The sequence below is a fragment of the Convolutriloba macropyga genome, chromosome 13 (assembly GCF_964194025.1).
Source record: "Convolutriloba macropyga chromosome 13, txConMacr16.3, whole genome shotgun sequence".
NCBI lineage: Eukaryota > Metazoa > Xenacoelomorpha > Acoela > Convolutidae > Convolutriloba > Convolutriloba macropyga.
This window is the reverse complement of record NC_134480.1, coordinates 34,259,615-34,403,793: the sequence shown is the minus strand read 5'-3', so window position 1 is coordinate 34,403,793 and position 144,179 is coordinate 34,259,615. Positions and strand designations below refer to the sequence as shown.

At 35.9% G+C, this 144,179-nt stretch overlaps 3 protein-coding genes across 3 annotated transcripts; all 3 read right to left on the bottom strand.

The window, feature by feature from the left end:
• Positions 1-27,120: 27,120 nt before the first annotated feature.
• LOC142352242 (ribosome maturation protein SBDS-like) lies at positions 27,121-132,141 on the bottom strand. The gene is made up of 5 exons (XM_075404709.1): positions 132,130-132,141; positions 115,896-116,063; positions 28,972-29,148; positions 28,222-28,426; positions 27,121-27,627 (listed from the first exon to the last, which is right to left on the bottom strand). Exons 2-5 carry the CDS (start codon positions 115,998-116,000, stop codon positions 27,161-27,163), a joined length of 954 nt encoding a protein of 317 aa, XP_075260824.1. The 5' UTR covers positions 116,001-116,063; positions 132,130-132,141; the 3' UTR covers positions 27,121-27,160.
• Positions 116,302-125,676, bottom strand: LOC142351704 (uncharacterized). Its single transcript, XM_075403848.1, has 4 exons — positions 123,365-125,676; positions 122,485-122,785; positions 119,235-119,353; positions 116,302-116,662 (listed from the first exon to the last, which is right to left on the bottom strand). Exons 1-4 carry the CDS (start codon positions 125,627-125,629, stop codon positions 116,447-116,449), a joined length of 2,901 nt encoding a protein of 966 aa, XP_075259963.1. The 5' UTR covers positions 125,630-125,676; the 3' UTR covers positions 116,302-116,446.
• LOC142351431 (uncharacterized) lies at positions 130,574-131,640 on the bottom strand. The gene has a single exon (XM_075403436.1). It carries the CDS (start codon positions 131,612-131,614, stop codon positions 130,745-130,747), a length of 870 nt encoding a protein of 289 aa, XP_075259551.1. The 5' UTR covers positions 131,615-131,640; the 3' UTR covers positions 130,574-130,744.
• Positions 132,142-144,179: the final 12,038 nt, after the last annotated feature.

The window sequence follows — 144,179 nt, the reverse complement described above, 5'->3', positions numbered from 1 at the left end:
TATTGTGCTTTTTTGTTTGACTTGGCATGGCATGGCATGACATCATGACAACAAGAAAATTGGTATAACTGATATAAGTTTTGGGATCTTTTCCGTTTGTGCACCCCCCCCCCCCCCCAATCTAATTGGTGCATATTATTTGCACCCCCCCCCCCCCAAATGCACGTGCCATATTTTTACATAATGATTTACAATGTAACTGAGGTTGCATTACTTACTGGGAGGTACAAACGGAAAACATCCAAGTTTTGCGAGCAAAAATTGAAGCACATCAAAATTAGTGGAGCAAACTGATATTGTTTCCATGTAATTTCCCTAAAATGAAAATTATAAAAAACAATTCAAAACAAAAAATAAACAAAAAATATTTTTTTGAAAGATGAAATAAACAACTCTGACAAAGTATATTGTTTTAATTACGAATAACCTCTGAAAACAATTTAAATTACTCAATTTTGATCTCATTTATAAGCTTGTTTTTTTAATTGATGTTTCATCTTTTCACCCCGATTGATTAAAATCGACGCCATTTTAACAGCTTTTCATTTCATTGCCATGTCAGTTTAACAACCCCCCCCCCCCCATTTGTTCATCTGAAAATATTTCCTTAAATCCTACAAACGTCTACCTTTATAAATCCCTGAATACTTTACCCAAATCGTCAAGTTCTCCCTCACAACAGATTTTTAACAGTTTAGTTTCCCCAACATATATGATTTTTTCCCGAGCAACAAGAAATACAAAAGGAAAATCGTATTCAACAAAATTTACACCATTAACCCTTTTTCATCGTTTTAAAACACTTAAACGGGGGAATTCATGGTTTTCAATTTCTTTCCAAAATTGCTTTTCAGTACAGTGAAAATGATAGCTAAAAGACATAGATGAGGAGCAACGATGGAATATCTTTCAGCTGATTTCTCATATGCTATCACAAAACGCTGTAGTATCGGAACACCACTCAAATTATTCAGCCTTTTCCTCCTTTTTCATTAGAAAAAGCATCATGATCAACAAAATTCTGTTCAAAAAATTTACCAAATAGGCACTAGTTCTGACTTTTAAAAATAAAAAATTGTACGTGGAACCCTTTGAGCACCGCAATTTTGATTTAAATGCATAAAATTAAAAGAAAAATGGTAAAACAGTTCAATTATAACTAATATCATCCTTTGAAAACTGATTTTTTATCAAAAATTTCATAATATTAAAGTACCTGATTTTAGTAAAAGGTCTGTTTTGTCAAACGTTCACGCCAGGACACATTTTAAATTTCTTTGGAGAATTCCAATTATTGATGCAATGAGTTTCACACAAAACAGTTCAATTAGAACCACTTACTTTGTTCATATCTGATAGTATCAGAAATTACCAAGCCAAAGAAATGCCTTTCGTATTATCCAATTTTAACCATGTGAAACAAGGATTTCAGCAAAAGTTCAGCAAATTGTAAAAATATTAATTCTGATAATTAAGCTTTAATATACTGAATCAGTTCTTACTGAAAGCTTCTTGAAAAATAATTTGCAAGAGATAGTTCCGTTGAACTTAAGGCAGACAAAAATTATGTGTTGCTGCAATTATTAAATTTCCTCAGCTTTCTCAAAAACTATTCTCGCTGAAACGCAAAAGAATTAAATCATTTATAAACGGAGTGCAATTTTTAGCGAAAGATTAAAAACTAAAACCCCCAGGAGTCTATTTTTTAATATTTTCTAAACTGGTGTTGAAACTGTTAAACTGACTTCTCTGCAGTAATACGGGTCGGTTTCTCTCCATCGACATGCTCATAATAACCAAAAGAAACTTACAAGTTAAATGCAAAATAAGTATGGAAGGCTTGATACAATCGATCAAAGCAGTATAATATAGTTTTATTAACACTGACATGTAAAAGATCGCAATAACTTTTTTCCGATAGTTTACCTTTAACTAAATTAGAGATATTGCTGTTGTATCTTGAATTGAAATGTCATTTTATCTATGTTTCGACAATTTACGCTTTTCTCTTCATAGTAAGAAATCAGTGCCTCATCAATTATGCCACAAATTGATCCTTCAACTATGTTATAGGTGATTTCAACTAAAGTTGGTTCAATACTTTTTAAAACCTCTTTCAATTGTACTGCTCCGTACCCCGCCAAAGTACCACTAAATTTACAATGTAATGACAACGATTAGCAAAATTTAATGGTTCTCCTAGATTGTTGGGCGATGTTTTCTAACACATGAAACCACGGATGATGACAATACAAGCCAGCTTTCCTGTTTTTTGTTATGCTAATTGTACTACCCAGCAATATCACAAAATAAGTGCAAACCACAAACCCATCCAAGTGACGCCCTGTTTGAGAAAGTTATCTGCGCTATACAGAGCGCGTTTCCGGGAGAGTAGTATAGGATTTTGGTAAGGAAAGTTCGCGCTGAGACCACATTGGTAAGGAAAGTCCTTTTTCAGACCATATAGCAATCTCCCATAGGCAAAAAAAATTTGAGCATGCCATAGTCCACAGAATTTGTCTTGGTAGGGAAAAACCGAAATTTGACCACCTCTAAAAATTGATAAAAATGGTCTCTTTTAATTGAAATTTTTACCGTTTGATAGATCAAAATGGCAGATTACGTCACACAAAACTAAATTTTTCTGTTTGAAATTTAGAATTTTTTTCTTCTAGTAAGCCAATCACTTCTTGAATGACTATATCTTAAAATTATTTTTATTGAAGCGTTTTTCATTCTGTAGAAATACTTTGACTGGTGAGGTGGTCAACTAAAAATTTCAAATGCACTTGGAAAAACCTGTTTTAGGTTCTATTGACATAATTCGAATTCAGGAAATCTATACAGAAATAAAAAACAAATTTCCGGATAAATCTGTTAGGCTAATCTACTTTGTTGCAGCCTGTGAGTACTTCAGTGGTTTAAATAACTTTGATTACGAAATTGCGTTAAAACTGAGGCCATATGGAGGACTCAAAGGAATTGATAACTCGTCATGGGACAAGTACCTTAAGCGCTTTAAAGTGCTCCGTTTGCATGCTATTCTGCATGATGCTGCAGTTTTCACTTACGAATTTTACGAGTTAGGTCTCGGTTATTCATATATGCTTCCCTGTAAGATAAACAGTTGCTTCAGTGGGCATGTCACTGGAATTTTATTCTGCTTATATATAAAACTTATAAAGTGGCGTTTATTTCAGTCACTACAATGCTAACGGAAAACTCAGTTGTGCTCGACCTAGAAGGATTTCATTATAGAAAGAATCCATTTTTCATTAAAGAACTTGGCGTGTGTTCAGAAGAATACAACGACTGTGTTTTGTTTAAACCACCAAGAACATTTGAATATTTGTCTATTGAAGAAAAACGAGCTTTTACATGGTTGACCAGGAATCTTCATGGCATTGATTGGAACGCGGGAACGTACCCTTACATTTATAGTACACAAATTTGTCAAAGCATCTGTTTGAGAAACCCCAAAGCAAGATTTTATTCTAAAGGATCAGAGAAAAGCAAGCTGTTATCTGAACTCTTGGAAAGACCAGTTATAGACCTGAATGATCTCGGTTGTCCAAAAATTGCAAATATAAGGAACAAAACAAGGTGTCCGAATCATTTTGTCCGGCAGAACGGAGAGTGTTTGGGAAATCATTGTGCTCGAGAGAAATCCATTTTTTACTTTAATTGGTTAACAAATGAAAGAGGTGTTGACCAAGCTGGAGGCACCGTTGTCTCAGAATTCAACGATCTGTGCTTGGATAACAACAACGGGATCACTCAACGTGTCGATAAAGAAAAATGAAACGATCACGTCAGGCAGCCAGTGCCTACTCAGAAAAATTGACATAAGCTCGACTGAGGACGAAATTCGCTCCTTCACACACCTAATTTTTTACTTAGAACCATACATTAGGTGGAAGAAACAACAATTGAATCTGGAAAACTTGCACGAGAACGGAAACTCTAAAGAATCGTCAACAAATGAAATAAATCGATGTTAGACTTAATGAATGGATAATTTATAATGAAAAAAAAATTAATAGAAAAGCAATTTTATTGTTTGGTTTCATCAATGTTTGTTTTGTGTGCAGCAAGAAATTAATTTTTTTTTTCATTTTATTTTATAATGGACGAGTTTAAGGTTGATCAGATTGACAAACTCTCCGATTTAGAAAAAGAAAGCAGTAACAAATCATCATGGAAATTTTGTAACGAAATTACCCTACCACGATCAGAGGTTGTGTTTTTTGTTCAGATGTTTGTAATTCTCATTTTGATAACGTTGTGTATAATTAAACTAACTGTCCTAAAACCCACACGTGAGGAAACATCAGTTTTGATTTCAATTTTATCAAGTTTAGTTGGCTATATCCTACCTAACCCAAGTTTATGAACAAAATAATTCCAACAGAGGATAGAATTTTCATGGCAGTAGTTGGACCTTCGGGTTGTGGTAAAACAGACGTGATATTTAAAATGCTTCAAGGAAAAACATTCTTTCCCAAATTTGACAATGTTATACTGCTGTATAGAGAAATACAACCAATTTACGTGACGTTTGAGCAAAAGTTAGGAGTAAAATTTAAAAAATTTGTGGATTTGAAATTCACACAAAATATTGAAGATTGTTTGTTAATTTTTGACGATTCATGTGCGGAAATTCTTAATGACAAAGAGTTCGTTAAGCTTGCCACTGCAGGACGCCACAGAAACATACATGTTATTTACATTAAACATAATCTTTACCAACAAAGTAGATGGTCCAGAACTATTGATTTGAACACAACTCACATCATTTTATTTAAATCCCCTCGTGATGTTCAGCAAGTTGATTATTTAGGAAAACAACTCAATCTTGTTCGTTTTTTAAGACATTGTTATGAGTTAGCTGTTAACAAAATTTATGGCCATTTGCTTATTGATCTGAGCCCAAAAACATCAGACTGCTTGAGATATTGTTCAAATATCACTGAGCCAGGACCAACGGTGTTTTATATTCCGACAGACAAAGCAGAAGTTACCGAAATAGCAAATGAAAGGGAAAAATTCTCTACGCTGAAGGAAATGGTACCATTGTCGGCACCAGAGCAAATATCTTCGCGGTGCCAAAGACGATGTTTTCATGGTTTTATGCGAATGTCTCTATAATGTGGTGAAAGGAAATGTAGATTTAAAGATTAAAAACATCGAAAAATATGAGAACGTTTGCAAATTAATCCTAAAAAAGAACACTTCAGTTGAAAAAAGAAGAGCACTTTTTTTAACAAAAACTGGCTTTGAATTATTGAAGCTCATTGTAAAGTTTTGTTATATACATTTGAGTTACCGAAAAAAATGACAAGTGCTGTAGAATTTATACTAATTCCCAAAACTCAATACATAAGAAGCAATTCTTATCCTTCAGCAATTTTGAACAATTCAAACATAAAGGACAAAAGTGCTCAGCTGTCAGTTCTTAACAGATTTCGATCATTACATCCAAAAGATGAAACATTAGAAAATGAAGATCATGAAACAGAATATGCAAACCAAAAATCAACTTCGAGAGAAGAAATTCTTAAAAAACTTGCTTTACTACCACCAACAAAATATGCACGTGCTGAAAAAATTCTTGATATGATCGAAAAATCGACAAGGATTTTTATTGATGATAACGAAAAAGTACGCATTGATAAAATACCATCAAATTTATCGGTTTCAATTTTACTTTACAATTTACAGCAACCGAATAAAAAACTTGACGACGACAATTACTTTAAACTTCTCGATGTCCTCAGTGTGAATGAAAACCTAGTGATGAATAGTAATGCCAAAGCTGCGATCAGGAAGAATATTGAAAAACCCTCCAGAAAAAGAACCACACCTCAAAAACAATCAAAAACCAAATCAAAAGCCCGAACAAATAAAAAGCGCACCCCTGAAAAATTTGAACAAGATAGTGACAACACCTTTACCGAAGGATTTGAAACCACTAAAGAAGATAGCGAGTCCGAGGAAGAGAAGAGTTGGGATTCTTTCTCAGAGTGAGCGTAAGCATCTCGAGGCGAAATACACCAGTGGTTCTGCGGCATATGGCAGCGTAAGAAATTTGCAAAAAGCAACTAATCTTAAACCAAGAAAAGTGATAAAACTTCTGGAGGGTAAAAATTCCTATACCAAACACAAAAAATTCAGAAAAACATTTCCTAGACTTAAAGTCATTGCATACAGTATAAATGAGATTTGGTCGCTCGACTTAGCTCATGTTGATAAATTAGCCCCATACAATCGAGATATTAAAAAGCTTTTGGTTGCAGTCGATTGCCTCTCACGATATCTTCGAGTCGAACCCCTCAGATCAAAATATGCGACAGTAACTGCGGAAGGCTTCAAGCGAAAGATTAAAAATAAACAGCCGCAAAAAGTTTGGGTTGATGCTGGATCAGAGTTTAAAGGTTCCTTCAAAACCCTCTGTGAAAAAAAGCAGATCCAAATTTACAAAACATTCAGCGAAAAAAAGTCGGCTTTCGCAGAAAGAAATATTCGTTCTTTGAAAAATTTGATATACAAGTATTTGGAAGATAAGTGGACTTATTCAGACATTAACGAACTTCAGAACTTTGTCAAAACGATAAACTCAAGAACCAATAGAGTGACAGGTTTGGCTCCTGGCAAAGTAATTAAAAAACACGTTTCTTCCCTTGTTTCCTTGTCCTTAAAGGCATCAGAGAAACTAATTCGACGGCCAAAGTTTCACATCGGGGACTTTGTACGTATATCAAAAGCAGATATCCCTTTCAGAAAAGGTTATAAGCAAACATTCACAAACGAGGTTTTTGAAATTTATGACATACCAACTGTTAATCCCCCAACATACAATATAATTGATGCCAATCAAGAGCCTGTAACAGGTAACTTTTACGAGTTGGAGCTGGTAAGAGTGTTAGACAACAGTGCCGAAACTACAAAACATGAATGAATTCACTGTTCACTTGGTATCATCCGCTTCGATGAACATTTTCCCTGACAACACACTGGCAAATTTTCGCAATTTTTTCAATGAAGAAATAAACTTAGAAGGTGACTGGAGAGTTGCCTTGAGTGAAATTATTTTCCCTTCCCGAATCAATCAAATTAATAACAATATTCTAAGAACTTATTCGTTTGGTGGATACAAAAATTATTAAAGCAGTATTTCTACCGGGGCAGTTTCTAGACCTTACACAGGTGAACTAGTCTCGATTGGAATTGGATCCTACGAAAACATAGCACATCTTTTGAAAAATATCAAAGAATCGACAGGACTCCCCCATTTCAGTCATCAATTTGACAAAGTCTCGGGTATTTTAGTACTTTATTTTGGGAAAAACGAGGGAATCACTTTTCCAGATAAAGAAATACCAAGTATTCTAGGTTTTGAGAGCATACCAGATGGATCCGGTTTCCACATTGGCTACAAAATGCTAGACTCATTTCAAATGCTTTCAATGACTGAGGAAGATTTAGAACCATACAAGGGTGACTATCCGTTTGATCTTTTGGCTGGAAAACAACTTATTTTTGTTTACACTGATATTGTAGAATATCAATACGTTGCTGACACAAACGCACCTTTGATTCGTGTCATTGATTCAAAACAACGCTTAAAAAACGGCAGCCCTTGTGAAATTGAACCAACACACAGAATCGTTTTAAGTAATTTGGAATACAAAGAACTACTCTCGAAAAATTTTCAGTCGATTGGAGTTCAATTGAGAACAGAGACAGGAAGACTTGTTCCTTTCACTGGCACAGGCAAAGTTATTTTAGCACTGAGTTTTGAAAAAATTCGACTAAATGGAAGCATACTATCAGCAAAAGTCGATTTCGCCTTACTTTTCGGGACACTATCGTCAACGGGGAAGTGGCTTTGGTGCATTAGCTGCTGGATTTGGACGTGCAGCTCTACCAATAGCTCGAAAAGTTTTGTGGCCAGCGGCAAAAAGAATTGGACGGGAACTGATTGCTCAAGCTGCGCCTGAAATTGTTGAAATAGTTTCAAAAAAGAAAACACCCAAGGAAGCAATAAAGTCGACTCTGAAAACAACAGTAAAAAACAAATTGGTGGATCAAAGAAAATACTAAGGAATCAACAGAAAAGCGCACAACGGACCAAAGGTATCATTCGAAAAAAACAGCCTGTGAAGAGGAGTCGGTCTAATTTTTTTTCAAAAGTTCACAACGATTACTAATCTGCTCCCTGCCGAAGCAACTCACACAACTTTAGACTTGTTTGAGAAGCAACCACTGCTGATAACTTTTGACAACGCCTTTACACAGAAAATTGGACCATCATACTCTCCCGATGGACCAATGCTGGAGTTTGAGGTTTTGGGTGACAGAAACAACTTTATTGATTTGCAAAAGATTTTGCTTGAAGTGAAATGCAAAATAACTCAGAATAATGATATGTTGATTTACGTACAAGAGCGGATGCTGCCGGGACAGATGCTCCTTATTTTAGTAACAACGCATTACATTCTTTGTTCTCAGAATGTACAGTTTCAGCGAATGGTGTGAAAATTTCCAACACCAACGGAAATTATGCTCATAAGGCTTTCATTGAAACAGAAATTTCCTCTAGCAGAACCGCTAAAGGTACTTGGCTGGTTTGTCAAGGTTATTACTTTGAAAACGAACCGCAAAAAATAGACGGACAAGATGATCGCGCGGAGGACGTTACCGCAAGGAAAGCACTGGTTGCTGACTCATTGGAAAAGTACTTTATAGGAAAACCAGCTAGTGATATTTTTACTTGTGACAAACACCTTCTTAGTGGAGTCACACTTCGAATATCTTTTCGGCGGTCGTCAAACGATTTTGCAGTTATCTCTGAAGCTGACAAACATTACAAAGGAAAAATTATTGAAGCAAACCTGTATGTCAGAAAAATGACTATTGCAGATCACGTCCTGTCTGCCATTGAAAAACCTTGCTTAAGACACCTGCAGTTTATATATACAACGAGGTTTTACCTCGAACGTTTCTTGCTACTCGTGGTGATCACAGCTGGAGACAAGAAGATGTTTTTTCAAAGGAACCCGTACGAAGAATGGCGATTGCAATGTCATCAAATCAGGCTTACCTTGGATCAAATAGAACTACACCTTTTCACTATCAAAAATTCGGTCTCTCGCAAATTGTGATTTATTGTAATGGATTACCTATTGTTGGAACACCAATAATCACAAATTTCGAAAAACGACTCTACTTTAATACACTTGAACCACTGGACTTTTAGATAGAGGTGGACACGGAATATCTTTGTCTGATTATCAAAATCATTTTGTGATGGTATTTGATCTTACGTCTACACAAGAAGCATCGCATGATTTTATTCATCCCGAGCTTACAAATGGTTCAGTTTCTGTTGAATTAACTTTTGCGAGAGCACTGGCAGACAATATTGAAATTTTGTTTTTGGGAGAGAGAAGCTCAACGTTTTATGTCACATCGGATAGGAAGGTGACAAAAAACACTCTTATTACCTACCCTGCTAATGGATAGTGACGAAATTGTTTCCATGATAAATAAATGTCCGCATCTCAAGTTCAAGTTTCGAGGAGTTTTTGCAGCCGATTTATTTCCAATTTTAATATCAAATTGTTTCATAATTGTGAACGCATCTGAATCTAGTATGCCTGGAAGTCATTGGATTCTACTGTGCAACCATGACAACAACATGTACTTTGCCGACCCATTGGGCCTTTCAGTTACAAACTATACAGCAATTTATGTAAGACTTATGAAGTACTATCAAAATGTGCAAGAACTCAACGCGAAATGTCCTTTACAACAGAGGAACTCGGAACTCTGCGGCCTCTTTTGTATCTATATTGCTCATGCGATTTATACTAAAGATTTCAAATTGTACTTGTATATGAATGACAATGATTTGTTACGTTTTGCTACACATATGTTGTAATTGAATTTTTTTTGAACAGATGCTTTTGAACCCAGATGTTACAAAAAAAATTTAAATTGAAAGAAATTAATTTTTGAACTCATACTGAAAACACACTTCATTAGAACTAGAATTTGTTTTAAGAGATCCATAACCAGTAATCATTATGTCCATTATTTTAGATAATTCAGCAAACTTCACACTGTTATATAAACGTATAAAACGATCTAGTGTACAATCAGGTATAAAATCAGTTTGAGTCTGTGCATCCTGGTTTTTCATTGAGCAGAAACTGGGTAGTTTCTTTCGAGAGACTGAGCAAACACCTGATTGATACTTTGAATTGTATTCAAGAGCAAGAACAAGTTTATCCATAATAGCTCCAGATATCACCATATTTGTAGAAAAGATTAGAGACTTGAAACAGCTGTACAGGCACGGAACTGAGTATCCTTTTGAGTTGATCTTTTTGAAATCCTCGGGAACTTTAGATATTTCGGCCAAAACATGGTAATGAACAGATTTACTATCACAAAAATCAAATTTCTTCTCAAGCAATACGTATGCAAAATTATTAGTGTTTGTCTTCTGAAAAATAGGCTCACTAACGGTTATAAAAAATTTGAACTTTTTCTGAAATGGTACAAAGAATTCAGCTGAACGCTCATACATTGCCTCAACCATGCTTAATGTTCTTTTTCACTTGCGGAATCGTCACAGTTGGTCTTTATTCTTGGTTTCCAAGTTCGTTTCAACCTTGATCGTTCTTTGTTTAACACAGGTAGCAGGATTTTAACAATGCTCGATGGTGTTTTTGAACTCTGACACAGTGAGCGTTACTCTTTGGTTGAATTTGAAGTCGCCGTCAATATTTTTTAAGAGCTTAATGGTTATATAGCTACCAGTATTCTCATAAGTTTTTACTGAAACTCGAACAAGTCTTTTTTCGCTTTTCGTTATATCTACATATGCGTCCCCGAATTCTAGTGCATTAGCAGCTGAATTGTTCATTGTGACAAAATTTTCTATTCCTGAAATCGTATGATAACGGCAAGATTTGTGGTTTTCACGTTACAAAATAACACAATAAAATGTGTAGCTGTATTCCACAACTTGTTCTTACATGAATGCCCTAGGCATGACTACAAATTGTGAGTTCAATAGGGAAAACCTAATCTGCATTCTAGTGAAAACCACAACATACTACCCTAGCGTCAGTATAGTTTTTTCCACAAGACTGAATTCTCTTATCAGAAGACAAAACAGTATGCATATACAAAATAGGAGACAACCTAGTAAACTTAGAATGGTGGTTTTCCGCCCATTGACCTCCCTTATCACAAAGGGTTTTCAAGTTTACATTGCTGTATAAATCGGTAATTAAGTAGTAAGGTCTAAGTCATAATATATACCGAGAAAGAACAAAATGACCTTAGGAAATACACTTTATCACGTGGAGCCATTATACATTGTCGATTAGTTTTCCACTCCATAACGTTAGAAGAAAGCACATTGAAAATATTACTGCGCTACTTTAACTCTTGAATTGATATGAAGTTGATAAATTGTTTCAGAGGCGTTGACTGCCGCAGGAAAAAGGTAATAAGATTAACGTTTGTTGGGTTGTTTATAGAACAACTTTCATTGTAGTACAGCTAAGTTTCAAAACCACAGATTCATATTCTGTCGGAAGCAAAAACCAAACTGGTCTCATTTACAAAGTTCAAATCTTTCAGAAAACCTAATTATTTCTAAGCTGTTTTGATCAACTATTTAACTTTTCATTTCAAACAACTGAGCAATGAGCAACTTTGTAGTAATTTTAAAAATTTTTCCTGACTTTGGCACTCGTTATTTGATTCACTACGCCAAGAACACGGTCTCAATCATCAAGCAAAAATTTGGCAATCACCAATGGACTCCTGGCAAGCACTTCAACTTACCAATGAGTTCGATAGACACAATACAAATTTTACGTGTTGAGACGGCAATCTTGGAAAAACAAGGATTCGCACTAGCAGGACGAGAAAAGACCCAAAAAGAGTATGTTTTCGACTTCTCAATTCTGCATCCAACAGTCAGGAAAATATTTTATGACTACGAAAATGCCAATGTACCTCTCTACGAAAATCAGCAACGATATTGGGATGAAATCGAGACGTTGGAATCCGTGTGGCATATGAAAATGTCGCCAGACTCTCCCGACTCTAGCACACAAAACGCAACATTCACTCCAACGATCGACTCCCCAGTTGACAACCTTGACTACCCTAAATCAGAAGACCACAGGTCGCCCAGTTTATTTGACACACCACCGGTTGAATTCTGTTATGCCCCCAAAAAACGAAAATTGGAACGAAAAATTAACTTTTAAAACAAAAAACTTTGAAAACTTTACTGTGTTTGAAACTGTGTGCTCTTTACTGGTGCTTTAGTTTGTCTTGTCAACAAAAAAATAACTCTGATTTGTGGCTCTATGTTGTGCTTTTATTTATTTAACTCTGAGAATTGTAACAAAAATTCTAATTTAGTTGAATTCTGGTCTTCTTCTATAATGAGAAAGTAAGTTTCTCAACGAATTGTGAATTCATAACCGATTGACTGAATTTCTAGATTCTTTGCTACATACCATAAGAGTACCTCAATGAGTGAAATACATGTTATAGAAACTCAAATTTGGCTGAAATTAAAGAAATCTCTACTGCTTAAGAAAAGTTCAAAAACTTCGAGCCACTTCAAGCTAAGTTTCATCTACATATGTTGTCATACTGCTGTCCAAAGCTAAATGAGCTCTGTAGAACCAAGTATAATTGTAGCGGAAGCAAAAGGATTCTTTCGAAGTCCTTTTTAAAACACTTTTTATCAAAAACAAACTTTCAGAATTGAAAGTTAAGCGCATGGAAAAATGACATTTTTGAACAAAAAAGAACATTTCTAGTGTCTTTTTAAAACTAATGAAAACAAATATATATTGTGATGGGAAGTTGCCATGTGACTGCATTGTTTAGGTTGAATCAAAGGGTTACAATCATAACATTTTAAGACTAAATCGAATTAAAAAAAAATAAAAAGATTATTTTCCCTTTTGATCTTCTAAGCCTCAGAGTTGGTGAACAAAAGACTAAATAGCCTCTATAATGTCAGCACAGTTGCTGCTCACAATAACAGTTTGTACTCTGCAGTCACATACACTAATTAGTTACTAAAATTTCGAAAAAAAAAACTTTTTCTGTTTTTCACGCTCGAATGGTTTTCAATTCTGATCACCTGGTGAAAAAAATTATTATGAATTTTTTTTTGCCCTTATAGAAAATGTTTGTCACTGTTGTGGCTACAATAGTGTTCATAACACTTTTTCTCACAAATGAACCATTTCGGCTGTGGAGTCAAAAAAGTGACCTAAAAATAACTCAAGCGTGAAAATTTGACCATTAAATAAACATTGCCAAAAAACAGTGTTAGAAAGCCGAAAAAAGTCATCCGGGGCTATATTAATCCGTAGAATGCAAGAATGAAATAAAATCTACGCCTTTGCTTGATGAAATTCTGAGAAAAACTGCTTTTAAGGCAAATTTTTGCGTTTTTTCGAGAAAAAACCTAATTTTTTAATTGAATTTCACTAATCACTTTGATCAATGAACACCTTTTGGACTTAGAACTTCCATGTGATCACTTCAGCGTCATTCGCCACTTGAGCGAGCTCTGTTTAGATTACAAAGAGAAAATATTGGGCACCAAGACCCCACATTCAGTCGGAAGCTTTGAAATTGTCGTAAAATTAATAAGTACAGGCAGATCTCAAGGGGCTCCTTTTGCTCTCAGCCGCAAATAAACAAAAAGAGGAGTTTCTAATGTTCCCATTTAACAGACTGAACTGATATCAAGACAGTAAAACTAATGAAGTTTGAGCTGAACTTATTTTATGAAGTTAAAAAAGCAGAAAAACTGGGGAAAACTCAATCGAATTTCAACACTATCGGTGAAAACCTTTGATATTATCAAAGGTTGAACTGGATCTGCCCTATGGCGGAGACATACGTCAATGAACTGTACTGAAACATGAAAGGAGCGGCATTTATGTTCCTTTATGAAAAAAAGACCAACCGCAAAACAAGTTCGGATCGTTAATTGACTCGAATTGAATCTAGAGATTGAAGTTAAGTGAAAACCTTGAGGTTTGCCGCAACTGAAAACAATCATTTTCTCTCTTGTGCAATTGAAATTCAGCTACTTTGCAATTTGCAATAAAAAACTTGATTCAAAATGTTGTCCAAATTGGCCTCAACTTCGAAAACTGTGAGCTGCGATCTTTGTGGTAAGCAGTACACAGAGCGACGTGGACTTCGCAAACATATGAAACAAGTACATCTCATCGTGGAAGATAACCCGGAGTTCAAGTGCTGGCAGTGCAACTTCACGGACCCAACTCTCATTAATGTCAAAGAGCACATAAAGAATGCGCACAACGATAAAAAATTGCAATGGAACACCTGCATCCACAACCTCACCGTGTTTGGTAACAAGCGTTCATTTGTTGAACACATGATGAAGGACCATGGTCATCCTATCTGGGAAAGTGATAGAGAAGAGACTCAAAGACTAGCTCCCGTGGAAACAGCTTTCGATGGAGTTGTGCGTCGATATGCGTTGCGACCAGCTGATGGTGAAGTTGATCTGATGCAATCACTAAGTGATCGACGCGAACAAATAGAAGACATTGTCCGTGAAAATGTGCTTCAAGAACCCCAAAGAGTCCAAATCTCTGCTGAGGTGTCTCTCGACAAAACAAAAGAAGGCGAAGAAACTGAATATATCACTATATACACAAATAGTGCATATATCCCCGTAGATGTGCAGTGCTGGAGCGACCAGGAGTTCTTTCACGCAGTAGACCAAATGCTGAAGACAATCTATCAGTTTGCATCGCATGGTAGTGGCTGGAAAGTTCATCAAATAAACGAGATCAACATCAAACTGGTAAAAAAAAACAGTCCCATACGAGGCTCGTCTTTCATTGAGTTGCCGAGAAATCTTAGGAAGCAGAAGAAGTGGCTCTCGAACATCCGGAACACGGCGGATCACAAATGTTTTGCCTACTGTTTCACGGCAGCGTATCACGACCAATTCAAGCAGAAACTGACCTCCGATACCCAAACTATTGGATGGAAGAAACGTGATGACCCGCGGGTCTTCAACCCTGAGTTCAACCCTCTGGCCCATGGACCTGTTGGAGACTTCAAGTACCCCATGAGTATCAACGATATCCCCCACTTTGAGCAAGTGAACAACGTCAACGTCAACATTTTCAGGTGAGTCATGTGTTGCTTCATTAACAAAAATCATTACTAATCCTGAACACACTTCCAAAAGCAAAAGTAATTTTAAACGTAAAAAAAGAAGCTGTAACAATTAACAAAAATTTTTAATATTTATAAAGCCTATTATTTAGACATAAAAAGAAGGAGCTGCTACCCTATCGGATCTCAAAATCTCCGAACTCATTTCAAATGGATGTTCTACTCCTGACTGAAAACGATAAAACGCACTACGTGCTAATTAGAAACCTCAAATCTTTAACATGCAGAATAAAAAACCCAGATGTGCAGTTGCGAAGCGATCGTAACTTTCTTTGTCGAAACTGTTTTCATATTAGCTCTGACAAAACCAGCTTGGAAAATCACCAACGAACATGTTTAGCAAATGAACCTCTTGAAATATCAAGGCCAGCAGAAAATCAGAAAAAACTAACATTCAAAAACAAAGCAGCTAGATCCTACTGTCCTTTCGTATGTTATTTTGATTTGGAATCAGTTTTGAAGCCCACTAGTTACGCTTTAAATGATCCGAAAAAATCAAGCACTACTGTAATTGAAAAACATCGACCAAGTAGTTTTTGTCTAGTTGTCATTGAACAAGACAATCCAGTGCCATACTTTTTCAGTCTAAGAAGAGGACCAGACTCAATGGAAAAATTGGTGAAACTACTTGAAAATCTCGCTGAGAAATTCCACAAGAAAAAAACAAAAATTTCCTCATTTTATTGGTAATAGAAGTTATTTGGATGAAACCGAGAACTGTTGGATTTGCGAGGAAGCTTTTGCAACCGAAGATGTAAAAATTCTAGACCATTGTCATTTCTCTGGAAAGTTTTGGGCTATGCGCACACACTATGGTAGTGGCTGGAAAGTTCCTCAAATAAACCAGATCAACATCAAACTGGTAAAAAACAGTCCCATACGAGGCTCGTCTTTCATTGAGTTGCCCAGAAATCTTAGGAAGCACAAGAAGTGGCTCTTGAACAACCGGAACACGGCGGATCACAAATGTTTTGCCTACTGTTTCACGGCAGCGTATCACGACCAATTCAAGCAGAAACTGACCTCCGATACCCAAACTATTGGATGGAAGAAACGTGATGACCCGCGGGTCTTCAACCCTGAGTTCAACCCTCTGGCCCATGGACCTGTTGGAGACTTCAAGTACCCCATGAGTATCAACGATATCCCCCACTTTGAGCAAGTGAACAACGTCAACGTCAACATTTTCAGGTGAGTCATTTGTTGCTTCATTAACAAAAATCATTACTAATCCTGAACACACTTCCAAAAGCAAAAGTAATTTTAAACGTAAAAAAAGAAGCTATAACAATTAACAAAAATTTTTAATATTTATAAAGCCTATTATTTAGACATAAAAAGAAGGAACTGCTACCCTATCGGATCTCAAAATCTCCGAACTCATTTCAAATGGATGTTCTACTCCTGACTGAAAACGATAAAACGCACTACGTGCTAATTAGAAACCTCAAATCTTTAACATGCAGAATAAAAAACCCAGATGTGCAGTTGCGAAGCGGTCGTAACTTTCTTTGTCGAAACTGTTTTCATATTAGCTCTGACAAAACCAGCTTGGAAAATCATCAACGAACATGTTTAGCAAATGAACCTCTTGAAATATCAATGCCAGCAGAAAATCAGAAAAAACTAACATTCAAAAACAAAGCAGCTAGATCCTACTGTCCTTTCGTATGTTATTTTGATTTGGAATCAGTTTTGAAGCCCACTAGTTACGCTTTAAATGATCCGAAAAAATCAAGCACTACTGTAATTGAAAAACATCGACCAAGTAGTTTTTGTCTAGTTGTCATTGAACAAGACAATCCAGTGCCATACTTTTTCAGTCTAAGAAGAGGACCAGACTCAATGGAAAAATTGGTGAAACTACTTGAAAATCTCTCTGAGAAATTCCACAAGAAAAAAACAAAAATTTCCTCATTTTATTGGTAATAGAAGTTATTTGGATGAAACCGAGAACTGTTGGATTTGCGAGGAAGCTTTTGCAACCGAAGATGTAAAAATTCTAGACCATTGTCATTTCTCTGGAAAGTTTTGGGCTATGCGCACACACTATGGTAGTGGCTGGAAAGTTCCTCAAATAAACCAGATCAACATCAAACTGGTAAAAAACAGTCCCATACGAGGCTCGTCTTTCATTGAGTTGCCCAGAAATCTTAGGAAGCACAAGAAGTGGCTCTTGAACAACCGGAACACGGCGGATCACAAATGTTTTGCCTACTGTTTCACGGCAGCGTATCACGACCAATTCAAGCAGAAACTGACCTCCGATACCCAAACTATTGGATGGAAGAAACGTGATGACCCGCGGGTCTTCAACCCTGAGTTCAACCCTCTGGCCCATGGACCTGTTGGAGACTTCAAGTACCCCATGAGTATCAACGATATCCCCCACTTTGAGCAAGTGAACAACGTCAACGTCAACATTTTCAGGTGAGTCATTTGTTGCTTCATTAACAAAAATCATTACTAATCCTGAACACACTTCCAAAAGCAAAAGTAATTTTAAACGTAAAAAAAGAAGCTATAACAATTAACAAAAATTTTTAATATTTATAAAGCCTATTATTTAGACATAAAAAGAAAGAGCTGCTACCCTATCGGATCTCAAAATCTCCGAACTCATTTCAAATGGATGTTCTACTCCTGACTGAAAACGATAAAACGCACTACGTGCTAATTAGAAACCTCAAATCTTTAACATGCAGAATAAAAAACCCAGATGTGCAGTTGCGAAGCGGTCGTTACTTTCTTTGTCGAAACTGTTTTCATATTAGCTCTGACAAAACCAGCTTGGAAAATCATCAACGAACATGTTTAGCAAATGAACCTCTTGAAATATCAATGCCAGCATAAAATCAGAAAAAACTAACATTCAAAAACAAAGCAGCTAGATCCTACTGTCCTTTCGTATGTTATTTTGATTTGGAATCAGTTTTGAAGCCCACTAGTTACGCTTTAAATGATCCGAAAAAATCAAGCACTACTGTAATTGAAAAACATCGACCAAGTAGTTTTTGTCTAGTTGTCATTGAACAAGACAATCCAGTGCCATACTTTTTCAGTCTAAGAAGAGGACCAGACTCAATGGAAAAATTGGTGAAACTACTTGAAAATCTCGCTGAGAAATTCCACAAGAAAAAAACAAAAATTTCCTCATTTTATTGGTAATAGAAGTTATTTGGATGAAACCGAGAACTGTTGGATTTGCGAGGAAGCTTTTGCAACCGAAGATGTAAAAATTCTAGACCATTGTCATTTCTCTGGAAAGTTTTTGGGCTATGTGCACACACTATGTAACCTTCAAAGACAACGTACTAAGTTCACACCAATTTTTGCGCATAATTTGGCAAACTATGATATTCATCATGTGATACGTGCCTTGAAATCTGGGAGTGAAAATAACACAATTTCTGTCATTCCAATCTAGGAAGAAAAATACGTATCACTGAGCTTGAAAGTTTGGCTTGGATCGTACACTACCAACAAAGGACATGTTCGTCATAAATATGAGGAAATGCGTTTTTTTGATAGCTACAAGTTCATGCACTCGTCGCTTGATATATTAGCCAAAAACTTGCCCAAGAATAACTTTGTGTACATTGATAGTCATTTTTGCTCGCACTCAGAAGAAGAGAAGGACTTGCTTCGTCAAAAAGGATACTTCCCTTACTCATACATTACCAGTTTCGAAAACTATGATGAGCCAGAACTCCCTGCCCGACATTTATGGAAAAATAAACTGCAAGGAAATGAAATATCTGTTACTGAAAGTGAGTGGAAGCACACTAGGAATGTATTTTCAAAATTTAATTGTTCTAATATTGGAGAGTATAGTGACCTGTATCTAACATGCGATACCCTTATACTCGCATGTGTATTTGAACACTTCCGCAAAGTTTGCTTCGACACGTACTCCGTTGACTGCGCGCAATACTACACAGCTAGTAATTTATCAGGCGATGCTTTCCTTAGAGTGTGTAAGGCAGACATTGAACTACTAACTGTGAGAGAGCATCTTGATATTGCGGAAGCAATGCTGAGGGGTGGAATTTCCAGCGTGTTTTCGAAAAGGTTATCACAAGCGAATAATAAGTTTGTGGAAGGATTCGAAAACCAAAAGCCCTCAACATTTCTCTGGCTAATTGACGCAAATAATTTATACGGGGGAATAATGGAAAAGTACCCCTTACCTATGAACAATTTCATTATGGCGTCAAGTGTTACACTCCAGAAAGTTTTGGAAACGGAAGCAGATTCTGAAGTTGGGTACATTGTTGAGGTGGACATAGAATATCCTCAAGTCCTACACGAGGCACATTCCGATTTCCCATTAGCTCCCACAAAGGAGATAATAAAAGAAGAATGGCTCAGTAATGACCAGAGAAATTTTTTAATAGAAAATGATATTCCGATACAATCAAAAGTCAAAAAGTTAATTCAGACAATGTATCCAAAAAAGAATTACACACTGCATTATTTAACTCTTCAACTCTATGTACAGTTAGGACTGAAGGTAACAGAAGTGCACAGGGTGTTGCAATTCAACCAGGCGAAATGGTTGAAACCCTACATAGAGTTGAACACAGAGAAGAGAAAACGCGCTCAAAACAAGTTTGAAGAGGACTTTTACAAACTGTTGTCCAATAGTGCGTATGGAAAAACCTGTGAAAGGAAACGGAATAGAATTAATGTTCAGATAACGCAATCAAAATCAAAACTCTTAGATCTGGCAAGTTGTAATAGTTTCAACGGAGTTAAAATAATTGACGAAAAACTTGTGTCCGTAGCACAGGAAAGAACAGCAAAGTTATGTGGGACAAACCAACAATAGTTGGCTCGACAATTCTGGATCTAGCGAAATGTTTCATGTATAACTTTCACTTCAATGTAATGAAGCCAAACTTTGAGTGTAAACTACTATATAGCGATACTGACTCCTTTCTCTATGAAATTGTATCGGAAGACTTGTTTGAAGACCTTGCCAAAAACATCGAATTAAAAAAAACTTCGATTTTTCCAACTACGCTGAAGACCACGTTCTTTTTGATAGAAGCCAGAAGAAAGAGACTGAAATTCAAGGATGAGATGGGAGGGAAACTTATAAAGGAGTTCGTGTGCCTTAAACCGAAGCTTTACTCTATCTTAGCTGAAGGTGAATAAATACTAGTTCACTTAACCCAACGCTTGCAACTAACTATTAACTTGTAAAGTAGAATTATTCTTTAAAGTAACTGTGTTGTATTGTTTAGATTGTGTTAAGAAGTCGGCCAAAGGCGTCAGCAGGTTCACACAACAGCAACTTCTTCACAACATGTACAAAGAATGCCTGCTTTCTAGCCAAACGGTCAGAAAACCTAATACCAGAATCACTAGCCAGTCCCATAATTTGATCACAATAACGACAAATAAAGTTTGCCTCAACAGTTTTGACAACAAACGATATGTATGTGACGGTAAAATAGACACACTTCCATTTGGTCATAATTGCATTGATTGGGAGGGCTTAAGCGACTGGAGTTTCGAAAGTGATAATGTTGCCAGTCTTGTGAACAACCCTAAATGGACCGAGGATATGCACTTAGAAGGGGGATATAATGTTGACATTTTCACTCCGCCCGACCCAGGGTTCAATCAAAGGGAATATTCAGAGACAGAATTACAAAATGTAGCAGATCTCGAAGCCGAAACTGACTCCAACTCTACCCCGACCCCTAACCCATTTCTCGATTTAGAAGCCATTGAAAGCCCCGATGAGGGAATACCTAGATCTAAAAAACCACGTGCCAAATTATTTGAATCAGACTCCGATTAATTTGTATATATGTGTGTGTACTCTTATTAGCCCAAACTGTAATTCTTTTATACAATTTTGTCATAATTCTGAAATTAAACGTTTGCTCTTATTTCTCATTCTCAGTGCTAAGTTTATTCCAACATAAACAAAACCACTTTGACCAAACTCAGACACCATAAAATTAATATAAACTTTCCAAGTTCTGAGACGGTCAAATTTCGGTTTTTCCCTACCAAGACAAATTCTGTGGACTATGGCATGCTCAAACTTTTTTCGCCTATGGGAGATTGCTATATGGTCTGAAAAAGGACTTTCCTTACCAATGTGGTCTCAGCGCGAACTTTCCTGTTTTTGTTATGCTATTTGTACTACCCAGCAATATCACAAAATAAGTGCAAACCACAACCCCATCCAAGTGACGCCCTGTTTGAGAAAGTTATCTGCGCTATACAGAGCGCGTTTCCGGGAGCTTTGTCTCCAACCGATCCCAAATGTGCCAATTGCCACGGAGGCCTTGCCGTTAGCTATAAGAGCTGCAAAATATACAAGGAGCCCTAAACCAATCCCTCAGAGTCAAAACCTTCCAGCAATCTTCTCCCCAGTCAAGCGAATGATCAATGATCGCTGATGCCATCGTTAAAGCCCAGTCCACAAAATCGTCAAATGTTCGACCTCGACTAGTTCGACTACCATTACAAAGAGTACCAAACAGCATACTTCGTCGATCCCGTATCCAAACGCCTCAATCTGTATACCAAAAAACGCGGTTTCTCAAAGATTTTGTTAGTTAATTTGGATATATGCCTAAAAGTCATTAAATTTGAGCAAAATCAATTAGGCGTTCCCCTGTGTAAGTGGGGCCTGAATCGGCAAAATCATGAAGTCAATTTTTACTTAGAGAAAAAACTGTATTTTTATCGAAAACTGTCGCTAGATACTACGGATTTCACATTTCGAAAAAGGAGTGCTTTACAATTGAATTATGGAGTTATTCAAACAACTAAAGAATTAATCTAGTTATTAGTTTCAGAAATCAATTCTCTTTAATATAAACTTGCTTTTGATGCATTTGCTGCTCTATTTAATGTAGGTTTGTTTGTATGGACCCATGCATGTCTGGTAAAGGAGTTCGATTAGGCGCAAATTACTTGGAAAATTTTGAGCACGACAAAACAGTGCTTATCATAAGAATATGGATCATGGCAATAGTATTTAGGAAACGATATTGTATTGACGCAATTGCTATCAAGAAAAGATTCGCGTTACCCATATCTTTCTATGAAAAGATTTTGGATCGACTTATTTTTGTCTATGAAAAATAATTAAGACTAATTTTTGTTAATGAAAAGAAGTGTTCTCGATCCTTTTGTCTACCATTATCGGCTTCTTTTTTTCATTTTTTCATAAAATCGAGTTCTGTTTTGTCGAGAGCACCTTGTGAACTCTGTTTTGTGATTTTTTTTCGGAAGCTCTAAATTGAACCAGTCTCTGCAGTTTTTTGACAGCAACAAAACAAACTTCTGGGATCAAAATACTGGGCTATTTTTCATCATTTCTGATTCCAGAAACTTCATCTCTTGGTCAGTAAAAGGTCTGTTTTCGGACAATAGTTCAAACGGATTCGGAATAAATTAAATGGCTGCAACAATGCTCATAAGATTGTTCTAAACTCTCACCATGAACGAAGTATCCTCTTCTACGCGACAGACAGTGAGCAGCGGTTACAACCCAATAAGGTTCAATAACAGCCCCACCACAAACTCTCGTTACACCGTCTGAAAACTCTGCTCTGATTTGAACAAAATACTTGGCATCATTCATGAGCGGAACACTGTTCGTAGCAAGTACTCGTGTAGAACCAGGAAAAATGGAGGAAAAGGTCCGGCCAAAGCACCCGCGATGAAAACTTAAAAGCAGAAGCAAATACTCTAATGCAGAAATCATTCTTTAATTGCAATTTTGCTGACAGAGTAGTGATTCATTTACTAAAATGGAGCTTTAAGTGTAAAGGTTACAATCCTGATAAACAGAAAATATCAAATTTATGTAGTTCAAGGTGCCCATGAACTCCAAATCTAGCCAAGTCTAAGGTCACAGCAAAGAAAATATCACATTATTGCAGTTCAGTGCGAGTACTAACAACATTTTGATGAAATGTGCAGCGGTTTGTTCCACAGTTCTTTCGAAGCAAGTTCAAACTATGCATCACATTAGTCATAAAAAATTTTCTGGAGCTGTTAACAAAATTTTAAATGATAATTTGATTTAAAAACTAAAACCGGTAAATGAAATTTAAAAATTGGTTATAAAAAATTATTATTGTAATCCTCTATTAAATGAAATTGTGATAAACGAGTTCAACGAAAAAATAATTTAATTTTAAAAATAGTTTAAAACCCTTGACAATTTTATTTGACGGTTTTGTTTCGAGTTCTGTTGACAAAATTTGGTTTAGTTCAATTGAGGTTTTCCCATGTCCCTCAGATTATTGAATGTAATTTATTCCAACTCTTAAATCTTTTTCTAGCAGCAACCGAGTGTGCCAGCTGTTAACTGCTTTTCCTATCTGGGGTTCTTTCTGTTCTGGTAAACCAAAAAAAACCAAAACTTTAATTTACGTAGAGTTAGAGGAAGTGAGACTCTATTACGGTAGGGAGATCCCATACTTTGAGCCATTTCATAAGTAACTTAATCCCTTGTGCATGACTGTTTCATTTCCAAATTGAACATTACTTTTAATTGAACATTACAAACATATTTTACTTTCCTTGTGAACTTTAGTACCCTAGTTATGTTAACGTAAAACTTCACAACACCGTTCAGAATTTTTTTTGATAAAGTTTACCATTTTTTATAAGAGCATTTGATACCTTATAAATTGTTATTATACAAGTATCATCTACAAAATGAAACACTTCAAAGACTCTTTTTATTTCTCAAGATCACTAATACGTAAAAAAAAATAGTATCTCTAGAAAATATTTCATCCACAAAATCAAAAGCCATATCAAACATTAAACAGCCAGAGCATACCCCATATAATTATCTTCATTCATTTATCTTAGCCATATCATCGTATTTCACTATTTGAGCAGTAGTCGTTGCATTGTTGATCGTGAGGTATTCAGTAGTTTGATCTCTCCTCTCAATGAGTGAGTCAAAACAAAAAAGTCTCTAACAAATCGTCCGTAAGAAATATAACGCTCTCTAAAAAATCAACAATTAAAGCGCATCTTACTTAGGAAAATATGTTAATGCACTGTTTTGATGTTCAGAAAGAAGAATTGTTAAACGACTTCGCAGATCATTCACCGTTGGTTACTTCAAATACTAGGATGCTTAATTTTTTCTATTTTCGTCGAACTTTTAAGAGACTATAGTTACTGGTCATGGGCAATACAGATCTTAGACAAACCTCGCATCGCATAAACTGAAACAATCTAAGGAGGACAACTGAAAGCTTATGACAGCTCTGAAGTTTGAACGCTTTGCTATCTGCAAGAGCAGCTAATTTTTTAAGGCTTTCATAATGATCTCTTTGAAAATTCTAAATGCTTCGAAAGCTTGTGGCATAAGCTGGACACCCAATTCATTGCATTTTTGGGTATACATGTCAATTTTTCCTTCAATTGTAATTTACTGAAATTATAAATACAAATGAAAAATGTATATAAATGAACAATACTGTATTTTATCAAACAAAATTTTATTAAAAAACCGACAATGAAAATAACAAACGAAAAATTGAGAAACGCTGCATTGTTGTTTTTGACAGCCAAATTTATGAAACTCTTACAAATTGTAACTTTTTAGGAAATGTTCGAAAAGGCCGTCCACATTTTTTTCGTTTTTTTTTAACAAAGAACAGTGAACCTTTCTGCTACAGAATATATCATAGATCCCCATTTCTGACAAATTGTTCTCAACTGTTTTGAAGTCTTTAGCGAAACATAAATATGATGCAGCAAAGTAAACGGGCTGATTTTTGTAGGTTTCTTCTGTTTCACAAAAAAATTCAAATCTTTTGACATTGAACTGATAATCTACGAGCACAATTGTGATTTCAATTAAAACCAAGTTTTGCTTTTCTTCAAATGCTTAATTTAGATTCCAATTAACAGAATCTGGCATGGTTCAGGCGGGAAAAGTGAAAAACAACTTTTGACGCTGAAAAACTCGCTTTCGACGCTGCTTGCCTAATGAATACGTTCGTTGCGTTTTCGAAATGGTGTGATGTTCGCGACGATTAAGAATACAAAAATTAAGGCTGATAAATATGAACTGCCTAAAAAAGGATGAATAGCTTTCGACCGACAGACGGGGGAAATCTGATTTAGAGGGGATATAGCTCAGAAATGTTTTGTGTTTCAAAAAAAATCGAAACATGCGTTCGAAACACTCCAAGGGGTTCTAATTGCTTTAAGTCAGGTCGCAAGAATCATTGATGGAGACGACGAATTAAAAAAAGCACGATTTCCTCAATAATAGCCGCTATCGCTTCGCGGCTATTAAAAAGAAAGGACCACAATAATAGAAACAAAAACCGGGCAGAAATTAGCAGTGAATTAACAATTTTTTTCAGAAATTAGTGTCAAAATTGGAATAACCAGTTTTATTAACTCAGGTCAATATTTAAATTCAGCTGACTCATTGGCAACCGACCTGTCAAAGCCATAGAAACCTTTAGCTATGAACTAAAAATATTAATTTGATTCACATATGCCTCTTTAGCAGCCGATAAGACCTATAATTTATGAGACTAATCAATAACACAACAGAAATAATGGAAAAAGCGCTGACAAAAATTAGAAAAAAACAATATTTTATGACGAATAGTGTCAAAGTCACAATAAACATCACGTACCATTGAGGTGCACAGGCAATCGCAAAGAAGCTTAACTATAACACATGTGTAACATTTCAGTAGCACTCAATAGAAAGAACGCTAAAAAAGTCAAATTGCCGCACTTCGTTCAAAAGAACTCCCTCTCAAAACCCGAAAATTTGTTCGAACACCAATTTCTCGCTCCACTTCAAAGGCAGATTCAAAAAATCACAAATTCAAACCTCACTTTTACGCTCTCTTTACTACTCCAGCGTGACCGAAATCATCACCCTGATTTGATATCTCAATGACAAACATACCCGGCAGATTGCCGGAAAATAGCCGCCGTTGATTCCAATAAGCATGATTGGGATTGAAATAACAGAATATATTGAAAAAAAAAAAGATTTTTGTACAAAAATATTTTTTAAGTCCGATTTATTTTGATGGCATTTCGTAGTTGAACATACTTCTGTTTCTCAGAGAGAGGCTACAGGGGCTACTATCAACACCAATAAGCATTAGAGGTGGTAACTAAGACTTATAGGAACGACGTTCAAATAGCGGGCATCTAAAATTGGGCTTTATGGGTTTATACCGTTTCTCTGACTTCAATTTTTATACTGACTCTGTTCATTTTGAATTGCTTTGCTGAGCAACTGATGTTCAAATTCACTTTTAGCAGAATGAGAGAAGAGAGAAACTAGCCTAGAGAAGTCAAAAAGATTTCACGCAAAATGTTGAAAAGGCGGCAAAATGAGGTAAAGCGAAACATTTTTTTATTCGACGAAGTAAAAAAAAAAATAGGAGCGCTATAATAGCCGGCTGAGAAGATGAGGGCGGCTATTAACAAAGTAAAAAAAAAAGTGAACAAGCCTTGAAAAAAGACAGCGCCCCAATACAATTTCAAAGGGAAACGTACAAACTAGGCCTAAAAAGGAGAACAAATTTGGGAAACCATTTTAAGGTAAGCAGTTCAACAAATTCGAAAACAGTATAAACAGCGCTCAACGTGTCGCGGGTCAACAAAAAGCCAGTATCGAGAAAATGTTTTCGAACACCATTTTCTTACTCTACTTAAAAATTCAGCGCACAATGGCCACTGAAAAATCATTATCCGACAGTTTCTTTTGGATCTTACGATCAATTATTTGTCAAGACCTTGCAGCTCGTTCAAACCTCATTCACTAATCTGAATCTCTCGCCTTAAATCCAACAAAAATTTCAAGTACATAAAATATGTTTAAAATTTGGGGTTGAAGCTAGGTTATAATTTCATCACCTTCAACTGTTTCTTTCAACGACACAACATCACAAACAGCTTGACCTTTACAGACACTTAAAACTGTTTCTTGAACTTTCTTGATCAGTCCAGGGTCAATTAGCAAAATTATCTCACATTCAGTTCCGTTAACTTCGTCATTTTCAACAACCAAAGAATCTGCTCCTGTGATTGGCTGACTTGAACTCTGCGCGCTGCTCTCATTGGTTGCATTTTCTTCATTTAAATCGGAGCTATTTTCTTTGTTTTGTTTGTTTTTTGACTTTTTGCCGGTCTGATTCTGTTTACTGTTTTTCAGACTATTCGATGAAGAAGTTGCTGGTTGTGTGTTTGCATTAGAGGTAGTCATATTATTCAGAGCTTTCAAATCTGTTAGAAGTTGTTTGTAGAATTTGGCCGAGCACTCAATTCGCATTTTCATTTGAGCACGTTGGATTGGAATCGATTCTAAACATTCACATTTCAGAACACAGTCAAATTTAAACCGACCAGGGAACCAGTCGGTTTAAATCGGTTTTTATTTTATTAACTGGACATAAAAATAATTCCTGTAAAAAAGGGGTCATAAGTCGACTGGAAACCTGTTTGCAACATCTTATGAATTAATGAACTATTATTTATTATCAGTTCAATTCAAATTAGATGGAATCAGAGACATAGAATTTTGAACTCCCACTCGTTGGGCGAGATATCAAACCTTATTAGTGTTGATCGTCCCCGCTCATTGGGTGACATACTTTATGAATAAAGGGTTCACTAAGCCTTCAATCTGACGAAGGAATCTTCGCCAATAAAAATATTGATAAAACTTTAGCAGTTCCTTGAATTCAATCAGACTTCTTGTCGAGTAAAACGATCCTTTTAACATTCTGAACGCCATCAGTAGCTTTCAAGAGTCAAAAACGCACAAAAGCTCAAACTTAAATTATACTCGTACTTGCCAACTATGCTCAAAGATTTGAAACCGCTAGCAAAATTATGACTTCTTAATGTTATCAAAACAGGCAGCATTTCAAGTCCCAGTTCTCAAGTTTTTCAAACCTTTTAGCAATCTGATAGCTTCGAGCGCCTGCTGTTTGGAGTTCCTGTGATTCTTGATAGCGAAGTGGGCATCCCTCAGCGCCTGTTCTATTGAGGCCAGAGGGTAGGGTCTTTGGGTTTCTGGGTTCACTGTCTTCTCAGTCACCAACTGCACTATCTCGTGGAACTTGCTGTCCAAAGTAACCTGACGTTCTCGCTCACTTACCTGCAATTAACAGATTTCTACATTTTTCCACGTTTCTTTAAAACTTGCAAATGCGGGATTCCCTAGTTGTGTAGAATAGAAACGTGATTCCCGATTTATGACCATTCAGCCGCATTCATTTAAAATCTGACATTAGCATATTGTCATTAGAGTATTATCATTTTACTGTATAATAATAGCGTTTCCTGTTCTCGGAGCGTATTGAAATCATAGTTTTCACAAATCGGTGTGGACAAAAACAAGTGTCTATTTAACGTCAATAGTGATTTGAACAGCTTGAGCCTATTTGCGTTTTTATCTAATGCCCTTAAAATGGTAAGAATTGAGCTGTAGCTAATACACAGTCGAAAGCAACTCTTGTTCTTGATGCTACCTTTTATTAGGCTGCCCAATCATTATGAGAGCATAAATAAAACTCAAATGACTACAAAGCCTTGCAAACACGATTTTTGGTGGCAAACCCAAGAACACTATCTGGAGTTACGTTTAGGGTTAGAGTCAAGAATTAGGAGTTGCAAAGCACATACTGAACCGGGTTCTCTCACCTGCAATTCTCCCTTTTGCAGAATGCGTTTGCACACTTCCAACGCATCCTCAGTTCCAAATGCTTTCTTCACATCTTCAGTGGGTGCCAGCTGTCCCTTGCTGACATTTGAGAACACAGTCGGGGTCTGAAGCACCTCGTCAATGTCCGTCTCTGTTCCTGCACGCCAACATAGCACCTGAACATCTCATCGCATTCTAGGAGGAATTGTTACTAAACAATAGCTATTTTTTTTTCTTATTTTATCATAATCCATAAGGTTTCATGTACACAATTAAGCCAATAGTTAGATTCTCACTCAAGACCCAACTTTTGCACAACAGCTGCCCTTAATAAATATACTCTCTATTTTTGCCTCATCTGATTTTAGGCAGGTCGTGTAGCATGACTTATCATCTGGTATTAGGTAGTATGACTTCTCATACTGTCAGAATATATCTGCTGGATTGCGTTGTGGTTTTTTCCTGTTCAAATTTTACCACATGGAGCGTTATGATTGAAGGCTATACTAATACAAATTAGGAACTAATACAAATTAGCAATCGCACCACAGATGTGTGAAGTGTGACATAAGTAAACACAGTCACGTCAGCTAAGGGTAAGCGGATTCAAAAACAGAGCAGGTTAAGTAACGAACTACACAGTGTATTTGAAGTTCTGAAATTGTAAGGGAACCGTGTCCGGACATTAGTAAACAGTCCCAGACAAAACAGTCCAGAGAAACCAAAAAACAGCCTAGAACAATAATCAGCTTAAAAGCCACCTCTTCGATTTGTGAGATAACCCTCTGAATGACGCTCTATTTAATTGATAATAATCAAATATTGGCTTGCAGTCTCAAAAAAGCAAAATGCAACCAAAAAAATGTTTTCTCTATTCTATTCTCCGGGACTTAACAACGTCCTGTGCACATATTGAATTTCTTGTCTGGAGCAGTTTTGCTTAATATTATGGAATTGCAACTGAATGGATCTGACACTTAAGAATGCGAGAAAAATTTTGATCACTCAAAACGAAAAATTCAAAGGGTAAAAATCACTCGAAAAGTGGAAACGGTCAAGCAACAAATTTGCATAAACAAAGACACGTTTACAATAACAGCTTCAAACTTCGTTCGAGAGCAATTCAAATTTAGTAAGTTCACGCTCGAGTAAAAGTATATTAGAAGTAAAGTTCACGCTCGAGTTGCTACCGAGCGTGAACTTTACCGAAAGATTGAAAAAATAGAAAACAATGAAAACTGTTCTTTGTACGAAAACACCTTGCAAATAATTTTGATGTCCTTTCGCAGTTAAACACACTCCTGTTTCACAGTGAGAGGATACGCGGGCTAGTATCAATACAAACAAGCATTAGAGATGGTAACTTACACTTACAAGAGCAATGTTCAAAAGACGGGCATCTGAAATTGGGCTTTATGGGTTTATCCCGTTTCAAATTCAGATTTCGTTTTTTTTTATACTGACTCTGCTCATTTTTAATTGCATTGCTGAGCAACTGCTGTTTAAAAGCCCTTTGAGTAGAATGAGAGATGAGTAAAACTAGCCTAGAGAAGTCAAAGATTTCACGCATAATGTCAAAAAACCGGCAAAATGAGGTAAAGCGAAACAAATGTTTGTTCGACGAAGTAAAAAAAACAGTCAATGAAATCCGGAACTGACTCGAATTAGAAAACTGACCACAATAACTGACACAATAAATAACCACATACTAAATCTAATTAAAAATTTTGAAAAACAACAGGAAAAATAACGGAAAAGAATCTAACAACAGAAGCTGATAAAGCGTTAAACAAAAACTTCTTCACAAGCTGCGCCTCCAAAACGCAAATTGTCAAAGTGCATGCATTTGATACGTCTATTTTCAACTCAATAAACAACTAAAAAATAACTAAAGACCAACAAAAAAATGTTGAATAGAAAACCCAGGAAAGGGAAGGGAAAGGAACAAAAAGACGAAGTCAGAAAACACAATCGAATTAAATTATCAAACAATTACCCACAAAATGGTAAAATGCTACTTCGCAACCATTTTTTAGAGATTGAGAAAGAAAAACCGCTAAAAAAGATCCAATATTGCAAAATTGTGAATATAGCTCCAAATTGAATTTAAGAGTATTATGTCCTTAAATATATGGTCAAAAACACTTCCAAAGGCACTATTACTAGTTTAAACAACTATGTACTATTGCCCTATGTACAAGCAAATTTTGTTCAAGACATTTTTTGGCTTTGCTATAATTTATGATTAAGGAGCGCTAAGACTTGTGCAGATAACGAGCTTCTATATGGTGGCATAGCGTTTCTGAAAACGCATTTACTACGTTAGGCTGCGTGTTTAAGGAGAGTTAAAAGATGCGGAGGTTAGAAGCCCCAAAACGTGGTGACATAGCAACCGAGTTAGAATAAATATAGACAGACCAGAAATATAGCTGGACAACAGAAGCTGATAAAGCGTTAAACAAAAACTTCTTCACAAGTTGCGCCTCCAAAACGCAAATTGTCAAAGTGCATGCATGTGATACGTCTATTTTCAACTCAATAAACAACTAAAAAATAACAAAAAGACCAACAAAAAATGTTAAATAGAAAACCCAGTAAAGGGAAGGGAAAGGAACAAAATGACAAAGTCAGAAAACATTATCGAATTAAATTATCAAACAATTGCCCACAAAATGGTAAAATGCTGATTCGCAACCATTTTTTAGAGATTGAGAAAGAAAAACCGCTAAAAAAGATCCAATATTGCAAAATTGTGAATATAGCTCCAAATTGAATTTAAGAGTATTATGTCCTTAAATATATGGTCAAAAACACTTCCAAAGGCACTATTACTAGTTTAAATAACTGAGACAAACATCTTTAGCCTAAAAAGCGAGTTTAAACTAAAAACTGCTTTGAAAAGGCAGCATATGATCAAAAAAATTCCCCCTCTCAGCGAAATATGTTTCACACTTAGTTTTCTCGCTCTCTCAAAAATGCGTCATGAAGAGAAAACTCTCTTTTCTCTCTGCCCTTCAATTCGTTGAGCCGTCTGACCTAAACACTTAGTTTTCAGGTGCGGCATTGAATTTTATATGCTGCTAAATACAATCCAAAAAATATCGATCAAAAAAATGCTCCATCAATACTCGTCGTAAAACTAGGAGCACTATAATAGCCGGCTGCTACTAGTGCAGCCAAGTCAGATCGATGTATAGGGTGATTTCGATTATATTTTTCACCGCATTTGTCCCCCTCGCTCACCACGTCAGAAAATTGGTTTTGGGAACCTTTTAGGATCTGCGTAGTGGCTAAAAAATAAAAATAGCACAAAATTTCACTTTCTGGAGTTTTAAATTTTCTCAAACATTTGGAATAAAAGTCACTTCTTGTTGTTTAAATGCATTTTTTATGGCTCGTATGACCTCCTGGGAGATCAATTGTTTCATTGTTTCTGGGATCACGTTGAAAAATTTTAGAATGCACATACGACGAAAATTGAAAAAGTTTGACTAGAAAGCCAATTTTGTGCCATTTCCTTACTAATTTTAAAATTTCAATAAAATTGCAAATAATAGTGCTAGAGCATTTTCCTTTGGGAAATTAACTCATTTTTACAAGTGCTTTATACTGATATGATTGTTTTGGGTTGAAAAACAGTTTGACTATAACTCAAAATTTAAGCAATTTAAGAGCCCCTGCATCAGCAGGAAAGATGTACCGGACTTTTCCAAAAATCTGAAAAACCAAAAAATTGAATCAAAAATGTTGAAAATATGGTTTTCAGCAGGGAAAAACCTATTTGCTCCGCATTTTTCACTCCGGTATTCATTTTGCATGAAAAAGGATTGATTTTTTTTTCGCTTAAAAAAGCACTTTCGTCAGAACGATGTACTGGGCTACTCATAGAGAGAGCAAAAAAATCGTTTACAGGTGTTTTTCTTAAATTAAACTCATCATTCTACTCTAGGGTAGTCAAATGTGAGCAGGAGTGTAGCAAAAAGTTCATATGGCACGAAGAATCGTGAAAAATCAAGCAAAAAAAAAAACGTTTTTTTTTTAATAATTTGCAGTCTTTGTTTTTGTTTGTGCCATTTTGCTTCAAAGACATTATTATCGGCATTTGACGCATCTGTTGTCTGGCATTTAAGCCCAGCTAACAGAGGCGGGATATGTCAACAACGTTATAATTGCCGTTCTTTCAATAAATGAGGTTAAATTTTTTAGACCACCTTTCTGCTTCCTCAGTTTTTTTTCAAGCCAGTCGCGGCAAAGCTTTCTAGGCCCATGACTTTAGAAAAAGGGTTCAAAAATAAAAGCATGAAGTTGTTTTGATTACCATAGTACGCCAAAAAATAGTAGGAAACTATGGTTGAAGAAAATTAACGTGAGGTCATAACTATGTATAGTGTAAAGTCTATGACTAGGATTTCATGAATTTTTTGGCATTCTGTTAAAAAAAGGTCTAATGGCATTTAGGTGCATAGGATCAGGTACTAATATGAGTGGATGGGTTGTTTGGTGAAGCTTACATGCATTAAGGGAACAAATAGTTTGAAAAAAATTACTTTATACAAACCGAACTAGATACTTGGGTTATCTGCTTCAATTTTTAATTCATGAAGGTAATTTTTAGAAACTATTGTGATCAATCAACTATTGGGATCAATCAATCAATTCAATTTAACTGCAAATATACAGCATAGACACAAGATTTCAATACACTCACTCAATAACTAAAATTGTTATAAAAAATGCGTTGAAAAGATTGTTTGTTTTTTTGCCAGTAGTCTATCTTAAAATTTCTTACTGGTTGACGTTTTCACAAACATTCAACTCAAGGCCAGGATCACTAAATTGTTATCATTTTTGTAAATCATCCAAGTTTTTTCTGATAAAGATTTTGTAACTTTTGCAACATCAAAGCTTTTGTAGTATTTCATTGTTGTCAGATTTTGAACCAGCAATCTGTTTTTGAGAACGAACTGATATTAAATGACGTCGCAGCGAAAAAATGGCATAAAAAATCTGTTATTTTTAATCATTTGAGTCATCTGAAAACCTTTTTTCAAATGATTAATCACTCAATCTTCCGTGGTTTTTAAGAAGATTATCTTTGACAAAACAAGAAAAGCAATGCCATTTTTCAAAAATTGCTATTTTTTCGTCAATTTGGCTTTAATTTCTGTGATCTACCATGCATTCAGTATTGGCCGAGCTCTTCGTTAACCTTAGTTAATCTGCACTTGCTTTTCAGCATGTTATTTTGATGCAAGTCAAAATTTTCCGTTTTTTTTTTATTTTTTTAGTTGGAGTGTTAAAGTTTCAATAATACGTCCTTCTCCCTATTTAATTTCCGTTTTCTACATCATATTTTTGTCCGTGAAGCTAGTTTTTTGATGGTTATGGTTAATTCAACAATTTTTCATTTTTGACAATTTCAACAAAATTCTGTGTGTTTTTTGTTTTTTTTTGTCAACCACTCAAAACATCTTAGCCTCCATGGTGACCTGGGAACTTATTCCGCCTCCCCATTAAGGCTTGCCGTGCCAAAGATTTAATTGGTGGACCTAAGCTACTCCCACAAACACGTTAGCACGGCTGCTAACAGCTATGCTTGATTTCTGCAGAACTGTGGCTCTGCTTCTAGCTCAAAAAAGGGGTACACTTCAGTAATTCGCTGATATCTCCCAAAGTACCCTTTCAAATTTTTCGGGCAGAAACTAATTCTTCTGATGCTGTAATCCTCTTGTTTTCGCTTATAGGTACTGTCCTAAATCGTCGCGATGAAAATGTTATTCACTTTTAAAAAAAAAGTTTTTCAAATTTTAAAAAGTTACCAATTAGGTGATTTGTGTTCTCCAAATACGGGTACCCCAGAAAACCAGGATAAACTTACATTAATTAGTTCAGTGAATTCCCCTGAGAGTGGGGAGGATCCCCATATATATTTTTAGAATGATTTTACGGAGTTGAGTGGGCGCCGAACCTCGAATTTGGGCCTTGTTTGGCTATTTCAGCGGTGACATAAATGTGAAATTTTGTGTCAAGATCAAACAATATCGTTTGTTAGACTGCTTAGTTAATGGGGAGGGTCGCTGTATACATATTGTACCATTTTTTTACACGTTTTGATGGTGTATTTTAGCGAAATGTGAATCTTGGTAGTCAAAATAGGTCATTTGACCAAATGAATGATTTTTTTGCAAATGAACAAGTTTTCAGACGTGCTTTTTGTGTTTTCTGGACAGTATTTAGGTTCTGCAAGCTAATTGTACCAATAAATGGGGTTAACTCAACAATTTTTCTTTTTTCACGATTTCATCAAATTTTTTTGGATGTTGCTTTATGTCAAAACACACAAAACATCATAACCTTCATGGTGAGGTGGGAAATTTTTTCCCACCTCACCATGAAGGTTTGCCGTGACCTAGAATGTGGAAGTGAACCAGAGTTACACCCACAAATACGCCGAGAACGCTGTTTCACGTTGTTTTACGTCGGTTCCGGAGATCTTGGGCTTCGATTTTAGCCCAAAAAATGAAGTACAGAGAAGTAATTTGTTAATATCTGCTAAAGCACTGGACCAAATTAAACGGGAGTGGTCGCATTTTGTTAGCACTGAACCCGTCTTGCTTGCAGTGTTTGGTTGGTTTCCCAAATCGGCCTAATCAAAAAGTTATTAATGTTCAAATTTGAAATAGGTCGAATTTTCGGGCTATTCTGGGTGACCCAAATTTCGGTAGAACAAAACACGAGAGTAACCCAAAGAATGTTAGTGTTTTAGAATCCTCAGTTAGTGGGGAGTATCCCCATATATATTTTATATGGTGTTTTAAGTAGTTCAGGCGTTGAACTTTGGCTCTGAACAGCGGTCACCTCGCTTTTTTGGACATTTGGCAGGGTACCTACTTTTTGCTATAACTTCTTCTAGAGTGCACCGATTGGGCTCATTTTTTAATATGATGCGTATCTCAAGCAGTACTACAAACTGTGTTAAGGGCATTTTTTTTTGTTCTGCCGTTTTAGAGAAATTGGCCAGTAAACTTGCCCTCGGTTTTAGCCCCAGAAGCAGTTGACACCATCCGGCACCACCTTGAACCTTTGAATTTCGTTACTTCTGGTGACAAAATTAGTGTTTTGAATAGCCCGTCTAACATAGATTTCGAATATATATACTTTATATAGCGTTTTCAGAGGTTTAGGTGTTCAATTTTAGCTCTGAAGGTGAGGTACCTCTCCTCTATGGTTATTTGATACGGTACATTATTTTTGCTATAACTCCTTGAAGAATGCACCGATTGGGCTCATTTTTTAATATGATGCGTGTCTCAAGCCGTGCTACAAACTGTAGGGCGTTTTTTTTGTTCAACCGTTTTCGAGAAATTGGCCAGGACACATACCCCCTTTTTGACATATTGGTGTCCGGTACCTTTGGTGTATCTACATGTTACACCATCAAAACTGGCTATTTTAGACTCGATAGTTAGTTCGGTAGACTCGTGTGATAATGGGGATTCTCCCCATATATGTTTTATAGGGTGTTTTCTGTAGTTTAGATGGTCAATTTTGGCTCTGCAGGTCACCTCTCCTCGTTTCTGTGCAGATCCGTACGGTACCTTAAATATGCAATATCTCGTCATAGAATGAACCGATTTATATGATATTTTGGCACAGAGCGTGTCGCAAGGGATACTGTTTTTGGTCCAAATTTGGTTGTGTTTCGTTCGGCCGGTTTTGAGTTGTTGACCATTAAATATACCCCCAATTTGACCCTCTGAAACAGGAGAACCAACATCTGCAACCTGTTACTGACCGTACCCGTCAAAGTGGTGACGAGTGAGGGGTACCTAGAGTGGGTTGACTGCTCTCCCTCTACTTACAAATAGCCAAATGCCTCGTCATCTAATTAGTGACGCGCATCAAAGGATTAACGAGATTCCTACTGTCGCTATCTACTATCCAGCGAAACCACAGCTTTGGGAAAGGGCAAAGCTAAAGCAGTGTGGAAAGAAGACTCTGTTGAGCTTGACTCTAGTCTGGATGGTCATTCACCAATGGCGGGGTCATAAACGCGAGGCGTGATTCCCCAGTGGCATATCCACGAATTAATAATAATAATAATAATAATAATAATAATAATAATAATAATAATAATAATAATAATAATAAGGTGAGGGCCTCGGGCCCACATGAGGTGCACACCCCCCCTGCCCTGTTGAGACGCCGGTTAGTCGGTTCCCCCCGCTGGTTTTTTGTGCACCTCATGTTTGGGATGTAGTAGGTTGTTATGCAAAAAGAACGGTCTGCCTAACGTTCCTAGAAAAAAAGTTCGTATTTCAATCGGAAATATCGAGTTTTCCGCTTATTCTATTTTGAAAAATATAGAAATTTTATCGGATCAAGGACTTGTTCAAAGTGAACCAAATTGATATCCCAGACTGCCAGTACTATTAAGGTTGTAATGCAAAAAGAATGATCCGTCTACTGTTCCTAGAAAAACAGTTCGTATTTCAATCGGAAATTCCGACTTTTTCGCTTATTCTATTTTGAAAAATATAGAAATTTTATCGGATCAAGGACTTGTTCAAAGTGAACCAAATTGATATCCCAGACTGCCAGTACTATTAAGGTTGTAATGCAAAAAGAATGATCCGTCTACTGTTCCTAGAAAAACAGTTCGTATTTCAATCGGAAATTCCGACTTTTTCGCTTATTCTATTTTGAAAAATATAGAAATTTTATCGGATCAAGGACTTGTTCAAAGTGAACCAAATTGATATCCCAGACTGCCAGTACTATTAAGGTTGTAATGCAAAAAGAATGATCCGTCTACTGTTCCTAGAAAAAAAGTTCGTATTTCAATCGGAAATTCCGACTTTTTCGCTTATTCTATTTTGAAAAATACAGAAATTCTATCGGATCAAGGACTTGTTCAAAGTGAACCAAATTGATATCCCAGACTGCCAGTACTATTAAGGTTGTAATGCAAAAAGAATGATCCGTCTACTGTTCCTAGAAAAAAGTTCGTATTTCAATCGGAAATATCGACTTTTTCGCTTATTCTATTTTGAAAAATATAGAAATTTTATCGGATCAAGGACTTGTTCAAAGTGAACCAAATTGATATCCCAGACTGCCAGTACTATTAAGGTTGTAATGCAAAGAGAATGATCCGTTTACTGTTCCTAGAAAAAAAGTTCGTATTTCAATCGGAAATTCCGACTTTTTCGCTTATTCTATTTTGAAAAATAAATTTTATCGGATCAAGGACTTGTTCAAAGCAAACCAAATTGATATCCCAGATTGCCAGTTCTATTAAGGTTGTAATGCAAAAAGAATGATCCGTCTACTTTTCCTAGAAAAAAGTTCGTATTTCAATCGGAAATATCGACTTTTTCGCTTATTCTATTTTGAAAAATATAGAAATTTTATCGGATCAAGGACTTGTTCAAAGTGAACCAAAGTTATATCCCAGACTGCCAGTACTATTAAGGTTGTCATGCAAAGAGAATGATCCGTTTACTGTTCCTAGAAAAAAGTTCGTATTTCAATCGGAAATTCCGACTTTTTCGCTTATTCTATTTTGAAAAATATAGAAATTCTATCGGATCAAGGACTTTTTCAAAGTGAACCAAATTGATATCCCAGACTGCCAGTACTATTAAGGTTGTAATGCAAAAAGAATGATCCGTCTACTGTTCCTAGAAAAAAGTTCGTATTTCAATCGGAAATATCGACTTTTTCGCTTATTGTATTTTGAAAAATATAGAAATTTTATCGGATCAAGGACTTGTTCAAAGTGAACCAAATTGATATCCCAGACTGCCAGTACTATTAAGGTTGTAATGCAAAGAGAATGATCCGTTTACTGTTCCTAGAAAAAAAGTTCGTATTTCAATCGGAAATTCCGACTTTTTCGTTTATTCTATTTTGAAAAATATAGAATTTTTATCGGATCAAGGACTTGTTCAAAGCAAACCAAATTGATATCCCAGACTGCCAGTACTATTAAGGTTGTAATGCAAAAAGAATGATCCGTCTACTGTTCCTAGAAAAAAAGTTCGTATTTCAATCGGAAATATCGACTTTTTCGCTTATTCTATTTTGAAAAAAACAGAAATTCTATCGGATCAAGGACTTGTTCAAAGTGAACCAAATTGATATCCCAGACTGCCAGTACTATTAAGGTTGTAATGCAAAAAGAATGATTCGTCTACTGTTCCTAGAAAAAAAGTTCGTATTTCAATCGGAAATATCGACTTTTTCGCTTATTCTATTTTGAAAAATATAGAAATTTTATCGGATCAAGGACTTGTTCAAAGTGAACCAAATTGATATCCCAGACTGCCAGTACTATTAAGGTTGTAATGCAAAGAGAATGATCCGTTTACTGTTCCTAGAAAAAAAGTTCGTATTTCAATCGGAAATTCCGACTTTTTCGCTTATTCTATTTTGAAAAATATAGAATTTTTATCGGATCAAGGACTTGTTCAAAGCAAACCAAATTGATATCCCAGACTGCCAGTACTATTAACGTTGTATTGCAAAAGAATGATCCGTCTACTGTTCCTAGAAAAAAAGTTCGTATTTCAATCAGAAATTCCGACTTTTTCGCTTATTCTATTTTGAAAAATATAGAAATTCTATCGGATCAAGGACTTGTTCAAAGTAAACCAAATTGATATCCCAGACTGCCAGTACTATTAAGGTTGTAATGCAAAAAGAATGATCCGTCTACTGTTCCTAGAAAAAAAGTTCGTATTTCAATCGGAAATATCGACTTTTCCGCTTATTCTATTTTGAAAAATATAGAAATTTTATCGGATCAAGGACTTGTTCAAAGTGAACCAAATTGATATCCCAGACTGCCAGTACTATTAAGGTTGTAATGCAAAAAGAATGATCCGTCTACTGTTCCTAGAAAAAAATTCGTATTTCAATAGTAAATATCGACTTTTTCGCTTATTCTATTTTGAAAAATATAGAAATTTTATCGGATCAAGGACTTGTTCAAAGTGAACCATATTGATATCCCAGACTGCCAGTACTATTAAGGTTGTCATGCAAAGAGAATGATCCGTTTACTGTTCCTAGAAAAAAGTTCGTATTTCAATCGGAAATTCCGACTTTTTCGCTTATTCTATTTTGAAAAATATAGAAATTCTATCGGATCAAGGACTTGTTCAAAGTGAACCAAATTGATATCCCAGACTGCCAGTACTATTAAGGTTGTAATGCAAAAAGAATGATCCGTCTACTGTTCCTAGAAAAAAGTTCGTATTTCAATCGGAAATTCCGACTTTTTCGCTTATTCTATTTTGAAAAATATAGAATTTTTATCGGATCAAGGACTTGTTCAAAGCAAACCAAATTGATATCCCAGACTGCCAGTACTATTAAGGTTGTATTGCAAAAAGAATGATCCGTCTACTGTTCCTAGAAAAAAAGTTCGTATTTCAATCGGAAATATCGACTTTTTCGCTTATTCTATTTTGAAAAATATAGAAATTTTATCGGATCAAGGACTTGTTCAAAGTGAACCAAATTGATATCCCAGACTGCCAGTACTATTAAGGTTGTATTGCAAAAAGAATGATCCGTCTACTGTTCCTAGAAAAAAGTTCGTATTTCAATCGGAAATTCCGACTTTTTCGCTTATTCTATTTTGAAAAATATAGAATTTTTATCGGATCAAGGACTTGTTCAAAGCAAACCAAATTGATATCCCAGACTGCCAGTACTATTAAGGTTGTATTGCAAAAAGAATGATCCGTCTACTGTTCCTAGAAAAAAAGTTCGTATTTCAATCGGAAATTCCGACTTTTTCGCTTATTCTATTTTGAAAAATATAGAAATTATATCGGATCAAGGACTTGTTCAAAGTGAACCAAATTGATATCCCAGACTGCCAGTACTATTAAGGTTGTAATGCAAAAAGAATGATCCGTCTACTGTTCCTAGAAAAAAAGTTCGTATTTCAATCGGAAATATCGACTTTTTCGCTTATTCTATTTTGAAAAATATAGAAATTTTATCGGATCAAGGACTTGTTCAAAGTGAACCAAATTGATATCCCAGACTGCCAGTACTATTAAGGTTGTAATGCAAAAAGAATGATCCGTCTACTGTTCCTAGAAAAAAAGTTCGTATTTCAATCGAAAATTCCGACTTTTTCGCTTATTCTATTTTGAAAAATATAAAATTTTTATCGGATCAAGGACTTGTTCAAAGCAAACCAAATTGATATCCCAGACTGCCAGTACTATTAAGGTTGTAATGCAAAAAGAATGAACCGTCTACTGTTCCTAGAAAAAAAGTTCGTATTTCAATCGGAAATTCCGACTTTTTCGCTTATTCTATTTTGAAAAATATAGAAATTTTATCGGATCAAGGACTTGTTCAAAGTGAACCAAATTGATATCCCAGACTACCAGTACTATTAAGGTTGTAATGCAAAAAGAATGATCCGTCTACTGTTCCTAGAAAAAAGTTCGTATTTCAATCGGAAATTCCGACTTTTTCGCTTATTATTCGCTTATTCTTTTTTTCAAAAATATGGAAATTTTATCGGGTCAAGGACTTGTTCAAAGTGAACCAAATTGATATCCCAGACTACCAGTACTATTAAGGTTGTAATGCAAAAAGAATGATCCGTCTACTGTTCCTAGAAAAAAAGTTCGTATTTCAATCGGAAATTCCGACTTTTTCGCTTATTCTATTTTGAAAAATATAGAAATTTTATCGGATCAAGGACTTGTTCAAAGTGAACCAAATTGATATCCCAGACTGCCAGTACTATTAAGGTTGTAATGCAAAAAGAATGATCCGTCTAATGTTCCTAGAAAAAAAGTTCGTATTTCAATCGGAAATATCGACTTTTTCGCTTATTCTATTTTGAAAAATATAGAAAATTTATCGGATCAAGGACTTGTTCAAAGTGAAACAAATTGATATCCCAGACTGCCAGTACTATTAAGGTTGTAATGCAAAAAGAATGATCTGTCTACTGTTCCTAGAAAAAAAGTTCGTATTTCAATCGGAAATTCCGACTTTTTCGCTTATTCTATTTTGAAAAATAAATTTTATCGGATCAAGGACTTGTTCAAAGCAAACCAAATTGATATCCCAGACTGCCAGTACTATTAAGGTTGTAATGCAAAAAGAATGATTCGTCTACTGTTCCTAGAAAAAAAGTTCGTATTTCAATCGGAAATTCCGACTTTTTCGCTTATTCTATTTTGAAAAATATAGAAATTTTATCGGATCAAGGACTTGTTCAAAGTGAACCAAATTGATATCCCAGACTGCCAGTACTATTAGGGTTGTAATGCAAAAAGAATGATCCGTCTACTGTTCCTAGAAAAAAAGTTCGTATTTCAATCGGAAATTCCGCCTTTTTCGCTTATTCTATTTTGAAAAATATAGAAATTTTATCGGATCAAGGACTTGTTCAAAGTGAACCAAATTGATATCCCAGACTGCCAGTACTATTAAGGTTGTAATGCAAAAAGAATGATCCGTCTAATGTTCCTAGAAAAAAAGTTCGTATTTCAATCGGAAATATCGACTTTTCCGCTTATTCTATTTTGAAAATTATAGAAAATTTATCGCATCAAGGACTTGTTCAAAGTGAAACAAATTGATATCCCAGACTACCAGTACTATTAAGGTTGTAATGCAAAAAGAATGATCCGTCTACTGTTCCTAGAAAAAAAGTTCGTATTTCAATCGGAAATTCCGACTTTTTCGCTTATTCTATTTTGAAAAATATAGAAATGTTATCGGATCAAGGACTTGTTCAAAGTGAACCAAATTGATATCCCAGACTGCAAGTACTATTAGGGTTGTAATGCAAAAAGAATGATCCGTCTACTGTTCCTAGAAAAAAGTTCGTATTTCAATCGGAAATTCCGACTTTTTCGCTTATTCTATTTTGAAAAATATAGAAATTTTATCGGATCAAGGACTTGTTCAAAGTGAACCAAATTGATATCCCAGACTGCCAGTACTATTAAGGTTGTAATGCAAAAAGAATGATCCGTCTAATGTTCCTAGAAAAAAAGTTCGTATTTCAATCGGAAATATCGACTTTTTCGCTTATTCTATTTTGAAAAATATAGAAAATTTATCGGATCAAGGACTTGTTCAAAGTGAAACAAATTGATATCCCAGACTGCCAGTACTATTAAGGTTGTAATGCAAAAAGAATGATCTGTCTACTGTTCCTAGAAAAAAAGTTCGTATTTCAATCGGAAATTCCGACTTTTTCGCTTATTCTATTTTGAAAAATAAATTTTATCGGATCAAGGACTTGTTCAAAGCAAACCAAATTGATATCCCAGACTGCCAGTACTATTAAGGTTGTAATGCAAAAAGAATGATTCGTCTACTGTTCCTAGAAAAAAAGTTCGTATTTCAATCGGAAATTCCGACTTTTTCGCTTATTCTATTTTGAAAAATATAGAAATTTTATCGGATCAAGGACTTGTTCAAAGTGAACCAAATTGATATCCCAGACTGCCAGTACTATTAGGGTTGTAATGCAAAAAGAATGATCCGTCTACTGTTCCTAGAAAAAAAGTTCGTATTTCAATCGGAAATTCCGCCTTTTTCGCTTATTCTATTTTGAAAAATATAGAAATTTTATCGGATCAAGGACTTGTTCAAAGTGAACCAAATTGATATCCCAGACTGCCAGTACTATTAAGGTTGTAATGCAAAAAGAATGATCCGTCTAATGTTCCTAGAAAAAAAGTTCGTATTTCAATCGGAAATATCGACTTTTCCGCTTATTCTATTTTGAAAATTATAGAAAATTTATCGCATCAAGGACTTGTTCAAAGTGAAACAAATTGATATCCAAGACTGCCAGTACTATTAAGGTTGTAATGCAAAAAGAATGATCCATCTACTGTTCCTAGAAAAAAAGTTCGTATTTCAATCGGAAATTCCGACTTTTTCGCTTATTATTCGCTTATTCTTTTTTTCAAAAATATGGAAATTTTATCGGGTCAAGGACTTGTTCAAAGTGAACCAAATTGATATCCCAGACTACCAGTACTATTAAGGTTGTAATGCAAAAAGAATGATCCGTCTACTGTTCCTAGAAAAAAAGTTCGTATTTCAATCGGAAATTCCGACTTTTTCGCTTATTCTATTTTGAAAAATATAGAAATTTTATCGGATCAAGGACTTGTTCAAAGTGAACCAAATTGATATCCCAGACTGCCAGTACTATTAGGGTTGTAATGCAAAAAGAATGATCCGTCTACTGTTCCTAGAAAAAAAGTTCGTATTTCAATCGGAAATTCCGCCTTTTTCGCTTATTCTATTTTGAAAAATATAGAAATTTTATCGGATCAAGGACTTGTTCAAAGTGAACCAAATTGATATCCCAGACTGCCAGTACTATTAAGGTTGTAATGCAAAAAGAATGATCCGTCTAATGTTCCTAGAAAAAAAGTTCGTATTTCAATCGGAAATATCGACTTTTTCGCTTATTCTATTTTGAAAATTATAGAAAATTTATCGCATCAAGGACTTGTTCAAAGTGAAACAAATTGATATCCAAGACTGCCAGTACTATTAAGGTTGTAATGCAAAAAGAATGATCTGTCTACTGTTCCTAGAAAAAAAGTTCGTATTTCAATCGCAAATTCCGACTTTTTCGCTTATTCTATTTTGAAAAATAAATTTTATCGGATCAAGGACTTGTTCAAAGCAAACCAAATTGATATCCCAGACTGCCAGTACTATTAAGGTTGTAATGCAAAAAGAATGATTCGTCTACTGTTCCTAGAAAAAAAGTTCGTATTTCAATCGGAAATTCCGACTTTTTCGCTTATTCTATTTTGAAAAATATAGAAATTTTATCGAATCAAGGACTTGTTCAAAGTGAACCAAATTGATATCCCAGACTGCCAGTACTATTAAGGTTGTAATGCAAAAAGAATGATCCGTCCACTGTTCTTAGAAAAAAGTTCGTATTTCAATCGGAAATTCCGACTTTTTCGCTTATTCTATTTTGAAAAATATAGAAATTTTATCGGATCAGGGACTTGTTCAAAGTGAACCAAATTGATATCCCAGACTGCCAGTACTATTAAGGTTGTAATGCAAAAAGAATGATCCGTCTACTGTTCCTAGAAAAAAAGTTCGTATTTCAATCGAAAATTCCGACTTTTTCGCTTATTCTATTTTGAAAAATATAGAATTTTTATCGGATCAAGGACTTGTTCAAAGCAAACCAAATTGATATCCCAGACTGCCAGTACTATTAAGGTTGTAATGCAAAAAGAATGAACCGTCTACTGTTCCTAGAAAAAAAGTTCGTATTTCAATCGGAAATTCCGACTTTTTCGCTTATTCTATTTTGAAAAATATAGAAATTTTATCGGATCAAGGACTTGTTCAAAGTGAACCAAATTGATATCCCAGACTACCAGTACTATTAAGGTTGTAATGCAAAAAGAATGATCCGTCTACTGTTCCCAGAAAAAAGTTCGTATTTCAATCGGAAATTCCGACTTTTTCGCTTATTATTCGCTTATTCTTTTTTTCAAAAATATGGAAATTTTATCGGGTCAAGGACTTGTTCAAAGTGAACCAAATTGATATCCCAGACTACCAGTACTATTAAGGTTGTAATGCAAAAAGAATGATCCGTCTAATGTTCCTAGAAAAAAAGTTCGTATTTCAATCGGAAATATCGACTTTTTCGCTTATTCTATTTTGAAAAATATAGAAAATTTATCGGATCAAGGACTTGTTCAAAGTGAAACAAATTGATATCCCAGACTGCCAGTACTATTAAGGTTGTAATGCAAAAAGAATGATCTGTCTACTGTTCCTAGAAAAAAAGTTCGTATTTCAATCGGAAATTCCGACTTTTTCGCTTATTCTATTTTGAAAAATAAATTTTATCGGATCAAGGACTTGTTCAAAGCAAACCAAATTGACATCCCAGACTGCCAGTACTATTAAGGTTGTAATGCAAAAAGAATGATTCGTCTACTGTTCCTAGAAAAAAAGTTCGTATTTCAATCGGAAATTCCGACTTTTTCGCTTATTCTATTTTGAAAAATATAGAAATTTTATCGGATCAAGGACTTGTTCAAAGTGAACCAAATTGATATCCCAGACTGCCAGTACTATTAAGGTTGTAATGCAAAAAGAATGATCCGTCTACTGTTCTTAGAAAAAAAGTTCGTATTTCAATCGGAAATTCCGACTTTTTCGCTTATTCTATTTTGAAAAATATAGAAATTTTATCGGATCAAGGACTTGTTCAAAGTGAACCAAATTGATATCCCAGACTGCCAGTACTATTAAGGTTGTAATGCAAAAAGAATGATCCGTCTACTGTTCCTAGAAAAAAGTTCGTATTTCAATCGGAAATATCGACTTTTTCGCTTATTCTATTTTGAAAAATATAGAAATTTTATCGGATCAACGACTTGTTCAAAGTGAACCAAATTGATATCCCAGACTGCCAGTACTATTAAGGTTGTAATGCAAAAAGAATGATCCGTCTACTGTTCCTAGAAAAAAAGTTCGTATTTCAATCGGAAATTCCGACTTTTTCGCTTATTATTCGCTTATTCTTTTTTTCAAAAATATGGAAATTTTATGGGGTCAAGGACTTGTTCAAAGTGAACCAAATTGATATCCCAGACTACCAGTACTATTAAGGTTGTAATGCAAAAAGAATGATCCGTCTACTGTTCCGAGAAAAAAAGTTCGTATTTCAATCGGAAATTCCGACTTTTTCGCTTATTCTATTTTGAAAAATATAGAAATTTTATCGGATCAAGGACTTGTTCAAAGTGAACCAAATTGATATCCCAGACTGCCAGTACTATTAGGGTTGTAATGCAAAAAGAATGATCCGTCTACTGTTCCTAGAAAAAAAGTTCGTATTTCAATCGGAAATTCCGACTTTTTCGCTTATTCTATTTTGAAAAATATAGAAATTTTATCGGATCAAAGACTTGTTCAAAGCGAACCAAATTGATATCCCAGACTGCCAGTACTATCAAGGTTGTAATGCAAAAAGAATGATCCGTCTACTGTTCCTAGAAAAAAAGTTCGTATTTCAATCGGAAATATCGACTTTTTCGCTTATTCTATTTTGAAAAATATAGAAAATTTATCGGATCAAGGAATTGTTCAAAGTGAACCAAATTGATATCCCAGACTGCCAGTACTATTAAGGTTGTAATGCAAAAAGAATGATCCGTCTACTGTTCCTAGAAAAAAGTTCGTATTTCAATCGGAAATTCCGACTTTTTCGCTTATTCTATTTTGAAAAATATAGAATTTTTATCGGATCAAGGACTTGTTCAAAGCAAACCAAATTGATATCCCAGACTGCCAGTACTATTAAGGTTGTATTGCAAAAAGAATGATCCGTCTACTGTTCCTAGAAAAAAAGTTCGTATTTCAATCGGAAATATCGACTTTTTCGCTTATTCTATTTTGAAAAATATAGAAATTTTATCGGATCAACGACTTGTTCAAAGTGAACCAAATTGATATCCCAGACTGCCAGTACTATTAAGGTTGTAATGCAAAAAGAATGATCCGTCTACTGTTCCTAGAAAAAAAGTTCGTATTTCAATCGGAAATTCCGACTTTTTCGCTTATTATTCGCTTATTCTTTTTTTCAAAAATATGGAAATTTTATGGGGTCAAGGACTTGTTCAAAGTGAACCAAATTGATATCCCAGACTACCAGTACTATTAAGGTTGTAATGCAAAAAGAATGAACCGTCTACTGTTCCTAGAAAAAAAGTTCGTATTTCAATCGGAAATTCCGACTTTTTCGCTTATTCTATTTTGAAAAATATAGAAATTTTATCGGATCAAGGACTTGTTCAAAGTGAACCAAATTGATATCCCAGACTACCAGTACTATTAAGGTTGTAATGCAAAAAGAATGATCCGTCTACTGTTCCCAGAAAAAAGTTCGTATTTCAATCGGAAATTCCGACTTTTTCGCTTATTATTCGCTTATTCTTTTTTTCAAAAATATGGAAATTTTATCGGGTCAAGGACTTGTTCAAAGTGAACCAAATTGATATCCCAGACTACCAGTACTATTAAGGTTGTAATGCAAAAAGAATGATCCGTCTAATGTTCCTAGAAAAAAAGTTCGTATTTCAATCGGAAATATCGACTTTTTCGCTTATTCTATTTTGAAAAATATAGAAAATTTATCGGATCAAGGACTTGTTCAAAGTGAAACAAATTGATATCCCAGACTGCCAGTACTATTAAGGTTGTAATGCAAAAAGAATGATCTGTCTACTGTTCCTAGAAAAAAAGTTCGTATTTCAATCGGAAATTCCGACTTTTTCGCTTATTCTATTTTGAAAAATAAATTTTATCGGATCAAGGACTTGTTCAAAGCAAACCAAATTGATATCCCAGACTGCCAGTACTATTAAGGTTGTAATGCAAAAAGAGTGATTCGTCTACTGTTCCTAGAAAAAAAGTTCGTATTTCAATCGGAAATTCCGACTTTTTCGCTTATTCTATTTTGAAAAATATAGAAATTTTATCGGATCAAGGACTTGTTCAAAGTGAACCAAATTGATATCCCACACTGCCAGTACTATTAAGGTTGTAATGCAAAAAGAATGATCCGTCTACTGTTCTTAGAAAAAAAGTTCGTATTTCAATCGGAAATTCCGACTTTTTCGCTTATTCTATTTTGAAAAATATAGAAATTTTATCGGATCAAGGACTTGTTCAAAGTGAACCAAATTGATATCCCAGACTGCCAGTACTATTAAGGTTGTAATGCAAAAAGAATGATCCGTCTACTGTTCCTAGAAAAAAGTTCGTATTTCAATCGGAAATATCGACTTTTTCGCTTATTCTATTTTGAAAAATATAGAAATTTTATCGGATCAACGACTTGTTCAAAGTGAACCAAATTGATATCCCAGACTGCCAGTACTATTAAGGTTGTAATGCAAAAAGAATGATCCGTCTACTGTTCCTAGAAAAAAAGTTCGTATTTCAATCGGAAATTCCGACTTTTTCGCTTATTATTCGCTTATTCTTTTTTTCAAAAATATGGAAATTTTATGGGGTCAAGGACTTGTTCAAAGTGAACCAAATTGATATCCCAGACTACCAGTACTATTAAGGTTGTAATGCAAAAAGAATGATCCGTCTACTGTTCCGAGAAAAAAAGTTCGTATTTCAATCGGAAATTCCGACTTTTTCGCTTATTCTATTTTGAAAAATATAGAAATTTTATCGGATCAAGGACTTGTTCAAAGTGAACCAAATTGATATCCCAGACTGCCAGTACTATTAGGGTTGTAATGCAAAAAGAATGATCCGTCTACTGTTCCTAGAAAAAAAGTTCGTATTTCAATCGGAAATTCCGACTTTTTCGCTTATTCTATTTTGAAAAATATAGAAATTTTATCGGATCAAAGACTTGTTCAAAGCGAACCAAATTGATATCCCAGACTGCCAGTACTATCAAGGTTGTAATGCAAAAAGAATGATCCGTCTACTGTTCCTAGAAAAAAAGTTCGTATTTCAATCGGAAATATCGACTTTTTCGCTTATTCTATTTTGAAAAATATAGAAAATTTATCGGATCAAGGAATTGTTCAAAGTGAACCAAATTGATATCCCAGACTGCCAGTACTATTAAGGTTGTAATGCAAAAAGAATGATCCGTCTACTGTTCCTAGAAAAAAGTTCGTATTTCAATCGGAAACATCGACTTTTTCGCTTACTCTATTTTGAAAAATATAGAAATTTTATCGGATCAAGGACTTGTTCAAAGTGAACCAAATTGATATCCCAGACTGCCAATACTATTAAGGTTGTAATGCAAAAAGACTGATCGGTCTACTGTTCCTAGAAAAAAGTTCGTATTTCAATCGGAAATTCCGACTTTTTCGCTTATTCTATTTTGAAAAATATAGAAATTTTATCGGATCAAGTACTTGTTCAAAGCAAACCAAATTGATATCCCAGACTGCCAATACTATTAACGTTGTAATGCAAAAAGACTGATCGGTCTACTGTTCCTAGAAAAAAATTCATATTTCAATCGGAAATATCGACTTTTTCGCTTATTCTATTTTGAAAAATATAGAAAATTTATCGGATCAAGGAATTGTTCAAAGTGAACCAAATTGATATCCCAGACTGCCAGTACTATTAAGGTTGTAATGCAAAAAGAATGATCCGTCTACTGTTCCTAGAAAAAAAGTTCGTATTTCAATCGGAAATATCGACTTTTTCGCTTATTCTATTTTGAAAAATATAGAAATTTTATCGGATCAAGGACTTGTTCAAAGTGAACCAAATTGATATCCCAGACTGCCAATACTATTAAGGTTGTAATGCAAAAAGACTGATCGGTCTACTGTTCCTAGAAAAAAGTTCGTATTTCAATCGGAAATTCCGACTTTTTCGCTTATTCTATTTTGAAAAATATAGAAATTTTATCGGATCAAGGACTTGTTCAAAGCAAACCAAATTGATATCCCAGACTGCCAGTACTATTAAGGTTGTAATGCAAAAAGAATGATCCGTCTACTGTTCTTAGAAAAAAAGTTCGTATTTCAATCGGAAATTCCGACTTTTTCGCTTATTCTATTTTGAAAAATATAGAAATTTTATCGGATCAAGGACTTGTTCAAAGCAAACCAAATTGATATCCCAGACTGCCAGTACTATTAAGGTTGTAATGCAAAAAGAATGATTCGTCTACTGTTCCTAGAAAAAAGTTCGTATTTCAATCGGAAATTCCGACTTTTTCGCTTATTCTATTTTGAAAAATATAGAAATTTTATCGGATCAAGGACTTGTTCAAAGTGAACCAAATTGATATCCCAGACTACCAGTACTATTAAGGTTGTAATGCAAAAAGAATGATCCGTCTACTGTTCCCAGAAAAAAAGTTCGTATTTCAATCGGAAATTCCGACTTTTTCGCTTATTATTCGCTTATTCTTTTTTTCAAAAATATGGAAATTTTATCGGGTCAAGGACTTGTTCAAAGTGAACCAAATTGATATCCCAGACTACCAGTACTATTATGGTTGTAATGCAAAAAGAATGATCCGTCTACTGTTCCTAGAAAAAAAGTTCGTATTTCAATCGGAAATTCCGACTTTTTCGCTTATTCTATTTGGAAAAATAGAGAAATTTTATCGGATCAAGGACTTGTTCAAAGGGAACCGAATTGATATCCCAGACTACCAGTACTATTAAGGTTGTAATGCAAGAAGAATGATCCGTCTACAGTTCCTAGAAAAAAAGTTCGTATTTCAATCGGAAATGACGACTTATCTTGTCAGTTAAAAAAGTCTTCTCTAAAAGGCTTCTATTTCTCGAGATGTAGGTGATATGAGATATGTCTGTTTTTTCGGAGTTTTTAGTAGTTCCTCAGTCTGTACAATCTGTTTACAGTCTGATTTGAGCATAGAATAGGTCTAATCAGTAAACTTGCCGGAAAAGTGGAAACTTCTCTTGTCAGTAAAAAAAAAGTCTTCTCTAAAGTCTTCTATTTCTCGAGATGTAGGTGATATGAGATGTGTTTTCTCGGGGTTTTTAGTATATCCCCAGTCTGTACAATCTGTTTACAGTCTGATTTGAGCCTAGAATAGGTGCAATCGGTAAACTTGCCGGAAAAGTGGAAACTTCTCTTTGTCAGTAAAAAAAAAGTCTTCTCTAAAAGTCTTCTATTTCTCGAGATGTAGGTGATGAGATATGTCGTTTTTTCGGAGGTTTTAGTAGTTTCCCAGTCTGTACAATCTGTTTTCAGTCTGATTTGAGCCTAGAATAGGTCCAATCGGTAAACTTGCCCGAAAAGTGGAAACTTCTCTTTGTCAGTAAAAAAAGTCTTCTCTAAAAGTCTTCTATTTCTCGAGGTGATGCTGAAATGAGATATATTAGTTTTTTTGGCACTTTTTGCCTTTTACTCAGTTTTACCAGCTCTGTGAAAGGCTATGTATGTCAAAATTCAAACAAAAATTGGAAATTTGCAAAAATGTTGCGATTAGTAAAAAAGAAGACTCTTCTCTCGAAAGTCTTTTTTTTCTTTAGATGTAGGTGATAAGAGATATGTCTGTTTTTTCGGAGTTTTTAGTAGTTCCCCAGTCTGTAAAATCTGTTTACAGTCTGATTTGAGCCTAGAATAGGTCCAATCGTTAAACTTGCCGGAAAAGTGGAAACTTCTCTTTGTCAGTGAAAAAAGTCTTCTCTAAAAGTCTTCTATTTCTCGAGGTGATGCTGAAATGAGATATATTAGTTTTTTTTGGCACTTTTTGCCTTTTACTCAGTTTTACCAGCTCTATGAAAGGCTATGTACATCAAAATTCAAGAAAAATTGGAAATTTGCAAAAATGTTGCGATTAGTAAAAAAAAAAAGAAGACTCTTCTCTCGAAAGTTTTTTTTCTTTAGATGTAGGTTATATGAGATATGTCTGTTTTTTCGGAGTTTTTAGTAGTTTCCCAGTCTGTACAATCTGTTTACAGTCTGATTTGAGCCTAGAATAGGTCCAATCGGTAAATTTGCCGGAAAAGTGGAAACTTCTCTTTGTCAGTAAAAAAAGTCTTCTCTAAAAGTCTTCTATTTCTCGAGATGTAGGTGATATGAGATATGTCTGCTTTTTCGGAGTTTTTAGTAGTTTCCCAGTCTGTACAATCTGTTTACAGTCTGATTTGAGCCTAGAATAGGTCCAATCGGTAAACTTGCCGGAAAAGTGGAAACTTCTCTTTGTCAGTAAAAACAAAGTCTTCTCTAAAAGTCTTCTATTTCTCGAGATGTAGGTGATATGAGATAAGTCTGTTTTTTCGGAGTTTTTAGTAGTTCCTCAGTCTGTACAATCTGTTTACAGTCTGATTTGAGCATAGAATAGGTCCAATCAGTAAACTTGCCGGAAAAGTGGAAACTTCTCTTGTCAGTAAAAAAAGTCTTCTCTAAAAGTCTTCTATTTCTCGAGATGTAGGTGATATGAGATGTGTTTTTTCGGGGTTTTTAGTATATCCCCAGTCTGTACAATCTGTTAACAGTCTGATTCAAGCCTAGAATAGGTCCAATCGGTAAACTTGCCGGAAAAGTGGAAACTTCTCTTTGTCAGTAAAATAAGTCTTCTCTAAAGTCTTCTATTTCTCGAGATGTAGGTGATATGAGATGTGTTTTCTCGGGGTTTTTAGTATATCCCCAGTCTGTACAATCTGTTTACAGTCTGATTTGAGCCTAGAATAGCTCCAACCGGTAAACTTGCCAGAAAAGTGGAAACTTCTCTTTGTCAGTAAAAAAAAGTCTTCTCTAAAAGTCTTCTATTTCTCGAGATGTAGGTGATATGAGATATGTCTGTTTTTTCGGAGTTTTTAGTAGTTCCCCAGTCTGTAAAATCTGTTAACAGTCTGATTCGAGCCTAGAATAGGTCCAATCGGTAAACTTGCCGGAAAAGTAGAAACTTCTCTTTGTCAGTAAAAAAAAGTCTTCTCTAAAGTCTTCTATTTCTCGAGATGTAGGTGATATGAGATGTTTTTTCGGGGTTTTTAGTATATCCCCAGTCTGTACAATCTGTTTACAGTCTGATTTGAGCCTAGAATAGGTCCAATCGGTAAACTTGCCGGAAAAGTGGAAACTTCTCTTTGTCAGTAAAAACAAAGTCTTCTCTAAAAGTCTTCTATTTCTCGAGATGTAGGTGATATGAGATATGTCTGTTTTTTCGGAGTTTTTAGTAGTTCCTCAGTCTGTACAATCTGTTTACAGTCTGATTTGAGCATAGAATAGGTCCAATCGGTAAACTTGCCGGAAAAGTGGAAACTTCTCTTTGTCAGTAAAAAAAGTCTTCTCTAAAGTCTTCTATTTCTCGAGATGTAGGTGATATGAGATGTGTTTTCTCGGGGTTTTTAGTATATCCCCAGTCTGTACAATCTGTTTACAGTCTGATTTGAGCCTAGAATAGCTCCAATCGGTAAACTTGCCAGAAAAGTGGAAACTTCTCTTTGTCAGTAAAAAAAAGTCTTCTCTAAAAGTCTTCTATTTCTCGAGATGTAGGTGATATGAGATATGTCTGTTTTTTCGGAGTTTTTAGTAGTTCCCCAGTCTGTAAAATCTGTTAACAGTCTGATTCGAGCCTAGAATAGGTCCAATCGGTAAACTTGCCGGAAAAGTAGAAACTTCTCTTTGTCAGTAAAAAAAGTCTTCTCTAAAGTCTTCTATTTCTCGAGATGTAGGTGATATGAGATGTTTTTTCGGGGTTTTTAGTATATCCCCAGTCTGTACAATCTGTTTACAGTCTGATTTGAGCCTAGAATAGGTCCAATCGGTAAACTTGCCGGAAAAGTGGAAACTTCTCTTTGTCAGTAAAAACAAAGTCTTCTCTAAAAGTCTTCTATTTCTCGAGATGTAGGTGATATGAGATATGTCTGTTTTTTCGGAGTTTTTAGTAGTTCCTCAGTCTGTACAATCTGTTTACAGTCTGATTTGAGCATAGAATAGGTCCAATCGGTAAACTTGCCGGAAAAGTGGAAACTTCTCTTTGTCAGTAAAAAAAGTCTTCTCTAAAGTCTTCTATTTCTCGAGATGTAGGTGATATGAGATGTGTTTTCTCGGGGTTTTTAGTATATCCCCAGTCTGTACAATCTGTTTACAGTCTGATTTGAGCCTAGAATAGCTCCAATCGGTAAACTTGCCAGAAAAGTGGAAACTTCTCTTTGTCAGTAAAAAAAAGTCTTCTCTAAAAGTCTTCTATTTCTCGAGATGTAGGTGATATGAGATATGTCTGTTTTTTCGGAGTTTTTAGTAGTTCCCCAGTCTGTAAAATCTGTTAACAGTCTGATTCGAGCCTAGAATAGGTCCAATCGGTAAACTTGCCGGAAAAGTAGAAACTTCTCTTTGTCAGTAAAAAAAGTCTTCTCTAAAGTCTTCTATTTCTCGAGATGTAGGTGATATGAGATGTTTTTTCGGGGTTTTTAGTATATCCCCAGTCTGTACAATCTGTTTACAGTCTGATTTGAGCCTAGAATAGGTCCAATCGGTAAACTTGCCGGAAAAGTGGAAACTTCTCTTTGTCAGTAAAAACAAAGTCTTCTCTAAAAGTCTTCTATTTCTCGAGATGTAGGTGATATGAGATATGTCTGTTTTTTCGGAGTTTTTAGTAGTTCCTCAGTCTGTACAATCTGTTTACAGTCTGATTTGAGCATAGAATAGGTCCAATCGGTAAACTTGCCGGAAAAGTGGAAACTTCTCTTTGTCAGTAAAAAAAAGTCTTCTCTAAAGTCTTCTATTTCTCGAGATGTAGGTGATATGAGATGTGTTTTCTCGGGGTTTTTAGTATATCCCCAGTCTGTACAATCTGTTTACAGTCTGATTTGAGCCTAGAATAGCTCCAATCGGTAAACTTGCCAGAAAAGTGGAAACTTCTCTTTGTCAGTAAAAAAAAGTCTTCTCTAAAAGTCTTCTATTTCTCGAGATGTAGGTGATATGAGATATGTCTGTTTTTTCGGAGTTTTTAGTAGTTCCCCAGTCTGTAAAATCTGTTAACAGTCTGATTCGAGCCTAGAATAGGTCCAATCGGTAAACTTGCCGGAAAAGTAGAAACTTCTCTTTGTCAGTAAAAAAAGTCTTCTCTAAAGTCTTCTATTTCTCGAGATGTAGGTGATATGAGATGTTTTTTCGGGGTTTTTAGTATATCCCCAGTCTGTACAATCTGTTTACAGTCTGATTTGAGCCTAGAATAGGTCCAATGGGTAAACTTGCCGGAAAAGTGGAAACTTCTCTTTGTCAGTAAAAACAAAGTCTTCTCTAAAAGTCTTCTATTTCTCGAGATGTAGGTGATATGAGATATGTCTGTTTTTTCGGAGTTTTTAGTAGTTCCTCAGTCTGTAAAATCTGTTAACAGTCTGATTCGAGCCTAGAATAGGTCCAATCGGTAAACTTGCCGGAAAAGTAGAAACTTCTCTTTGTCAGTAAAAAAAGTCTTCTCTAAAGTCTTCTATTTCTCGAGATGTAGGTGATATGAGATGTTTTTTCGGGGTTTTTAGTATATCCCCAGTCTGTACAATCTGTTTACAGTCTGATTTGAGCCTAGAATAGGTCCAATCGGTAAACTTGCCGGAAAAGTGGAAACTTCTCTTTGTCAGTAAAAACAAAGTCTTCTCTAAAAGTCTTCTATTTCTCGAGATGTAGGTGATATGAGATATGTCTGTTTTTTCGGAGTTTTTAGTAGTTCCTCAGTCTGTACAATCTGTTTACAGTCTGATTTGAGCATAGAATAGGTCCAATCGGTAAACTTGCCGGAAAAGTGGAAACTTCTCTTTGTCAGTAAAAAAAGTCTTCTCTAAAGTCTTCTATTTCTCGAGATGTAGGTGATATGAGATGTGTTTTCTCGGGGTTTTTAGTATATCCCCAGTCTGTACAATCTGTTTACAGTCTGATTTGAGCCTAGAATAGCTCCAATCGGTAAACTTGCCAGAAAAGTGGAAACTTCTCTTTGTCAGTAAAAAAAAGTCTTCTCTAAAAGTCTTCTATTTCTCGAGATGTAGGTGATATGAGATATGTCTGTTTTTTCGGAGTTTTTAGTAGTTCCCCAGTCTGTAAAATCTGTTAACAGTCTGATTCGAGCCTAGAATAGGTCCAATCGGTAAACTTGCCGGAAAAGTAGAAACTTCTCTTTGTCAGTAAAAAAAGTCTTCTCTAAAGTCTTCTATTTCTCGAGATGTAGGTGATATGAGATGTTTTTTCGGGGTTTTTAGTATATCCCCAGTCTGTACAATCTGTTTACAGTCTGATTTGAGCCTAGAATAGGTCCAATCGGTAAACTTGCCGGAAAAGTGGAAACTTCTCTTTGTCAGTAAAAACAAAGTCTTCTCTAAAAGTCTTCTATTTCTCGAGATGTAGGTGATATGAGATATGTCTGTTTTTTCGGAGTTTTTAGTAGTTCCTCAGTCTGTACAATCTGTTTACAGTCTGATTTGAGCATAGAATAGGTCCAATCGGTAAACTTGCCGGAAAAGTGGAAACTTCTCTTTGTCAGTAAAAAAAAGTCTTCTCTAAAGTCTTCTATTTCTCGAGATGTAGGTGATATGAGATGTGTTTTCTCGGGGTTTTTAGTATATCCCCAGTCTGTACAATCTGTTTACAGTCTGATTTGAGCCTAGAATAGCTCCAATCGGTAAACTTGCCAGAAAAGTGGAAACTTCTCTTTGTCAGTAAAAAAAAGTCTTCTCTAAAAGTCTTCTATTTCTCGAGATGTAGGTGATATGAGATATGTCTGTTTTTTCGGAGTTTTTAGTAGATCCCCAGTCTGTAAAATCTGTTAACAGTCTGATTCGAGCCTAGAATAGGTCCAATCGGTAAACTTGCCGGAAAAGTAGAAACTTCTCTTTGTCAGTAAAAAAAGTCTTCTCTAAAGTCTTCTATTTCTCGAGATGTAGGTGATATGAGATGTTTTTTCGGGGTTTTTAGTATATCCCCAGTCTGTACAATCTGTTTACAGTCTGATTTGAGCCTAGAATAGGTCCAATGGGTAAACTTGCCGGAAAAGTGGAAACTTCTCTTTGTCAGTAAAAACAAAGTCTTCTCTAAAAGTCTTCTATTTCTCGAGATGTAGGTGATATGAGATATGTCTGTTTTTTCGGAGTTTTTAGTAGTTCCTCAGTCTGTACAATCTGTTTACAGTCTGATTTGAGCATAGAATAGGTCCAATCGGTAAACTTGCCGGAAAAGTGGAAACTTCTCTTTGTCAGTAAAAAAAAGTCTTCTCTAAAGTCTTCTATTTCTCGAGATGTAGGTGATATGAGATGTTTTTTCGGGGTTTTTAGTATATCCCCAGTCTGTACAATCTGTTTACAGTCTGATTTGAGCATAGAATAGGTCCAATCGGTAAACTTGCCGGAAAAGTGGAAACTTCTCTTTGTCAGTAAAAACAAAGTCTTCTCTAAAAGTCTTCTATTTCTCGAGATGTAGGTGATATGAGATATGTCTGTTTTTTCGGAGTTTTTAGTAGTTCCTCAGTCTGTACAATCTGTTTACAGTCTGATTTGAGCATAGAATAGGTCCAATCGGTAAACCTGCCGGAAAAGTGGAAACTTCTCTTTGTCAGTAAAAACAAAGTCTTCTCTAAAAGTCTTCTATTTCTCGAGATGTAGGTGATATGAGATATGTCTGTTTTTTCGGAGTTTTTAGTAGTTCCTCAGTCTGTACAATCTGTTTACAGTCTGATTTGAGCATAGAATAGGTCCAATCGGTAAACTTGCCGGAAAAGTGGAAACTTCTCTTTGTCAGTAAAAAAAAGTCTTCTCTAAAGTCTTCTATTTCTCGAGATGTAGGTGATATGAGATATGTCTGTTTTTTCGGAGTTTTTAGTAGTTCCTCAGTCTGTACAATCTGTTTACAGTCTGATTTGAGCCTAGAATAGCTCCAATCGGTAAACTTGCCAGAAAAGTGGAAACTTCTCTTTGTCAGTAAAAAAAAGTCTTCTCTAAAAGTCTTCTATTTCTCGAGATGTAGGTGATATGAGATATGTTTGTTTTTTCGGAGTTTTTAGTAGTTCCCCAGTCTGTAAAATCTGTTAACAGTCTGATTCGAGCCTAGAATAGGTCCAATCGGTAAACTTGCCGGAAAAGTAGAAACTTCTCTTTGTCAGTAAAAAAAGTCTTCTCTAAAGTCTTCTATTTCTCGAGATGTAGGTGATATGAGATGTTTTTTCTGGGTTTTTAGTATATCCCCAGTCTGTACAATCTGTTTACAGTCTGATTTGAGCCTAGAATAGGTCCAATCGGTAAACTTGCCGGAAAAGTGGAAACTTCTCTTTGTCAGTAAAAAAAGTCTTCTCTAAAGTCTTCTATTTCTCGAGATGTAGGTGATATGAGATGTGTTTTCTCGGGGTTTTTAGTATATCCCCAGTCTGTACAATCTGTTTACAGTCTGATTTGAGCCTAGAATAGCTCCAATCGGTAAACTTGCCAGAAAAAAGGAAACTTCTCTTTGTCAGTAAAAAAAAGTCTTCTCTAAAAGTCTTCTATTTCTCGAGATGTAGGTGATATGAGATATGTCTGTTTTTTCGGAGTTTTTAGTAGTTCCCCAGTCTGTAAAATCTGTTAACAGTCTGATTCGAGCCTAGAATAGGTCCAATCGGTAAACTTGCCGGAAAAGTAGAAACTTCTCTTTGTCAGTAAAAAAAGTCTTCTCTAAAGTCTTCTATTTCTCGAGATGTAGGTGATATGAGATGTTTTTTCGGGGTTTTTAGTATATCCCCAGTCTGTACAATCTGTTTACAGTCTGATTTGAGCCTAGAATAGGTCCAATCGGTAAACTTGCCGGAAAAGTGGAAACTTCTCTTTGTCAGTAAAAAAAAAATCTTCTCTAAAAGTCTTCTATTTCTCGAGATGTAGGTGATGAGATATGTCGTTTTTTCGGAGGTTTTAGTAGTTTCCCAGTCTGTACAATCTGTTTTCAGTCTGATTTGAGCCTAGAATAGGTCCAATCGGTAAACTTGCCCGAAAAGTGGAAACTTCTATTTGTCAGTAAAAAAAGTCTTCTCTAAAAGTCTTCTATTTCTCGAGGTGATGCTGAAATGAGATATATTAGTTTTTTTGGCACTTTTTGCCTTTTACTCAGTTGTACCAGCTCTGTGAAAGGCTATGTATGTCAAAATTCGAGAAAAATTGGAAATTTGCAAAAATGTTGCGATTAGTAAAAAAGAAGACTCTTCTCGCGAAAGTCTTTTTTCTTTAGATGTAGGTGATATGAGATATGTCTGTTTTTTCGGAGTTTTTAGTAGTTTCCCAGTCTGTACAATCTGTTTACAGTCTGATTTGAGCCTAGAATAGGTCCAATCGGTAAACTTGCCGGAAAAGTGGAAACTTCTCTTTGTCAGTAAAAACAAAGTCTTCTCTAAAGTCTTCTATTTCTCGAGATGTAGGTGATATGAGATGTGTTTTCTCGGGGTTTTTAGTATATCCCCAGTCTGTACAATCTGTTTACAGTCTGATTTGAGCCTAGAATAGCTCCAATCGGTAAACTTGCCAGAAAAGTGGAAACTTCTCTTTGTCAGTAAAAAAAAGTCTTCTCTAAAAGTCTTCTATTTCTCGGGATGTAGGTGATATGAGATATGTCTGTTTTTTCGGAGTTTTTAGTAGTTCCCCAGTCTGTAAAATCTGTTAACAGTCTGATTCGAGCCTAGAATAGGTCCAATCGGTAAACTTGCCGGAAAAGTAGAAACTTCTCTTTGTCAGTAAAAAAAGTCTTCTCTAAAGTCTTCTATTTCTCGAGATGTAGGTGATATGAGATGTTTTTTCGGGGTTTTTAGTATATCCCCAGTCTGTACAATCTGTTTACAGTCTGATTTGAGCCTAGAATAGGTGCAATCGGTAAACTTGCCGGAAAAGTGGAAACTTCTCTTTGTCAGTAAAAAAAAAGTCTTCTCTAAAAGTCTTCTATTTCTCGAGATGTAGGTGATGAGATATGTCGTTTTTTCGGAGGTTTTAGTAGTTTCCCAGTCTGTACAATCTGTTTTCAGTCTGATTTGAGCCTAGAATAGGTCCAATCGGTAAACTTGCCCGAAAAGTGGAAACTTCTCTTTGTCAGTAAAAAAAGTCTTCTCTAAAAGTCTTCTATTTCTCGAGGTGATGCTGAAATGAGATATATTAGTTTTTTTGGCACTTTTTGCCTTTTACTCAGTTGTACCAGCTCTGTGAAAGGCTATGTATGTCAAAATTCGAGAAAAATTGGAAATTTGCAAAACTGTTGCGATTAGTAAAAAAGAAGACTCTTCTCGCGAAAGTCTTTTTTTTCTTTAGATGTAGGTGATATGAGATATGTCTGTTTTTTCGGAGTTTTTAGTAGTTCCCCAGTCTGTACAATCTGTTTACAGTCTGATTTGAGCCTAGAATAGGTCCAATCGGTAAACTTGCCGGAAAAGTGGAAACTTCTCTTTGTCAGTGAAAAAAGTCTTCTCTAAAAGTCTTCTATTTCTCGAGGTGATGCTGAAATGAGATATATTAGTTTTTTTGGCACTTTCTGCCTTTTACTCAGTTGTACCAGCTCTATGAAAGGCTATGTATGTCAAAATTCGAGAAAAATTGGAAATTTGCAAAAATGTTGCGATTAGTAAAAAAAAAAGAAGACTCTTCTCTCGAAAGTTTTTTTTCTTTAGATGTAGGTTATATGAGATGTCTGTTTTTTCGGAGTTTTTAGTAGTTCCCGAGTCTTTACAATCTGTTTACAGTCTGATTTGAGCCTAGAATAGGTCCAATCGGTAAATTTGCCGGAAAAGTGGAAACTTCTCTTTGTCAGTAAAAAAAGTATTCTCTAAAAGTCTTCTATTTCTCGAGATGTAGGTGATATGAGATATGTCTGTTTTTTCGGAGTTTTTAGTAGTTTCCCAGTCTGTACAATCTGTTTACAGTCTGATTTGAGCCTAGAATAGGTCCAATCGGTAAACTTGCCGGAAAAGTGGAAACTTCTCTTTGTCAGTAAAAAAAAAGTCTTCTCTAAAAGTCTTCTATTTCTCGAGATGTAGGTGATATGAGATATGTCTGTTTTTTCGGAGTTTTTAGTAGTTCCCCAGTCTGTACAATCTGTTTACAGCCTGATTTGAGCCTAGAATAGGTCCAATCGGTAAATTTGCCGGAAAAGTGGAAACTTCTCTTTGTCAGTAAAAAAAAGTCTTCTCTAAAAGTCTTCTATTTCTCGAGATGTAGGTGATATGAGATATGTCTGTTTTTTCGGAGTTTTTAGTAGTTTCCCAGTCTGTACAATCTGTTTACAGCCTGATTTGAGCCTAGAATAGGTCCAATCGGTAAATTTGCCGGAAAAGTGGAAACTTCTCTTTGTCAGTAAAAAAAAGTCTTCTCTACAAGTCTTCTATTTCTCGAGATGTAGGTGATATGAGATATGTCCGTTTTTTCGGAGTTTTTAGTAGTTTCCCAGTCTGTACAATCTGTTTTCAGTCTGATTTGAGCCTAGAATAGGTCCAATCGGTAAACTTGCCCGAAAAGTGGAAACTTCTCTTTGTCAGTAAAAAAAGTCTTCTCTAAAAGTCTTCTATTTCTCGAGGTGATGCTGAAATGAGATATATTAGTTTTTTTGGCACTTTTTGCCTTTTACTCAGTTGTACCAGCTCTGTGAAAGGCTATGTATGTCAAAATTCGAGAAAAATTGGAAATTTGCAAAAATGTTGCGATTAGTAAAAAAGAAGACTCTTCTCGCGAAAGTCTTTTTTTTTCTTTAGATGTAGGTGATATGAGATATGTCTGTTTTTTCGGAGTTTTTAGTAGTTCCCCAGTCTGTACAATCTGTTTACAGTCTGATTTGAGCCTAGAATAGGTCCAATCGGTAAACTTGCCGGAAAAGTGGAAACTTCTCTTTGTCAGTGAAAAAAGTCTTCTCTAAAAGTCTTCTATTTCTCGAGGTGATGCTGAAATGAGATATATTAGTTTTTTTGGCACTTTCTGCCTTTTACTCAGTTGTACCAGCTCTATGAAAGGCTATGTATGTCAAAATTCGAGAAAAATTGGAAATTTGCAAAAATGTTGCGATTAGTAAAAAAAAAAAGAAGACTCTTCTCTCGAAAGTTTGTTTTCTTTAGATGTAGGTTATATGAGATGTCTGTTTTTTCGGAGTTTTTAGTAGTTCCCGAGTCTTTACAATCTGTTTACAGTCTGATTTGAGCCTAGAATAGGTCCAATCGGTAAATTTGCCGGAAAAGTGGAAACTTCTCTTTGTCAGTAAAAAAAGTATTCTCTAAAAGTCTTCTATTTCTCGAGATTTAGGTGATATGAGATATGTCTGTTTTTTCGGAGTTTTTAGTAGTTTCCCAGTCTGTACAATCTGTTTACAGTCTGATTTGAGCCTAGAATAGGTCCAATCGGTAAACTTGCCGGAAAAGTGGAAACTTCTCTTTGTCAGTAAAAAAAAGTCTTCTCTAAAAGTCTTCTATTTCTCGAGATGTAGGTGATATGAGATATGTCTGTTTTTTCGGAGTTTTTAGTAGTTCCCCAGTCTGTACAATCTGTTTACAGCCTGATTTGAGCCTAGAATAGGTCCAATCGGTAAATTTGCCGGAAAAGTGGAAACTTCTCTTTGTCAGTAAAAAAAAGTCTTCTCTAAAAGTCTTCTATTTCTCGAGATGTAGGTGATATGAGATATGTCTGTTTTTTCGGAGTTTTTAGTAGTTTCCCAGTCTATACAATCTGTTTACAGTCTGATTTGAGCCTAGAATAGGTCCAATCGGTAAACTTGCCGGAAAAGTGGAAACTTCTCTTTGTCAGTAAAAAAAGTCTTCTCTAAAAGTCTTCTATTTCTCGAGATGTAGGTGATATGAGATATGTCTGTTTTTCAGAGTTTTTAGTAGTTCCCCAGTCTGTACAATCTGTTAACAGTCTGATTTGAGCCTAGAATAGGTCCAATCGGTAAACTTGCCGGAAAAGTGAAAACTTCTCTTTGTCAGTAAAAAAAAAGTCTTCTCTAAAAGTCTTCTATTTCTCGAGATGTAGGTGATATGAGATATGTCTGTTTTTTCGGAGTTTTTAGTAGTTTCCCAGTCTATACAATCTGTTTACAGTCTGATTTGAGCCTAGAATAGGTCCAATCGGTAAACTTGCCGGAAAAGTGGAAACTTCTCTTTGTCAGTAAAAAAAGTCTTCTCTAAAAGTCTTCTATTTCTCGAGATGTAGGTGATATGAGATATGTCTGTTTTTCAGAGTTTTTAGTAGTTCCCCAGTCTGTACAATCTGTTAACAGTCTGATTTGAGCCTAGAATAGGTCCAATCGGTAAACTTGCCGGAAAAGTGAAAACTTCTCTTTGTCAGTAAAAAAAAAGTCTTCTCTAAAAGTCTTCTATTTCTCGAGATGTAGGTGATATGAGATATGTCTGTTTTTTCGGAGTTTTTAGTAGTTTCCCAGTCTGTACAATCTGTTTACAGTCTGATTTGAGCCTAGAATAGGTCCAATCGGTAAACTTGCGGGAAAAGTGGAAACTTCTCTTTGTCAGTAAAAAAAAAGTCTTCTCTAAAAGTCTTCTATTTCTCGAGATGTAGGTGATATGAGATATGTCTGTTTTTTCGGAGTTTTTAGTAGTTCCCCAGTCTGTACAATCTGTTTACAGCCTGATTTAAGCCTAGAATAGGTCCAATCGGTAAATTTGCCGGAAAAGTGGAAACTTCTCTTTGTCAGTAAAAAAAAGTCTTCTCTAAAAGTCTTCTATTTCTCGAGATGTAGGTGATATGAGATATGTCCGTTTTTTCGGAGTTTTTAGTAGTTTCCCAGTCTGTACAATCTGTTTACAGCCTGATTTGAGCCTAGAATAGGTCCAATCGGTAAATTTGCCGGAAAAGTGGAAACTTCTCTTTGTCAGTAAAAAAAAGTCTTCTCTAAAAGTCTTCTATTTCTCGAGATGTAGGTGATATGAGATATGTCCGTTTTTTCGGAGTTTTTAGTAGTTTCCCAGTCTGTACAATCTGTTTACAGCCTGATTTGAGCCTAGAATAGGTCCAATCGGTAAATTTGCCGGAAAAGTGGAAACTTCTCTTTGTCAGTAAAAAAAGTCTTCTCTAAAAGTCTTCTATTTCTCGAGATGTAGGTGATATGAGATATGTCCGTTTTTTCGGAGTTTTTAGTAGTTTCCCAGTCTGTACAATCTGTTTACAGCCTGATTTGAGCCTAGAATAGGTCCAATCGGTAAATTTGCCGGAAAAGTGGAAACTTCTCTTTGTCAGTAAAAAAAAGTCTTCTCTAAAAGTCTTCTATTTCTCGAGATGTAGGTGATATGAGATATGTCCGTTTTTTCGGAGTTTTTAGTAGTTTCCCAGTCTGTACAATCTGTTTACAGCCTGATTCGAGCCTAGAATAGGTCCAATCGGTAAATTTGCCGGAAAAGTGGAAACTTCTCTTTGTCAGTAAAAAAAAGTCTTCTCTAAAAGTCTTCTATTTCTCGAGATGTATGTGATATGAGATATGTCCGTTTTTTCGGAGTTTTTAGTAGTTTCCCAGTCTGTACAATCTGTTTACAGCCTGATTTGAGCCTAGAATAGGTCCAATCGGTAAATTTGCCGGAAAAGTGGAAACTTCTCTTTGTCAGTAAAAAAAAGTCTTCTCTAAAAGTCTTCTATTTCTCGAGATGTAGGTGATACGAGATATGTCCGTTTTTTCGGAGTTTTTAGTAGTTTCCCAGTCTGTACAATCTGTTTACAGCCTGATTTGAGCCTAGAATAGGTCCAATCGGTAAATTTGCCGGAAAAGTGGAAACTTCTCTTTGTCAGTAAAAAAAGTCTTCTCTAAAAGTCTTCTATTTCTCGAGATGTAGGTGATATGAGATATGTCCGTTTTTTCGGAGTTTTTAGTAGTTTCCCAGTCTGTACAATCTGTTTACAGCCTGATTTGAGCCTAGAATAGGTCCAATCGGTAAATTTGCCGGAAAAGTGGAAACTTCTCTTTGTCAGTAAAAAAAAGTCTTCTCTAAAAGTCTTCTATTTCTCGAGATGTAGGTGATATGAGATATGTCCGTTTTTTCGGAGTTTTTAGTAGTTTCCCAGTCTGTACAATCTGTTTACAGCCTGATTTGAGCCTAGAATAGGTCCAATCGGTAAATTTGCCGGAAAAGTGGAAACTTCTCTTTGTCAGTAAAAAAAGTCTTCTCTAAAAGTCTTCTATTTCTCGAGATGTAGGTGATATGAGATATGTCCGTTTTTTCGGAGTTTTTAGTAGTTTCCCATTCTGTACAATCTGTTTACAGCCTGATTTGAGCCTAGAATAGGTCCAATCGGTAAATTTGCCGGAAAAGTGGAAACTTCTCTTTGTCAGTAAAAAAAAGTCTTCTCTAAAAGTCTTCTATTTCTCGAGATGTAGGTGATATGAGATATGTCCGTTTTTTCGGAGTTTTTAGTAGTTTCCCAGTCTGTACAATCTGTTTACAGCCTGATTTGAGCCTAGAATAGGTCCAATCGGTAAATTTGCCGGAAAAGTGGAAACTTCTCTTTGTCAGTAAAAAAAGTCTTCTCTAAAAGTCTTCTATTTCTCGAGATGTAGGTGATATGAGATATGTCCGTTTTTTCGGAGTTTTTAGTAGTTTCCCAGTCTGTACAATCTGTTTACAGCCTGATTTGAGCCTAGAATAGGTCCAATCGGTAAACTTGCGGGAAAAGTGGAAACTTCTCTTTGTCAGTAAAAAAAGTCTTCTCTAAAAGTCTTCTATTTCTCGAGATGTAGGTGATATGAGATATGTCCGTTTTTTCGGAGTTTTTAGTAGTTTCCCAGTCTGTACAATCTGTTTACAGCCTGATTTGAGCCTAGAATAGGTTCAATCGGTAAACTTGCGGGAAAAGTGGAAACTTCTCTTTGTCAGTAAAAAAAAAGTCTCTAAAAGTCTTCTATTTCTCGAGATGTAGGTGATATGAGATATGTCTGTTTTTTCGGAGTTTTTAGTAGTTCCCCAGTCTGTACAATCTGTTTACAGCCTGATTTGAGCCTAGAATAGGTCCAATCGGTAAATTTGCCGGAAAAGTGGAAACTTCTCTTTGTCAGTAAAAAAAAAGTCTTCTCTAAAAGTCTTCTATTTCTCGAGATGTAGGTGATATGAGATATGTCCGTTGTTTCGGAGTTTTTAGTAGTTTCCCAGTCTGTACAATCTGTTTACAGTCTGATTTGAGCCTAGAATAGGTCCAATCGGTAAACTTGCCGGAAAAGTGGAAACTTCTCTTTGTCAGTAAAAAAAAGTCTTCTCTAAAAGTCTTCTATTTCTCGAGATGTAGGTGATATGAGATATGTCTGTTTTTTCAGAGTTTTTAGTAGTTCCCCACTCTGTACAATCTGTTAACAGTCTGATTTGAGCCTAGAATAGGTCCAATCGGTAAACTTGCCGGAAAAGTGAAAACTTCTCTTTGTCAGTAAAAAAAAAGTCTTCTCTAAAAGTCTTCTATTTCTCGAGATGTAGGTGATATGAGATATGTCTGTTTTTCGGAGTTTTTAGTAGTTCCCCAGTCTGTACAATCTGTTTACAGCCTGATTTGAGCCTAGAATAGGTCCAATCGGTAAATTTGCCGGAAAAGTGGAAACTTCTCTTTGTCAGTAAAAAAAAGTCTTCTCTAAAAGTCTTCTATTTCTCGAGATGTAGGTGATATGAGATATGTCTGTTTTTTCGGAGTTTTTAGTAGTTTCCCAGTCTGTACCATCTGTTTACAGTCTGATTTGAGCCTAGAATAGGTCCAATCGGTAAACTTGCCGGAAAAGTGGAAACTTCTCTTTGTCAGTAAAAAAAGTCTTCTCTAAAAGTCTTCTATTTCTCGAGATGTAGGTGATATGAGATATGTCTGTTTTTTCAGAGTTTTTAGTAGTTCCCCAGTCTGTACAATCTGTTAACAGTCTGATTCGAGCCTAGAATAGGTCCAATCGGTGAACTTGCCGGAAAAGTGGAAACTTCTCTTTGTCAGTAAAAAAAAGTCTTCTCTACAAGTCTTCTATTTCTCGAGATGTAGGTGATATGAGATATGTCTCCTTTTTCTTAGTTTTTAGTCAACCAAATTGATATCCCAGACTACCAGTACTATTAAGGTTGTGCAAAAAGAATGGTCCGCCTAACGTTCCTAGAAAAAAAGTTAGGTTTGAAAAAAAAGTAAAGTTTGTTGATTTGTTGGTTTTTTTCAGCTTAAATTATGAGCTCTTCTTTCCTGTCAACTTACAAAATTCCAAAGATGAATCCAGGAGATTGCAAGGAGGAAGGCCATCCAGTCAAAACGGTAAAATTTAAAAAGTTTTAGAAAATTGAGAGGGGTGCCTCAATGCCAACGGGTAATAGTTCGGGAAACAACCAGATTTTCCCATTGGCATTGGTTGAGGGCTTTTGGATATACTGACTATAACTTAAAAAGAATGATCGGACTAACGTTCCTAGAAAAAAAGTTCGTAGTTCGGAAAGATCGACTTATTCGCTTATTCTATTTTCAAAAATATAGAAATTTTATCGGATCAAGGACTTGTTCAAAGTGAACCAAATTGATATCCCCGATTGCCAGTACTATTAAGGTTGTAATGCAAAAAGAATGATCAGTCTACTGTTCTTAGAAAAAAAGTTCGTATTTCAATCGGAAATTCCGACTTTTTCGCTTATTCTATTTTGAAAAATATAGAAATTTTATCGAATCAAGGACTTGTTCAAAGTGAACCAAATTGATATCCCAGACTGCCAGTACTATTAAGGTTGTAATTCAAAAAGAATGATCCGTCTACTGTTCCTAGAAAAAAACTTCGTAACTCAATCGGAAATACCGATTTATTCGCTTATTCTACTTTCAAAAAATAGTGAAATTTTATCGGTCAAGGAGTTGTTGAAAGTGAACCGAATTGATATCCCAGACTACCAGTACTATTAAGGTTGTAATGCAAAAAGAATGGTCCGCCTAACGTTCCTAGAAAAGAAGTTAGGTTTTCATTCGGAAATATCGACTTATTCGCTTATTCTGTTTTCAAAAAATAGTGACATTTTACCGGTCAAGGAGTTGTTCAAAGTGAACCAAAATGATATCCCAGACTACCAGTACTATTTAAGTTGTAATGCAAAAAGAATGGTCCGCCTAACGTTCCTAGAAAAAAACTTCGTATCTCAATCGGAAATATCGACTTATCTTGTCAGTAAAAAAGTCTTCTCTAAAAGTCTTCTAAATTTTATGTGTGTGAATTATTTGTTGATTTGTTGGTTTTTTTTCAGCTTAAATTATGAGCTCTTCTTTCCTGTCAACTTACAAAATTCCAAAGATGAATCCAGGAGATTGCAAGGAGGAAGGCCATCCAGTCAAAACGGTAAAATTTAAAGTTTTAAAAAATTGAGAGGGGTGCCTCAATGCCAACGGGTAATAGTTCGGGAAACAACCAGATTTTCCCATTGGCATTGGTTGAGGGCTTTTGGATATACTGACTATAACTTAAAAAGAATGATCGGACTAACGTTCCTAGAAATAAAGTTCGTAGTTCGGAAAGATCGACTTATTCTATTTTCAAAAATATAGAAATTTTATCGGATCAAGGACTTGTTCAAAGTGAACCAAATTGATATCCCCGACTGCCAGTACTATTAAGGTTGTAATGCAAAAAGAATGATCCGTCTACTGTTCCTAGAAAAAAGTTCGTATTTCAATCGGAAATTCCGACTTTTTCGCTTATTCTATTTTGAAAAATATAGAAATTTTATCGGATCAAGGACTTGTTCAAAGTGAACCAAATTGATATCCCAGACTACCAATACTATTTAGGTTGTAATGCAAAAATAATGGTCCGCCTAACGTTCCTAGAAAAAAAGTTCGTATCTCAATCGGAAATATCGACTTATCTTATCAGTAAAAAGTCTTCTCTAAAAGTCTTCTATTTCTCGAGATGTAGGTGATATGAGATATGTCTGTTTTTTCGGAGTTTTTAGTAGTTCCCCAGTCTGTACAATCTGTTTACAGTCTGATTTGAGCCTAGAATAGGTCCAATTGGAAAATTTGCCGGAAAAGTGGAAACTTCTCTTTGTCAGTAAAAAAAGTCTTCTCTAAAAGTCTTCTATTTCTCGAGGTGATGCTGAAATGAGATATATTAGTTTTTTTGGCAATTTTTGCCTTTTACTCAGTTGTACCAGCTCTATGAAAGGCTATGTATATCAAAATTCAAGAAAAATTGGACATTTGCAAAAATGTTGCGATTAGTAAAAAGACTTTTCACTCGAAAGTCTTTTTTCTCGATATGTATGTGATATGAGATATGTCTCCTTTTTCTTAGTTCCTTGTAATTCATCAGTTTGTACCACCTGTATTCAGTCTGATTTGAGTCTGGATATAACTAAAATGGTCACTTTCCAGAAAACTTTAAACTTCTCTTTGTCAGTAAAAAAAAGTCTTCTCAAAGTCTTCTATTTCTCGAGATGTAGGTGATATGAGATATGTCTGTTTTTTCAGAGTTTTTAGTAGTTCCCCAGTCTGTACAATCTGTTAACAGTCTGATTCGAGCCTAGAATAGGTCCAATCGGTAAACTTGCCGGAAAAGTGGAAACTTCTCTTTGTCAGTAAAAAAAAAGTCTTCTCTAAAAGTCTTCTATTTCTCGAGATGTAGGTGATATGAGATATGTCTGTTTTTTCGGAGTTTTTAGTAGTTTCCCAGTCTGTACAATCTGTTTACAGTCTGATTTGAGCCTAGAATAGGTCCAATCGGTAAACTTGCCGGAAAAGTGGAAACTTCTCTTTGTCAGTAAAAAAAAAGTCTTCTCTAAAAGTCTTCTATTTCTCGAGATGTAGGTGATATGAGATATGTCTGTTTTTTCGGAGTTTTTAGTAGTTTCCCAGTCTGTACAATCTGTTTACAGTCTGATTTGAGCCTAGAATAGGTCCAATCGGTAAACTTGCCGGAAAAGTGGAAACTTCTCTTTGTCAGTAAAAAAAAAGTCTTCTCTAAAAGTCTTCTATGTCTCGAGATGTAGGTGATATGAGATATGTCTGTTTTTTCGGAGTTTTTAGTAGTTTCCCAGTCTGTACAATCTGTTTACAGTCTGATTTGAGCCTAGAACAGGTCCAATCGGTAAACTTGCCGGAAAAGTGGAAACTTCTCTTTGTCAGTAAAAAAAGTCTTCTCTAAAAGTCTTCTATTTCTCGAGATGTAGGTGATATGAGATATGTCTCCTTTTTCTTAGTTCCTTGTAATTCATCAGTTTGTACCGCCTGTATTCAGTCTGATTTGAGTCTGGATATAACCAAAATGGTCACTTTCCAGAAAACTTTAAACTTCTCTTTGTCAGTAAAAAAAGTCTTCTCTAAAAGTCTTCTATTTCTCGAGATTTAGGTGATATGAGATGTCTGTTTTTTCGGAGTTTTTAGTAGTTCCTCAGTCTGTACAATCTGTTTACAGTCTGATTTGAGCATAGAATAGGTCCAATCAGTAAACTTGCCGGAAAAATGGAAACTTCTCTTGTCAGTAAAAAAAAGTCTTCTATTTCTCGAGATGTAGGTCATATGAGATGTGTTTTTTCGGGGTTTTTAGTATATCCCCAGTCTGTACAATCTGTTTATAGTCTGATTTGAGCCTAGAATAGGTTCAATCGGTAAACTTGCCGGAAAAGTTGAAACTTCTCTTTGTCAGTAAAAAAAGTCTTCTCTAAGTCTTCTATTTCTCGAGATGTAGGTGATATGAGATATGTCTGTTTTTTCGGAGTTTTTAGTAGTTTCCCAGTCTGTACAATCTGTTTACAGTCTGATTTGAGCCTAGAACAGGTCCAATCGGTAAGCTTGCCGGAAAAGTGGAAACTTCTCTTTGTCAGTAAAAAAAGTCTTCTCTAAAAGTCTTCTATTTCTCGAGATGTAGGTGATATGATATGTTTTTTCGGGGTTTTTAGTATATGCCCAGTCTGTACAATCTGTTTACAGTCTGATTTGAGCCTAGAACAGGTTCAATCGGTAAACTTGCCGGAGAAGTGGAAACTTCTCTTTGTCAGTAAAAAAAGTCTTCTCTAAAAGTCTTCTATTTCTCGAGATGTAGGTGATATGAGATATGTCTGTTTTTTCGGAGTTTTTAGTAGTTTCCCAGTCTGTACAATCTGTTTACAGTCTGATTTGGGCCTAGAATAGGTCCAATCGGTAAACTTGCCGGAAAAGTGGAAACTTCTCTTTGTCAGTAAAAAAAGTCTTCTCTAAAAGTCTTCTATTTCTCGAGATGTAGGTGATATGAGATATGTCTGTTTTTTCGGAGTTTTTAGTAGTTTCCCAGTCTGTACAATCTGTTTACAGTCTGATTTGAGCCTAGAATAGGTCCAATCGGTAAACTTTCCGGAAAAGTGGAAACTTCTCTTTGTCAGTAAAAAAAGTCTTCTCTAAAAGTCTTCTATTTCTGAGATGAAGGTGATATGAGATATGTCTCCTTTTTCTTAGTTCCTTGTAATTCATCAGTTTGTACCACCTGTATTCAGTCTGATTTGATTCCGGATATAACCAAAATGGTCACTTTCCAGAATACTTTAAACTTCTCTTTGTCAGTAAAAAAAAGTCTTCTCTAAAAGTCTTCTATTTCTCGAGATGTAGGTGATATGAGATATGTCTGTTTCTTCGGAGTTTTTAGTAGTTCCTCAGTCTGTACAATCTGTTTACAGTCTGAATTGAGCATAGAATAGGTCCAATCAGTAAACCTGCCGGAAAAGTGGAAACTTCTCTTGTCAATAAAAAAGTCTTCTCTAAAAGTCTTCTATTTCTCGAGATGTAGGTGATATGAGATGTTTTTTCGGGGTTTTTAGTATATCCCCAGTCTGTACAATCTGTTTACAGTCTGATTTGAGCCTAGAATAGGTCCAATCGGTAAACTTGCCGGAAAAGTGGAAACTTCTCTTTGTCAGTAAAAAAAGTCTTCTCTAATGTCTTCTATTTCTCGAGATGTAGGTGATATGAGATGTGTTTTTTCGGGGTTTTTAGTATATCCCCAGTCTGTACAATCTGTTTACAGTCTGATTTGAGCCTAGAATAGGTCCAATCGGTAAACTTGCCGGAGAAGTGTAAACTTCTCTTTGTCAGTAAAAAAAAGTCTTCTCTTAAAAGTCTTCTATTTCTCGAGATGTAGGTGATATGAGATATGTCTGTTTTTTCTGAGTTTTTAGTAGTTCCTCAGTCTGTACAATCTGTTTACAGTCTGATTTGAGCATAGAATAGGTGCAATCAGTAAACTTGCCGGAAAAGTGGAAACTTCTCTTGTCAGTAAAAAAAAGTCTTCTCTAAAAGTCTTCTAGTTCTCGAGATGTAGGTGATATGAGATATGTCTGTTTTTTCGGAGTTTTTAGTAGTTCCCCAGTCTTTACAATCTGTTTACAGTCTGATTGGAGCCTAGAATAGGTCCAATCGGTGAACTTGCGGGAAAAGTGGAAACTTCTCTTTGTCAGTAAAAAAGACTTCTCTAAAAGTCTTCTATTTCTCGAGATGTAGGTGATATGAGATATGTCTGTTTTTTCGGAGTTTTTAGTAGTTCCCCAGTCTGTACAATCTGTTTACAGTCTGATTTGATCCTAGAATAGGTCCAATCGGTAAACTTGCCGGAAAAGTGGAAACTTCTCTTTGTCAGTAAAAAAAAAAGTCTTCTCTAAAAGTCTTCTATTTCTCGAGATGTAGGTGATATGAGACATGTCTGTTTTTCGAAGTTTTTAGTAGTTCCCCAGTCTGTAAAATCTGTTTATAGTCTAATTTGAGCCTAGAATAGGTCCAATCGGTAAATTTGCCGGAAAGGTTCGTATTTCAATCGGAAATTCCGACTTTTTCGCTTATTCTATTTTGAAAAATATAGAAGTTTTATCGGATCAAGGACTTGTTCAAAGTGAACCAAATTGATATCCCAGACTACCAGTACTATTAAGGGTGTAATGGAAAAAGAATCATCCGTCTACTGTTCCTAGAAAAAAAGTTCGTATTTCAATCGGAAATTCCGACTTTTTCGCTAATTCTATTTTGAAAAATATTGAAATTTTATCGGATCATAGAATTGTTTAATATAAACCAAATAAATGATTCTTATCAACAGGCGTTTTAATATGATTTTCTTGCTTAGAAAGAGCCTGCTTCGGTGGGCAAAGAAAATAGAAGACCTCAGTCAATGAAAAAAGAAAAAAGTAGAAATCCCTACAGAAATCCTATTTCTTTTCGATTTTCTGGATTTGAGCCAACTCAAAAGAGTTCATTCGGTCTTGCGAAGCAAGAATTAAAAGAAGCCTACCCGTTAATCAAAAATGTGTCCTTTCTTGGGCTGAGAAAGGGCTCAAAAGAGCTTCACGGATGGGCTACTTTTTTGACCCCAACCGACTGCTCCAAGACTCTTTTGCAGATGCAAGCAAAACCCATAAACGGCATCAGAGCAGAGAAAATGGGAGGAAAGCAAGCAGCCGAGTTTGCTGAGAGCCTGCAGCCAGCTCCCTTGAAACTTGTTACAAAAAAACAGCCAAAAGCCCAGGATTTTGCAAAAAATAATAACGAAAATGATTATATTTGTTTTTAACATTTCATGTATATAAGAAAGCTGTGTAATTTCCAAGTTTTCCTATCTATTAAGTCCGTTTACTTTATCTGTCCAGTGGTGTATAGATTGTAAAGCAAACAGAATTACCCGCCTAACAATCCTTGAAAAAAAGTTGGTTCGACACTTGGAAATATCGACTTTTTCGCTTATTCTATTTTCAAAAATATAGAAATTTTATCGGATCAAGGACTTGTTCAAAGTGAACCAAATTGATATCCCAGACTACCAGTACTATTAAGCTTGTATTGCAAAAAGAATGATCCGTCTACTGTTCCTAGAAAAAAAGTTCGTATTTCAATCGGAAATTCCGAATTTTTCGCTTATTATTCGCTTATTCTTTTTTTCAAATATATGGAAATTTTATCGGGTCAAGGACTTGTTCAAAGTGAACCAAATTGATATCCCAGACTACCAGTACTATTAAGGTTGTAATGCAAAAAGAATAATCCGTCTACTGTTCCTAGAAAAAAGTTCGTATTTCAATCGGAAATATCGACTTTTTCGCTTATTCTATTTTGAAAAATATGGAAATTTTATCGGATCAAGGACTTGCTCAAAGTGAACCAAATTGATATCCCAGACTACCAGTACTATTAAGATTGTAATGCCCAAAGAACGGTGCGCCTAACTTTCCTAGAAAAAAGTTCGTATTTCAATCGGAAATTCCGACTTTTTCGCTTATTCTATTTTGAAAAATATAGAAATTTTATCGGATCAAGGACTTGTTCAAAGGGAACCAAATTGATATCCCAGACTACCAGTACTATTAAGATTGTAATGCCCAAAGAACGGTCCGCCCAACTTTCCTAAAAAGTTCGTATTTCAATCGGAAATTCCGACTTTTTCGCTTATTCTATTTTGAAAAATATAGAAATTTTATCGGATCAAGGACTTGCTCAAAGTGAACCAAATTGATATCCCAGACTACCAGTACTATTAAGATTGTAATGCCCAAAGAACGATCCGCCTAACTTTCCTAGAAAAAAGTTCGTATTTCAATCGGAAATTCCGACTTTTTCGCTTAATCTATTTTGAAAAATATAGAAATTTTATCGGATCAAGGACTTGTTCAAAGGGAACCAAATTGATATCCCAGACTACCAGTACTATTAAGGTTGTAATGCAAAAAGAATGATCCGTCTACTGTTCCTAGAAAAAAGTTCGTATTTCAATCGGAAATGACGACTTATCTTGTCAGTAAAAAAGGTCTTCTCTAAAAGTCTTCTATTTCTCGAGATGTAGGTGATATGAGATATGTCTGTTTTTTCGGAGTTTTTAGTAGTTCCTCAGTCTGTACAATCTGTTTACAGTCTGATTTGAGCATAGAATAGGTCCAATCAGTAAACTTGCCGGAAAAGTGGAAACTTCTCTTGTCAGTAAAAAAAGTCTTCTCTAAAAGTCTTCTATTTCTCGAGATGTAGGTGATATGAGATGTGTTTTTTCGGGGTTTTTAGTATATCCCCAGTCTGTACAATCTGTTTACAGTCTGATTTGAGCCTAGAACAGGTCCAATCGGTAAACTTGCCGGAAAAGTGGAAACTTCTCTTTGTCAGTAAAAAAAAAAGTCTTCTCTAAAAGTCTTCTATTTCTCGAGATGTAGGTGATATGAGATATGTCTGTTTTTTCGGAGTTTTTAGTAGTTTCCCAGTCTGTACAATCTGTTTACAGTCTGATTTGAGCCTAGAATAGGTCCAATCGGTAAAATTGCCGGAAAAGTGGAAGCTTCTCTTTGTCAGTAAAAAAAAGTCTTCTCTAAAAGTCTTCTATTTCTCGAGATGTAGGTGATATGAGATATGTCTGTTTTTTCGGAGTTTTTAGTAGTTTCCCAGTCTGTACAATCTGTTTACAGTCTGATTTGAGCCTAGAATAGGTCCAATCGGTAAACTTGCCGGAAAAGTGGAAACTTCTCTTTGTCAGTAAAAAAAAAGTCTTCTCTAAAAGTCTTCTATTTCTCGAGATGTAGGTGATAAGAGATATGTCTGTTTTTTCGGAGTTTTTAGTAGTTTCCCAGTCTGTACAATCTGTTTACAGTCTGATTTGAGCCTAGAACAGGTCCAATCGGTAAAATTGCCGGAAAAGTGGAAGCTTCTCTTTGTCAGTAAAAAAAAGTCTTCTCTAAAAGTCTTCTATTTCTCGAGATGTAGGTGATATGAGATATGTCTGTTTTTTCGGAGTTTTCAGTAGTTTCCCAGTCTGTACAATCTGTTTACAGTCTGATTTGAGCCTAAAATAGGTCCAATCGGTAAACTTGCCGGAAAAGTGGAAACTTCTCTTTGTCAGTAAAAAAAGTCTTCTCTAAAAAGTCTTCTATTTCTCGAGATGTAGATGATATGAGAAATGTCTCCTTTTTCTTAGTTCCTTGTAATTCATCAGTTGGTACCACCTGTATTCAGTCTGATTTGAGTCTGGATATAACCAAAATGTTCACTTTCCAGAAAACTTTAAACTTCTCTTTGTCAGTAAAAAAAAAGTCTTCTCTAAAAGTCTTCTATTTCTCGAGATGTAGGTGATATGAGATATGTCTGTTTTTTTGGAGTTTTTAGTAGTTCCTCAGTCTGTACAATCTGTTTACAGTCTGATTTGAGCATAGAATAGGTCCAATCAGTAAACTTGCCGGAAAAGTGGAAACTTCTCTTGTCAGTAAAAAAAAGTCTTCTCTAAAAGTCTTCTATTTCTCGAGATGTAGGTGATATGAGATATGTCCGTTTTTTCGGAGTTTTTAGTAGTTTCCCAGTCTGTACAATCTGTTTACAGTCTGATTTGAGCCTAGAACAGGTCCAATCGGTAAAATTGCCGGAAAAGTGGAAGCTTCTCTTTGTCAGTAAAAAAAAGTCTTCTCTAAAAGTCTTCTATTTCTCGAGATGTAGGTGATATGAGATATGTCTGTTTTTTCGGAGTTTTCAGTAGTTTCCCAGTCTGTACAATCTGTTTACAGTCTGATTTGAGCCTAAAATAGGTCCAATCGGTAAACTTGCCGGAAAAGTGGAAACTTCTCTTTGTCAGTAAAAAAAGTCTTCTCTAAAAAGTCTTCTATTTCTCGAGATGTAGATGATATGAGAAATGTCTCCTTTTTCTTAGTTCCTTGTAATTCATCAGTTGGTACCACCTGTATTCAGTCTGATTTGAGTCTGGATATAACCAAAATGTTCACTTTCCAGAAAACTTTAAACTTCTCTTTGTCAGTAAAAAAAAAGTCTTCTCTAAAAGTCTTCTATTTCTCGAGATGTAGGTGATATGAGATATGTCTGTTTTTTTGGAGTTTTTAGTAGTTCCTCAGTCTGTACAATCTGTTTACAGTCTGATTTGAGCATAGAATAGGTCCAATCAGTAAACTTGCCGGAAAAGTGGAAACTTCTCTTGTCAGTAAAAAAAAGTCTTCTCTAAAAGTCTTCTATTTCTCGAGATGTAGGTGATATGAGATATGTCTGTTTTTTTGGAGTTTTTAGTAGTTCCCCAGTCTGTACAATCTGTTTACAGTCTGATTGTAGCCTAGAATAGGTCCAATCGGTAAACTTGCGGGAAAAGTGGAAACTTCTCTTTGTCAGTAAAAAAAGTCTTCTCTAAAAGTCTTCTATTTCTCGAGATGTAGGTGATATGAGATATGTCTGTTTTTTCGGAGTTTTTAGTAGTTCCCCAGTCTGTACAATCTGTTTACAGGCTGATTTGAGCCTGGAAAAGGTCCAATTGGTAAACTTGTCGGGAAAGTGGAAACTTCTCTTTGTCAGTAAAAAAAAGTCTTCTCTAAAAGTCTTCTATTTCTCGAGATGTAGGTGATATGAGATATGTCTGTTTTTTTGGAGTTTTTAGTAGTTCCTCAGTCTGTACAATCTGTTTACAGTCTGATTTGAGCCTAGAAAATGTCCAATTGGTAAATTGTCGGGAAAGTGGAAACTTCTCTTTGTCAGTAAAAAAAAGTCTTCTCTAAAAGTCTTCTATTTCTCGAGATGTAGGTGATATGAGATATGTCTCCTTTTTCTTAGTTCCTTGTAATTCATCAGTTTGTACCAATTGTATTCAGTCTGATTTGAGTCTGGATATAACCAAAATGGTCACTTTCCAGAAAACTTTAAACTTCTCTTGTCAGTAAAAGTCTTCTCTAAAAGTCTTCTATTTCTCGAGATGTAGGTGATATGAGATATGTCTGTTTTTTCGGAGTTTTTAGTAGTTCCCCAGTCTGTACAATCTGTTTACAGGCTGATTTGAGCCTGGAAAGGGTCCAATTGGTGAACTTGTCGGGAAAGTGGAAACTTCTCTTTGTCAGTAAAAAAAAGTCTTCTCTAAAAGTCTTCTATCTCTCGAGATGTAGGTGATATGAGATATGTCTGTTTTTTTGGAGTTTTTAGTAGTTCCTCAGTCTGTACAATCTGTTTACAGTCTGATTTGAGCCTAGAAAACGTCCAATTGGTAAACTTGTCGGGAAAGTGGAAACTTCTCTTTGTCAGTAAAAAAAAGTCTTCTCTAAAAGTCTTCTATTTCTCGAGATGTAGGTGATATGAGATATGTCTCCTTTTTCTTAGTTCCTTGTAATTCATCACTTTGTACCACCTGTATTCAGTCTGATTTGAGTCTGGATATAACCAAAATGGTCACTTTCCAGAAAACTTTAAACTTCTCTTGTCAGTAAAAGTCTTCTCTAAAAGTCTTCTATTTCTCGAGATGTAGGTGATATGAGATATGTCTGTTTTTCGGAGTTTTTAGTAGTTCCCCAGTCTGAAAAATCTGTTTACAGTCTGATTGGAGCCTAGAAAAGGTCAAATCGGTAAACTTGCGTGAAAAGTGGAAACTTCTCTTTGTCAGTAAAAAAAGTCTTCTCTAAAAGTCTTCTATTTCTCGAGATGTAGGTGATGAGATATGTCTGTTTTTTCGGAGTTCTTAGTAGTTCCCCAGTCTGTACAATCTGTTTACAGTCTGATTTGAGCATAGAATAGGTCCAATCAGTAAACTTGCCGGAAAAGTGGAAACTTCTCTTGTCAGTAAAAAAAAGTCTTCTCTAAAAGTCTTCTATTTCTCGAGATGTAGGTGATATGAGATATGTCTGTTTTTTCGGAGTTTTTAGTAGTTCCCCAGTCTGTACAATCTGTTTACAGTCTGATTGGAGCCTAGAATAGGTCCAATCGGTAAACTTGCGGGAAAAGTGGAAACTTCTCTTTGTCAGTAAAAAAAAGTCTTCTCTAAAAGTCTTCTATTTCTCGAGATGTAGGTGATATGAGATATGTCTCCTTTTTCTTAGTTCCTTGTAATTCATCAGTTTGTACCACCTGTATTCAGTCTGATTTGAGTCTGGATATAACCAAAATGGTCACTTTCCAGAAAACTTTAAACTTCTCTTGTCAGTAAAAGTCTTCTCTAAAAGTCTTCTATTTCTCGAGATGTAGGTGATATGAGATATGTCTGTTTTTTCGGAGTTTTTAGTAGTTCCCCAGTCTGTACAATCTGTTTACAGGCTGATTTGAGCCTGGAAAAGGTCCAATTGGTAAACTTGTCGGGAAAGTGGAACCTTCTCTTTGTCAGTAAAAAAAAGTCTTCTCTAAAAGTCTTCTATCTCTCGAGATGTAGGTGATATGAGATATGTCTGTTTTTTTGGAGTTTTTAGTAGTTCCTCAGTCTGTACAATCTGTTTACAGTCTGATTTGAGCCTAGAAAACGTCCAATTGGTAAACTTGTCGGGAAAGTGGAAACTTCTCTTTGTCAGTAAAAAAAAGTTTTCTCTAAAAGTCTTCTATTTCTCGAGATGTAGGTGATATGAGATATGTCTCCTTTTTCTTAGTTCCTTGTAATTCATCACTTTGTACCACCTGTATTCAGTCTGATTTGAGTCTGGATATAACCAAAATGGTCACTTTCCAGAAAACTTTAAACTTCTCTTGTCAGTAAAAGTCTTCTCTAAAAGTCTTCTATTTCTCGAGATGTAGGTGATATGAGATATGTCTGTTTTTTCGGAGTTTTTAGTAGTTCCCCAGTCTGTACAATCTGTTTACAGGCTGATTTGAGCCTGGAAAAGGTCCAATTGGTAAACTTGTCGGGAAAGTGGAACCTTCTCTTTGTCAGTAAAAAAAAGTCTTCTCTAAAAGTCTTCTATCTCTCGAGATGTAGGTGATATGAGATATGTCTGTTTTTTTGGAGTTTTTAGTAGTTCCTCAGTCTGTACAATCTGTTTACAGTCTGATTTGAGCCTAGAAAATGTCCAATTGGTAAATTGTCGGGAAAGTGGAAACTTCTCTTTGTCAGTAAAAAAAAAGTCTTCTCTAAAAGTCTTCTATTTCTCGAGATGTAGGTGATATGAGATATGTCTCCTTTTTCTTAGTTCCTTGTAATTCATCAGTTTGTACCAATTGTATTCAGTCTGATTTGAGTCTGGATATAACCAAAATGGTCACTTTCCAGAAAACTTTAAACTTCTCTTGTCAGTAAAAGTCTTCTCTAAAAGTCTTCTATTTCTCGAGATGTAGGTGATATGAGATATGTCTGTTTTTTCGGAGTTTTTAGTAGTTCCCCAGTCTGTACAATCTGTTTACAGGCTGATTTGAGCCTGGAAAAGGTCCAAATGGTAAACTTGTCGGGAAAGTGGAACCTTCTCTTTGTCAGTAAAAAAAAGTCTTCTCTAAAAGTCTTCTATTTCTCGAGATGTAGGTGATATGAGATATGTCTGTTTTTTTTGGAGTTTTTAGTAGTTCCTCAGTCTGTACAATCTGTTTACAGTCTGATTTGAGCCTAGAAAATGTCCAATTGGTAAATTGTCGGGAAATTGGAAACTTCTCTTTGTCAGTAAAAAAAAAGTCTTCTCTAAAAGTCTTCTATTTCTCGAGATGTAGGTGATATGAGATATGTCTCCTTTTTCTTAGTTCCTTGTAATTCATCAGTTTGTACCAATTGTATTCAGTCTGATTTGAGTCTGGATATAACCAAAATGGTCACTTTCCAGAAAACTTTAAACTTCTCTTGTCAGTAAAAGTCTTCTCTAAAAGTCTTCTATTTCTCGAGATGTAGGTGATATGAGATATGTCTGTTTTTTCGGAGTTTTTAGTAGTTCCCCAGTCTGTACAATCTGTTTACAGGCTGATTTGAGCCTGGAAAGGGTCCAATTGGTGAACTTGTCGGGAAAGTGGAAACTTCTCTTTGTCAGTAAAAAAAAGTCTTCTCTAAAAGTCTTCTATCTCTCGAGATGTAGGTGATATGAGATATGTCTGTTTTTTTGGAGTTTTTAGTAGTTCCTCAGTCTATACAATCTGTTTACAGTCTGATTTGAGCCTAGAAAACGTCCAATTGGTAAACTTGTCGGGAAAGTGGAAACTTCTCTTTGTCAGTAAAAAAAAGTCTTCTCTAAAAGTCTTCTATTTCTCGAGATGTAGGTGATATGAGATATGTCTCCTTTTTCTTAGTTCCTTGTAATTCATCACTTTGTACCACCTGTATTCAGTCTGATTTGAGTCTGGATATAACCAAAATGGTCACTTTCCAGAAAACTTTAAACTTCTCTTGTCAGTAAAAGTCTTCTCTAAAAGTCTTCTATTTCTCGAGATGTAGGTGATATGAGATATGTCTGTTTTTCGGAGTTTTTAGTAGTTCCCCAGTCTGAAAAATCTGTTTACAGTCTGATTGGAGCCTAGAAAAGGTCAAATCGGTAAACTTGCGTGAAAAGTGGAAACTTCTCTTTGTCAGTAAAAAAAGTCTTCTCTAAAAGTCTTCTATTTCTCGAGATGTAGGTGATGAGATATGTCTGTTTTTTCGGAGTTCTTAGTAGTTCCCCAGTCTGTACAATCTGTTTACAGTCTGATTTGAGCATAGAATAGGTCCAATCAGTAAACTTGCCGGAAAAGTGGAAACTTCTCTTGTCAGTAAAAAAAAGTCTTCTCTAAAAGTCTTCTATTTCTCGAGATGTAGGTGATATGAGATATGTCTGTTTTTTCGGAGTTTTTAGTAGTTCCCCAGTCTGTACAATCTGTTTACAGTCTGATTGGAGCCTAGAATAGGTCCAATCGGTAAACTTGCGGGAAAAGTGGAAACTTCTCTTTGTCAGTAAAAAAAAGTCTTCTCTAAAAGTCTTCTATTTCTCGAGATGTAGGTGATATGAGATATGTCTCCTTTTTCTTAGTTCCTTGTAATTCATCAGTTTGTACCACCTGTATTCAGTCTGATTTGAGTCTGGATATAACCAAAATGGTCACTTTCCAGAAAACTTTAAACTTCTCTTGTCAGTAAAAGTCTTCTCTAAAAGTCTTCTATTTCTCGAGATGTAGGTGATATGAGATATGTCTGTTTTTTCGGAGTTTTTAGTAGTTCCCCAGTCTGTACAATCTGTTTACAGGCTGATTTGAGCCTGGAAAAGGTCCAATTGGTAAACTTGTCGGGAAAGTGGAACCTTCTCTTTGTCAGTAAAAAAAAGTCTTCTCTAAAAGTCTTCTATCTCTCGAGATGTAGGTGATATGAGATATGTCTGTTTTTTTGGAGTTTTTAGTAGTTCCTCAGTCTGTACAATCTGTTTACAGTCTGATTTGAGCCTAGAAAACGTCCAATTGGTAAACTTGTCGGGAAAGTGGAAACTTCTCTTTGTCAGTAAAAAAAAGTTTTCTCTAAGTCTTCTATTTCTCGAGATGTAGGTGATATGAGATATGTCTCCTTTTTCTTAGTTCCTTGTAATTCATCACTTTGTACCACCTGTATTCAGTCTGATTTGAGTCTGGATATAACCAAAATGGTCACTTTCCAGAAAACTTTAAACTTCTCTTGTCAGTAAAAGTCTTCTCTAAAAGTCTTCTATTTCTCGAGATGTAGGTGATATGAGATATGTCTGTTTTTTCGGAGTTTTTAGTAGTTCCCTAGTCTGAGAAATCTGTTTACAGTCTGATTGGAGCCTAGAAAAGGTCCAATCGGTAAACTTGCGTGAAAAGTGGAAACTTCTCTTTGTCAGTAAAAAAAGTCTTCTCTAAAAGTCTTCTATTTCTCGAGATGTAGGTGATGAGATATGTCTGTTTTTTCGGAGTTCTTAGTAGTTCCCCAGTCTGTACAATCTGTTCACAGTCTGATTTGAGCATAGAATAGGTCCAATCAGTAAACTTGCCGGAAAAGTGGAAACTTCTCTTGTCAGTAAAAAAAAAGTCTTTAAAAGTCTTCTATTTCTCGAGATGTAGGTGATATGAGATATGTCTGTTTTTTCGGAGTTTTTAGTAGTTCCCCAGTCTGTACAATCTGTTTACAGTCTGATTGGAGCCTAGAATAGGTCCAATCGGTAAACTTGCGGGAAAAGTGGAAACTTCTCTTTGTCAGTAAAAAAAAGTCTTCTCTAAAAGTCTTCTATTTCTCGAGATGTAGGTGATATGAGATGTGTTTTTTCGGGGTTTTTAGTATATCCCCAGTCTGTACAATCTGTTTACAGTCTGATTTGAGCCTAGAACAGGTCCAATCGGTAAACTTGCCGGAAAAGTGGAAACTTCTCTTTGTCAGTAAAAAAAAGTCTTCTCTTAAAGTTTTCTATTTCTCGAGATGTAGGTGATATGAGATATGTCTGTTTTTTCGGAGTTTTTAGTAGTTTCCCAGTCTGTACAATCTGTTTACAGTCTGATTTGAGCCTAGAATAGGTCCAATCGGTAAACTTGCCGGAAAAGTGGAAACTTCTCTTTGTCAGTAAAAAAAAGTCTTCTCTAATAGTGTTCTATTTCTCGAGATGTAGGTGATATGAGATGTCTGTTTTTTCGGAGTTTTTAGTAGTTTCCCAGTCTGTACAATCTGTTTACAGTCTGATTTGAGCCTAGAATAGGTCCAATCGGTAAACTTGCCGGAAAAGTGGAAACTTCTCTTTGTCAGTAAAAAAAGTCTTCTCCAAAAGTCTTCTATTTCTCGAGATGTAGGTGATATGAGATATGTCTGTTTTTTCAGAGTTTTTAGTAGTTCCCCAGTCTGTACAATCTGTTTACAGTCTGATTTGAGCCTAGAATAGGTCCAATCGGTAAACTTGCCGGAAAAGTGGAAACTTCTCTTTGTCAGTAAAAAAAAGTCTTCTCTAATAGTCTTCTATTTCTTGAGATGTAGGTGATATGAGATGTCTGTTTTTTCGGAGTTTTTAGTAGTTTCCCAGTCTGTACAATCTGTTTACAGTCTGATTTGAGCCTAGAATAGGTCCAATCGGTAAACTTGCCGGAAAAGTGGAAACTTCTCTTGTCAGTAAAAAAAAGTCTTCTCTAAAAGTCTTCTAGTTCTCGAGATGTAGGTGATATGAGATATGTCTGTTTTTTCGGAGTTTTTAGTAGTTTCCCAGTCTGTACAATCTGTTTACAGTCTGATTGGAGCCTAGAATAGGTCCAATCGGTAAACTTGCCGGAAAAGTGGAAACTTCTCTTTGTCAGTAAAAAAAAGTCTTCTCTAATAGTGTTCTATTTCTCGAGATGTAGGTGATATGAGATATGTCTGTTTTTTCGGAGTTTTTAGTAGTTTCCCAGTCTGTACAATCTGTTTACAGTCTGATTTGAGCCTAGAATAGGTCCAATCGGTAAACTTGCCGGAAAAGTGGAAACTTCTCTTTGTCAGTAAAAAAAAGTCTTCTCTAATAGTGTTCTATTTCTCGAGATGTAGGTGATATGAGATGTCTGTTTTTTCGGAGTTTTTAGTAGTTTCCCAGTCTGTACAATCTGTTTACAGTCTGATTTGAGCCTAGAATAGGTCCAATCGGTAAACTTGCCGGAAAAGTGGAAACTTCTCTTTGTCAGTAAAAAAAGTCTTCTCCAAAAGTCTTCTATTTCTCGAGATGTAGGTGATATGAGATATGTCTGTTTTTTCAGAGTTTTTAGTAGTTCCCCAGTCTGTACAATCTGTTTACAGTCTGATTTGAGCCTAGAATAGGTCCAATCGGTAAACTTGCCGGAAAAGTGGAAACTTCTCTTTGTCAGTAAAAAAAAGTCTTCTCTAATAGTCTTCTATTTCTTGAGATGTAGGTGATATGAGATGTCTGTTTTTTCGGAGTTTTTAGTAGTTTCCCAGTCTGTACAATCTGTTTACAGTCTGATTTGAGCCTAGAATAGGTCCAATCGGTAAACTTGCCGGAAAAGTGGAAACTTCTCTTTGTCAGTAAAAAACAGTCTTCTCTAAAAGTCTTCTATTTCTCGAGATGTAGGTGATATGAGATATGTCTGTTTTTTCGGAGTTTTAGTAGTTCCCCAGTCTGTACAATCTGTTTACAGTCTGATTTGAGCCTAGAAAAGGTCCAATCGGTAAACTTGCCGGAAAAGTGGAAACTTCTCTTTGTCAGTAAAAAAAAGTCTTCTCTAATAGTCTTCTATTTCTTGAGATGTAGGTGATATGAGATGTCTGTTTTTTCGGAGTTTTTAGTAGTTTCCCAGTCTGTACAATCTGTTTACAGTCTGATTTGAGCCTAGAATAGGTCCAATCGGTAAACTTGCCGGAAAAGTGGAAACTTCTCTTTGTCAGTAAAAAACAGTCTTCTCTAAAAGTCTTCTATTTCTCGAGATGTAGGTGATATGAGATATGTCTGTTTTTTCGGAGTTTTAGTAGTTCCCCAGTCTGTACAATCTGTTTACAGTCTGATTTGAGCCTAGAATAGGTCCAATCGGTAAACTTGCCGGAAAAGTGGAAACTTCTCTTTGTCAGTAAAAAAAAGTCTTCTCTAATAGTCTTCTATTTCTTGAGATGTAGGTGATATGAGATGTCTGTTTTTTCGGAGTTTTTAGTAGTTTCCCAGTCTGTACAATCTGTTTACAGTCTGATTTGAGCCTAGAATAGGTCCAATCGGTAAACTTGCCGGAAAAGTGGAAACTTCTCTTTGTCAGTAAAAAACAGTCTTCTCTAAAAGTCTTCTATTTCTCGAGATGTAGGTGATATGAGATATGTCTGTTTTTTCGGAGTTTTAGTAGTTCCCCAGTCTGTACAATCTGTTTACAGTCTGATTTGAGCCTAGAAAAGGTCCAATTGGTAAACTTGTCGGGAAAGTGGAAACTTCTCTTTGTCAGTAAAAAAAAGTCTTCTCTAAAAGTCTTCTATTTCTCGAGATGTAGGTGATATGAGATATGTCTGTTTTTTCGGAGTTTTTAGTAGTTTCCCAGTCTGTACAATCTGTTTACAGTCTGATTTGAGCCTAGAATAGGTCCAATCGGTAAACTTGCCGGAAAAGTGGAAACTTCTCTTTGTCAGTAAAAAAAAGTCTTCTCTAAAAGTCTTCTATTTCTCGAGATGTAGGTGATATGAGATATGTCTGTTTTTTCGGAGTTTTTAGTAGTTCCCCAGTCTGTACAATCTGTTTACAGTCTGATTGGAGCCTAGAATAGGTCCAATCGGAAAACTTGCGGGAAAAGTGGAAAATTCTCTTTGTCAGTAAAAAAAAGTCTTCTCTAAAAGTCTTCTATTTCTCGAGATGTAGGTGATATGAGATGTGTTTTTTCGGGGTTTTTAGTATATCCCCAGTCTGTACAATCTGTTTACCGTCTGATTTGAGCCTAGAACAGGTCCAATCGGTAAACTTGCCGGAAAAGTGGAAACTTCTCTTTGTCAGTAAAAAAAAGTCTTCTCTAAAAGTCTTCTATTTCTCGAGATGTAGGTGATATGAGATATGTCTGTTTTTTCGGAGTTTTTAGTAGTTTCCCAGTCTGTACAATCTGTTTACAGTCTGATTTGAGCCTAGAATAGGTCCAATCGGTAAACTTGCCGGAAAAGTGGAAACTTCTCTTTGTCAGTAAAAAAAAGTCTTCTCTAATAGTCTTCTATTTCTCGAGATGTAGGTGATATGAGAAATGTCTGTTTTTTCGGAGTTTTTAGTAGTTTCCCAGTCTGTACAATCTGTTTACAGTCTGATTTGAGCCTAGAATAGTTCCAATCGGTAAACTTGCCGGAAAAGTGGAAACTTCTCTTTGTCAGTAAAAAAAGTCTTCTCCAAAAGTCTTCTATTTCTCGAGATGTAGGTGATATGAGATATGTCTGTTTTTTCGGAGTTTTTAGTAGTTCCCCAGTCTGTACAATCTGTTTACAGTCTGATTTGAGCCTAGAAAAGGTCCAATTGGTAAACTTGTCGGGAAAGTGGAAACTTCTGTTTGTCAGTAAAAAAAAGTCTTCTCTAAAAGTGTTCTATTTCTTCTCGAGATGTAGGTGATATGAGATATGTCTGTTTTTTCGGAGTTTTAGTAGTTCCCCAGTCTGTACAATCTGTTTACAGTCTGATTTGAGCCTAGAAAAGGTCCAATTGGTAAACTTGTCGGGAAAGTGGAAACTTCTCTTTGTCAGTAAAAAAAAGTCTTCTCTAAAAGTCTTCTATTTCTCGAGATGTAGGTGATATGAGATGTCTGTTTTTTCGGAGTTTTTAGTAGTTTCCCAGTCTGTACAATCTGTTTACAGTCTGATTTGAGCCTAGAATAGGTCCAATCGGTAAACTTGCCGGAAAAGTGGAAACTTCTCTTTGTCAGTAAAAAAAGTCTTCTCTAAAAGTCTTCTATTTCTCGAGATGTAGGTGATATGAGATATGTCTGTTTCTTCGGAGTTTTTAGTAGTTTCCCAGTCTGTACAATCTGTTTACAGTCTGATTTGAGCCTAGAATAGGTCCAATCGGTAAACTTGCCGGAAGTGGAAACTTCTCTTTGTCAGTAAAAAAGTCTTCTCTAAAAGTCTTCTATTTCTCGAGATGTAGGTGATATGAGATATGTCTGTTTTTTCGGAGTTTTTAGTAGTTCCCCAGTCTGTAAAATCTGTTTACAGTCTGATTAGAGCCTAGAATATGTCCAATCGGTAAACTTTCGGGAAAAGTGGAAACTTCTCTTTGTCAGTAAAAAAAGTCTTCTCTAAAAGTCTTCTATTTCTCGAGATGTAGGTAATATGAGATGTAGGAAATCAGACTGTAAACAGATTGTACAGACTGAGGAACTACTAAAAACTCCGAAAAAACAAACATATCTCATATCACCTACATCTCGAGAAATAGAAGACTTTTAGAGAAGACTTTTTTTTACTGACAAAGAGAAGTTTCCACTTTCCCGACAAGTTTACCAATTGGACCTTTTCTAGGCTCAAGTCAGATTGTAAACAGATTGTACAGACTGGGGAACTACTAAAAACTCCGAAAAAACAGACATATCTCATATTACCTACATCTCGAGAAATAGAAATGTCTGTTTTTTCGGAGTTTTTAGTAGTTCCCCAGTCTGTACAATCTGTTTACAGTCTGACTTGAGCCTAGAAAAGGTCCAATTGGTAAACTTGTCGGGAAAGTGAAAACTCCTCTTTGTCAGTAAAAAAAGTCTTCTCTAAAAGTCTTCTATTTCTCGAGATGTAGGTGATATGAGAAATGTTTGTTTTTTCGGAGTTTTTAGTAGTTCCTCAGTCTGTACAATCTGTTTACAGTCTGATTTGAGCCTGGAAAAGGTCCAATTGGTAAACTTGTCGGGAAAGTGGAAACTTCTCTTTGTCAGTAAAAAAAAGTCTTCTCTAAAAGTCTTCTATTTCTCGAGATGTAGGTGGTATGAGATATGTCTGTTTTTTCGGAGTTTTTAGTAGTTCCTCAGTCTGTACAATCTGTTTACAGTCTGATTTGAGCCTAGAAAAGGTCCAATTGGTAAACTTGTCGGGAAAGTGGAAACTTCTCTTTGTCAGTAAAAAAACTCTTCTCTAAAAGTCTTCTATTTCTCGAGATGTAGGTAATATGAGATATGTCTGTTTTTTCGGAGTTTTTAGTAGTTCCCCAGTCTGTACAATCTGTTTACAGTCTGACTTCAGCCTAGAAAAGGTCCAATTGGTAAACTTGTCGGGAAAGTGGAAACTTCTCTTTGTCAGTAAAAAAAAGTCTTCTCTAAAAGTCTTGTATTTCTCGAGATGTAGGTGATATGAGATATGTCTGTTTTTTCGGAGTTTTTAGTAGTTCCTCAGTCTGTACAATCTGTTTACAGTCTGATTTGATCCTAGAATAGGTCCAATCGGTAAACTTGCCGGAAAAGTGGAAACTTCTCTTTGTCAGTAAAAAACAGTCTTCTCTAAAAGTCTTCTATTTCTCGAGATGTAGGTAATATGAGATATGTCTGTTTTTTCGGAGTTTTTAGTAGTTCCCCAGTCTGTACAATCTGTTTACAGTCTGACTTGAGCCTAGAAAAGGTCCAATTGGTTAACTTGTCGGGAAAGTGGAAACTTCTCTTTGTCAGTAAAAAAAAGTCTTCTCTAAAAGTCTTGTATTTCTCGAGATGTAGGTGATATGAGATATGTCTGTTTTTTCGGAGTTTTTAGTAGTTCCTCAGTCTGTACAATCTGTTTACAGTCTGATTTGAGCCTAGAAAAGGTCCGATTGGTAAACTTGTCGGGAAAGTGGAAACTTCTCTTTGTCAGTAAAAAAAAAGTGTTCTCTAAAAGTCTTCTATTTCTCGAGATGTAGGTGATATGAGATATGTCTGTTTTTTCGGAGTTTTTAGTAGTTCCCCAGTCTGCACAACCTGTTTACAGTCCTAGAAACAGATCGCCTAACGTTCCTAGAAAAAAAGTTCGTATTTCAATCGGAAATTCCGACTTTTTCGATTATTCTATTTTGAATATAGAAATTTTATCGGATCAAGGACTTGTTCAAAATGAACCAAATTGATATCCCAGACTACCAATACTATTAAGGTTGTAATGCAAAAAGACTGATCGGTCTACTGTTCCTAGAAAAACCGTTCGTATTTCAATCGGAAATTCCGACTTTTTCGCTTATTCTATTTTGAAAAATATAGAAATTTTATCGGATCAAGGACTTGTTCAAAATGAACCAAATTGATATCCCAGACTACCAATAGTATTAAGGTTGTAATGCAAAAAGACTGATCGGTCTACTGTTCCTAGAAAAAAAATTCGTATTTCAATCGGAAATATCGACTTTTTTTGCTTATTCTATTTTGAAAAATCAAATTTTATCGGTTCAAGGACTTGTTCAAAGTGAACCAAATTGATATCCCAGACTACCAGTACTATTAAGGTTGTAATGCAAAAAGAATGATCCGTCTACTGTTCCTAGAAAAAAAGTTCGTATTTGAATCGGAAATTCCGACTTTTTCGCTTATTCTATTTTGAAAAATATAGAAATTTTATCGGATCAAGGACTTGTTCAAAATGAACCAAATTGATATCCCAGACTACCAATACTATTAACGTTGTAATGCAAAAAGACTGATCGGTCTACTGTTCCTAGAAAAAAATTCGTATTTCAATCGGAAATATCGACTTTTTCGCTTATTCTATTTTGAAAAATCAAGAAATTTTATCGGTCCAAGGACTTATTCAAAGTGAACCAAATTGATATTCCAGACTACCAGTACTATTAAGGTTGTAATGCAAAAAGAATGATCCGTCGACTGTTCCTGGAAAAAAAGTTCGTATTTCAATCGGAAATTCCGACTTTTTCGCTTATTCTATTTTGAAAAATATAGAAATTTTATCGGATCAAGTACTTGTTCAAAATGAACCAAATTGATATCCCAGACTACCAATACTATTAACGTTGTAATGCAAAAAGACTGATCGGTCTACTGTTCCTAGAAAAAAATTCGTATTTCAATCGGAAATATCGACTTTTTCGCTTATTCTATTTTGAAAAATCAAGAAATTTTATCGGTCCAAGGACTTATTCAAAGTGAACCAAATTGATATTCCAGACTACCAGTACTATTAAGGTTGTAATGCAAAAAGAATGATCCGTCGACTGTTCCTGGAAAAAAAGTTCGTATTTCAATCGGAAATTCCGACTTTTTCGCTTATTCTATTTTGAAAAATATAGAAATTTTATCGGATCAAGTACTTGTTCAAAATGAAGCAAAATGATATCCCAGACTACCAATACTATTAAGGTTGTAAGGCAAAAAGACTGATCGGTCTACTGTTCCTAGAAAAGAAGTTCGTATTTCAATCGGAAATATCGACTTTTTCGCTTATTCTATTTTGAAAAATCAAGAAATTTTATCGGTTCAAGGACCCGTTCAAAGTGAACCAAATTGATATCCCAGACTACCAGTACTATTTAGGTTGTAATGCAAAAAGAATGGTCCGTCTACTGTTCCTAGAAAAAAAGTTCGTATTTCAATCGGAAATTCCGCCTTTTTCGCTTATTCTATTTTGAAAAATATAGAAATTTTATCGGATCAAGGACTTGTTCAAAGTGAACCAAATTGATATCCCAGACTGCCAGTACTATTAAGGTTGTAATGCAAAAAGACTGATCGGTCTACTGTTCCTAGAAAAAAAATTCGTATTTCAATCGGAAATATCGACTTTTTTTGCTTATTCTATTTTGAAAAATCAAATTTTATCGGTTCAAGGACTTGTTCAAAGTGAACCAAATTGATATCCCAGACTACCAGTACTATTAAGGTTGTAATGCAAAAAGAATGATCCGTCTACTGTTCCTAGAAAAAAAGTTCGTATTTGAATCGGAAATTCCGACTTTTTCGCTTATTCTATTTTGAAAAATATAGAAATTTTATCGGATCAAGGACTTGTTCAAAATGAACCAAATTGATATCCCAGACTACCAATACTATTAACGTTGTAATGCAAAAAGACTGATCGGTCTACTGTTCCTAGAAAAAAATTCGTATTTCAATCGGAAATATCGACTTTTTCGCTTATTCTATTTTGAAAAATCAAGAAATTTTATCGGTCCAAGGACTTATTCAAAGTGAACCAAATTGATATTCCAGACTACCAGTACTATTAAGGTTGTAATGCAAAAAGAATGATCCGTCGACTGTTCCTGGAAAAAAAGTTCGTATTTCAATCGGAAATTCCGACTTTTTCGCTTATTCTATTTTGAAAAATATAGAAATTTTATCGGATCAAGTACTTGTTCAAAATGAAGCAAAATGATATCCCAGACTACCAATACTATTAAGGTTGTAAGGCAAAAAGACTGATCGGTCTACTGTTCCTAGAAAAGAAGTTCGTATTTCAATCGGAAATATCGACTTTTTCGCTTATTCTATTTTGAAAAATCAAGAAATTTTATCGGTTCAAGGACCCGTTCAAAGTGAACCAAATTGATATCCCAGACTACCAGTACTATTTAGGTTGTAATGCAAAAAGAATGGTCCGTCTACTGTTCCTAGAAAAAAAGTTCGTATTTCAATCGGAAATTCCGACTTTTTCGCTTATTCTATTTTGAAAAATATAGAAATTTTATCGGATCAAGGACTTGTTCAAAATGAACCAAATTGATATCCCAGACTACCAATACTATTAAGGTTGTAATGCAAAAAGACTGATCGGTCTAATGTTCCTAGAAAAACCGTTCGTATTTCAATCGGAAATTCCGACTTTTTCGCTTATTCTATTTTGAAAAATATAGAAATTTTATCGGATCAAGGACTTGTTCAAAATGAACCAAATTGATATCCCAGACTACCAATACTATTAAGGTTGTAATGCAAAAAGACTGATCGGTCTACTGTTCCTAGAAAAAAAATTCGTATTTCAATCGGAAATATCGACTTTTTTGCTTATTCTATTTTGAAAAATCAAATTTTATCGGCTCAAGGACTTGTTCAAAGTGAACCAAATTGATATCCCAGACTGCCAGTACTATTAAGGTTGTATTGCAAAAAAAATGATCCGTCTACTGTTCCTAGAAAAAAGTTCGTATTTCAATCGGAAATATCGACTTTTTCGCTTATTCTATTTTGAAAAATCAAGAAATTTTATTGGATCAAGGAGTTGTTTAAAGTGAACCAAATTGATGTCCAAGACTACCAGTACTATTTAGGTTGTAATGCAAAAAGAATGGTCCGTCTACTGTTCCTAGAAAAAAAGTTCTTATTTCAATCGGAAATTCCGACTTTTTCGCTTATTCTATTTTGAAAAATATAGAAATTTTATCGGATCAAGGACTTGTTCAAAATGAACCAAATTGATATCCCAGACTACCAATACTATTAAGGTTGTAATACAAAAAGACTGATCGGTCTACTGTTCCTAGAAAAAAGTTCGTATTTCAATCGGAAATATCGACTTTTTCGCTTATTCTATTTCGCTTATTATTCGCTTATTCTTTTTTTCAAAAATATGGAAATTTTATCGGGTCAAGGACTTGTTCAAAGTGAACCAAATTGATATCCAAGACTACCAATACTATTAAGGTTGTAAGGCAAAAAGAATGGTCCGTCTACTGTTCCTAGAAAAAAAGTTCGTATTTCAATCGGAAATTCCGACTTTTTCGCTTATTCTATTTTGAAAAATCAAGAAATGTTATCGGTTCAAGGACCCGTTCAAAGTAAACCGAATTGATATCCCAGACTACCAGTACTATTTAGGTTGTAATGCAAAAAGAATGGTCCGTCTACTGTTCCTAGAAAAAAAGTTCGTATTTCAATCGGAAATTCCGACTTTTTCGCTTATTCTATTTTGAAAAATCAAGAAATGTTATCGGTTCAAGGACCCGTTCAAAGTGAACCAAATTGATATCCCAGACTACCAGTACTATTTAGGTTGTAATGCAAAAAGAATGGTCCGTCTACTGTTCCTAGAAAAAAAGTTCGTATTTCAATCGGAAATTCCGACTTTTTCGCTTATTCTATTTTGAAAAATATAGAAATTTTATCGGGTCAAGGACTTGTTCAAAGTGAACCAAATTGATATCCAAGACTACCAATACTATTAAGGTTGTAAGGCAAAAAGAATGGTCCGTCTACTGTTCCTAGAAAAGAAGTTCGTATTTCAATCGGAAATATCGACTTTTTCGCTTATTCTATTTTGAAAAATCAAGAAATGTTATCGGTTCAAGGACCCGTTCAAAGTGAACCAAATTGATATCCCAGACTACCAGTACTATTTAGGTTGTAATGCAAAAAGAATGGTCCGTCTACTGTTCCTAGAAAAAAAGTTCGTATTTCAATCGGAAATTCCGACTTTTTCGCTTATTCTATTTTGAAAAATATAGAAATTTTATCGGATCAAGGACTTGTTCAAAATGAACCAAATTGATATCCCAGACTACCAATACTATTAAGGTTGTAATGCAAAAAGACTGATCGGTCTACTGTTCCTAGAAAAAAGTTCGTATTTCAATCGGAAATATCGACTTTTTCGCTTATTCTATTTTGAAAAATCAAGAAATTTTATTGGATCAAGGAGTTGTTTAAAGTGAACCAAATTGATGTCCAAGACTACCAGTACTATTTAGGTTGTAATGCAAAAAGAATGGTCCGTCTACTGTTCCTAGAAAAAAAGTTCGTATTTCAATCGGAAATTCCGACTTTTTCGCTTATTCTATTTTGAAAAATATAGAAATTTTATCGGATCAAGGACTTGTTCAAAATGAACCAAATTGATATCCCAGACTACCAATACTATTAAGGTTGTAATGCAAAAAGACTGATCGGTCTACTGTTCCTAGGAAAAAGTTCGTATTTCAATCGGAAATATCGACTTTTTCGCTTATTCTATTTCGCTTATTATTCGCTTATTCTTTTTTTCAAAAAATGGAAATTTTATCGGGTCAAGGACTTGTTCAAAGTGAACCAAATTGATATCCCAGACTACCAATACTATTAAGGTTGTAATGCAAAAAGACTGATCGGTCTACTGTTCCTAGAAAAAAGTTCGTATTTCAATCGGAAATATCGACTTTTTCGCTTATTCTATTTTGAAAAATCAAGAAATTTTATTGGATCAAGGAGTTGTTTAAAGTGAACCAAATTGATGTCCAAGACTACCAGTACTATTTAGGTTGTAATGCAAAAAGAATGGTCCGTCTACTGTTCCTAGAAAAAAAGTTCGTATTTCAATCGGAAATTCCGACTTTTTCGCTTATTCTATTTTGAAAAATATAGAAATTTTATCGGATCAAGGACTTGTTCAAAATGAACCAAATTGATATCCCAGACTACCAATACTATTAAGGTTGTAATGCAAAAAGACTGATCGGTCTACTGTTCCTAGAAAAAAGTTCGTATTTCAATCGGAAATATCGACTTTTTCGCTTATTCTATTTCGCTTATTATTCGCTTATTCTTCTTTTTTCAAAAATATGGAAATTTTATCGGGTCAAGGACTTGTTCAAAGTGAACCAAATTGATATCCCAGACTACCAATACTATTAAGGTTGTAAGGCAAAAAGACTGATCGGTCTACTGTTCCTAGAAAAGAAGTTCGTATTTCAGTCGGAAATTCCGACTTTTTCGCTTATTCTATTTTGAAAAATATAGAAATTTTATCGGATCAAGGACTTGTTCAAAATGAACCAAATTGATATTCCAGACTACCAATACTATTAAGGTTGTAATGCAAAAAGACTGATCGGTCTACTGTTCCTAGAAAAAAGTTCGTATTTCAATCGGAAATATCGACTTTTTCGCTTATTCTATTTTGAAAAATCAAGAAATTTTATCGGTTCAAGGACCCGTTCAAAGTGAACCAAATTGATATCCCAGACTACCAGTACTATTTAGGTTGTAATGCAAAAAGAATGGTCCGTCTACTGTTCCTAGAAAAAAAGTTCGTATTTCAGTCGGAAATTCCGACTTTTTCGCTTATTCTATTTTGAAAAATATAGAAATTTTATCGGATCAAGGACTTGTTCAAAATGAACCAAATTGATATCCCAGACTACCAATACTATTAAGGTTGTAATGCAAAAAGACTGATCGGTCTACTGTTCCTCGAAAAAAGTTCGTATTTCAATCGGAAATATCGACTTTTTCGCTTATTCTATTTTGAAAAATCAAGAAATTTTATTGGATCAAGGAGTTGTTTAAAGTGAACCAAATTGATGTCCAAGACTACCAGTACTATTTAGGTTGTAATGCAGAAAGAGTTTTTCGCCTAATGTTCGTACAAAAAAGTTTGTATTTCAATCGGAAATTTCCACTTATTCGCTTATTCTATTTTGAAAAATATAGATATTTTATCGGATCAAGGAGTTGTTCAAAATGAACCAAATTGATATCCCAGACTACCAATACTATTAAGGTTGTAATGCAAAAAGACTGATCGGTCTACTGTTCCTAGAAAAAAGTTCGTATTTCAATCGGAAATATCTACTTTTTCGCTTATTCTATTTTGAAAAATCAAGAAATTTCATCGGATCAAGGAGTTGTTTAAAGTGAACCAAATTGATGTCCAAGACTACCAGTACTATTTAGGTTGTAATGCAGAAAGAGTTTTCGCCTAATGTTCGTAGAAAAAAGTTTGTATTTCAATCGGAAATTTCGACTTATTCGCTTATTCTATTTTGAAAAATATAGATATTTTATCGGATCAAGGAGTTGTTAAAAGTGAATCAAATTGATATCCAAGACTACCAGTACTATTTAGGTGGTAATGCGGAAAGATTTACGCGCCTAACAATCCTTGAAAAAAAGTTGGTTCGACACTTGGAAATATCGACTTTTTCGCTTACTCTATTTTGAAAAATATAGATATTTTATCGGATCAAGGAGTTGTTTAAAGTGAACCAAATTGACATCCCAGACTGCCAGTACTATTAAGGTTGTATTGCAAAAAGAATGATCCGTCTACTGTTCCTAGAAAAAAAGTTCGTATTTCAATCGGAAATTCCGACTTTTTCGCTTATTCTATTTTGAAAAATATAGAATTTTTATCGGATCAAGGACTTGTTCAAAGCAAACCAAATTGATATCCCAGACTGCCAGTACTATTAAGGTTGTATTGCAAAAAGAATGATCCGTCTACTGTTCCTAGAAAAAAAGTTCGTATTTCAATCGGAAATATCGACTTTTTCGCTTATTCTATTTTGAAAAATATAGAAATTTTATCGGGTCAAGGACTTGTTCAAAGTGAACCAAATTGATATCCCAGACTACCAATACTATTAAGGTTGTAAGGCAAAAAGACTGATCGGTCTACTGTTCCTAGAAAAGAAGTTCGTATTTCAGTCGGAAATTCCGACTTTTTCGCTTATTCTATTTTGAAAAATATAGAAATTTTATCGGATCAAGGACTTGTTCAAAATGAACCAAATTGATATTCCAGACTACCAATACTATTAAGGTTGTAATGCAAAAAGACTGATCGGTCTACTGTTCCTAGAAAAAAGTTCGTATTTCAATCGGAAATATCGACTTTTTCGCTTATTCTATTTTGAAAAATCAAGAAATTTTATCGGTTCAAGGACCCGTTCAAAGTGAACCAAATTGATATCCCAGACTACCAGTACTATTTAGGTTGTAATGCAAAAAGAATGGTCCGTCTACTGTTCCTAGAAAAAAAGTTCGTATTTCAGTCGGAAATTCCGACTTTTTCGCTTATTCTATTTTGAAAAATATAGAAATTTTATCGGATCAAGGACTTGTTCAAAATGAACCAAATTGATATCCCAGACTACCAATACTATTAAGGTTGTAATGCGAAAAGACTGATCGGTCTACTGTTCCTCGAAAAAAGTTCGTATTTCAATCGGAAATATCGACTTTTTCGCTTATTCTATTTTGAAAAATCAAGAAATTTTATTGGATCAAGGAGTTGTTTAAAGTGAACCAAATTGATGTCCAAGACTACCAGTACTATTTAGGTTGTAATGCAGAAAGAGTTTTTCGCCTAATGTTCGTACAAAAAAGTTTGTATTTCAATCGGAAATTTCCACTTATTCGCTTATTCTATTTTGAAAAATATAGATATTTTATCGGATCAAGGAGTTGTTCAAAATGAACCAAATTGATATCCCAGACTACCAATACTATTTAGGTTGTAATGCAAAAAGAATGGTCCGTCTACTGTTCCTAGAAAAAAATTTCGTATTTCAGTCGGAAATTCCGACTTTTTCGCTTATTCTATTTTGAAAAATATAGAAATTTTATCGGATCAAGGACTTGTTCAAAATGAACCAAATTGATATTCCAGACTACCAATACTATTAAGGTTGTAATGCAAAAAGACTGATCGGTCTACTGTTCCTAGAAAAAAGTATCGACTTTTTCGCTTATTCTATTTTGAAAAATCAAGAAATTTTATCGGTTCAAGGACCCGTTCAAAGTGAACCAAATTGATATCCCAGACTACCAGTACTATTTAGGTTGTAATGCAAAAAGAATGGTCCGTCTACTGTTCCTAGAAAAAAAGTTCGTATTTCAGTCGGAAATTCCGACTTTTTCGCTTATTCTATTTTGAAAAATATAGAAATTTTATCGGATCAAGGACTTGTTCAAAATGAACCAAATTGATATCCCAGACTACCAATACTATTAAGGTTGTAATGCAAAAAGACTGATCGGTCTACTGTTCCTCGAAAAAAGTTCGTATTTCAATCGGAAATATCGACTTTTTCGCTTATTCTATTTTGAAAAATCAAGAAATTTTATTGGATCAAGGAGTTGTTTAAAGTGAACCAAATTGATGTCCAAGACTACCAGTACTATTTAGGTTGTAATGCAGAAAGAGTTTTTCGCCTAATGTTCGTACAAAAAAGTTTGTATTTCAATCGGAAATTTCCACTTATTCGCTTATTCTATTTTGAAAAATATAGATATTTTATCGGATCAAGGAGTTGTTCAAAATGAACCAAATTGATATCCCAGACTACCAATACTATTAAGGTTGTAATGCAAAAAGACTGATCGGTCTACTGTTCCTAGAAAAAAGTTCGTATTTCAATCGGAAATATCTACTTTTTCGCTTATTCTATTTTGAAAAATCAAGAAATTTTATCGGATCAAGGAGTTGTTTAAAGTGAACCAAATTGATGTCCAAGACTACCAGTACTATTTAGGTTGTAATGCAGAAAGAGTTTTCGCCTAATGTTCGTAGAAAAAAGTTTGTATTTCAATCGGAAATTTCGACTTATTCGGTTATTCTATTTTGAAAAATATAGATATTTTATCGGATCAAGGAGTTGTTTAAAGTGAATCAAATTGATATCCAAGACTACCAGTACTATTTAGGTGGTAATGCGGAAAGATTTACGCGCCTAACAATCCTTGAAAAAAAGTTGGTTCGACACTTGGAAATATCGACTTTTTCGCTTACTCTATTTTGAAAAATATAGATATTTTATCGGATCAAGGAGTTGTTTAAAGTGAACCAAAATGATATCCAAGACTACCAGTACCATTTAGGTGGTAATGCAGAAAGAATTTTTCGCCTAATGTTCGTAGAAAAAGTTTGTATTTCAATCGGAAATTTCGACTTATTCGCTTATTCTTTTTTTCAAAAATAGAAATTTTATCGGATCAAAGTTCTTCAAAGTGAACCAAATTGATATCCCAGTTTACCAGTATTGTTTAGGTTGTAAAACAAAAAGAATGGTCGGTCTAAGGTTCATACAAAAAAGTTTGTTTTTCAAATGGAAATATCCACCCACTTTTTCGCTTATTGAGTTTTCAAAAATAGTGTCTATGGAGCCGCCGAAATGGGTAAAAATGTGGGATTGTCTCCTCTGATGGGCTAAGATCGGAGAAGAATGAGCTGTTTCAGCAGTATCCACTCTAAAAAAGTGTCAACTTTTTGTGCTCAAGGAGAAACGAAATTGGACTCAACGGCTGGATAAATTTTTGCAACACTGCCGATTGTGAAGTTACCAAAGAAGTGATTGTTGACCAGCCTATCGGCAAAATATAAGTACTTAAAGAAGGAGAAATTAATTAACCGTGGTTTAGAGAGTCGATAACTTCCTAACCAGATGTCTTTAAAAAGAAGCCACTGGTGGTTCTTGATCTAGTTACCTTCAACAGTAGTGATGTAATGAAGTAAACGTGCTCAATTCTATTTGGTTTAGAGAACTTAATTATTTAATTTTATATTTAAATAAACGTGTTCATTTCATGTGTCTTTATCAAGTTGTATCAAAGAGTAGCTCTTGTTGATTGTGTGCAATGTAGGACTTTGTTGCCGGGATCTCTTTGTTGCAGTGATTTTTGCTTTCCTTACTGAATTTAGACTACTTGAATGGTTTTATTGTTTTTTTTTCTTTCAGTTGAACTCATGCGTGCAAGTAGTAGACGAAAATTGAAGGACAACCCAGAAAACTACCTTGGAAGAGATCCAGAGGGTAGCTTCAGAGTGGAAGTCGTCAATGACCAGATAGGTTATGGTCTTTTTACCTGCAGGAATTTTGAAGCTGGGCAGTTTTTGTTATTTTATCGGGGCAAACGGTTGACAAAAAGTGAGTATGAAAGTTTGACTGATCTCACCTATGCTTTCACGAATCGGAAAGACTTGTTCATAGATGCAAAGCACGACACACTTTGCCTGGCACGGTTTATCAACGATTCTGAGACTCAGCCAAACTGCTATGCGAAAATCTATCGCGACAGTATGCACCAGCCTCATGTCATGTTTGTATCGCTCTGTGATATAGATGAAAAAACTGAGCTCCGCTATGATTATGGATTGGGCGGTGCAATTCACAGACCCTGGAAACTGTTCGATACTGCTGATTGCCCAAACGAAATTTCAGTTGTTGAAGGTTCTGATAGAGCAATGAACTGCCAAAAACAAGCTCTAAAAATTGTTGACGACAGGCAAACTACCGAAAAGTCCTCTGATATTGTTAAGCAGTTTGAAACTGAAATAAGAGAGCTAGCTTTAAACCTGTTAGAAGCTGAGAAAAATGAAGTCAGTCAGAGCAACAATGACTCCTCAACCGATGTAGCGAAAAATGACTTTGAGCAACCAGAAGCCAGTCAGAGCAACAATGACTCCTCAACCGATGTTGCGAGAAATGACTTTGAGCAACCATAAGCCAGTCAGAGCAACAATGGCTCCTCAACCAATGTTGCGAGAAATGATTTTGAGCAACCAGAAGTCAGTCAGAGCAACAATAACTCCTCAACCAATGTTGCGAGAAATGATTTTGAGCAACCAGAAGTCAGTCAGAGCAACAATGACTCCTCAACCAATGTTGCGAGAAATGACTTTGAGGAACCAGAAGCCAGTCGGAGCAACAATGACTCCTCAACCGATGTTGCGAGAAATGACTTTGAGCAACCAGAAGCCAGTCAGAGCAACAATGGCTCCTCAACCAATGTTGCGAGAAATGATTTTGAGCAACCAGAAGTCAGTCAGAGCAACAATAACTCCTCAACCAATGTTGCGAGAAATGATTTTAAGCAACCAGAAGTCTGTCAGAGCAACAAAGACTCCTCAATCAATTTTTCGAGAAACGACCTTGAGCAACCAGAAGCAAGTCAGAGCAACAAGGACTCCTCAACCAATGTAGCGAGAAATGATTTTGAGCAACCAGAAGTCAGTCAGAGCAACAATGACTCCTCAACCAATGTTGCGAGAAATGACTTTGAGCAACCAGAAGTTAGGCAGAGCAACAGTAAATCCTCAACCAATGTTGCGAGAAATGATTTCGAGCAACCAGAAGTCAGTCAGAGCAACAATGAATCCTCAACCGATGTGGCTGTGACTCCTAGAAATTTTTCCATGCAGCAAATTAATGACCAGGAGAATGAGCCAGAAAAAGTGAGTGAAAGCAACAATGATCTTGTGACACCTATCCACGGAAAGCCTCTATCTGAAACTAGAGATCAGGCGAGCTTATCAGGAATAGTTGAATTTCCTATAGACGAAGAGGATGATTTCGACCAGTTCGAGCGAATGATGTTTCTTCCTTTTCAATGTTTTTTTTGTTCTGATGTTGTATGGCGATTTTCTCATCACAAAACACATATTTCTCGAGGAATGTTCGGAAAATTTCGATTATCTCAGTCCTTTTTTCTCAAGTTTATCGAATGTAAAAAATGTAACGTGCTCATACCGGGTGGTGACGTGAAAAACGTAGAAGATCATCTACAGAATGCACACAACGAAAATGTGATCTACAGCGGACATAACAGATCAGATGGCAATTGTCGCGAGTACATTGTTGATCCTTTTCAAATCGAGCGTGTCCTCGATAGAGCGAAACGTGGGCAACTAGTTGGCAGAGGAAAGGGCGCTAAAGCCAGGTCAAAACCCAAGGCAGCGGGCAGCCGTGTTATTTTGAAGCGCAAAGCTGCAGCGAACGATGATCCTGACTATAGTCCAACTGAAAAAATATTTAAAACTAAGAAAAAGAAGGCTAGTTTTCTTTCTACGTTCAAAAATGTTTCCGAAAACATTTTAGCTGCTACTAGTGCTGCAAGAACTTCACAACCGAGTACATCACAGGCTACTACAAATATTATCGCTCCAGGGAACTCCAAGGAGATTATTGCTCCAAGGAACAGTTCAATTAGTAGTCAAGAAGCGTGCGATATCGTGTTGCCGAACAATGAAACTCTTTTAAGGCCTATATGCAAAAAACCGTCTTTTGACCAAAGATCTGTGTTGTTCCCAGTAAGGTGCCAGTTTTGCCTCAAAATCATTCAAACTCATACTTGCCTGCCTCGTCATCTGCGAGATGTTCACAAAATGATCAATAATGCTCACATAAAGATAGTTGCTAAATTGCACTACTTCGAAAGAAGGCATGCAAGATCCAACAAACAATTATTTTTGTGCTCTAAGGAGGACTGCCTTTTACTTTATACTCGGAAAGCCATTCATTCCGTGATTGCTGCAACTGATCCGCGGCATGTCGTAACTAAAGTCCGGAAAGTGACAGACCTTCCTTCATTCATCTGCCCTCCAAATCTTATCAACCAGGTTCTTGAAACGGTGTTTCCCATCAACAAGTACAATTTTGATTTCAATCAAGCTATTGAAAACTGGAAGAAAGAAGGAGTGCATGTATGCGAGCGGCAAGCGAAAATATTGTCCCGAAAAAATGCCTTCTCGGGTCACCAAAAATAAATTCCTCATTAACGATTCGAACGGTTTTGAAAAAATTGCTGCTCTCCCTGAGATGTTCAATAAATTCGAAAACATCATGAATGTCAGGATGGGCTCTACAAAAGCACAAATATGCCGTGATTTGCGAGATTTTGTCAAATTCTGCAATCTAGCTTTGCATCCCCCCAAAATGGAGTGGATTTGGACTTGTGAAAACATGGATGCGGCTTTGGAAAGATTTCAATCAACGGCACAGTCTGCCATCCCAGTCGAGACCCAGTTCAACCAAGAATTCAAAAAAAGTTCGATAGTTAGCGTCGACCAAGTGAAAGAGTGCTTCTTCAAAATCAAGAAGCTCCTGGTAGAGTGCTTTGATTTCTTAGAGAATGAAGAATTGGTTTCCGGAAGCACCGAAAGAAACGTGAAGCGGTATTACCGTCACCTTCAGTCTGCTCTAATTTTTGGAGTCATCAATCGGAACGTATGCAGAAAATCAACGGCTATGTATCTGCAGAAGTCGTTTTTGACAGAGTTTTCCTGAATCGCAAGCATAAAACGGTCACTTTTGCTTGCTTCGATAGATCTCTTCTAGAGCATGTGAGTACTGCGAGAAACAGTGGAATTAGAAAAGCCAAGCACGAACTCATAGAGCAAATGAGAAATACCAACAAACTTTTTCGAAAGGAAACAGTTCGCAGAGTGATTTTATCATGTGACGAATTCGACTATCTCCTTCGATACATTGCTTTGAAGGAGAAACTGGGATTGGGGGAGCAAGAGCATTTGTTTCTTGAAATGGATCAAATCAACGAAGATGTTCGTAAAAATGTTTGCTCGAAATGGTATGTCCCCCTAGAGAAAGTCATTGGAATGAAAATAAAACTGAACAGCAATGTCTGGAGACATTCAATTTGCACCATTTTTTCTCAATTTGTATCCGATTTGCGTACTCAAAAATCTCTGGACAGGCACATAGGCCATACTCGTCGAATTGCAGAAAATTTTTACGAGATGCAGCCCAAAGAGATCGACGCAAATGTCACTTCACACGCAATCTATCAGCTCTTAAATTTACCCCCTAACTATAAGGGTAAACTTTGTGAAGTAGATAACGGTTCTCAATTCTCAAATGCTTCAGTTGGTGACTCTTGACGATGAGTCAAACGTAATTCAAGACGAAATTGCTGATGACGGCAGTGATAGTGAGAGTGAAGCGGGGAGTGATCCAGGTCTTCCAGAAAGCGGCGAACAGAATGAAGAAACGCTGAGCTTCCTCAAGCGATCCTGAATGCTTCCATTCTCTAGTAAAGCTTCAGTTAAGGGGAGCATTCTCTCGTTGATAGATATCAATAACTTTCTTTCCAATCGGCCGAGAAAGAGGCAGCAAACTGATCAGCAGTACTTAGTTGTTGCTAAGTACTTCCATTGTCAACTGTTGGAGAAAGACGTGCCAACTAAAATGAAATTGTACAATATGGTTCTCGAGACTGATGTTGCCAACAAAACATCTTACAATCATGTCTGCTTCCTACTGAAGGACTGCGAAAGGTAGAAACAGGGTGGCTTCCGCTCCTATGGCTTTTAATATTCATTGGAGTTATACAACTGGACTATTATTTAACTTGTCAGATGTTTGTTTCTGTAAGTCTGTTTTGCTGCAAACATTTAGTTTTGCAGGTAAAAATTAGTTGTTGCATATTATTCTCATTCCATAGTTCCTAATGACTGCTTAGTTTCCATCCACTCCTATGACTTACAATTTTCATGTCTAGTATACATTTGAACTGCTATAATGTCATAGTTTTGCTTCTGTAATTTTGTTTTGCTGTAATCGTTCAATTTTGCAGGTAATCACAATTTTATTCGTAATATTCTTCTTTTCATTGTTGCTAAAGATTACTTAGTTGCCTTCCTCTCCGATAACTTATAATTTTCATGTGAAGTATATAACTGAAGTACTATTACCTTTGTCAGACTTTTGTTTCTGTAAATCTGTTTTGCTACAAGCGTTTAGCTTTGCAGGTAAAAATTAGTGGTTGCATATTTTTCTCGTTTCATTTTTTCCAATGACTGCATAGTATCCTTTAAGTTCCTATCAAAGCGTGTATCTTTTTTCCGTGCTGTTATCCAATATGTGAAGTTAAGTAATTCATTGAATAATTTTAGCCTGGTGCATAAGAATACTTATAAGTTATTAAATATAAATTGGTTGGGAGACAAAATTTTGAAAATGATTGATTTGGAATTATTTTGTATTTCTATGAGGACAGCAGCTTCCATAAACCACATATATGGCTGGAATTTGTAAATTACTCAGTCACTGGGGGCTACAGGAATTAGTTTACTGGTTTCTCAGTCCTAAGACTCAATTTTTTTTATTCTTTTCCTTTTTGAAAATTTTTTGATGGTGTTGAGGGGGACACACTTGTAGATAGGAATCATCCTATCTACAAGTGTTTCCCCAATTTTTTTTTTGGCCAAGAATTTTTGGGTCAATTTGGATCGTCATTTTTGTCCCATAGCTGTACTTACATTTTCTCTCAATCGTTCAAGGATGTGCAACAAAAATTTCGAAGATTTTGACAAAATGTTCAATTTTTTGTTGTAAGGTGACGGCCATCATACATAAGTTGACTTGTCCGTGAACGCAACACTATCTGTGCTAGCTGACTGGCTCAAAAATGGGCCTTGCGTTGCATAGCGAGACTTCAAAAAAGTATTTTTTTTCAATTTGAAAAAAATTGATTGGTTTGGAAATATTTTGTAGTTCTATGAGGACAGCAGCTTTCAAAAGCCACATATATGGCTAGCATTTGTAAATTATTCAGTCACTGGAGGCTAAAAGATTTACTGGTTTCTCAGTCCTAAGACTATCAATTTTTTTTGTTCTTTTCCTTTTATTTGAAAATTTTTTGATGGTGTTGAGGGGGGGGGGGGGGGGGGGGACACACTTGTAGATAGGAATCATCCTATCTACAAGTGTGTCCCCAATATTTCTTTTTGGCCAAAATTTTTTTGGTCAATTTGGATCGTTATTTTTGTCCCATAGCGGTACTTACATTTTCTCTCAATCGTTCAAGGATGTGCAACAAAAATTTCGAAGATTTTGACAAATTGTTAAATTTTTTGTTGTAAGGTGGCGGTTATCATACATAAGTTGACTTGTCCCTGAACGCAACACTATCTGTGCTAGCTGACTGGCTCAAAAATGGCTTTGCGTTGCATACCGGAACTTCAAAAATGTATTTTTTTTTGCAATTTTGAAAAAAAATGATTAATTTGGAAATATTTTATATTTTTATGAGGACAGCAGCTTCCATAAACCACATATATGGCTGGAATTTGTAAACTACTCAGTCACTGGGGGCTACAGGAATCAGTTTACTGGTTTCTCAGTCATAAGACTATCAATTTTTTTCATTCTTTTACTTTTTTTGAAAATTTTTTGATGGTGTTGAGGGGGGGGGGGGGGGGGGGGGGACACACTTGTAGATAGGAATCATCCTATCTATAATTGTGTCCCCTTTTTTTTGGCCAAAATTTTTTTGGTCAATTTGGATCGTTATTTTTGTCCCATAGCTGTACTTATATTTTCTCAAGCGTTCAAGCATGTGCAATAAAAGTTTCTTCGAAGATTTTGACACTTTTTTTCATTTTGTTGTAAGGTGATGGCCATCATACATAAGTTGACTTGTCCGTGAACGCAACACTATCTGTGCTAGCTGACTGGCTCAAAAATGGGCCTTGCGTTGCATAACGAGACTTCAAAAACGTATTTTTTTGCAATTTGAAAAAAAATTGACTGGTTTGGAAATATTTTGTATTTCTATGAGGACAGCAGCTTCCATAAACCACATATATGGCTAGCATTTGCAAATTACTCAGTTACTGGGGGCAATAGGATTAAGTTTACTGGTTTCTCAGTCCTGAGACTATCAATTTTTTTTACTCTTTTCAATTTTTTTGAAAATTTTTCGATGATGGTGTTGAAGGGGGGGGACACACACTTGTAGATAGGAATCAACCTATCTACAAGTGTGTCCCCAATTTTTTTGGCCAAATTTTTTTGGTCAATTTGGATCGTCGTTTTTGTCCCATAGCGGTACTTATATTTTCTCAAGCGTTCAAGGATGTGCAATAAAAATTTATTCGAAGATTTTGACACTTTTTTCCATTTTTTGTTGTAAGGTGATGGCCATCATATATAAGTTGACTTGTTTGTGAACGCAGCACTATCTGTGCTAGCTGACTGGCTCAAAAAAAGGCTTTGCGTTGAATAACGGAACTTCAAAAACGTATTTTTTTTTTGCAATTTTGAAAAAAAATGATTGATTTGGAAATATTTTGTATTTCTATGAGGACAACAGCTTCCATAAACCACATACATGGCTGGATTTTGTAAATTACTCAGCCACTGGAAGCTACAGGAATTAGTTTACTGGTTTCTCAGTCATAAGATTATCAATTTTTTTCACTCTTCCTTTTTTTTGAAAAATTTTGATGATGGTGTTGAGGGGGGGGGGGACACACTTGTAGATAGGAATCATCCTATCTACACCTATCTGCAAGTGTGCCCCCAATTTTTTTTGGCCAAAATTTTTTTGGTCAATTTGAATTGTTATTATTGTCCCATAGCTGTACTTATATTTTCTCAAGCGTGCAAGCATGTGCAATAAAAGTTTCTTCGAAGATTTTGACTTTTTTTCTTTTTTTGTTGTAAGGTGATGGCCATCATACATAAGATGACTTGTCCGTGAACGCAAAACTATCTGTGCTAGCTGACTGGCTCAAAAATGCGCCTTGCGTTGCATAACGAGACTTCAAAAACGTATTTTTTGCAATTTGAAAAAAAAATTGATTGGTTTGGAAATATTTTGTATTTCTATGAGGACAGCAGCTTCCATAAAACCACATATATGGCTAGCATTTGCAAATTACTCAGTTACTGGGGGCAATAGGATTTAGTTTACTGGCTGGTTTCTCAGTCCTGAGACTATTAATTTTTTTTACTCTTTTCAATTTTTTTGAAAATTTTTTGATGATGGTGTTGAAGGGGGGAGGGGGGGGGGGGGGGGACACACTTGTAGATAGGAATCAACCTATCTACAAGTGTGTCCCCAATTTTTTTTTGGCCAAAATTTTTTTGGTCAATTTGGATCGTCATTTTTGTCCCATAGTGGTACTTATATTTTCAAGCGTTCAAGGTAGTGCAATAAAAATTTCGAAGATTTTGACACTTTTTTTCCATTTTTTTGTTGTAAGGTGATGGCCATCATATATAAGTTGACTTGTTTATGAACGCAGCACTATCTTTGCTAGCTGACTGGCTCAAAAAAAGGCCTTCCGTTGAATAACGGAACTTCAAAAACGTATTTTTATTGCAATATTGAAAAAAAAATTGATTTGGAAATATTTTGTATTTCTATGAGGAGAGCAGCTTCCATAAACCACATATATGGCTGGAATTTGTAATTTACTCAGTCACTGGGGGCTACAGGAAAAAGTTTACTGGTTTCTCAGTCCTAAGACTATCATTTTTTTCTTCTTTTCCTTTTATTTGAAAATTTTTTGATGATGGTGTTGAGGGGGGGGGGGGGGGGGGGGGGGGACACACTTGTAGATAGGAATCATCCTATCTACAAGTGTGTCCCCAATTTTTTTGGCCAAAAAATTTTTGGTCAATTTGGATCGTTATTTTTGTCCCATAGCGGTACATATATTTTCTCTCAATCGTTCAAGGATGTGCAACAAAAATTTCGAAGATTTTGACAAATTTTTCCATTTTTTTGTTGTAAGGTGATTGCCATCATATATAAGTTGACTTGTTTGTGAACGCAGCACTATCTGCGCTAGCTGACTGGCTCAACAAAAGGCTTTGCGTTGAATAACCGAACTTCAAAAACGCATTTTTTTCGCAATTTTGAAAAAAAAGATTGATTTGGAAATATTTTATATTTCTATGAGGACAGCAGCTTCCATAAACCACATATATGGCTAGCATTTGTAAATTACTCAGTCACTGGGGGCTACAGGAATTAGTTTACTGGTTTCTCAGTCCTAAGACCATCAATATTTTTTATTCTTTTCCTTTTGAAAATTTTTTGATGATGGTGTTGAAGGGGGGGGGGACACACTTGTAGATAGGAATCAACCTATCTATAAGTGTGTCCCCAATTTTGTTTTTGACCAAAATTTTTTTGGTCTATTTGGATCGTCATTTTTGTCCCATAGCGGTACTTACATTTTCTCAAGCGTTCAAGGTTGTGCAATAAAAATTTCGAAGATTTTGACACTTTTTTCCATTTTTTTGTTGTAAGGTGATGGCCATCATATATAAGTTGACTTGTTTGTGAACGCAGCACTATCTGCGCTAGCTGACTGGCTCAACAAAAGGCTTTGCGTTGAATAACCGAACTTCAAAAACGTATTTTTTTCGCAATTTTGAAAAAAAATGATTGATTTGGAAATATTTTATATTTCTATGAGGACAGCAGCTTCCATAAACCACATATATGGCTAGCACATGTAAATTACTCAGTCACTGGGGGCTACAGGAATTAATTTACTGGTTCCTCAGTCCTAAGACTATCAATATTTTTTTTTCTTTTCCTTTTGAAAATTTTTTGATGGTGGTGTTGAAGGGGGGGGGGACACACTTGTAGATAGGAATCAACCTATCTACAAGTGTGTCCCCAATTTTTTTTTGGCCAAAATTTTTTTGGTCAATTTACTTGGCCATCATATATAAGTTGACTTGTTTGTGAACGCAGCACTATCTGCGCTAGCTGACTGGCTAAACAAAAGGCTTTGCGTTGCATAACCGAACTTCAAAAACGTAATTTTTTCGCAATTTTGAAAAAAATGATTGATTTGGAAATATTTTATATTTCTATGAGGACAGCAGCTTCCATAAACAACATATACGGCTAGCATTTGTAAATTACTCAGTCACTGGGGGCTACAGGAATTAGTTTACTGGTTCATCAGTCCTAAGAATATCAATTTTTTATTCTTTTCCTTTTTTTGAAAATTTTTTGATGATGGTGTTGAAGGGGGGACACACTTGTAGATAGGAATCATCCTATCTACAAGTGTGTCCCCAATTTTTTTTTGGCCAAAAATTTTTTGGTCAATTTGGATCGTTATTTTTGTCCCATAGCGGTACTTATTTTTTCTCTCAATCGTTCAAGGATGTGCAACAAAACTTTCGAAGATTTTGACAAATTGTTCCACTTTTTTGTTGTAAGGTGACGGCCATCATATTTAAGTTGACTTGTTTTTGAACGCAGCACTATCTGTGCTAGCTGACTGGCTCAAAAAAACCAGCTTTACGTTGAATAACGGAACTTCAAAAACGTATTTTTTTGCAATTTTGAAAAAATGATTGATTTGGAAATATGTTGTATTTCCATGAGGACAGCAGCTTCCATAAACCACATATATGACTGGAATTTGTAAATTACTGTCACTGGGGGCTACAGGAATTAGTTTGCTGGTTTCTCAGTCCTAAGACTATCAATTTTTTTATTCTTTTCCTTTTTGAAAATTTTTTGATGATGGTGTTGAGGGGGGGGGGGGGGGGGGGGGGTTGATGATGGTGTTGATGATGGTGTTGAGGGGGGGGGGCAACAAAAAGTTCGAAGATTTTGACAAATTTTTCCATTTTTTTGTTGTAAGGTGATGGCCATCATATATAAGTTGACTTGTTTGTAAACGCAGCACTATCTGTGCTAGCTGACTAGCACACAAAAAGGCTTTGCGTTGAATAAATCAAGTTCAAAAACGTATTTTTTGCAATTTTGAAAAAAAATGATTGATTTGGAAATGTTTTGTATTTCTATGAGGACAGCAGCTTCCATAAACCACATATATGGCTGGAATTTGTAAATTACTCAGTCACTGGGGGCTAGAGGAATTAGTTTACTGGTTTCTCAGTCCTAAGACTCAATTTTTTTTATTCTTTTCCTTTTTGAAAATTTTTTGATGATGGTGTTGAGGGGGGACACACTTGTAGATAGGAATCATCCTATCTACAAGTGTTTCCCCAATTTTTTTTTGGCCAAGAATTTTTGGGTCAATTTGGATCGTCATTTTTGTCCCATAGCTGTACTTACATTTTCTCTCAATCGTTCAAGGATGTGCAACAAAAATTTCGAAGATTTTGACAAATTGTTCCATTTTTTTTGTTGTAAGGTGATGGCCATCATATATAAGTTGACTTGTTTGTAAACGCAGCACTATCTGTGCTAGCTGACTAGCACACAAAAAGGCTTTGCGTTGAATAACTCAAGTTCAAAAACGTATTTTTTTCGCAATTTTGAAAAAAAATGATTGATTTGGAAATATTTTATATTTCTATGAGGACAGCAGCTTCCATAAACAACATATATGGCTAGCACATGTAAATTACTCAGTCACTGGGGGCTACAGGAATTAATTTACTGGTTCCTCAGTCCTAAGACTATCAATATTTTTTATTCTTTTCCTTTTGAAAATTTTTTGATGGTGGTGTTGAAGGGGGGGGGGGGACACACTTGTAGATAGGAATCAACCTATCTACAAGTGTGTCCCCAATTTTTTTTTTGGCCAAAATTTTTTTGGTCAATTTACTTGGCCATCATATATAAGTTGACTTGTTTGTGAACGCAGCACTATCTGCGCTAGCTGACTGGCTAAACAAAAGGCTTTGCGTTGCATAACCGAACTTCAAAAACGTAATTTTTTCGCAATTTTGAAAAAAATGATTGATTTGGAAATATTTTATATTTCTATGAGGACAGCAGCTTCCATAAACAACATATACGGCTAGCATTTGTAAATTACTCAGTCACTGGGGGCTACAGGAATTAGTTTACTGGTTCATCAGTCCTAAGAATATCAATTTTTTATTCTTTTCCTTTTTTTGAAAATTTTTTGATGATGGTGTTGAAGGGGGGACACACTTGTAGATAGGAATCATCCTATCTACAAGTGTGTCCCCAATTTTTTTTTTTGGCCAAAAATTTTTTGGTCAATTTGGATCGTTATTTTTGTCCCATAGCGGTACTTATTTTTTCTCTCAATCGTTCAAGGATGTGCAACAAAACTTTCGAAGATTTTGACAAATTGTTCCACTTTTTTGTTGTAAGGTGACGGCCATCATATTTAAGTTGACTTGTTTTTGAACGCAGCACTATCTGTGCTAGCTGACTGGCTCAAAAAAACTAGCTTTACGTTGAATAACGGAACTTCAAAAACGTATTTTTTTGCAATTTTGAAAAAATGATTGAATTGGAAATATGTTGTATTTCCATGAGGACAGCAGCTTCCATAAACCACATATATGACTGGAATTTGTAAATTACTGTCACTGGGGGCTACAGGAATTAGTTTGCTGGTTTCTCAGTCCTAAGACTATCAATTTTTTTATTCTTTTCCTTTTTGAAAATTTTTTGATGATGGTGTTGAGGGGGGGGGGGGTTGATGATGGTGTTGCTGATGGTGTTGAGGGGGGGGCAACAAAAATTTCGAAGATTTTGACAAATTTTTCCATTTTTTTGTTGTAAGGTGATGGCCATCATATATAAGTTGACTTGTTTGTAAACGCAGCACTATCTGTGCTAGCTGACTAGCACACAAAAAGGCTTTGCGTTGAATAACTCAAGTTCAAAAACGTATTTTTTTGCAATTTTGAAAAAAAAAATGATTGATTTGGAAATGTTTTGTATTTCTATGAGGACAGCAGCTTCCATAAACCACATATATGGCTGGAATTTTTAAATTACTCAGTCACTGGGGGCTACAGGAATTAGTTTACTGGTTTCTCAGTCCTAAGACTCAATTTTTTTTATTCTTTTCCTTTTTGAAAAATTTTTGATGATGGTGTTGAGGGGGGACACACTTGTAGATAGGAATCATCCTATCTACAAGTGTTTCCCCAATTTTTTTTTTGGCCAAGAATTTTTGGGTCAATTTGGATCGTAATTTTTGTCCCATAGCTGTACTTACATTTTCTCTCAATCGTTCAAGGATGTGCAACAAAAATTTCGAAGATTTTGACAAATTGTTCCATTTTTTTTGTTGTAAGGTGACGGCCATCATATTTCAGTTGACTTGTTTTTGAACGCAGCACTATCTCTGCTAGCTGACTGGCTCAAAAAAGGCTTTGTGTTGCAAAAGGGAACTTCAAAAATGTGTTTTTTTTGAATTTTTGAAAAAAATGATTGAATTGGAAAATATTTGTATTTCTATGAGGACAGCAGCTTGCATAAATCACCTATATGGCTAGCATTTATCAATTACTCAGTCACTGGTGGAAATAGGAATTAGTTTACCGGTTTCTCAGTCCTAAGACTATCATTTTTTTTGTCTTTTCCTTTTTTTAAAAAATTTTTTGATGGAGTTGAGGGGAGGGGACACTTGTAGATTGGAATCATCCTATCTACAAGTGTGTCCTCAATTTTTTTTTGGCCAAAATGTTTTTGGTCAGTTTGAATCGTCATTTTTGACCAATAGCTGTACTTATTTTTTTCACTCAAGCGTTCAAGGTTGCGCAGCAAGAATTTCGAAGAATTTGATAAGTCTTTCCATTTTTCCGTTTAACGTGATGGCCATCATACATATGTTGACTGGTCTGTGAAAACAGCACCATCTGTGCTAGCTAATTGGCTCAAAAAAGGCTTTGCGTTGCATAACGGAACTTCAAAAATGTATATTTTTTGCAGCTTGTCTCTGAACGCATCCTTATCTTGCATAACGGAGCTTCAAAAATTTTTTCTTTTACAACTGTTGGAAAAAAATTAAATTTTGATTTGCTATCTGTTGTAATTCTGCGAGCACACCACAAGCCACATTTACATCCTAGATATAATTTTTAGTATACTTGGTTTAGAAATGAAAAGAGAAAAAAATATTTTAGATTGATTGATTTTTTCTTGGTGACAAAAAATTTTTTGTAATTTTGTATTGTGAATTTAATCCTAGAGTGGTACCAAGGAAAAACTGAGCACTAAAAGATGTTCAGATTAGTAATTGTCTTCGTTGAAAGAACTGTTCATTTTTGTTTTGTACACATTGTTCCTGACTTCTGTAATGTCGAATTTTTATGTTGTAAATGAAAAAACAGCTTTTGATCAATATTGTGTAAAGAACGACTGAAATGCAATGATTTTTTGTTTTTAGTCATAGGAGTAGAAATATGATTTTCTGCAAAGTGTGAATTATGTCGCATCATAGTTCTGACTTTCGATATCAGAACGATGTAAAGGGGATTTTCGTCAGAAATATGTCGTCAGAACGATGTACCTAGCAGATGAGTAGCCAAGTCAGAAATATGACACCGCTTTAACACCGTTCTGAAGTTGGCCTCCCCGATGAGGGCGGCTATTAGAAATTAGACAAAAAGACCCGTTTAAAATAATTGCTTCAAATTTCGCTCCAGAGAAATTAAAAATAATCAGAATATTCGCACAAAATCACACAGCTTACCATGCACAATTGCAATTTTGACATTTACTTTTGCCAGTTAACGTAATTTCGGATCGATATTCCAATAATGGCAAGTTCTTGCAGCATTTTGTCCTAACTATTACATGATCAGATTCCTATCAACTGACTAAATCGCAAAACCATTCATCATGGTGTCTGCGTATGATTCTTCACTTTGAAGAAAACTCGCAGGCCCACAAAAGCATCACAAAAAATTTAAAGGCATAGATGGTTTAAAAGAACTTACGCTTTCTGTTTCGCGCCAACTCTGATTCGAACATACATCCCTCGTTTAACAGCCATAGTTCTTACCGCTTACGCTACCGATTCATATTCTTTGCGTCTATTACCCTATGTACAAGCAAATTTTGTTCAAGACATTTTTTGGCTTTGCTATAATTTATGATTAAGGAGCGCTAAGACTTGTGCAGATAACGAGCTTTTATATGGTGGCATAGCGTTTCTGAAAACGCATTTACTAGGTTAGGCCGCGTGTTTAAGGAGAGTTAAAAGATGCGGAGATTAGAAGCCCCAAAACATGGTGACATAGCAACCGAGTTAGAATAAATATATAGATAGATAGGAAATACATTTATAATGAAAAAGGTTAAAACAGAATTAAAGACGAAAGAAAGGAGTGGAGGAAAAACAACATTTACCCATTTAATAGGCCAGGAAAATAAAAGCCTTTTTCGGCACGCAAACCCGTGCCCCTCACTTAACAGCCATAGGCCTGATCTCTTACTGTGCCGATGCGTATTCTTCTTGTCTATTGCTCTTTCTATATCAATTTTTTGCCGATGGCTTTTTCTGCTCGCTGGTTTTGGCTATGCCGCAAGCTTAATGAGCTCAAAACATGTGCAGAATAGGAGCTAAAGCATTGCAGTATAACTCGTCTCAAAACGCATTCATTACGCTAGGCTTCATTTTCAAGGACCCTTAAAACACGGAAAAATAAGATCGCTGTTTACCATTATTCTAAAGTGCAACTTACATTGAATATAATAGATAGATAGACGTTATAAAAAAAGTATAATGAAGCAAGATTTAAAAAATAATTGAAGACAGAAAGAAAGGAAACACGGACAGACAGAAAGGAGTGGATGAAAAACCAATTTTGTGGCCATTGCTCTTTCTACATCAAATTTTTCATCGATGGCTTTTTCGATTTGTTCTGCCGCAACCTTAATGAGCGCAAAACATGCAAATTATTAGCTTAAATATGGCGCTATATGTTTCAAAATCATTTATTACGCCAGGCTCCATGCTTAAGGACCGTTGAAAATAGGAGCACTGTTTAGCATTACGTTCACATACAATTAACACAAACTACCCAGAAAAATTTTTCCTTTCTTTTGGCGAGCTATCTGCACGACCGTACAGCGCAGTGGTAAGTGCGCCTGGCTATCAATCTATTGATTCAAGTTCATTTCCCATCCATTTGCTTTTGCGCGTTTCAGGTCATTGACCTCTCTCGTGTGTTTGCTTAAGCATGCTGTCCATAGCGGCTCTTAAACATGCGCGTGCAGGGTCCCTTAAACCTGCAAAATTTTGATTCTTAAACATGCATTTTTGGCTCTCGTTAAACATGGTCTCTTATCATATCTTACGTTTAATATATTGGATATACTCTCCACAAATTATTCTCCATAACTTGACTTAACGTATTCATTAATTTGTTTGAAAAGAACTATTATTTTTTCTTATTTCAATACATATGAACAGGAGAAAGATTTGTATAAACCAGGTCACTGAAATCTAACCTCAGATGCTTTAGACAGGCGACAGCATTATGACAGAATTTTTGTTTAACTGACAACATTCTAACCTTGTTCTGATAGCAAGCAATCTCAAATCGTTTCCCGTGACATTTCATTCGCACCACCGCAACATTTGTAAGTCGCTTTTGATTCACAGGAGTGAAAATTGACATCTTTTGATTAGCAAATATCTACCAGACTTCTCTTAATTTTTTCATCACCATTTCATCAGATCTGAAAAGCGGAGCAGAACCAGAAAACGAGGTTACTTGAATTTTCTGATGCAGTAACAGAATCAAACTGATTATAAAAATAGTAAATAATTTCTTTAATACAGTAGTTCTATGGAAATAATGTCCATCGTAATTAATCAACTTGATTGTTTCGAATGAACCTTACGAAAAAAGCGTCACATTCAGGTCACGCTCAAAAAAATTGCATGTTTTCCAGAATTATCTATAGATAAAAGGAAGATTTCTTCAAAAGATCAATTGAACCAAAAAAGACGATGTAAAACATGAAGTATCATATAAGAAAACATTTATTACAAGACAAATCAACTAAAAAGTAGTTAGTCAACATTTTTATATCAAAACCAAAAACCAGTTCATAACTTCCATCATCGCCTCCGTCCATGTGGACTGCGTGATCGACCACTTCGCCGTCTGGATTTCTGGGTTTTGTTGCTCTTCACAAATGCCCAATCAACGCTTATCTCTTGACCCAGTAGTTCAGCTCCATTTAGCGCTTCCAGGGCAGTTTTGGCTTCTTTGGCGCGTTCGTATTCGACCAGAGCGTACCCTTTGAGGTATCCAGTACGTCTGTCCAAAGGTACCTAAGATCCAAAGGAGGTACTCACGAGGTTGAAAAGGTTTACAGAATAACGAAGCGCGACCTATGGATCTTAACTATTATACTTGGGGCACAAATAAAACAGGCGGCAAATTGCCGGAAAATAGCCAGCGTTGCCCCGCTTGACGTACATTGGGATTGCAACAGAAAAAAAATTAAGACATCGACAGAATTTTTTTGTGACCAATAGTTCTTGTTTGGTGATTAAAGTCTGTATATTCGGTTAAATTCTAAAATTACACTTAATTCAGCTTCTAAACTGAAGGCTATTAATCTTAATAATAACGCCAGCCAGCAATCGCTTTAACCAACTTTGATAACCTAATGCATTATGATTTAATGACCTCGCTTTATGTTTATCCGGCTTCCTTTGATTTTGCTCTTTTGACTTTGACCGTATTCACAACAATGCGTAATTCAATATCTGAAGGAATTGAAATTCCAATCAGTTGAAACAGTGAGTGAAGTAAGTCAGAAATCAAGCGTAAAAATCGTGACTAATGTAAAATGAAAAACGTGGGTAAAGCGAATTAAAAAAAAAACAGCCAGAAAACTTCCGGAAAGGACTCCTAAAAGAAAATTGACTACCACAACTAACGCAATGAGCCTTCTAATTGATAATGCTAATCAATTTGAAACAATAACAGGCAAAATAACATTGGAAAAGTAAATGACAACAAATACTGAAAGTCTGATAAAAAATTTCATTACGAAATGCGGCTCCAAAACAACTATTGGCAGAAAGGCTTTAAACACCGTTAGTTCTCATTCTACAACCGATTATCAATTGACAGAAGAGGCCACAAAATAGTTCATATAGAGAAAACCGGTGAAAGGAAGGAGAAATGAAGGATAGTGCCCAAAAAAATAACCATTTCAGCGAACTTATCCACAGAACAAAAAAACTATTCCCAATCTATCTGTCCGCAAATAAATTTAATAACTGCTTCTTTTCAGGCACTTGCCCACCCATAATCTGGCAAAAAATATTAAACAACAAAAAATGAAAGAGAACGAAAAAAAGAAACCGAAAAAATTAAGAAATTTGTATTATTCAATTCAGTGAAAACTGCCCTCACTGACCTTCAATGCCACCGTTCGGGAGCAAAATCTGTAAAATAGATGTAAACTAAAATTTTAACAAGAAAAACCATAGGGAGCTTAAAATGAGCAAAATTTAAAATAATCTTAAAAATATGCTTAAATTTACTCAATTATCTTCAAAAAGAAAAACAACTCAAAATCAATAACAATTAAATCACAAAGCGAACCAAAACAGCTAATTTGAATTACATGATCCACAAATGCTATATAAATTTAAAGAATACAAAACCTGCTAAAAAACTACAAGGCAAAATGGTAAAAATAGCTCAAAATTGAATCTAAAATATCAATTTTTGATTCAGATTGTCAAAAAAGCTTTTTGAACGCCAGATTACTAGTTTGGTTCAACAATACAAACATCGTTGACTGAAAAAAAGTTTAAACTAAAAAAACTGCTTTCAAAATGCCGCACGTGATAAAAAAAAAATAGCTCATTTAACGAAAATTTTATTGACACCTACTTTTCTCTCCCTCTCTCTCAAAAATATAGCATGAACAGAAAACCACTCTCTCTTCTCCTCAGCACTTAAGCAATTAGACCTACACACTTTCTCTTCACGCATTTCACTTCCTGTTTCAAATACACTCCAACAAAATTACCGATCAAAAGACACTCCACAGCCAAAAGACACAGCCACCGATCAAAAGACGGCGGCTGTTAATAATCATTAACCATTACTGTAGAGAGGGTTACTCGAAAGGCTGAGTATGGGGCGTTTTCTTCTTTGACACAAGGCTTTCTTAATTTACCTTTCTTTTTGGTCTTAGTTTCTAGCCCCACTAAGCTGGTGAGATACATGCAAAAAAATGCGTATACTGGATAAGGCCCAATATATGCCTTTTAGCTCTCAAAAATGTGAACGGCTCCATGTTTCGTAATTCAGCGCGAAATCTCAGTAAATTTGGATGCAACATTTTCATTTTTAAGATAACCGACTAACGTCGGAAGAATTGCTATCGAACTACTAGTGGGAGCTCTAATTTATTGCAGTTTGCATCATTCGGGGGGAGGCAACTAAAATCACTAAGGGGGCTTTAAATGACATCATTAGAGGTAATTATATACCACTATAACCAATGAAAATTTTAGATGAAAAAATGATGCCAATTTCGGTGCACTTTTCATTTGACTTTTACTAGTGAATTGCCACCACTTAAGTTCAGCTGCTTCAAATTGTGACAGAGAGACACGCAACACGAAAAGTCAAGGGCACAAAAGTTAAAACGACCAAATAAAAATTTTGCCTAAAAAAGACCAGCACGTTTACAAAAAAATGCTTTAAACGTTCGAGAGCCATTAAAACCTTTCTTCATTGAAAAATTGTTTCTAAGTCTCATTTCCTACGGCACTCATGACTTCTTCTTCCCATTATAGTCCAACGCAGACCCCCATGTAGAGGGCTGCAACTTGAACACCGTGCGAGATGTGAAGACGAGACGGCAGTAGTTACCTGAATATTCTTGATATCTCCATAATCTGCAAACATGTCTCTCACATCCTCCTCAGTTGCTTCTGCGTGGATTCCAGCCACAAACACAATCCACCCTTCCACCGACTTCTGAGGGGCACCTGAACACAAGAAAAGTAAAAAAGATAATTTCAAAGCTTTCCAGATAATGAAAGACTTCGGAGAACAGAATACTGCGATAGAGAGAAGTCCAAAAATGCTTACGACAGCCTGCAAAATGAAACAAAAAGATTAATTGCAATCAATTTCAATTTTTTCATTCACACGGAGGTCAAAAACAGATGAAGATATTAGATGAAAATCTGGATGATCTTATCACCTGTCAGATGAGCAATTTCTTAGTAACTCGCCGCCAAATTTATCTAACGGAAAAAAATGACTAAACAATACAAAACTTCACTGGAGAGCAAATCAGCACGATCAACTTCACGAAAAAAGTGCGTTTTTCCTTCAAAGATGAAAAAATATAACGGTCATAACCGTCCTAAAAGATTATAACAGTCTTAAATATTAAAACCAAGCAAACATTTTTGACTTCAAAAGTTTCCCAAGCAATTAAATTTTCCTTACTATGTCACGTGTGAATTATAATTTTCTCTCAGTTGTCATTATCATACTTAAAACTCATTCACAAAACAACCGTTGCTAACGCACCTTTAATGACAAATCGCCTGCTTTCTAAGAATAATTATGCGAACAATTTCAACTTCATTTCCCAAAATTTTGCAACGAATAGAAACATTATCATCAGATCATTATTTGGTGTTTATTTCGCTAACATGAGAATTGGTACTTAGAAAATTCTGTGTCAAGTTTGTTTCGCCTCAATCCCCCAATGTTTATTATGACTCCACCTTATAAAATATTAGTAGTTAGTTATACAGCACATTACAATGCAAATAGCATTCGCGCTTGGGAGCCGTAAACACTGTTGTTCTTTTGAAGGAGATCAATACCAAACTTTCGAATTACCTTACAAAAAAAATTTAGCTGGACTGAAAAATCTTGTTTTAGTTGAAGAAAGTATGAAAACTCAGCAGATCTTAAAACAAAATTGCCCCTATCAAACAAATACTGTATCATTTCCTCAAAAAAACTCCCTGCGTACCGAAATACATTGCGTTGAAAGAACCAACATAGGTCAAAAAACTGAAATTTCATCCAAAATTATCAAGAATTTTTTTTTTAAAAGCAACAGTAATCTATATTAAATTTGCAGCAAAACAATTTTCCATAAACTTAAAATTGATGTATAATCAAAACTATAGAAGTATTAAGCGAAAACTAAACATAGTCGGCAGATTACCCGACAATAGCCGCAAAATAGACTCCTGAAACCGGTTTGTTTAAAAAATCAACACTGACGACAAAAAACTGCGATTCAGAGAAGGAGAATCCGATTTCAGAATATTTTTCCAACTTTGTTTCAAGCAGTGCAGTAATTTCTTTAGAAAATAGGGTTGTAATTATAATAGTTGAAAGACCTCTATTTAATTTTGATTGTTTGCATTGTCAATCTGGACCTTAAAAAGATAGCAAAAGTCATTTTATTGAGTGGGGTAAGTCAAGTATGCTCAAAATTATCACACAATTGACCTGAAAACCGATTTTTAAAAAAGCTGTAAAAATGAAACTATGGACATTTATTCAACTAGAGTAAAAATAAGCAACAAGAAATTGCACTTTGACCTCTTCGCACGTGATCAAACGGTCATACAAAATAGGGACAACGACTAATTTAAAACATAGCAGGACAAGTCTTGAATTACAATTCGAAGAAATGAAAAATCTAATAACCTGAATATTACTAAAAAAAACTAGCCTCTGCTTGTCGTCAGAGCACATGACCCCGCAAACGCAAAGTTATATATCACAGCAGAAAAAAATATAAAACTAAATTATAAATTGTAAATAAATTTTAATCAAATCGCAGTACCAAACGTTAAATAGAACAATTTTTTTTGTGAATTACTCAAAGGGCTAGAGTGACAAAGACAAATAAGGACCAAATTAAAATTCATACATTATGAAAAAAATCATTGTCAATGTTGCTAAAATTATTAGCTATCACTGAAAACATTAAACAGGTACATTTATGCTTTATCATAAAACCAAGGGGATCCGTCCTTACTGAGACTAAGCGAGAAGACAATGAAAAAAAAAATGAAAAAAAATAACCGACTAACGTCGGGCGAATTGCTCTCTAACAACCGGCGAGCGGTTGTGTTTGGTAGTACTCAGCTGGAGCTTACATACTAGTATTGTGGGGAGGGGGGTGGGAATGGCGGAGTGGGTATGAGACTTTTAAGATTAACAACCACCCTTCACATGAAATTGTCTTCTAAAAACAGATTTGGTTAATTGAATTCTTAGAGTCTAGTTAGCCGAAAGGCTCTAAGACAACTTAACACCCGCCGAGAGCTCTTTGTTTAAACCGTTTGAGGGAAAGTCAAATGGGTCGAACGAAAAATCGGTCAAGCAACAAACCGCATGAAAAAGACCACAGGTTTAATATAGTAGCCACAAACTTCGTTTGAAAACAATTAACAAAAAAACGGGCAAACGGAAAATTTAGCTGAATTGTTATGAAAACACTGCAAAGTCATAGAAATCTTTAGCTATCAACCGCAAACAATAAGTAGGTTCAATTGTTCGCACTATTAACCCAATGGGTCGTAATTACAGCGACCAAGTGGAAATCCAAGAACTACGAAGTCACCCTTGAGGGAACGAAGCACTTTTAGAACATGTAATTGATACATCTAATAGCATTCGCGAAAAAAACAAAGGAGACCCAAATGCAGTATCTATTAAATTTGGATTTTTGTTGATTGATATTACAATACTACAAAACACGGCCTGTTTTCATCATTGCATTGTAAAATCAGTCGGAAAATTCGGGGATTTTTTAATTTCTTTGTTCCGTATCCACTTCGGAACCTCAGAATATACAGCAATCAATACTCGGATGAGTATGCGTCGATTCATATTAAAATCTGATGAAAGGCACAAAATGGTGACAAAAACTTTGAAAAATGGTCACTTCGTTAAATATTGCCTTTCAAACAATTATTTTTGTCAACTAATGGATACAAAAACAATAATACATCTATTATAAAAGTACTAAATAATATAATGCTCATATGATAAGTGCTAGTATTTTCGCGTTGACACAATTTTATGGAAAGAAAAACGCGAAATACAGCACGACGGAGTTCCAATCAAAGTTTACCTGGCCCGCTTTGAGGAACATGAGTGACTGCATCATCGTCTTCCAACTCATCATAGTCATCATCCGCTGTGTTATCACGCTTGCCGCCATCTTTTGAGGTATCCAGACCCCGGCCCTTCTTCCGACTGGCACCCTCCTTCAATTTGAGAAGAGAGGTATCCGCGTCTTCTTCCTGTTCATCATCTTCATCTTCGTATTCGTCATCGTCCTCGTATTCAACAATATCTTCAGCCTCCATAATTAGTAATGCTTTTCGTGATAACTTTTGGCCAGTTAATTTAATGAGGGGTATTGCACGCACTCAGGTTACACCTCAACAATAGTTCGATGACAATTCTCAATTATCTGAAAAACGTAGTTAACCCAAACCTTCATGAAAATGAACTTGTTTAAAACATGTAGCATGTTAGAAGCGAAACTCACCAAATATCAATATCATCTAAACTTGTCAAGAACCAATTTCTTCATTGACACTTGCTCGGGTATCTTTAAAAATATATAACTAAGCCTACTGGAGATTTGATCTTTCAGCTAGCTTGTCTGTCTTTTCATTTCAACTGTCACAGTTTCATATTTCAAATCGTCCGAAAGCCCTATGTTACTATTCATAGTTTGATGTCAAAAAACATCGACGTAACAATTAAAGTACGATTATATTATACTCTCATAAAACAGAAAACTAAACTGCCATTGAGTGACAAAATATGCCTAGTCAATACAAAATGATAGCCAACATTCAAAAGCACGAGTTCAACATTTTTCAATCAGACACTCAATCTCCCACCATCTCCAGTCTATGTTAAACTTGAAGAGCAGTTCGAATCAAAAGACGATCACAGCAACGTCGATCGAGGTGACAAACAGATTATTGGACTTCCTAATCATCATCAGCTTCTTCCGATGAAGAAGATGAGCTTTTTCCACCTTCACTGCTTTTTTCGGATCCCTCTTCACGACCAGATCCTCCCCCATCATTGTTACCTTGATCACTTTCCGCCCTCTTTTCTGATTCCTTTTCCTGATCCTCCTCATCTTGTTCCTCCTCTTCATCGCGTTCTTCGTCTTCATCTTCGCTGATCTTTGCCCTCTTTTTCTGTTTCTTCATCTTCTGTGAAGACTTCGAGGGCTTTGAACTTGAACCTTCCTGCGCATCCTCATCATCCGCATCTTCGTCCGAACTCACCAACGTTGTAGGTTTCTTTCGTTTCGTGGCAGTCGAAGAGCTCTGAGCCTCGTCTTTTTTACCCGATGCCGATTTCGAGTCGTCGTAATCCTCATCCTCTTCATCAGTCGAGGACTCCTCATTTTCGTCATCAGAGTCTGAGTAGATATTACCTCCAGGCATTCCCTTGCCGTAATGGTTTTTGATATTGCGAACACTGAATGAATTCGGATGGTCTTCGTCGTCAGAAACGGTTCCATCAAGGTACGATTTGTTAAGATCTCGGGCTTGCTGGCGTTCTTTGATTCGTCGTTGTTGAGCATCTCTGCGCAAACTAGCCTTGAACTTTTCGTCTTCTTTTTTCAGCATTTCGTTTCGTAAAGACTCTGGATCTTTGCCAGCCATTGGGAGCACCTTGATTTGTTGTTTCTTTTGACTTCGTTCAGCCAATGATAGTGTCATTTTTCTATGCGTGAAGGATTCCGTAGAATGCGGTCTGAAGATTAATTTATTCTGAAAAACTGCAATGCCTTGCAAACCTGTTCCTTGGCGAACGAAAAGGTGATTAAAATCGCCGCTCATTTTCATTCTGTGAACATCAAAAATTTCTTTTCCAAGATGCAATGTTAAGCTACCATCTGACCATTTTACGAATCGAGCGTTGCTTTCCTTTTCGAAATTTCCTTCATCGTCCAAGGGAACATTTCTCCATCGAATTGTGTTTTCACACTTCAGTTTCAACCTTGACCGCCCCTCTTCATCTAGAATATCATCTTCATCAATTTCGTCTTCGTACAGCATGGGATCAAAAGGCCGAGTTTCCACACTCAGAAAATTGGGTAGCTTTACAAAGAAATGGTCGTCGCCAAGATCTGCCGCAACCTTTGGGATTTCCACTTCGATTCTTGTTTCTTCTTGAACCTCTTCCTCTTCTTCAGTGACCGCGGACTGGTTCAGATCATCCACTTTTGAGGTGTCCATTTCTTCCCCCTCTTCTGGCTCTTTTTCCTCATGTGCTTCGTCGTCCGCAAACTCAACTTTGGGAACTTTCGGTTTGGATTCTTTCTCTGAATCGTTCTCACTGCTTGAAGAGGAATCCAAGTCCTCGCCAAAGAGATCTACAGCTGATGGTCGGGATGCTTTAGCTGAAGATTCTCCAGTCTTCTCTTGCTCTGCATCACTGTCACTGGCGCTGCTTTCTAATTCTTGTTCCTCATCCGAGGCTTGGTTCCGGGTTTCTGTCTTCACTTCTGGTTTAACTTGACTTTCATCATCAATTCTCTCTTCCGCATCATCACTTTGTTCAGCTTCTTCATTATTTTCAGCATTCTGAGGATCGTAACTTTCAGTTTCATTGACCATAACTGCTCCCATTTCCTCAGATTTATCACCAGATACGTCATCAGCAATTATATCAGCTTTTTCCGGGTCTTCGGACTTGTCTGGGAGCCCGTCAACTTCGCCTTCCTCAGAATCTGACGCCTCAGAGGATTCTTGATCTTCGTTTTGCTCAGCATCGTTTTGTTCTTCTTGTTGATCTTGATCATCCATTTGATCAACGTTTCCATCGTTCGTCACGCCCTCTGTATTCTCACTTACAGTATATTCAGGACTATCCTCAAGCTGATCACCCAAATTTGAGCCTTCAAGATTTTCTGGAATGCTGTCATTCAATACTGCGCTGGCATTTTCGACATCATTGGACCGTTCTTCCTGGCTGTTGGGGTTCTCAATCTCGGCGTCCATTTCAACATCCGATTCCTCTCCTTGGTTGCTCCCAGAATCGTTACCTTCGCCCGATTCTGCAGCTGGGTCTTCTTTCTCAGATTGCGGTGCTTCACCTTCCTCTTCGCTACTGGCATTACTCTGTTCCTCTTCAGCGGAAGAATCGCTAGCAGGCGATTCTTCACCTCCGTCTTCTACGTTTGCATCATTGCGAGTATCTTCAACATCGTTCCCTGCACCTTCAGGGGATTCTGACATAACTCAGACCACTACGTTGACGTCATTATTTATCAATACAACATTTAATATCTGGAAAAAAAACCGACAAAATAATGCTACCTCACAAATTATACACATGTATAAAGACGTACACATAACCAAGAGACCAAATTTCAAAAAAGTGGCCAAAAATTTTCAAAACTGGGCTGACAATGAGCTTGAAAATACAGGGAATCATTTCACAACCTTTCTGATCTTTTGACGCTGAAGTTTCAAATTTTCCAGGAAGCATAACGAATTTGTAATCAAGCAAAACTATGCTTGAAAGAATTTCTCTATACTGAATAATACGAAAAAAATACTAAATGGTGTCTTGTTTCAAGATTGAATTAATGATCACTATGAAAAATGGTTAAAATTTAAAATCAGAGTTAGTTTATTCATATTCTTCAGCGGCGCAAGCGTAGTCATTGATTGACCGCAAATTCGTTATGCTTCATCCTGGGAAAAATCTGAAACCTCCGAAAATGAGGAACAATTTCAATACCTCTTGAATATTCAGTTGCAGCTTTTCTTGGGAGAATTTTTGAACCTTACATTGAAATTAGTAATGCGAGGGCTTTTTATGCCATCGCATTATTGTTCCGACACCTTTTGAGGGGGAAGGACCTATATACTCAAATGGGTTTATTTGTTCAGTCAATTTTGGCCGATCGATATATTCATCGTAGAGAGTTGAGACTGGTACCATTAGAAAGCTTGTCCAGCGCAGAATATGGAATAAAAAGATTTTTTTTATTTTCGTTTTTTTACAGGGAGTTATCGAGGTTTAAATTCCGAGAACATAGAATGAATTCCGGTGAGATTTTATTCGCATTTTCCGGAATTTTTGACTAAAACTTCGCCAATTTTGCTGAAATTTGTTATTTTTTTTTACAAAATGTTGTTGATTTATATTTGTAAAAACAAAAAAAATCAAAAGAATATTTTAGGCTATTTTTATTTTTTTTTTGTCAAAAATTCTGGCTAAATATTTCAAAAATTTTTCTTCAAAAACAGCACGAAATTAGTTTCCTTAGTCCAATTTGATTAAGTTTACAGGAAGTACAGACCCAACCACCATTATAACAATCTTTTTAGATTCAAAACGGGGCTTTCCTACTTCAAATTCCGTTGAGAGCGCTCTGTAATTAAAACTTTGCCGTTTTTTGCTAAATTTATTCGTTGATTATCAAAAACGCAGCATCTATTTTTGAGTTTTTAACTAACAAAATATCAATATCTAGAATATTTGAACAATTAGTTGTTCCTAATGGACAAACAGCATTAACAGGGCTAGTTTTGGACCAATCATGGACCGGTATAATCCAAAAATGATTCGGATCAGCCGGTCTTTTTTATTAAAAAAATCGATCTTTTCTACATTAATTAAATAACAGAACAATTCAAACCAAAGCTCACTAATGATAGGTCCAACTGAATTCCTAAATAGGTTTACATTGTTGCATCTAGTTGATTACTTGAAAGCTTATGGTTGTTTTGACTTCAAAAAGTATTTGATTTTTAAATAAATAATGACTTATTGAACTTTGCCTCCATTTTTCTCTGAATTTGGTCAACTTGTAGTTTATTGTCAGCAATGAAAAAAAGTTTTTTCCTTTTATTGAAATCAAATTAAATCTTTATTGCGGTTTTACGACTTAAATTATGGTTTTCTGGCTTTGATACAACTAGATTTCACATTTTTTTAAAGTTTTTTTAGGTATTTGCCCATTTTTCACGTTTTCTAGTTTTGTCACATTATCACGTTATTGACAGTTCGTATATCACATTATCGTCAATCAAATTAAGGCACAACTGATAATCTTAAAATCCTTGAAGATATAGATTATGATTTTAACTACTTTCTCGAAGAATTTATTCGAATTTTTAAACTTTTGTCTTTAACTGTCCTTTTTACTGTGTCTTTTTAGTCGTATCAAATTTCCAGTACAGTGACCCGGTTTCATTGGCTTTTCATGGACGCATATATGATCCGATATTCTGATATTAGTAGTTAGCTGCTGGTTTTCATGACTCTGAAAACAATAGTTTTTTTAATTAAAAAAAGACACTTTGTAACTTTGCAATTTTGCTCCATTTATTGTCTGTTCGTATTCCAGTCTCGTTAATTACCAGCCAAAAGCGACATTATTGTCAAAGGAAGGTTTAAAGAGGGATTGGTGTCACACAAACTAATGTTCTTAAAAAATTCGTTGACTTTACTGGCTTCGACACGGAAAAGAAGTGAATCAATTTTTGATTTTTTCTTTTTGTAGACGTAAGACATATTCTGGATAATTTCAATTCTCAGGGGCTTGCTTTGGAAGAATAAACAAACCTATTTAATTATTTCTTTCTGTAATTAATGGCGTTTATGTCTTTTGAAATATTTTTTTCGAAAAAAATTAAAGTGTTACTTAATTTTGCATTTTTTTTCATTTTTATCTACTTGTTACCTAGCTTCATTGATGAGAGTTTACATAATACATTATCAGTGCTCGCAGAAAGTGCAATCGAACATATTTTGATGGCCATAGTATGGCTTTATGTCATTAACAAATCACACCTCCGAAAAATTTTCAAAGAACATTAAACTTGTCGAAAATCTCAAAATTAAAACAAAACAGCAAAACTTGGGTTTAAAAGCTGCACAAACTGATCTTTTAAACACATATAGCCTACAAACATAGTAGCGACTGAAACCCCCGGAAACTTTTATCGACTTGAAATAAAGTGGAAAAGTAGCGGAAACACCAACTGCCATGCAAAACGTAGCAGAACAAGTCCTGAAAACAATAACACGAACAAAAATGAACTTTTCCCGACCAGTTGATTACAGCCAATGCAAAGTCCAACTTCCAAACAAAGAACAAGTTTTACACAGAAGAAAGAGCAGACAGACCAAGAGAAAAAGTAATCACTCTGAGGATTCAAAAAAATATGTACATTCAATGCATTAATTATCAATAGCTACTGAAAAATCAAGAAATACAATTTTTTGAAATAAAAACTCCTGAGTCAAGCAGAAAAAACACTGAAAGGGAAAACAAGTTTACAAAAATGAAAAACAATACCGAAGTAACCTTAAAAACGTTGCTTTTGGGGTGTTATCGAAAACCTTTTTGGTCAATTTTGAGAAAATTTAACCTAACTGCAATATTTTTTGAGCAGGCCCAAGCACAGATTAAAAGATAAAAATGATTTCCACTATTATTTTCAAATCAACTTTTTAAGATTAAACATTTCTTGCTACAGCCTACAAAAAATCTTTAAAACAGGCTAAACGAAAATTATCTTGTCGTAGAAGAGAAGAGCAGAGGAAAAATGCAGAAGTAACAAAACTTGGAAAAATTAATGGTCATACTGTTGCTAAAATCAAACAATTAACACATCTGCAAATCCAGACGAGGTTTAGTAGGCCAGTTCAGCCCAAAAAAAGTAAAATGCAATTTTCAATGTTTCTGTTAAAGTTACCTATTACCAATACATACACCAGAAGTCTATGCCTCAAAACCTTTTGGAACCAATAGCGATATCTACATGAACTATGAAGGACTTCAAAAAAACTTTAAAAGCGGCGATGATGGTGAGGTGTTTGCATGAGGTAGAGAGCGCAAGAGAAAACAGGGAGGGTGTAAATTTCTTCTAGTTTTCAATTTTTTTGGATTCGAATTCTACACTTAATAGGCTTATTAATTTAAGCACTTAATAAGAGAAAACATAGCCTGCAGATGCCCGGAAAATAGCCACCGTTGACGCACATCGGGATTGAAAAAGAAAAAAGAGATAAAAATTAACAGATTTTTTTTCCTTTTTCAAAATTGTTTAATTCGGGTGTGCAGTTTCAGTTATATCCTAAAACTTTACTTAATTCAGTTTCAGAATACTAATGTCAGCTAGCAACCGCTCTAATGGACTTTGATAATATAACGCACTATGACTTAATGACCGGGCTTCATACCGTTTCTTTGACTACTATTAGTGAAAGCAAATTTCAATAGGATGGCGAGAGGGAATAAGTCATTTTGAGTGTGAGGTAAGACGTGTGAGAAAACAAAAGCTATGAAAAAGGATATCTAATACGCAACTCAGTCAAAACTGCATGAAGGAATTTAGAAAAGCTGATTCGAATGGAGCGTGACATCACATGTCGTAGACAAAGGACGGAGGAGCCATCAAAAACCTTAGCAGGACAAGTCTTGAATTAAAATCCAAAAACTGAATCAACTTATGACCAGACTGCCAGCACCTTCTCAATTACAACAGCTTTAGATAGTCAACTAAGCATAGGACCTCACATACGCGAAACTAAACAAACACAAAAAATAAAGAAAAAATAGTTATCAAAAATAGTGGTGTTCAAAGCATCAAATCAAAAACAGCACGTTAAATAAATGTTCACATACAAACAGAGCCAAGTAAACAAAAAGGACAGTGAACAGGTGCTGGCAGTCTGGTCATTAGTTGATTCAGTTTTTGGATTTTAAATAAAGACGTGTCCTGCTAAGGTTTTTGATAGCTCCTCCGTCCTTTGTTACGAAATGTGACGTCACGCTTCATTCGAATCAGCTTTTTTAAATTCCTTCATGCGGTTTTGACTGAGTTTTAACTAAGCCAAAAAAGATGAAAACATTTTTATTGTCACAACTAATAATCTGGAAACTTGGGAGATCTAGCTCAGAGACATATTACAATTGAGCTGCATCTAATAAACAATGAAGCTCGTCGAAAACTTTGAACAAGCCTGTCTGTGGAATGGCAGCCATGTTAAGCATCTGGCTGACATGATTGCTTTATTCTATGAAAGACCTGTATACTTATGTCAAACACCAACCAGCCTTTATGAAAACACATGTTTCCACAGTTAGAAATTTACAATATGTCGAATGAGCTCAAAATAAGCCCTCAAAAGGTTTTTAAAACCAAGAAATTACAGCTAAATTTATTTAAAGGGTTAATTCGAAAGCTAGAAAAATCATTGGGTTAACTCGAAAGCTAGAAAAAATATCATTCGTAGCATTATTCATAATTGATTTCCCATATAAAACAAATTGTGAGATCTGTAATAACAATCGATTAAACATCGAATAAACAATTTACAAACTGTTGGTTTCAGTTATTCATCAGTTGAGCACCTTTTATAAATGGCAAACCAGAGGGTACTTTGCTCTTATACTTTACATATTCGCTTCCAAAGAAGGATATTAAAAGCAACTCTTCTTCCTCAACTCGTTCTGAGAAGAACACAAAAGCTGCATAAGTAAACAGCACTGTGCAAACAGGGTTAAGCATCATAATTTGGCTGAAAACTGCAAACAAAGTCCACCCAGTGTAAGTTGGATGTCTGACATAAGAATACACACCATCAGTGACCAATTTGTGATTTGCTCGACGAGAATACTGTACAAGGTGCGTAAAACTCACCCCAGCTTGGATCATGGCAGCTTTTCGAATAAGATCTCCTCCAAAGCAGATTGCAAATCCAAGCCAGAAAACTGGTCGGGTAGCTTTCCAACTTCCCAGAACGTACAACTCAATAAGAAACTCGACAACACTCGCGAAGAATGCGATGATATACTGTGCGCTCTGGTTAAGTAAAAATGATGTTATACTTAAAGTATGGGGGTGAAAAATTGCAGTAAGGAAAAATTCCATAAAATGAAACCAGCACATAAGACTAATATATGCAAGTAACGGTAACAAACTGCTCTGCCAATTTGTAAATATGAAATTAACTGAAAATCCAAACCATGCTCCAAGCATAGAAGATATAACACCTGTTTCAATGGCAATATTTGTTCTCTTGTGATGAATAAGCACCGTCAGTCCTAGCAGGCCAATAAGCAGTAACAGTTCTGGTGGTATTGAAACATCGTCAACAAGGTGAATGTGTAAAAACGAGGACTGGTGTTTCCTGCACAGGTAGAGGATAGACAGGAGACCGGACAAGAAACATAACGGTCCAAGAACACTACACTTCATTGTGTCATCAACACGCACATAACATATTAACTGAAATATCATTTGCCGTTCTTTATTATTTACAACATTTGGGTCTTTCTCATTAATCTGATTATGATTCCCCCTCGCCGCATAGTGCCCATAAAAAGTATAACTATCATGGGAACGCTGCGTAGAAAACACGCTCAGCTACAATAAAAAAAGTCAAGGGAAAAAATCTGAAAACTTTGCATGTAAATTTGAAACATCGATGAGCACCAAGACCCACGCAATTGTCAAAGGAAAAAAAGGAACTCCGCAGTGAGGAAAAATTTAGGGTGGCACAAATTCAAAGACTTTTTTTCTTTTACGAAGGCAAAAGTCGAGCTTCGTTCTCTTGTTGTTAACCTGAAAATGCCTCACCACAACAAGATGTTCAAATGAACGTCGGAATCAAAGGGGTTATGTAAAACCTGCTGGTTAGATATTCTAGCAAATGAACCTGGCTTAGATATTCTAGCCAAATTGTTGTGATAAACTTATTAAATAGCTTTGCTATTTAATAAGTTAGTGTTTCAGTGGTTGCTTGATTCGACGAGCCAGATTTTTATATTTCTGGGTAGCCCTTGTTTGAAAAGGGATTTTAGTGATCTGGCTAATGATAGACTTGGCTAACGTAATAAGTGGTTTTTACAGTGGTTAGGTGCCTGAGGCTTACTTATTAAAAACAATGCCTACTCGATCTCAGTTATCGAAGGAAGTAATGGAAAAAGAAATACCTTGCTCCAGTAAAGATTGCCCTGTTGTTACAAAAGTGCTGTTACCCAAGAATTTTGACGTAAGTCAATCCTTCTGTTGCGGATTTTGCAGTGCCGTAAAAATAACCGAGCCCAAAAGTTATGCCAACATTCTCGTCGATAACCTTACAAAGGAGAATAAAGCCAGGTCCTGCATAGCTCGAGAAATTCGACATGAACAGCTTCAACAAGACAGCAAGAGAATGAATGTTATTATCAAAGGCTCCGTACCATCGAACGACAGCAACGATCTTGATCTTGTCAAACAAATTGCCGAAGAAATCGACGTCACCCTGAACAAAACTGATTTCGAGCCGAAGCGTATAGGTAGTATTAACGAATCCACCGGTCGACAGCTCCTACTTGTTAAGTTTCAGTCGGACATAAAAAGAAAAGAGTTTTTGAGGAAGTCTAAGAACCTGAGATCCTCCAACAATTTTTCTCAGATTTATGTTGATCCTGATTTAACAAAGTCAGAAAGAGAGGCACAATTTCAAGTACGTCAAGAGAGAAGAACACTTCAGAACAAATACCCTGGGAAAACCTTTGTGATCAGGAGGGGACGAGTGCAGGAAAAGAAATGACTAAATCTTCCTAAAACCATCGAAAGAACAATTATTAGTGTATTACTTTTTAACGTGCAGAGCATGCTCTCAATTGAGAAGCGTTTATCTTTATCAACACTCTTCGGTCAGAAAATGCCAAGTATTATAGCACTTGTTGAAACGTGGCTTGATTTTTCTGTCACTGATTCCAGTATCTTCTGCGGCTTGCCGTACTCTGTTATTGCAAGAGCTGATAGAGGCGTAAAACAACACAGTGGTCTGCTGATAGCTTTGCACAACAATTTCCGAAACAACGCTGATATTCTGGACACTGAGGTGGGAGACTTCTACTTGAGCTGTCTGATTAGATTGCCATCAACCTACCTCGCGGTATTACTTACGTACCTACCTCCAAAAAACTCTAAATTCTTTGTTTCTCCTTCATTATTTCAATCATTAGTTACGCGCATTATTCCCAAGTACTTGTAACACTGCACTACGGATAAGTTGGAGATTTTAATTCTAGGTGACTTCAATTTTCCCAATATCAGCTGGGACTCGCCCATCGCTTCAAACTCTCTTGATCAACAATTAATCGACTGCCTTACACTAGATTACCTACTTGATCAAATCGTTCGCATTTTACACACAAACGTGGTAATATTCTCGACCTGGCTTTTGTGTCACAGCCAGAAGCATGGGAATGTGAAGTATTAGAAGCCAAATTGTCGGATCACTTTCCTCTTATTCTAAATTACGAAGTAGATAACTTCTACCGTTTTGAGTCCCAATCGGACTTTGCACTAAGCGGTTTTGATTGTAAAGCTTTTGAACTCCTCGTTTGCTCTAGTTTTGCTGACTGTGTGCCTTCAATCGATTATCCGGCTTTTTGGCTAAGTAATATAACAATTGCCCTCTCTGCAAGTTGTCAGAAAAAACAAACGAAGGAAAACGCTGCCTTTTTTCTACAGCTCTATAACAGTGCACTGCCTGAACAAGCTAGAGTCGGCCAGGCGTCGTAGAGCATCGATTTCATCTCTATTGAAGCTTGAAAAGGAGGTGGCTGACTTCATTGAGCTGGATAAAGCCTGCTTCCTTGACTCTTGCAAACATTTTACTACAAATGAGGCCTTCAAGATTCTCAGAAGATTGAGTGGACGGAGCACCTTACCCAAGGAAATGTTTTGGCGAGATTCCCATGCATCTACTAATACAGAGAAAGCGAATCTGTTGAACAAATATTTTCAATCAGTTTTCATCGAGTCATCTTGTTCAGCTGGCACGTTACCGCAAATGGCAAATCCTGTGGCAGTTCTGTCAGAAGTTACATTTTCAGTGAATCAAATAACTAAACTCCTCGAGATTGTACCTGGTAGCTCAAATGTGGCTGGCAATGGTATACCATCGTTTGTTTGGAGCAGCTGTCCCAGTACTCTGGCCGGATATGTATGCTCTCTCTTAAATATTATTAATACCAATGAGTGGCCGAACTTCTGGAAGTGTGCATACGTTACTCCGACTTTTAAAAAAGGCTCCAAAAGCGATGTAGAAAACTATAGACCGATCTCTATCCTGCCACGACTTTCTCTTGTATTGGAAAAAATCATTTTTGATTACCTATATTGCGTTCTTCGCTCAAAGCTGAGCGCTCGGCAGCACGGGTTTCGTAGTGGGCATTCAACTATCACACAACTTTTAGTATGCCTCCACGATATCTATGAGAATTTTGATAGTAATTCCGAGCAAATAATAGTTTACCTTGACTTCTCAAAGGCTTTCGATACTGTGAATCATAACATATTACTTTGCAAATTAGCATACTTTGGACTAGATAAAAATTTTTTAAAGTTGATGAAAACTTACCTCACTAACAGAACTCAAAGAGTTCAGATCGATGGATGTCTGTCTGACTGCGAGCCTATCTCAAGTGGTGTTCCCCAAGGGAGTGTTCTTGGCCCTCTCCTCTTTTTAATCTATATAGATGACATGCTGGCTTTGCCTTCTTTTTCAACGTGTTTTTGTTACGCCGACGATACGAAGTTGGTATGCTCCTCTGAAAATATCTTTTTTAATTTGCAACAAGATCTTAAGCGTCTCTCACAGTGGTGCAGAGACAATAGCATGATGTTCAATTTAAACAAATGCGTCTTTTTACATCTCTCAGAGAAGACAACTGGCAGTCTTTATTGACGATTACCAGCTCCAGAAAGTTGATTCAATATGCGATCTTGGATTACAAGTATCAAAAACACTAAAATGGGACGCTAACATACGTGGTAAACTCCTGAGAGCGCGACAGAATTTTAATTATCTGCGACACTCTGTGCCCTATTGCATTCCTTCTAAAGTAAAATTCAACCTGTTCTCCGCATGCGTGATGTCGTCGCTTCTCTACGCTTCTCCAGCCTGGCATGTTGACGCTACCCATTTGCGACTCTTGGAGAAGTTCTATTGGAAGGGGCTATGCTGGTGTTTTGGTTATAGTGAATATAAATCTATTTTGTCTCTCTCAGAGAGCCTCCCTATTGCCTATCAACTTATTGATCGTGATTTGAAGTTCTTCATCAGCATTGTTCAAGGCAAAAGTTGTATTCCCTTCAGTCAGTATTTCAGTCGTGCACGATCTAACAAATGTCTCCGCAGCGGCCAAACAGTTCATCTCGTTGTCAATGCATGCGCCAAGAAGCTGACCGCTAAGTCGTACTTTAACCGCATTCAAACTGTTGTAAATGATTTTAATGATGTGGGTGATTTCGATTTACTCTACCCCCCATTGGACTACAAAAATCGCTTGCGAAAATTCTTTAGTGATATGCGAGACTGCAAATTTGAATTCAATCGAACCTGTACGTGGTCAATAAAGTGTCGATGTCCTATATGTGTATCTTAGTATCCCCCTTTTTTTGTACAGCTTTTTTCTACTCAGCTTTATGTACATATCTTAATTTGTTAATGTTAAAATTCCATCAGTTTGGTAAATTGAAGTCTTTTACTACTACTGCTACTACTACTAAACTGCTTTACTTGTGGCTTCAGAATACAATAACGAGAACTATGCACTTAACTGAGCCAGACAGCCCGAGACAACATAAATGAACTCGGCATGGACACACTACTGTTAAGCAACACATGTCAGTCAGGAACCAAAAAAGTGATCATTTGATTTAAAAGCCGGTGCATTTCACATACAATACATTCCTCAGAAGAAAAACCACACAATTAACCTTCCCCATAGATCAGCCAAGAAACATTGAAAGTTATATGACCGAAGAATACCATAGATTAGTTTAAGTGTAAGAATTCTGATACGCAGGCTCGCGCCTCTGTTGATCAGTTCTTCGGTGTTGTCCATTTGTTGTTGCTGCTGTCGTTTTAGAGAAATCGCAGCTTCCGCTGCTGTGTGTTGCTCCCAGTTCGTCTTCTAAAACAAAGTCCACTAGTTTCTGAACCAGCCGCAATCACACGCTATTTGCCATGTGAAGATGTTATTTTCCGAAAACATGTCGTTAACAAAACTCCACATCGTCTTCGGAAATCCGTTCCTGGGAAATTCTTGGGAAAGCCAGCTTGAGAAATTCCACCTGTTTGTTCAAACGATTCATCGTTCGGCTTGTTCTGAACGAAAATTCTCAACGAAACTTGTCGGTTCAATTCTTAGGCAATTCAAGTAGCTCGCAATTTCGGTTTTGCCCCTCATAGCCTGGAGACATCAACATTCAAAACCTGACCCTTTAGAAATTTTGCACCAAGAAGTAGATCATTAAACGGCAGAAACATAGGCAGAGGCCATATTTGTTGTTGTTGGGGATTCGCAGCGGGTTTGCTGCAGGGCTGATTTATGCCCAGTCGTCAGTTGTTAAAATAGAGTCCATTTATTTCTGCGGTTGTTGGTTATCCGGAGCTGATTCTGTTTGGTTTCCAGTTATCGACCGGGCCAGCCTTTCATGAAATCTTTCGAGACGTCATGTCTGTTCTCAAAAAAGTGAAATCCGTACGTGAGAACTGGGACCAGAAAAGATTGTTAAGGCCGAGTTTGGTTGCCATTTCGAGCTTAAAGGAAATATTTCTCCTGACTGAGAAGATAAAAGACGCTTCGCTTTCTTAGTCTAGTTTCATTATAGGTGTGCCAGTTCATGTCAGATCTCACATTAACTCCTAGATTTTTGATAACTGCATTTCTGAGCGTCACACCCTGGACAAAGCGGCTTGGCGAACCTCGGAAAGTTGGTAGGTGCAATCATGTGTCTGGACAGAATGTTGACTGTGAACATGTCTGGCCTCGTCTGTTTGGCCAGATACAGAAGTGATCCAACCAAGCTTCTGTAGATCCTCTGGTCGACTTCTTCGTCTCTGTTCTGTTCTGTCTGAAGTTTCAAATTCAAATCAGCTGGAGTTTTTGAGGGTTTGCATTGATCCATTTGAAACAGCTCAAGCATTGTTTCTATGTAGCGTTCTTGGTCGACTGTGACTTCAGATACACTTCTTCCTCTATTAGTGAGTGCAGGAAAGCCGTCTTGACATCAAACTGGTGCATCACATGGCCCTGCTTCGCTGATAGTTGAAGTAGAATCCTGAATGTCTCTGGCTTTTAGGTAGGCGCAAAAGTCTCAAAGTAGTCCAGTCTTTCCACCTATTTGAAGCCTTTCACCTTATAGCGTGCTCTGTATTTGTCCACTTGACCACTGGGTCCCAATTTCACTTTGTAGACCCATTTGCCCGTTATGACGTCCCTGTCTGTGTGTGGTCTCACTAGGTTCCAAGTCTCGTTGTCTTGGAGTGCCTTGACCTCGTCATTCCTTGCCCGGTACCACTGGTCCCAATCGTCACCTTGCTTGGCTTCGTAGACAGTTTTGGGTTCCACATAGTCACCCTCAGTCACAGCAAGATGGGTCCTGAATTCTCCAAAAAATTGCGGAACATTCCTTGCTCGTTTCCCTCGTCTGGGGTCTGCCCTGTCCGCTTGCTCCAGTGCCTCCTCAAAGAAGCCAACATTCAGTGAGAAGTCCTCCGTTTCGCTGTCTTCCAGTGACTCCAAGTCTCTGAGACTCCGTCTTGTTGCAGTAGATTCTTCATCCAGTGCTGTTTCCTCAACATCTGAGGCATCTTGTCTCAGTGTCGTTTCTTGAGTGTTCACGCTCTCTGAGTATTGGCATTCCTCCATTATTGCAGAAGATCTGCCCTGCTCCTCTTTGTTGCCATCGTCTTGATGACCATCACTTGGTGCCAGATCCCCAGTTGCTGTGACTACTCATCTAGTAGGTCGGGCGTCTCTGTGTTGTCAGGGATTGAGCCCACTTTGGACTCCTTGATGATCACATATCGAACAGCCACAACCTTGCGTGTGTTGAGTACGTACACCAGGTATCCGTTGCTCCTTCGAGGTAACCCAAAGATTTTCCTTCCAGTGCTTTGGGTTCAAGTTTGCTGACATTTCTGTCTCGCTTCCTCATGAAGACTGTGCAACCAAAAATAGATAGTTTACTAATTGAAAGCTCAGATTTCATACCTCGCATCAGCTCTGCTGGGCACTTTTCTTCTCCTCGTCTCACAACCAAGTTCTGATCCTTGTTGCATGGGGAATTGCTGCTCCTCACATCATCTTGAGAAGACCCCAGTCAATGAGCAGGCATCTTGTCATCTCCAGCAGTGTCCTCTTGCACCTCTCAGCTAACCCATTATGTTTTGGCGTCTCTGGTATGGTCTGCTCCTGTAGAATGCCTTCATCTAAACAGTAAATCTTGAACTGCTCTGAGAGAAACTCCTTCGCATTGTCTTTTCTCAGATTCTTGGGCGTCCCCACAATGAGAACAAACTTCTTCAGGCTGGCCAGTGCTACCTTTTCTGCCTTAAGCAAGTCCACAAACAAAAGCTGAGTGTAATGGTCGGCAAACACAATGCAGAGCCAGAACCCTGACAGTGACTCTACTCTGAAAGGTCCCATCGCGTCTGTGAACACCCTCTCAAGCTTCTCTTCTGCTTGGTTCTCTGCCACTCTTGGTACTGGAGTCTTTGTGATCTTGGCCATTGCGCACACATTGCATATATCATCGAGTTCCCCCACAGTATCTGGTGCATTCTTGACCACTTCCGCTTGATTCAATTGACCAATCGTCTGTGCCACTTCCTTGCACTGTCAAGTTTCACGCTGCTGGAACTCATTTTGAATTCTAGAACGCTGCAATGTAAGTAAAACAAATTATTTTCTTGTGTTAGTTTTACCCGAGTTCCCTTCTGGAGTTTCATGCAGCTATTTCCTTTCTCGAAAGTGTAGCTATGTCCCCACTCCGTGCATCTTGAGACTGATAAGAGGTTTGAAGTGTAGTCCAGCACACACAAAACATTTTTGAGTTCGCATTGGAGTTCCCCTTTGTTTGTGGGTATGTTGATCCTCACACAGCCTCTGCCCACCACTCTGGAAGCCTCTACGATGGAATTTTTGACCACTGATTGAATGGGCACAAAGTCCAGGAACGCATCGATGTTCGCCACTATGTGAACTGTACCCTTGTCCTCTGTGCTTTGCTCTTATGAAAGTTCTGCAGCCTTTTCCTCAACTCTTTCAAGTTCGTTGCCGAGTTAAAGCTTTCCTGTATAACAAAACTTTAATACTTCCTTGGTAGACTATTGAGGACCAAGGCGTTGAAGAGGGTATCTGAGACTCCTTCCCTTGCTTCTTGTAGCCTTGTGAGCAACTCTTGTCCTCCGATGAAGGGGCTATCCAAATCGTCAGCACCCTCGAGCTGCAGTCGAGCAAGCTGTGCCACCAAAGTCACCACTCTCAGCGTCTCCAAACTCTGAAATCTCTCTTGCAAAAGCTTCCAAGCTAAGCATGTCTCATCAGCATGAGGGTTGTTGAATCTAGAGTCAGTGCCAGATGGCACCACACATTGTTCCGTTTCTCCTTGATGTCTACAAATTCCTTCTCATTTGCATCCTTCAGCACCTTGTGGTTCTTCTTTTCATCATTGCCCGCCCCATTGGCTAGTGGCGCAGGCTCATTGGGTTGCTCCTCTGTCCCCAGTAGTGATTTGTAGAGTCCCTTCGTCTGCATCATCGCCACAAATCTTATGCTCCAGATTGGAAAGTCCTGTGCCTTTCCTGTGTAGGTCATCAGCTTCACTGTCTGTTGATCCATTGGAGTTTGAGCAGGCAAAACAGTTGTGAAAAGAAAAAGTACTAAGCAGAAAAGAATTATGACTGTCAACAACAAATTAGTTTTGTTTTGGAAATTAATTTTATGACTTAGAAAATTGCAGCGCCCATAACCTGTTGGTTTACGGACTTTCGCAAGCGGAATAAAAAGCGTTTTTAACTAAGTAAAAGAAATAATTTCTCAAAAATGAGATAATAACAAGAATGATGTTTTACAGAAGAATTTAGAGATTTACAGGAGAGATCTGATTATTAGATCGAGATGGTGATTTGATTTTGGGGATAACAAAGGCTCAAAAATCAGCTGTACAAATTCCCATTATCAGTGCGAGAAAGTCAAGATACAAAACTAATCTTAGCACCATGCTTTACACTGGGGGTCTCAAGGGTTACCCAATATGGTTTGCTTCTGCAAATTTCAAAGAAATCAGTGGCAGGGGATACCAAAGTTGGTATGCATTTACACTTTTCTAAGAATTTGTTCACATTTCCGGTGGAATCATAATCATTCAATACATGCTGGGAAGATTTTACATCAAATAATCTCACTCTATTATTCGTTATCTGGATTCACCAATTTGAACCGAATATTGATTATAAGCACCATTTATCGACGATTCATTTATATAAATTCTTTGATTAAAATCAAATTGCTTTTGTCTTTCTAATCTGGTAAGTTAAACTTTCTTTCTAATTTTCACTAAGTTTAACACTATAGTTTGATCGATATTCTAACAGATTAAAAATTGTATTTTAATGCTGTCAAAGTGCTCCTGAGTTCAATATGTCACTTGACGCATTTAGAGCGAATCCTTTTGATTGCCTAATCAAAACGTCTGTCATATTTAGTAAGGATTTCTTTTGTAAGTATTCCATTGAACATTTTTGCATTTATTGTCGCTCCTATTTGTGTTGACCCGGGCCGAGGTGTCAACGCTAAAAAACGCAAAATTATGTAAGATTGGCGTTGAATGCGTTGAATTTATGTAAGATCTACGCCTGAGCGTACATCTTACATGAATTCAACGCATTCAACGCTAATCTTACATAATTTTGCGTTGAATTTTGGCGTGGTTCTTGCATATTTAGTGTTGAATTTTAGCGTAGATCTTACATATTTAGCGTTGAATTTAGCGTTGATTTTACATAAATTCAACGCATTCAACGCTAATCTTACATAATTTTGCGTTGAATTTTGGCGTAGATCTTACATATTTAGCGTTGAATTTTAGCGTTGATCTTACATATTTTCAACGCATTCAACGCTAATCTTACATAAATTTGCGTTGAATTTTGCGTAGATCTTACATGTTTAGCGTTGAATTTTAGCGTAGATCTTACATATTTAGCGTTGAATTTAGCGTTGATCTTTCATAAATTCAATGCATTCAACGCTAATCTTACATAATTTTGCGTTGAATTTTGGCGTAGATCTTACATATTTAGCGTTGAATTTTAGCGTTGATCTTACATAAATTCAACGCATTCAACGCTAATCTTACATAATTTTGCGTTGAATTTTGGCGTAGATCTTACATATTTAGCGTTGAATTTTAGCGTTGATCTTACATATTTTCAACGCATTCAACGCTAATCTTACATAAATTTGCGTTGAATTTTGGCGTAGATCTTACATATTTAGCGTTGAATTTTAGCGTTGATCTTACATAAATTCAACGTATTCAACGCTAATCTTACATAATTTTGCGTTGAATTTTGGCGTAGATCTTACATATTTAGCGTTGAATTTTAGCGTTGATCTTACATATTTTCAACGCATTCAACGCTAATCTTACATAAATTTGCGTTGAATTTTGGCGTAGATCTTACATATTTAGCGTTGAATTTTAGCGTTGATCTTACATAAATTCAACGCATTCAACGCTAATCTTACATAATTTTGCGTTGAATTTTGGCGTAGATCTTACATATTTAGCGTTGAATTTTAGCGTTGATCTTACATAAATTCAACGCATTCAACTTTAATCTTACATAATTTTCCGTTGAATTTTGGCGTAGATCTTACGTATTTAGCGTTGAATTTTAGCGTTGATCTTACATAAATTCAACGCATTCAACGCTAATCTTACATAATTTTGCATTGAATTTTGGCGTAGATCTTATATATTTGGCGTTGAATTTTATCGTTGATCTTACATAAATTCAATGCATTCAACGTTAATCTTACATAATTTTGCGTTGAATTTTGGCGTAGATCTTACATATTTAGCGTTGAATTTTGCGTTGATCTTACAAAAGTTCAACGCATTCAACGCTAATCTTTCCATTCCATTTCAGACCACTTTACGATTTCAAAAGCTGTTCAAGTTTTTTTTTTCATGGAGTCATTTTTTTAACTGTTTCGACCCCTATACTTCACACATGAGAAACATGGGCTCAGAAAAAAAAATCATTTTTAGTGCTCTTTTCTAGTGCAAAATCCAATTCAGACCATTTTACGATTTCAAATTTTTCAAGTTTTTTTTTTCAAAAATTAATTTTTTTTACTGTTTTGATCCCCTATACTGCACAGGTGAGAAAAGTGCATGCAGCAAAAAATCACTTTTTAGTCCTCTTTTATAGTGCAAAATCCATTTCAGACCATTTTACGATTTCAGAACTTTTTCAAGTTTTTTTTTCAAAAATAATTTTTTTACTGTTTCGATCCCCTATACTGCACAGGTGAGAAAAGTGCATTCAGCAAAAAATCACTTTTTAGTCCTCTTTTATAGTGCAAAATCCATTTCAGACCTTTTTACGATTTTAGAACTTTTTCAAGTTTTTTTTCAAAAAATTAATTTTTTTCATTGTTTCGAACCCTATATTGCAAAGGTGAGAAACATGACGTCAGAAAAAAATCCTTTTTAGTGCTCTCTGATAGTGCAAAATCCAATTCAGACCATTTTACGATTTCAAATTTTTCAGGTTTTTTCGAAAAATTAATTTTTTTTACTGTTTCGACCCCCTATACTGCACAGGTGAGAAAAGTGAAGTCCGCAAAAAATCACTTTTTAGTGTTCTTTTATAGTGCAAAAGCCATTTCAGACCATTTTAGGAATTCAAATTTTTTTCAAAACTTTTAAAAAAGTTTAAAATTTTCCCAGTACGCCTCACATGGTAAATGCATTGAATATGCTAAGTTAAATACTACGCAAAATCAACGCAAAAAATGTAAGATCTACGCTAAATTCAACGCAAAATATTTAAGATCTACGCTTTATAAGAATTGTGGCTCTTAAGGAAACCAAGGTACTGGGGCACAATGGTAGAAGAGGCGACAAGCAAACAAGAGGTCAGCAGTTCGAGTCCCATACGCAACTGGAAGTAAATAGTTCAAGTGGACGCTTTGTTTTTTTGTAAGATCAACGCTAAATTCAACGCTAAATATGTAAGATCTACGCTAAATTCAACGCTAAAAATGTAAGATCTACGCTAAATTCAACGCTAAATATGTAAGATCTACGCTAAAATCAACGCTAAATATGCAAGATCTACGCTAAATTCAACGCTAAATATGTAAGATCTACGCTAAATTCAACGCTAAATGTGTAAGATCTACGCTAAATTCAACGCTAAAGATGTAAGGTCTACGCTAAATTCAACGCTAAATATGTAAGATCTACGCTAAATTCAACGCTAAATATGTAAGATCAGCGGCAACTAGCGTTGAAAAGTCAGAGAATTCACCGCATTTTTCTTACATAATTTTGCGTTGAATGCGTTGAAATTTTGTCTTCAAATTCAACGCATTCAACGCAAAATTATGTAAGAAAATTGCGGTGAATTTTCCGACTTGTCAACGCTAGTTGCCGCTGATCTTACATAATTTTGGCCAAATTCCTCGGCCCGGGGATGCCTGTTTTATTATTTATGTCAGTCCCTTCCTTGAATTAAGTCTTTTACTGCTATTAATACTACTAAGGAACGGCAGCTCTGGCTGTCTATTGGACAAATATTTTAAGGTAAAACTTTAGAACCAGAGTCACTGAGATTTCGAAAATGAAAAACAGAATAATTGAACTTACTTCAACTAACTTTAATACTTCTTTGACATCGCAAAAATACCTAGGACGAGGTGCTCGAGCTTCAATTGCTGTTCGACTTCAATTGCTG

Coding starts and splice junctions, on each gene's coding strand:
- LOC142351704 (XM_075403848.1), bottom strand. CDS start 125,629: ATGTCAGAATCCCCTGAAGGTGCAGGGAACGATGTTGAAGATACTCGC. Junction 122,786..123,364: donor CGGAAGAAGCTGATGATGAT/TAGGAAGTCCAA, acceptor GGTGTAACCTGA/GTGCGTGCAATACCCCTCAT. Junction 119,354..122,484: donor TGTTCCTCAAAGCGGGCCAG/GTAAACTTTGAT, acceptor TCTTGTGTTCAG/GTGCCCCTCAGAAGTCGGTG.
- LOC142351431 (XM_075403436.1), bottom strand. CDS start 131,614: ATGAAGTGTAGTGTTCTTGGACCGTTATGTTTCTTGTCCGGTCTCCTG.
- LOC142352242 (XM_075404709.1), bottom strand. CDS start 116,000: ATGTCAATTTTCACTCCTGTGAATCAAAAGCGACTTACAAATGTTGCG. Junction 29,149..115,895: donor TTGCTTGCTATCAGAACAAG/GTTAGAATGTTG, acceptor TGAGATGTTCAG/GTGCTATGTTGGCGTGCAGG. Junction 28,427..28,971: donor TGCAAAAGGGAGAATTGCAG/GTGAGAGAACCC, acceptor TGTTAATTGCAG/GTAAGTGAGCGAGAACGTCA.